Source organism: Lathyrus oleraceus, chromosome 4 (genome assembly GCF_024323335.1).
Source record: "Lathyrus oleraceus cultivar Zhongwan6 chromosome 4, CAAS_Psat_ZW6_1.0, whole genome shotgun sequence".
In the NCBI taxonomy this organism is placed as follows: domain Eukaryota; kingdom Viridiplantae; phylum Streptophyta; class Magnoliopsida; order Fabales; family Fabaceae; genus Lathyrus; species Lathyrus oleraceus.
In genome coordinates this window covers 265,580,130-265,724,308 of record NC_066582.1, presented here as the reverse complement: position 1 = coordinate 265,724,308, position 144,179 = coordinate 265,580,130, and positions in this window count along the sequence as shown.

Genomic DNA, 144,179 nt, shown 5'->3' with positions numbered 1-144,179 from the left:
GCTCTCATAGGATTCCCTAGCACAAAAACACACACATCAAAAGCTCCATGAAGTAAATCAAGAATGGACAAGAGTGAGTTTAGAGGTTTGATCCTTCTAGTCCATCTTTAACATTAAGGTCCTTTTGCTCCAATTTGCATAGGGAAAGTCCTAGAAACTAAGTCCATTTGTCCATTTTTTGCATTTGGTCCACAACAATCAAAACAAAACACAAGCACAATGATATACACACAATTATGTGCTCAAGTGAGCAAAAGGCAAATTGCATTAACATAAACATGTGCTCAAGTGACAAAGAGGGAAAAGCAAATGAATAATATGTACAAGAATAATAAATTGCGTAAAAGTAAAGAGCAAGAAGTAAATGTTAATGGTTAATGGTTAGTGTTAGTAGTTAGTGTGCCATAAGGCAAATTTAGCGCTATGTTAAGCAATCGTAATTGGACTTATGTAGAAGTCACAACTATCTGAGGCCGGTCAATAATAATGTAGACAATAACACAAGTTAGGGGTCTTGATTAGTGAATCAAACTCCAACAACTTGCCATGCCAAAAAGAAGATGAGAAATGATCTTGTATTGATTTAGGTTCTTTGCATGATTTAGAAAACAATCTATCCTTAATGCAAAGCCATTCACTTGATCCATGATCAAGATGAATTAGATTTGAATCAAGGTAGATTAAACCTCCCTAATCAATACTAACCACCAATCCTTAACTCATTGATCAAAAAATAAAAATAAAAAGAAGGAGAAGAAGAAAGAGAATATTAAAGTGCATTAAATGAAATGAAATGTATTAATCAACAAATGTTGACCAAAGATATAGAAGATCAAAGTCAAACAATAGAAAACAGAAGCAAGATGAAGATTAGAGGTCAAGAAACAAGTCAAATATTTTTGGCATTTTTAATATTTAAAATAATACTTGAATTAAAATAATAAAGAAAGGTCAAACTTCAAATTCACTTCAAATCAACTTTGAAAAGTCCAAGTGAATTATCCCAAGTTCAACAAGGTCAAACAAAGTATGACAAAAAGTTTCATCATTTTTAAAAGTCAGAAACTATTTTTAATCAATTAAAAATGCATAAAAATAACCTAATTGAACTAAAATCTCAAATAAATCTCAAATCAATTAATAAATTGATGAGAATATTTTTCATAGATCTATCATCATTCAAAGAGGTTGAGAAAATATTTTTGTATTTTTTGAATATCAAAAACTATTTAAAATGAATTAAAAATAACCAGAAAAGAGAAAATTATTAAAAAATATCAAATGATGAAATAAAAAATATTAAAAATCATTTTTAGAAAGTAGAAAATAAAAGAGAAATAATGCAATTGGTCCCATAATTTTTGGACCAATAATAAGAGAGATATGATTTCAAAATTGCAGAGGAAAAAATATGCATGAAAAGCCACGATCCAGGTACCATTCGAAAGGTGGAGTGATGTACATCACTCCTATGCCACTCAATTCCACTCTAGATCCTTATTGAAAGAGAAATCAGAGATGGAACTTTGGTGGTGTTCAACTGAACTTGCTCGATTTCAAAAATTAAGAACACAACAATGATGTCTCTATGCAAAGGACTTCAGATCACACAAAATCAAGGCAAATGGAGCATTATATAAGCTGTTTCGAAGCAAAATGCAGGTGAGCAAAACCTTTGAATTGTGAAGAATTGAGTCACTATCTTTGATTCCTTTTGCAAACAGAAGCTTCTATGGATCAAATGAAGAAGGTTTAGGAACTATGGATCTTAAAAATCAATCGATGCAATTGAATTTCAGATCTGAAATTTTTGAAAGAAAGAGAAAAGTTCCTTTGGTGAGGGTTGGGTTTTGAGTTCAGCAGAGGTTTAAGCGCCTTTAGGTTGAAGAATTGTGAAGCTATGGCATGGTATTTATAGATGGAGATGGCTGAATGCATGAGCTAACTCGTGAGCATGGGAGAAAAGGGCCTCCATGCATGGGCCTGTACAGGCGTATGGAGGGCCTACTTCTGAATGGAATTGCAAGATATACATTACCAAATAAGAATTGGACGTGCAGATTGGATGTTAATGGATCATGCATGGCAATTGGAATGATTTTCATAAAATGCACTATTTCATTGAAGCCTTCGAAAATGCCATGTCCAAAATCCAAATGCAACCTTATGAGTAATGGTTGGAAAGCTTATTGCATAAGGAACAAATGTCATGTTGATCAAAACTTCATTTAGGCCTTGTAAATTAATGAAATTTGAGCTTGAAGTGTAGGGTGCAAAACATGCATATGTGAAATTTCCAAATTTGGCCAATGTTCAATCCCCTCTCTCTCAATGATTCAAGCTCCAAATGATAAAATCTTCAACATGAAAGTTGTAGATCTTTTCAAGACAATTAATTTGGCATGAAATTTCGCATCATTTGGATTTTTGATGAAGATGTTATGGGCACTTGAAGTTGGACTTTTTCACATTTCAATGCATTTGGCCCAAAGTGACCTATAATGTTTTGCATTATCACATGTATTTCTTTTGAGATTTTGCAATTTTTATCAACATAAGATTTTAATTAGACCCATGAAGATTTCCAATGCATTAAGTCTCACCTCAAAATCATGAAAAATGAATGAGTTATGTTCTTGGGAAGTTGACCCAAAATTAGGAGTTCAGTCAAAATGACCTATAATGTCTTGGAATGGATGATGACCTTCCAAGATTCAAATCAATTTTTGATGAACATGAAAGTTATTAATATTGTTCTTATGAACATTGTTTCTCTTGGAGTCATCTCCATTTGACCAACACATAAAATGTTAGGTCTTAGTGTATTACAAAATAGTTAGATGAATTGATTGATCAACTTCTCAAGTCCACACCTCATATCTTGATGGATGGATGATTGGGGACACTCAAATGAGTTCAAATATGCATGAAAAGATGAATTAAATAACTTCCCTTGATTGTATTTGACCATGGGTTGAGGTTGCTTCATGAGCAAGGTATAGTTGATGAATATATGAATTAGGGTTTCCTTGGGAAACAAACCTCAAACCCTTTGCTTGCTTTGATCAAAATGATGAATTAAGATATTTGGGAGGCATATTTGAGGGATGAGAGCTTTGGGGAACCATTACCATGCTTTCTTCCATCTCCTCTTGACCACATCATTGCACATAGGATCTCCTAGAAGCCTTTAGACCTTGTGACTACTCAAGCTACAAACAAGAGATAATAGTGACATATTTTTGTGCTTTTGAGTTAATAATAATAAACAAATGAGAAAAGCAATAATATACAATTCAAGCATGCTTGGTGATCTCAAACCACTCACAAGAGATCCCACCCAAAGGGAAAAGGGAACCAAGATGCTTATGATCCTTGAGGCAATGCAAATGTAATGTAATGATGCCATGAGGGATCTTAGGGTCAAAATTAGGATCTTACAAATTCCCCTATTTAAGGTCATTCTAGCCGGAGAAGTAAAGGTTAAAATCTTCGTCTCGACGAGGTAGAATGGGCTTAAATAATAACAAAGAGACGAATTTTGGTCCCTAAGAGACCTCATGATGCGAATGTGTGTATGCAAAAGGTAATGCTCTGTGGGGATATGTGTCCACAAAGAGAAAAGAAATATGGAGAAACTGACAATCCATATGAGTAATTCACTCCATGGGACATAGACTCTAGGACTCTTATGGGGATAAGGAAAGAAGATAAACTGTGTGAGCAGGTCACGACTTAGAACTTGCTGAGACACGAGAGGAATAAATCAATGGAAGGACTCAAACTGGCTCAAAATGTATGTATTGGGGAATATGCCAATACAGCTGAACTATCCACAAAGGATACTTCGGATGAAAATTCGGACTCAGATGGGGAAAATCCACTAAGGGACTCCAATGGGGAAAGTCTAAACAAGACTCCTTTGGGGAAACACCAGGATGAGGTATTACCGGTTACTGGGTAATAAGCTCAGGGAGACATGTGATCCGAAACACCGGTATGAGGGTGGAAGAACAACATGCTCGGGGAGAATGAATATCTAAGACCGGTATAAGGGTGAGAGTTATCAAACATCCGAAATCATCTGAGGAAAACCTAAAAAGGTATATTTCGACTCACGAAATCGGACTCCACAGGGGACGAAAAGTCATAATAGGGAGCAGAGAGGAAGGAACACCAGAGATACCGGTTACTGAGCATATAATAGGTGACCGACCAAGGCGTGAATTGGGGAATATTTCCAAGACACTCATCATCCCAAAGAGGGTTGAATAGCAAACTCGATTACAGGATGGGCATTCGATTCCACAAACGGGGATACGAATCTTACTCGACTGGGGAAGAGAAAAAGACTTCGACCAAAGAGTGCATGAGATATATTATCTATTACCGTCAGAACGTAGATAACATACTCGCATGGAAGATTATCCACAACCGGTTACTGGGTTAATAAAGGATAAATTGACCGAAAGGAAAGGGCATCGGGATACCAAAAACTAGGTATAAAATGATGACCAATCACAAAGGGAGAAACAATCATTACCGACAAACAGCAAATGAAAGATGATTCGCTGGGGATACATTGACAAAGGAAATGATCCGGGAGATATATCACCGGTTACTGGGAGATATACTTAGAAGGGTGAAGGAATATTGATACCGAATATTGGCTAAAGATAACCGTCAAGGAGGGGATTACATCTACCAGATACTGGGTAGAAAACCACAGAAGAGTAACCGTCATCGGTTAGGATGAACGAAAATAAGGTTAACTCTGCAAGGGGATAAAAAAAAGGTTTACAACTACCAGTATGAGGGTAGAAAACCACAGACTCCGCCGAGGAAAAGATGGATAATTACTGGTTACTGAGCAATCATTCATCTGAACTACGGTGAAACGTAAGGAAAGACGCAAAAAAAAGCCAACCTAGGAACAAACTAGAGAGGCACGATGAAACAAGACTCATCCCTATGAGGATATAACTCAGGGGGGAGCTCCATCCCAGTATATGTGTTGGGAGGAAACAGAGACAACCATCATCCACGAGGATATAACTCAGTGGGGAGTATGGAAGAAAGGATAAACACTTTCTGCTTATGGGGCTGACTCTACATGGGGAGATCAGACACAAACATCTGTTTGGGGAAACATATTACCAACTAGCAAGAGATAACAAACAAAGATATATGGCAAAGAATGCAACATGGATATCTGAATGTTTAACAATATATGCATATGCGTGGTTTATGTATGATGAATGCTAACAAAATAGACATATCTAACACAAACAGGTCCAAGAATCAATGAACAGAAATTTGGTACTACATCTCAAGAGAGAAAGCCATGCCCAATGGAGAACACCCAATCTGATGGGGCAAGAGATACCAGGAAACAAAAACCTCTGCAGGGGAATGAACATAAGTCATTCCGGCTGGGGACATGATCATCGCATAGATAAAATCCGCCGTATAAGCAACTCTACTGGGGAAATTATCAAAGGGGAATAATGGAACTTTGTGGGGAACAACCACCAATCAGAAGCTTCCAAGGTCACCATTAAATATTGCACTACCAAATAGACCTAATCTGCTGAGGAGGAAGGATCGCTACCCTGCTGAAGGAAGGAGGGATGAATATCTTTACCAAACACTCTCCTCGGGAGAAAAAAACCACAAAAGGCTTCGGATGAAGAGGAAACAAGCATGTCAGGAATATGAACAAATGTCTTACCCTGTTCAAAATCATACCATCTTTGGGAGAGCACTGAAGACATCCCTAGTATCCTTTTTATCATTGCAAATGTTCACTTTGTTTAAAAACAAGTCATGAAAATTTATTTATTTAAAACAATGATATTTCTCAATTAAAACATGCAAAACATTTGTTGAATAGAAACAAGTAAGAGTGCAAATAATTGGATAAAGGCTGAAATTTATTTGATGGAATGGTAGTCTGCAAATGGCAAGACTCCATAGATCTTTACAAATTTGAAATTGGCGATATATATTGGAAAAAGGCTACATTGAACATAATGACCATTTCTCCACCAACTCTGAATCCGATGTATTGGAAGTTTCAGTTGATGATGACTGAGCGAGAATCTTTGACAGATGACAGTTTGTAGAACAAAGTCTTGTCAGGATGCAGTTACTTGCCAAATCCCTAATTTTGGCCTAGATTTCCCCAGGGTGAGATACTCAATCTAGCGGGATATATATTCATTTTTTATGTCTCTAACTTTTGTCTAGATCGCCCTTTCTGGTTTTCAATCCACCGAGACGCTCATTTCTGCCTAAGCCTCCCTTTCAGGTTTTCAACTTAGCGAGCTATTCTGTTTTTATTTTTAGGCAAAGTATTTCTTGACTACATCTGAATTCACAGGACGAGTGAAATCCTCCCCATCCATAGTTGTAAGTATCAAAGCACCGCCTGAAAAGGCCCTCTTAACAACATATGGACCTTCATAGTTTGGAGTCCACTTGCCCCTGGAATCGGGCGTGAAAGACAAGACTTTTTTTAGCACAAGATCACCCTCTCGAAACACATGAGGCTTGACCTTCTTATCAAAGGCTTTCTTCATCCTTTGCTCATATAACTGACCATGGCACATGGTAATCAATCTCTTCTCTTCTATCAAATTCAGTTGGTCATAACGACTCTGAACCCATTCAGCATCAGTCAACTTGGCTTCCATCAAAACTCTCATTGATGGGATCTCCACCTCTACTGGGAGCACAACCTCCATGCCGTAAACAAGCGAGAAAGGGGTTGCCCCTGTTGAAGTGTGGACAGATGTATGATATCCATGCAAAGCAAGTGGCAGCATCTCATGCCAATCTTTGTACGTAACAACCATCTTCTAGATAATCTTCTTGATATTCTTATTAGCAGCTTCAACAACCCCATTCATCTTGGGTCTGTAAGGAGAAGAATTATGATGTACAATCTTGAACTCACAACACAGCTCTTTCATCATCTTGTTGTTTAAGTTAGATCCATTATCAGTAATGATCTTGTCTGGCACACCATAACGGCATATGAGTTGATTCTTGATAAACTTCACGACCACCTACCTAGTTACATTTACATATGATGCCGCTTCGACCCACTTGGTGAAGTAATCAATGGCTACGAGAATGAATCTGTGACCGTTGGACGCTTTCGGTTCTATCATGCCAATCATGTCAATTCCCCACATAGAGAAAGGCCATGGTGATGAAACCGCATTCAGAAGTGTCGGGGAAATATGAATCTTGTCCACGTAAATCTGACACTTATGGCATTTCTTCACATATTTGCAGCAGTCGGACTCCATTGTCAACCAATAGTAGCCTGCTCTCAACATCTTTCTAGCCATGGCATGTCCATTGGAATGAGTACCAAATGAACCCTCATGGACCTCAGTCATTAGCAGGTCTGCTTCGTGTCTATCCACGCATCTGAGCAGAACCATGTCAAAATTTCTCTTATAAAGCACATCGCCATTGAGGTAGAAACTGCCTGACAATCTCCTCAAAGTCTTTCTATCTTTCACAGATGCCCCAGGCAGGTAAATCTAGCTCTAAAGAAAGTACTTGATATCATAATACCATGGCTCACAATGATATTGGGAACTTCATTCCAAAGCCTAACCACAATCATGGAAGCAAGTGTAGCAAGCGCATCTGCCATCTGATTCTCATCTCTAGGATTATGATGGAAATCAACCTCAATAAAGAATGTTGAAATCCTCCTCGCATAATCTCTATATGGGATGAGGCTAGGCTGATTCGTTTCCCATTCACCCTTAATTTGGTTAACAACAAGGGCCAAATCACCATAAACATCAAGATGCTTGATCCTGAGATCAATGCATTCTTCCAATCCCATAATACAGGCCTCATACTCCGCCATATTGTTCGTGCATTTGAAAGTTAGCCTTGCTGTAAAAGGAAAAAGTGTGCCTTGAGGAGTAATAATCACTACCCCAATACCATTTCCATATTAATTTACAGCGCCATCAAACACCATGCTCCACCTGAAACCAGGCTCTGGCCCTTCTTTGAGCGTAGGCTCATCACAATCTTTCATTTTCAAATACATGATCTCCTCATCTGGGAAGTCATACTGAACTGACTGATAATCCTCAATTGGTTGATGTGCCAAGTGGTCAGCCAAGATACTACCTTTAATCGCCTTCTGAGCTCGATACTCAATATCATTCTCAGACAACAACATCTGCCAACGGGAAATCATCCCAGTTAAAGCAGGCTTCTCAAAGATATACTTGATCAGATCCATTTTAGATATCAACCAAGTCGTATGATTCAACATATACGGGCATAAGCGCTTAGCAGCCCAAGCCAAAGCATAACATGTCTTCTCAAGCATTGAGTATCGAGACTCACAATCAGTGAACTTCTTACTCAGGTAGTAGATAGCATATTCTTTCTTTCCTGACTCATCTTGCTGACCAAGAACACAACCCATTGAGTCTTCAAGAACTGTCAGATACATAATCAACGGTCTCCCTTCCACAGGCGGAGACAGAATCGGAGGCTCAAACAAATACTCTTTAATACTGTCAAAGGCTTTTTGGAAATCCTCGGTCCAATCATGAGACTGATCTTTCTGGAGGAGCTTGAATATCGACGCACATGTGGCAGTCATATGGGATATAAATCTGGAAATATAATTCAAGCGGGCAAGAACACCTCGGACTTGCTTCTCAGTTTTGGGCGCAGGCATCTCTTGTATTGCTTTGACCTTCGCACGATCAACCTCAATACCTCTTTCACTGACAATAAAGCCCAATAACTTGCCAGAACGGACTCTAAATGTACACTTGTTGGGATTCAGACGAAGCTTATACTTCCTCAAACGCTGAAAAAGCGTCAACAAGTGCTCTACATGTTCAACTTCTGTTCTTGACTTCACAATCATATCATCGACATATACCTCGATCTCCTTGTGCATCATATCATGGAACAAGGTAGTCATAGCTCGTTGATACGTGGCTCCGGCGTTCTTCAAACCGAAGGGAATCACTCGATAACAGAATGTTCCCCAAGGTGTGATGAATGTTGTCTTCTCTATATCCTAAGGTGCCATTTTAATCTAATTATATTCGGAAAATCCGTCCATGAATGAGAAGACATTGAATTTAGCTGTATTATCTACCAACATATCAATATGTGGTAGAGGGAAATCATCTTTCGGACTAGCTTTATTCAAGTCTCTATAGTCCACACACATTCAGACTTTTCCATCTTTCTTAGGCACAAGCACAATATTGGCCACCCATTGAGGATATATAGAAGTCACCATAAACCCCGCATCAATTTGCTTATGAACTTCCTCTTTGATCTTCACTGCCATATCAGGATGAGTTCTTCTGAGCTTCTGCTTCACAAGCACGCACTTAGGCTTCAAAGGCAGGAAATGTTGCACAATATCTGTATCCAGACCAGGCATGTCTTCATATGACTAGGCAAAGACGTCGACGTATTCTCGTAGCAACTTAATCAACCCCTTCTTAACAGACTCTTCTAGGAGTGCCCCAATCTTCACTTCTCGCACACAATCTTCAGACCCCAAGTTGACTGTTTCCAGATTCTCAAGATGCGGCTGAATGATCTTCTCTTCATGCTCAAGTAGACGGGTAATCTTGTCAGGAATCTTTTCAACATCATCTTCTTCCGCCTCAAATACAGGGAATTCAAAGTTGGGAGATGGCGTTGGATCATTATGTTCAATGGGTTTGATCAACCTGTATAATGATTTTGGATATAAAAGATTTTAGAATTCAAACAAGGAAAATCATGTAAGAATTGTAAGAACAAAAATTGTTCTACAACAGATTCCAGGATTTTGATGATAACAAAGGATGAAACCAAAAATGGCACTCTAACGAAAAGTTTCTAAGTGTGCAGGACTCTAAAAGGAATCTGACTACGTCATCAGATTCAGAATCAAATCAGATACAAATTATCAGAAGATCAGAAGCATCTGAAGTAGAAATGCGCTCTAGAAGTTCTGACTCTGAGCTTACAGCAGATCAGAATATCAGAAGCATCTGAAGAAGAAGTACTCTCTAGAAGATCTGACTCTGAACAACGGTATATCAAATTCCAGAAGTTCACAACAGTATCTGAAGTCACCATCAGAACTCTAAGCGATCAAAATCATCGGAAGCTCTGAAGCCACATAGCAAGATCTCAGATTAACAGAGTTACGTAGACTCTGATAATGGATTTCCTAATTCAGAAAGAATAACGTCAACTTCGAATTTAAATGGAAAGGAACTATTATTGGAAAGAAGTTATTCAGGGAGACAAAGTTGTTTTGGCAAGAAACAACAGAAGTTATGGCATTGATTCCTAATCAAGACAAAATCATCTGCCATCAATTTCAACGGTCCTTTCACCTCTATGTAAAGGACAGCAAACAACATTGAGAGATACACCTGAATACACCGAAACATTCTCTCTCTCTCTCAATCTTTCACGAATTTTTGCTCAGAACGTGAAACAATCTATTTGCTCTTACTACTGTAATACTTGCTTTATCCTAGAAGCACTCTAGATTACAAACCTTGTTTTTATCTAAGCTGTTTTATATTTCCTCAAGTGACTCTGCGCAGTCTGCATACTTGAGAGGACTAAGAGATCTTTCTCTTAGACGTTGGTTGTAATAATCTTTCAAGATTAGTGGATTAAGTCCTTATTGAAGGCGAAATCACCTTGGCCGGGTGGACTGGAGTAGCTTTGTGTTATAAGTTAACCAGTATAAATTCCTTGTGTGGTCTTTGTCTGAAAAAGCGCTTATTTTCCAAAACAATTCAAACCCCCCTTTCTTGTTTTTCTCACGTTCAATTGGTATCAGAGCTTCGGCTCTGTTATTGATTTTCTAATCAAACACTTAACAGTGTAGAGAGATCCAGAACGAGAAAAACCATGGCCCACACAAATGAAAGAGACAGTTACAATGCTAAGCCTCCTGTCTTTGATGGAGAAAAATTCGACTACTGGAAAGATAGGATTGAGAGCTTCTTTCTAGGCTATGATGCTGATCTCTGGGACATTGTCACAGATGGATACAAACCTCCTGTCACAGAGGATGGAGTTGAAGTTCCCAGAAGTAAGATGTCAGATGATCAGAAGCGAGTTTTCAAAAATCATCACAAGGCCAGAACCATACTTCTCAATGCTATATCTTACAACGAGTATGAAAAGATCACCAACAGAGAAACAGCCAAAGACATACTTGACTCTCTGAGGATGACTCATGAAGGAAACTCTCAGGTCAAAGAGACAAAGGCTCTGGCGCTTATCCAGAAATATGAAGCCTTCAAAATGGAGGATGACGAAGCCATAGAGGTAATGTTCTCTAGATTCCAAACTCTTATTGCAGGTCTTAAAGTTCTAGACAAAGGGTACACAACTGCAGACCACGTCAAAAAGATAGTCAGAAGCTTGCCAAAGAAGTGGAGACCCATGGTCACTGCTCTGAAGCTGTCTAAGGATTTGAACAATATCAGTCTTGAAGAGCCTGTCAGTTCCCTCAGAAGCCATGAGATAGAACTAGAGGAAGATGAGCCTCAGAAGAAGAACAAGTCTGTAGCATTAAAGTCCAGATCTGAAAGACACAAATTTGACAGAACCAAAGCATTCCAGGCCGAGACAGAAGATGCAGATGACTCTGAACAAGAAGATTCTGATGAGGAAGAAGAATTGTCCCTCCTGACCAGGAGAGTTAAACAACTCTGGAAAAAGAGGAACAACAACTTCAGAAGACCAAGACCCAGAGGGGATCGATCAGAATCAACTTCTAAAGGTAAAACTAACAAAGATGTCACTTGTTATGAATGTAAAGAAACAGGTCACTACAGGAACGAATGCCCAAAGTTAAAGAAAGACAGTTCCAGAAAAGAGAGCTTCAAGAAAAATTCCCTCATAACCAAAAAGGGGTTAATGGCTACCTGGGATGATAGCGAGTCTGACTCATCAGAATCTGACTCTAATGAACAGGCCAATGTAGCATTCATGGCTACCACATCCAATGACAGTTCAGATGAAGAATCTGAAGAGGTATTTTCTGAACTCTCTCGATCTGATCTAGAATCATGCTTGTCTGAAACTCTCAGCTCATATCAGAAACTAAAACAAAAGTTTAAAGCAATAAAAGACTGTCTTGAAGAAAAATTTGAAGAATGTGGCAAACTTGAGATGACAATTCTAGAATTAAAAGATGAAAACAGATCTTTAACATTACAAAGAGATGCTGCAAAGAAAAATTGTTTAAAACTGGAAGAAGCGTTAACTCAAGCTCCACAAACTTCAAATACAATAATTTATAAATACGAAAAAGCCTTTCAAAAGTTTCTGAAAAATGGGATAGGAAGGAGTGTAATGGCATCCATGATTTATGGAGTCAGTCAGAACAATAGAAAAGGAATTGGGTATGATCCTAAAGAAGATAAAACTTCTACTAGTGATCAACTTAAATCTCCATTTTCATATCACTATACACACACACACGAACAAAAATTTTAAAATGCTAGAAAACCCAAAGTTATAAGAAACTCTGGGAAAACTAATCAGAAAGGACCCAAGAGACTCTGGGTACCAAAAGATAAGATTGTTTATGTTGCAGATATCCTATGCAGCAAAGTTCAAACACCAGTCATGGTACCTGGACTCTGGATGCTCGCGACACATGACGGGAAGAAAGTCTATGTTCCAAAGCCTGGAACTTAAAGACGCTGGATTTGTAGGCTTCGGAGGAGATCAGAAAGGAAGGATCAGATGCTCCGGAACTATTGGTAATGGTACTCTTCCCTCTATATCTGATGTCCTTTACGTAGAAGGATTAATGCATAATTTGTTATCCATAAGTCAATTAAGTGATAACGGTTATGATGTGATCTTTAATCAAAAAACATGTAAAGCCATAAATCAAAACAATGGTTCTGTCCTATTCACAGGCAAGAGGAAAAACAATATTTATAAAATTAATCTTTCTGATTTAAAAGAACAAAATGTGAAATGTCTGATGTCCGTTCACGAAGAGCAATGGGTATGGCATAGACGCTTGGGCCACATTAGCATGAGGAAACTATCTCAGCTAAATAAACTCGAGTTAGTCAGAGGCCTACCTAAACTGAAGTTCTCTTCAGATGCTCTACGTGAAGAATGTCAGAAAGGAAAATTTTCAAAAACTTCCTTCAAAAAGAAAACTATTGTTACTACCTCTAAGCCTCTGGAACTCCTTCACATTGATTTATTTGGTCCTTTGAAAACAACATCAGTCAATGGAAAGAAGTATGGACTAGTCATTGTTGATGATTTCAGTCGCTGGACATGGGTGAAATTCCTAAAACACAAGAGTGAGTCACACTCTGTATTCACTAGTTTCTGCTCCAAAGTACAAAAAGAATTTGACTCTAAAATTATTAGAGTCAGAAGTGATCATGGTGGGGAATTTGAAAACAAAAATTTTGAGGAATTATTTGACTCTAATGGAATATCCCATGATTTCTCCTGCCCTAGAACTCCACAACAAAATGGAGTTGTAGAGAGGAAGAATAGGACACTCCAAGAGATGGCCAGAACCATGATCAATGAAACGAATGTGGCTAAGCACTTTCGGGCCGAAGCTGTAAATACAACATGTTATATTCAGAATAGAATCTCCATAAGACCTATTCTGGAAAAGACTCCCTATGAACTGTGTAAAGGAAGGAAACCAAACATTTCATATTTCCATCCATTTGGATGTTCTTGCTTTATTTTAAACACTAAAGAACATCTGAACAAGTTTGATTCCAAAGCACAGAAAGGTATTATGTTAGATTACTCAGAACGCTCTAAAGGCTACAAAGTATACAATACAGAAACCAAAATTATGGAAGAATCAATTCATGTCAGATTTGACGATAAGCTTGACCCTGAAAAGTCAAAGCTAGTTGAAAATTTTGCAGATTTAGAAATCACTCTTGCAGGATCTGATAAAACTCCAGAAGCAACTGCCACTCAGAACTTTGAGGAAATTAATTCCCCAGTAATCCCAGAGAAAGCTAAAAGTCGCATCAACGTATCTGAAGATTTGATTATGGGCAACAAAGACGAACCTGTCAGAACCAGATCTACCTTTAGGACCTCTGAAGAGACGCCTCTGGGACTAGTGTCTCTGATCGACTGGGTTTCAGCTATGCAAGAAGAGTTAGATCAATTCACAAAGAATGATGTCTGGGATCTTGTTCCCAAGCCCAGAAGCACTCACGTTATCGGAACCAGATGGGTATTCAGAAACAAGCTGAACGAGAAAGGAGAAGTCGTCAGAAACAAAGCTCGACTGGTAGCTCAAGGTTACAGTCAACAAGAAGGTATTGACTACAATGAAACCTTTGCTCCAGTCGCAAGGTTAGAATCTATTCGTCTTCTTGTATCTTTTGCTATTAACCATTCTACTAAATTATATCAAATGGATGTCAAGAGTGCATTCCTTAATGGTTATATATCAGAAGAAGTGTATGTCAACCAACCTCCAGGTTTTGAAAATCCAAATTTTCCAGAACATGTTTTTAAACTTAAAAAATCCTTATATGGACTTAAACAAGCTCCCAGAGCTTGGTATGAACGTCTAAGTAACTTTCTTCTGGAACACAATTTTATCAGAGGGAAAGTTGACTCCACACTCTTCTGTAAGAACCTTAACAATGATCTCATGATATTCCAGATATATGTCGATGATATTATTTTTGGTTCAGCTAATGCCTCTGTTTGTCAAGAATTCTCTGAGTTAATGCAGGCAGAATTTGAAATGAGCCTAATGCAAGAACTAAAGTTCTTTCTAGGAATTCAAATTAACCAAACTTCAGAAGTCACATACGTTCATCAAAGCAAATACATAAAAGATGTTCTGAAGAAATTTGACATGGCTGAATGCAACTCTGCAAAGACTCCCATGCATCCAACATGCATTCTTGAAAAGGAAGAAGTCAGTAAAAAGGTTTGTCAGAAGCTCTATCGTGGTATGATAGGCTCCCTTCTCTATCTGACTGCTACTCGACCTGATATTCTCTTTAGTGTTTGTCTCTGTGCCAGATTCCAATCAGATCCTAGAGAAACTCACTTAACAGCAGTTAAGAGAATTTTCAAATATCTGAAAGGAACTCCTAACCTGGGCCTGATGTATGAGAAAACATCAGAGTATAGACTTTCGGGTTACTATGATGCAGATTACGCAGAAGATAGATTGGAACGAAAAAGCACATCTGGAAATTGTCAGCTCCTAGGAAACAATCTTATATCCTGGGCCAGCAAAAGACAGTCAACTATCGCTCTATCAACTGCAGAAGCTGAATACATCTCAGCATCACTGTGCACAACTCAGATGCTCTGGATGAAGAATCAGTTAGAAGATCTGCAAATCTTCGAGAGTAACATTCCTATCTTTTGTGATAATACTGCTGCCATTTGTTTAAGTAAGAATCCCATCTTACACTCCAGAGCTAAGCACATTGAAATAAAACATCATTTTATCAGAGACTATGTTCAGAAAAGGATAGTAACATTGAAGTTCATTGATACAGATCATCAATGGGCAGATATATTTACTAAACCTCTAGCTGAAGATAGATTTCTTTTTATCTTAGAGAATCTGAACATTCAAAATTGCCCTGAATAAATTGTGCCTCTGAAGATGTAAAATGAGACTCTGACATAAACAAATGAGCTTCTGCCTCTGGCTCTGATACTTCTACCAAGTTAAGAAGATATCTGAGTTAGAAATCTCCAGGAACCAATCCTTTGGTATTCCTGAAGATCAGATACATCAACACGTGGAGTGAATTGCGTCTAACCTTGGAACTTCTAGACAGCTGTCCAGAAGAAATTCAAAGGACAGACGTTTGAGATCTCCTCGAGTAGTGTGCACACTGTTGGGATTAGACATTCATTAATGAGCCATAATCATTTCTCCCTCTAAGCGTGCTAACTTGGTTTTTGTGCTAAACTCTGATTTTTGTGTCGTTTTGCATGCAGTTCGTTCTAGTATATAAACACTTCTCTCACATTGTGCACACACTTCACTCTCACTCACTTTCTCAAACCAGCTCTCTCAGGCATTTCTCCAAGCAGTTCATCTTCATCTCGTTCCTCATCAACAATGGATTCTCAGCAACAATCCGTGTTCAACTATTCTCAACAAATGGACTCCAGGAACGCAACTCAAAGCACAAGCATTCCTACTCCAACAGTTACAGGCGTAACTATAACACCAGTGTACAAGGAGCCTCATATTCTTGACCGTGAGCCTCATATCAATCTTGCAACTCCTTTCGAAAAACTGGATGTTTTGTGTGAATCACTTGTGGATTTCAACAACATGAAGAGGAATGGGGTAGACCTAACGGAAGAACTTCATCATCAAGGTTGGGAAAACTATTTTCAACGCCTTTATGGTCCTGTTTACCCAAACCTCATCAAGGAATTCTGGAGGTTTGCTGACGCTGACGACCATTTCATCGTCTCCTACATTTTGGGGGTAAAAATCGTGATTACTGAAAAATCAATAGCCTCATTGCTGAACATGGAGAAAGCTGGAGGAAGAAGGATTTACAACATCAATCCTAGGGCAAAGTACATTTCTCATGAAATCAACCCCACCATCTTCAAACTCAACACAGAAGGCAATCCCTCAAAGAACAAAGAACTACATCAGAATCTCCGAGTGTGGCTCAAGATCATTCTCGGAACTATTCATCATCGCCCAACATCCAACTCATCAGATTACATCAATACAGATCAGAAGTGTATTATGTACTGTATTCATAAGGGTTTGAAGCTTTGCCTCCCAGCCCTCCTCTTCAAATACCTCAGAGACTCTGTACGGGAGACCAGGAACAACATGAAACCCATAACCTACATCCCTCTGGGAAGACTTCTATCATATGTACTGATAGAAAATGGGCTCGTAGATCATCTGGAAAAACATAAACTCATGGAAGATATGGCAATAGAAACTGGAAGGCCTCTGAACTCCAGAAATCTGAAGAGCATGGGGATTCTGAAGAAGATTCAAGTCAAACCTACTCTGGACACCTCTTCGGAAGCTTTAAAAGATCAGAGGGATATGCCAAATGGTCTCGCAAGGTTCTACAAGAATGAACCCAAAGAGGCAATCCTCCACTATCTCCAACGTCTGAAGGATGAAGGAGTGGACATCTCAGACTTCAGATTAGACGATCTGCCAGATTCAGCCCCAGACTTCGTGAAGTTCAAAAGAGGTCCATCTGAGAAGTCTTCAAAAGCAAAGAGAGCAAAGCTAGGAGAATCTTCTGAATCAAGACCTCCAGCGCCTCTGCAAGAATCTTCTGGTAAGTCTGCCTCTACTGTTCCCTCTGCACAGCCATTGGCTTCTTCTACTCCTCTACCAACACCCATCTATACCACATCTGAAACCCCTCCTTCCACAACCAGAACACAACAAACCCTACCAAAATTTAATCTTGCCAACACCTCCTTACCACTATCCGAAGCTGAAGAATTAAACCAAACCACTTCCTCATCCTCAGCTCCAGAATCACCTCCCTACTTTATCCTTTCCTCTGACACAGAACCCTCTGACCCCGCTTCACCCACTTTAGCCCAACTTCAATCTCTAAACCGTAATTCCCAACAACCACAACAACCTCCACCTGAACCTGAAGTAACTTCACCACCCACAGAACAACCAACCATAACTCCATCTGAACTTCAACCCTCTGACCCTCCAAACACTTCCGCTGAACCTCAAACACTCAACCTAAGCCCTCCAACCTCTCCACCTCAAACATCTGAACCAGAACATTCCCTGCCTACCCTAGAGGAAGCCATTATGCTGTTCGTAGGGGCTTCAGTGCAAAAGGTCAAGTCTCTGACCATAAACTCTGGCATCAGTGATGATCCTGACTCTGTTAGGACACACTGGAACAGGGTCATTGGCTGGATGACATATGAGGCCTTCAAGCTGAAGCACATCTCTGAGCAAGTCAGAAACGACTTCATCAGAGACGCTGAGGTAAGACTACAGGAGCGCTTGGCCATAGAAGCTGAAGAACAGGCCAGAAGGGAAGAAGAAGAAAGAGCCAGAGAAGAAGAAATCCAAAGGGCAAGGGAAGCTGAAGCCAAAGCTCTAGCTGACGCTGCTGCTGCTGAAGCTGAAGCAAAGGCTGCTGCTGAAGCTGAAGCCAAAGCCGCTGAAGAACAACATGCTCTGACTCAGGGGGAGTCTTCTTCTTTTGCCCCCCTGGTTCTCAGGACGCTGGAAGAACTTCAGAAAGAGCAGAAGGAAGTCCGAGCCAGACTGGATCAACAGGTCACTGTCAACGCCAACATTCAGAACCTGCTGAATCAACTGCTTCAGAGAATGCCTCCTCCTCCCAACCCTTAGGCACTTAGGATCTTTTGCTTGTTGCCTTGCTTATCTTTGTTTCTGATGTTTTTTTTCTCTTGTCATTATCTCTGACGTTCTGTTTCTCTTATCTGAATATATATTTTTCCTGCTTATTTTTGTTTTAAGTCTTTTTGATTCTGACAAAAAGGGAGAGAAATCAAATAGCTCTGATGAAAAATTGCCTAATAGCTTAAGCACTCTGCAAACATAGCAAACATACTATTATCTAAAATAAATTCATCTAACACTGGACTTAAGAAAATTGCAGAAGGTATCAAGAAACTTCATTGCTTGGAAGCTCTGGTAAGAACTTCTGAACTCCCTAGCCTATCTCAGGGGGAGCTCATTTCTATCTGATCTGATAAAGCTTTTTTTAATGTTTCATCTGTCATTTGAGTTTGTTTTGTCATCATCAAAAAGGAGGAGATTGTAAGAACAAAAATTGTTCTACAACAGATTCCAGGATTTTGATGATAACAAAGGATGAAACCAAAAATGACACTCTAACGAAAAGTTTCTAAGTGTGCAGGACTCTAAAAGGAATCTGACTACGTCTTCAGATTCAGAATCAAATCAGATACAAATTATTAGAAGATCAGAAGCATCTGAAGTAGAAATGTGCTCTAGAAGTTCTGACTCTGAGCTTACAGCAGATCAGAATATCAGAAGCATCTGAAGAAGAAGTACGCTCTAGAAGATCTGACTCTGAACAACGGTATATCAAATTCCAGAAGTTCACAACAGTATCTGAAGTCACCATCAGAACTCTAAGCGATCAAAATCATCGGAAGCTCAGAAGCCACATAGCAAGATCTCAGATTAACAGAGTTACGTAGACTCTGATAATGGATTTCCTAATTCATAAAGAATAATGTCAACTTCGAATTTAAATGGAAAGGAACTATTATTGGAAAGAAGTTATTCAGGGAGACAAAGTTGTTTTGGCAAGAAACAACAGAAGTTATGGCATTGATTCCTAATCAAGACAAAATTATCTGCCATCAATTTCAACGGTCCTTTCACCTCTATATAAAGGACAGCAAACAGCATTGAGAGATACACCTGAATACACTGAAACATTCTCTCTCTCTCTCTCAATCTTTCACGAGTTTTTGCTCAGAACGTGAAACATTCTATTTGCTCTTACTACTGTAATACTTGTTTTATCCTAGAAGCACTCTAGATTACAAACCTTGTTTTTATCTAAGCTGTTTTATATTTCCTCAAGTGACTCTGCGCAGTCTGCATACTTGAGAGGACTAAGAGATCTTTCTCTTAGACGTTGGTTGTAATAATCTTTCAAGATTAGTGGATTAAGTCCTTATTGAAGGCGAAATCACCTTGGTCGGGTGGACTGGAGTAGCTTTGTGTTATAAGCGAACCAGTATAAATTCCTTGTGTGGTCTTTGTCTGAAAAAGCGCTTATTTTCCAAAACAATTCAAACCCCCCTTTCTTGTTTTTCTCACCTTCAAATCATTATGCAGATGAGAAGATTGATTTTATTCTTATTTTTAGGGTTTTATGTGATCACCAATTTCATGCAAAAGTGAAAAGGGAAAATGATTGGAAGAACAAACATTTAACATGAATTTATTGAATGAAAATATCATTGTATTTATGCGCAAACAATGTCATCACTCCTCCTTTTGGCATGGGAGGAGGGTTTTCAAACACAATGAACATTACTTTGACTTATGGATAACTATTGGAATATCCACAGCGACCCAATTATTGCAGACCCCTCCAGGGATGATGAAGTTGCCAGAATCCTCTTCATCCTCTTCCAAAATGGCAGCAACCTCTTCATCTTGACCGGTGTGGATGAATCCACCACTCTTGAACAACCCTTGCTTGTTGAAGACACCAGAAGAACAGACTATGCCAGCTCAGGATTTGTTGTCCTCCAACTTAATCATTTGCCCCAGTCCAGCAGCTGCACCATGCTCAATGGCCAACTTTGCATCTTTATAGGAACCAAATGAAGAAGTTCCCTACTTAACAGGTTCAGCAATAGATAAAGCTTGGAACGGAGTTCCAACTTCATCCTCAGTATCTATATAAGAGAAAGAGGACAAATGGCTAACCAGGAGAGCCTTTTCTCCCCCTATCACCACCAGCTTTTTATTCTTCACAAACTTCAGTTTCTGGTGTAGGGTGGATGTCACGGCACCTGCCTCATGAATCCATGGTCTTCTTAAGAGACAGCTATACGATGGGTGAATGTCCATAACCTGGAAGGTAATTTGGAAATCACTTGGTCCGATTTTGACTAGGAGATCAACCTCTCCAATCACAGTTTTACGCGACCCCTCGAAAGCTTTCACAACTACTCCACTCTGCCTCATGGGAGGCCCCTGATATGATAACTTTGCAAGAGTGGACTTTGGCAACCCATTTAATGATGACCCAATGTCCACCAGCACATTGGACATGGCATCATCTTTACAACTCATGGAGATGTGTAATGCCAAGTTGTGGTCTTTTCCCTCCTCAGGGAGATCAGCATCATAAAAACCTAAATTGTTACAAGCGGTAATGTTTGCAACAATACTGTCGAATTGTTCAATTGTGACGTCGTGATCCACATACGCCACATCCAACACCTTCTACAGAGCTTCTCGGTGTGGTTCTGAATTCATCAGCAAGGATAGCACAGAGATTTTGGATGGCGTCTATAGAAGCTGATCTACCACGTTATACATACTTCTCTTGATGAGCCTCAACATCTCATCACAATCTTCTTTCGCATTACCATTCGGGCCAACAGAGATAGAAGTTTTCAACATAGAGGCAGGTTTAGCAACAAGTGACGGATTCGGAGCATTCACAGCATTCCCAACCGGGCGTTCAGCATAATCATCAGTATCATTCCTTTGAACATCAGCTTGCAGCTTCGGCGGGGCCGAGAAAACACGACCGCTGCGGGTCAGGCCGCTGACGTCGGCAATATTAACAACAGATGAAGAGGGAAGGGGCACCTCTTTCCCATCCTCTAATTCTACAACATTGTAGCGATAGGGGACCGCCTTCTCAGAAGAATACGGTACAAGTCCAGCTGGCTTAATGATCAAAGTAGGAGAAGCCTTCATCTTGCTACCATCATACTTGATAATAACAGGCTCAGAGATCCGGAATACTGGAGAAATTACGTTGACTTCATCAAGATCTTCGTCAACATTTCTGTTCTGAAGGATCTCAATGACTCCCTCATCCAGCATTTCTTGAACATCTTTGCGCACCTGGCGACAACCTCTTTGGTTAACAGAACAAACTCGGCATCTATCATGGTCATGCTCATAATGACTATAATCACACAGTAGTCTATGCATCTCGACTAGAGATTGTCGAATATGACTGACATATTTGACCTTGTACTTGCCAGGGCAACCTTGGACCATGTTGACAGATTCCCCATGCTCGGGCAATGGGTTCTTCTTCACATTAGGACCTACATCCTCGAAACACAGAATGCCACATCTCACAAGGTCTTGAACCTTGGTCTTCAAAGGGTAGCAATTTTCCACGTCAAGTCCGGGAGCACCAGAATGATAAACACAATGTAATTCAGGCTTATACCACCACTGGGGGTTGGTAGGTATAGCCGGTGGGTCTCGTGGTGTAATCAACTTCCTCTCTATCAAAGAGGGATATAACTCTGCATACGTCATCGGAATAGGATCGAAGGTGACCCTCTTCCTCTCGTAGCTTGTGCTGGCTTGATTACTGTTTCGAGGCTGGTAGGCCTACTGTTATGGACGATGCTGTTGTTATTGATATTGCGGATGTGGTTGTTGTTGATTGTTGTTGTGATGCTGAAACTGTTGATTATCTCTGAAAGTAGGTGCTATATGAGCCACCTAGTGCTGGTTACCGGCAGGACGCACGGTCTTCCTCCTCACAGAGGGTCTTCTTGGTTTCACATGGGAGGTCACAACATGTGCCTCACCATCTTTCTTCTTCCCAAACGTCCCATACCATTTGGTAGAAGAGCCTTCTTCTCTGGTCAGGCCCCCTTCCCTGACTCCCTCTTCCAAACGCATCCCCATGTTCACCATCTCGGTGAAGTCAGAAGGAGCGCTAGCAATCATCCGCTCGTAATAAAAAGAACTCAAGGTCTTCAAAAAGATCTTGGTCATCTCTTTCTCTTCCAATAGGGGCACGATCTGTGCTGCTACCTCTCGCCACCTCTGGGCGTACTCTTTGAACGTTTCCTTATCCTTCTGGGACATGTCCCTCAGTTGATCCCTATCAGGAGCCATATCCACGTTGTACTTGTATTGCTTGACGAAGGCCTCGCCAAGGTCGTTGAAGGATCGGATGTTCGCACTGTCCAAGCCCATATACCAACGCAGGGCAGCACCGGACAAACTGTCCTGAAAGTAGTGGATGAGCAGTTGGTCGTTGTCGGTCTGAGTCGACATTTTCCTGGCATACATGACCAGGTGGCTGAGAGGGAAAGTATTTCCCTTGTACTTTTCAAAGTCAGGGACCTTGAATTTTACAGGGATCTTCACATTAGGGACCAAGCAGAGTTCGACAGCAGACTTGCCGAAAAGATCCTTTCCTCTGAGAGTTTTCAATTCCTTGTGAAGCTGAAGAAATTGATCATTCATAGCGTCCATCTTCTCATAGACATCTGGGGCCTCATACGTCTCAGAATGATAGATGGTGTCGTCTACTCTGGGTATAGTATGGACGACATGAGAAGGAACAACAAGGACCGGGCTAGATGCCGACAGAGAAGCAAAAGTGGGTGCAGGACCCTCAGGCATGAAATTAGGAGGCATCCCTCATGGGAATCCGACTGGCATGGCCGTTGGAGCAAAGTGTGCGCTGGCCGCAGGCACAATTGAAGAGACAATCTCGGAGATGACTGTCCTCTGGGGAGGAGCTAAAGGTGTCGGAGAAGACTGGCTCTGGGCAGCCATGAATGACTCCATCAGGGCAGTCAATCTGGCTACTTCCTCCTTAAGCTAGCGGTTCTCTTGTTCCAAATGATCCATTAGTCTTGAAATGTTGGCTCTGGTGTAGTACCGGTGAGTCAGCCTGTCTTTGAAATAAATGAAGAACACAAAGTTAGACCATAGAACAAGAAGCCTGGAGCAAAACCTGCTGATTCACATGATGCATGCAATGCTTACGATTTAATTTTTATATCAGAGGAACTTTTAGAGTTCAATTTGCAAACATTGGAAATATTAAACATTTATCACATATGGAAATATCATGATGTTTGGGAAATATTTTTACACCAAAGAAGTACACTCTTGGTAACCAAATACAAGAGAGAAGGAAAATGAACATCCTATGGAACCCTAGAAGCAATTATCGAAGGCTCTGGACACAGGAAGATAAGATGCACGAAGCCTTTTCACCTCCCTCTCGTAAGATGCCTCGATATCTGCCTTCTCCTTGGCTAGTCGATCGTACTTCCTCTTCCAAAACTTGGAAGACTGAGGAAGTAGAGAAGTCCATGCATCATCAGGATCATTTATAACCTGGTGTTTGAGGAACTCTTTCAAAGCATCCTTCTCCTTGATCTGCTGAAGCAACTTCTCTCGTTCACGGATCCAAGCACGCGAACGGTCTTCGTCTCTGAACTCCTCTACTCCTTGGTCAGGGAGGGTTGAAGGCCCAGCCACAACCAAAGGTGTATGTTATACGGTGAACTGACTTGGGGTGTTTTGCTTTTAATCGCAATGTCGCGGATAGCAAGAGTCGCCACCGACTTTTCTTTTATCCAATAAGGAAAGGTGGAAAAGAACAGGAAAAACCTCAATAGATTTTGGGTTCGGGAGGTACATTATACAAAGGGAAGGTATTAGCACCCTTTGTATCCATGGTTATCCATGGGCTCTTAATTGCTGGATCACTTATATTTTTGTCTGAAAAGTGTTTGTGAATTGTTTAAAAATGTTTCGAAAAGAGAGTTTAACTTTGTAATGATTCTCGTATGAATGTATACAAAGTATTTATCTCGTTTGATTTTGAAAACGGTTTAGAAAAATGTAACTTGGTAATGATTCTAGTATGAATGTATACCAAGTGGTGATTTTCTAGGATTTGCAAAGTGTGACGGGTGGGAAATGTTTTAGGTTATGATCCAGCAATTGAGAGTTATACATTCCTAAGGTCGTTATGAACGTTTCCTATCCTTATGAGGGTAAAACTGTCCTTACTATTGAGAAGTAAGTAATTTTACCCTTTGGATGTTTAAGGGTCATCGTAGGGTCATCGATAGGTCATTGAAGGCAACAGTTGTAAGGATACCTTAGCATTCGAAGGGACGATCATCATTTAACCGTAGGCTACATCGAAGGGTCATCGAGGGACAAAATCGTAATTTCAAAAGCAACATCCGAGGGACCATGATTTATTTTATGATTATTTAACCGAAGGGTCTTTACTAAGTGTATCCCTACATTCGCGGGACATGACCGTTATACCGTAATACCGTAGGGCAGCAAAGAGAGGTCCAAAATCACATGTTTAAAGGTCATATTTTAAAGTCAATTAGGTGATTAGGATGAATCTCCACATTAAAATCAATACATTAAAACTAATACATTAAAATTAATACATTAAAATTAATTAAGCAATTTAGGGTGGATCTTCATAAGGATATCCCACAAATAAAGTGGAAGGCCTAAACAACACTCTTTTCCTGGGATATGTGAACCTTTACAAAATTCAACAAACGGGTTAGAATACCAATAAAGGGTGCAATCGAGGATTACACCGCAAAAGAAAACACAACAGCATGAATGTCAGGCAAAATAATGCATAATTAACATAGAATAGATCGGGTTACGCATAGGACATAACAAATATCAACGGCTGTCCCGTTCGCCTCTGCCTCGCCTAGCGAGGGCCTAGCGAATGCTCGCTACATGCTCGCTTAGCGATGTGCTAGCGAGCGGCTGCGGGTTTTGAATTTCAGAACAGTATGATCTCAGCATGCTGCATGCCTTATTGCATTCAATTATAGAAATAATATGGTCAAACACTCAGGATATTCAGGCGTACTGGAATTCACATGCAAAGTCTAATTACATGTCCAAAAATTCAATCATGATGCATTATGTATTTAGAGATTTACAAATTGGAAGCATAAAACAATAATGATACACAAACCTGTTTGCAATGGAGTGGTAATGCTGAATTGGCAAGTCACTTTTGGTATCGGGTTGAGTTGGGCGGCGGTAACTTTGGTGCGGATGAGCGGCCGTCAGGGTTTCTTCACTCCGACTTCTCTGGGCTACTCTCCGGGGTTGCTATGCCAGGGATTCCGGCCGTCTCCATCTCGGTTTTTCGTTCTCCCCTTTTCGTTCTGGAGTTGGGGTATTTATAATACTCCTTTGATGACCTAATGGGCTCAGAATGAAGCCCAAAATTTTCTGTTGTCTGTCAGCTTCGCTAGGCGAGCGTGTAGCGAACGTGTAGCGAACGTTCGCTAGGCGAGCGTGTAGAGAACGTGTAGCGAACGTTCGCTAGGCGAGCGTGTAGCGAACGTGTAGCGAACGTTCGCTAGGCGAGCGTGTAGCGAACGTGTAACGAACAGGCCAGTTTGGGCCATTTTCTGGATTGGGCCATTCGTGAGCTGGGCCTTTGTTCCTTTAAGATCAGTGTCATAAAAATGAGTCGGAATGCCCTGAAAAATGTCTTAAAATATTAATGGGCAAATTTTGGGGTATGACAGCTGCCCCTGTTCAATATTCTTGAACCGAGAGAGTCAGAATGGTATGTACGCCATTCGTGGTCTGGAGGTGGAAGATTATTGAACACTTAGAATGCCCCAAAAATTTGCACTTGTCAAGTAGTTAGTCTTGATGGAGATGGGCTTAAAGATGCCATCTAGGAAGTTTGATGATGAGAGCTTCAGAGTGCGTCGTACGTTAGAAGATATCTGAAGTCATGGGTGTCACTGGGTCATATGCCAGACTGTATAGTGAGTCATTCATTAGGCCGTCGACTTCACTGGGGAGTTAGAATGGGTCATACGCCGCTGGGGATAACAGATCAGAATGGATCATACGCTAGATCGTATCTGAATTGCAGAATGGGCCGTTTGTTAGGCTGTATCTGACGAAAAGTAGTCGTACGCTAGACTACACCTCGGGATGTACCGTACGCTAGGTAGTATCTGAGGAATGAAGGTCCGAATGGGTCGTACGCTAGACCGTATCAGACTTGTTGGGGGAGTAATATGTTGTGCCGAATCAAAATGAGATAAGAATCCGAATGAGTCATACACTGCTGGGGATAAAGGATCAGAATGGATCGTACGCTAGATCGTATCTGAGTTGCAGAACGAGCCGTCCGTTAGGCTGTATCGTTACTGGGGGTGAAGGATCAGAATGGATCGTATGCTAGATCGTATCCGAGTTGTAGACTGAGCCGTCCGTTAGGCTGTACCTGATGATGAAGGGGGTAGTCATACGCCAGACTACACTTCAGAATGTACCGTATGCTAGGTAGCATTTGAGGGGATGAACCTCCAAGCGGGTCGTAAGCTAGACCGTCTCTGAGTAGCAGAACGAGCCGTCCGTTAGGATGCATCTGATAATAAAGGGGTAGTCATACGCCAGACTACACTTCAGAAGGTACCGTACGCTAGGTAGCACCCGAGGCCTTGAAGGTCCAAATGGATCGTATGCTGGACCGTATTGGAGTTGTTGAAGGTCGGAATGGATCGTACGTTAGATCGCATCTGAGTTGAAGGAGTCATATGTTGAGATGAATCAGGATGGACCGTATGCTAGGCAGTACCTGAGAAATGAAGGTCCAACTGGGTCGTACATTAGACCGTGTTGGAGTAGTTGAAGATCAGAAGGGATCGTCCGTTAGATCGTATCTGATCGTATTTGTAGATGCTGTATTTGCAATGAATATCTGGGGTGGGCTTAAAGATGCCACCATTAGGAGGATATCAGAGTGCTTATCAGAATGAATGTATTTGAATCTTGAATGTAATCGATAAAGATGTCCGTCTGAATGGATCTTCATTTTGACTGTATCAGGAGGATAATTAACCTGAAAAATAAAGTTAGCTTCATGCCATGTCATGATGCATGAGATGTTTTATGCTTCTGAAACTAAATGCGAACAATGTATGCATGCGTATGTTGTGAAATGATGTAATAAATGAATTTTGCATCGGAAAAGTTCTTCCAGGGGACTCTACTGGGGAAAATAAATCTCAATCTTCTGGTTGGGAGATACTGGTATCGATGACCCTTTCTTAGCCGGAGATGCTTGATTTCTGTCTGATGGTAGAAATGTTCAATAGAAGCCCGGCTGGGGGTGGAAGAGATGACCCATTTGTCTAGTAATGCCACTCTCTTCTGGGAACGACTGGCTCTGCTGGGGGATAGGATTAGCAACGGATTCATTGGAAAGCATGATTAGACCTTCTCCTCGATCCTGAAGTCTAGTAGTAATCGCTATTTCTATTTTATGCACGCATTTTTGGTAGACATCGATCATATCCAAATGCATATATTAATTCGAATTAAATCAATGGACGCTTATGCAAACAAAACAGAGAAAGTAAAACAAAAGCATTTTTTTTTGAAACTAAAATTATATTGATTTCGAAAGAGGGCCTATAAACAGGCAATTTGTGTACAAGGAGACAGAAATCCCTAGTAAGAGGAAATTGTCAAGAAAACAAAGAGAAAGCTATGCCGAAAACGTCCTATTGACTTTAATTCCACTACTGCCATTATGTCTTCAAGCCTCTCATCTCCTGCTGTCGGATAGAAGTGATTAGCTTGTTCAGTCCTTTGAACTTGGATGAAGCTGTCTGAGAACGGGACATAGTCATACGCTTTGATCCCTAATTTTTGCCTGGACCGCCTTTTCAGGTTTACAATCCACCAGGATACCCCTTTTTGCCCAAGCCGCCTTTTCAGGTTTTCGACTTACCGGGTGTACATTTTTTTATGTTTATCCCTAAATTTTGCCCGAACCCTTTTGGTTCGCCGGGATGCCCTTACTTTTGCCTAGGTACGTCGACCTAGCAGGTCTCTTTTATGCGTAGTATTTTTTGACTATGTCTGCGTTCACGGGATGCGGGAAGTCTTCGCCGTCCATTGTAGCTAGTATCATGGCTCCACCAGAGAATATCTTCTTAACTACAAACGGCCCTTCGTACGTGGGAATCCATTTGCCTCTGGGATCACCTTGTGGTAGAGTGATGCGCTTTACCACCAAGTCGCCAATTTGATACACCTGTCTCTTGACTCTTTTGTTAAATGCCTGGGTCATGCGTTTCTGATATATTTGTCCATGACAAACAGCCGCAAGTCTCTTCTCATCAATCAAGTTTATCTGATCGAGTCGAGTCTGAATCCATTCATCTTCATCTAAGCCCGCCTCTTTCATGATTCTTAGAGAGGGAATCTGAACTTCCACTGGTAAAACGGCTTCCATTCCGTAGACTAAAGAGAAAGGAGTTTCTCCTGTCGAAGTGCGTACTGAAGTGCGATAACCGTGAAGAGCAAACGGTAACATCTCATGCCAGTCTTTGTACGTCACCGTCATCTTTTGTATGATCTTCTTGATATTCTTATTAGCAGCCTCCACGGCACCGTTCATCTTTGGCCGGTATGGAGAAGAGTTATGGTGTTTTATTTTGAACTGCGTGCAGAGTTCAGTAATCATCTTGTTGTTCAAATTAGTACCATTATCAGTAATAATTCTTTCAGGGATGCCATATCGACAAATGAGATTATTCTTGATGAATCGTGCCACCACATTCTTGGTGACAGAAGCGAATGAGGCGGCCTCTACCCACTTTGTAAAGTAATCAATAGCAACAAGGATGAAACGATGCCCGTTAGAAGCAGTAGGTTTAATCTCTCCAATCATATCAATGCCCCACATTGCAAAGGGCCAAGGTGCGGTCAACACGTTCAATGGAGCAGGAGGTGCATGTACTTTATCCGCATATATCTGGCACTTGTGACAGGTTCTGGAGTGATGGTGGCAATCAGTTTCCATGGTAGACCAATAATACCCTGATCTCAGAATCTTCTTGGCCATCGTATGTCCACTAGGATGAGTCCCAAAAATACCGTCGTGCGTATCTCCCATAATCTTTTCTGCTTCCTTTTTATCCACACAGCGAAGCAAAGTCGAATCGTGGTTACGTTTGTATAATACTCCATTACTCAGAAAGAACTTAGCGGAGAACTTCCTCAGGAATTTTTTGTCATTGATGGATGCCCCTTCAGGGTATTCCTGAGCTTCTAAATATCTTTTTACTTCGTGGAACCAAGGTTTTTCCCGTACTCCCTCACTGTTAAGTTCATAACAGTATGCCGGTTCATCTAGTCGCTCAATGGTGATCCTGGGAGCTTCATTGTCCCATCTGACACTGAACATAGATGACATGGTAGCTAATGCGTCTGCCAACTGATTCTCTTCTCGTGGGATATGTTCGAATGTAATCTCTTCAAAGTATGGGATTAATGTCATCACCCGTTCTCGGTAAGGGATGAGATTCGGATGCTTAGTGTCCCATTCTCCTTTGATCTGACTGATTACTAATGCTGAGTCTCCGTACACACTCAAAAACTTGACCCGCCGGTCTATAGCAGCCTTGAGTCCCAAAATACATGCTTCATACTCAGCCATGTTATTGGTACAATGAAAACATAGTCTAGCAGTGAAAGGCGTATGGTAACCCTCGGGAGAAATGATTACCACACCAACACCATTGCCCAATGCATTAGAAGACCCATCGAAAACCATAGTCCATCGGGATCCTAGTTCAGGTCCTTCATCCGGTCCAGGTTCTTCATAATCAGTAACAAGCATGACATCCTCATCTGGGAACTCAAAATTCATAGATTGGTAATCATCCACTGCTTGATGAGCCAAATGATCGGCTAGTACGCTTCCTTTGATTGCTTTCTGGGTAGTATACTGGATGTCGTACTCTATTAGAATCATCTGCCATCTTGCTATTCTTCCGGAGAGAGCGGGTTTCTCAAATATGTATTTGATAGGATCCATCTTAGAAATCAATAAAGTGGTATGATTCAACATGTATTGTCTTAGTCGGCGAGCAGCCCAGGCCAAAGCACAGCAAGTTTTCTCGAGTAGTGAGTATCTTGTTTCACAGTCGGTAAACTTTTTGCTAAGGTAGTATATGGCATGCTCTTTTCGGCCAGACTCGTCATGTTGTCCCAACACACACCCCATTGAATTTTCTAACACGGTCAAGTACATGATTAAAGGTCTTCCTTCAACTGGTGGCATCAGAATGGGAGGTTTTTGAAGATACTCCTTGATTTTGTCGAAAGCTTCTTGACATTCATCATTCCATCTCATCTCTTGATTTTTCCTCAGTAGTTTGAAGAGGGGTTTGCAGGTAGCAGTCAAGTGGGAGATAAATCGGGCAATATAATTCAAACGTCCCAAGAAACCTCTGACCTCTTTATCTGTACGGGGAACTGGCATTTCTTGAATAGCCCTCACCTTAGCCGGGTCAAGCTCAATCCCTTTACCACTGACAATAAAGCCCAAGAGTTTGCCGGATCTTACTCCAAAGGTGCATTTGTTCGGGTTCAACCTCAACTTGTATTTCTTCAACCTCTCGAACAGTTTGTATAAATGATCGAGATGCTCTCCCTCAGTATGAGATCTGGCTATCATGTCATCCACATACACTTCTATTTCATGATGGATCATATCATGGAACAAAACCACCATAGCACGCTGGTACATTGCCCCTGCATTCTTTAAACCAAATGGCATTACTTTATAACAGAACGTGCCCCATTGCGTCACAAACGTAGTTTTCTCCATGTCCTCAGGCGCCATCTTAATCTGGTTGTAACCTGAGAATCCATCCATGAATGAGAACACCTCGTGTTGAGCGGTGTTATCTACCAGAACATCAATGTGCGGGAGTGGAAAGTCATCCTTGGGACTTGCTTTATTCAGGTCTCGGTAATCTACACACATTCGCACCTTACCATCCTTCTTTGGCACTGGTACCACATTAGCCACCCATTGAGGATAAGAAGTAACAGCCAGAAAACCTGCATCAAATTGTTTCATCACCTCGGCTTTGATTTTCTCAGACATTTCAGGACGCATGCGACGAACCTTTTGCTTAACAGGATGACAATCTTCCCTCGTTGGCAGCCGATGTACTACTATATCAGTATCCAGTCCTGGCATGTCTTCATAAGACCAAGCAAAAATCTCTACATAGTCATGCAACATCTGAATCAACCTTCTCTTGACACTGTTTTCCAAGCCTGCTCCTATTTTGACTTCTTTCTTGTTTACTTCAGTACCCAGATTTACAATCTCAACTGACTCCTCGTGCGGCTGTATAGTCCTCTCTTCCTGCAGTAACAGTCTGGCAAGTTCTCCAGGTACTTCACAATCTTCCACACTCCCATCCTCGGCTTGGTAGATCGGATTTTCAAAGTCATAATGAACAGTAGTAGAACTATTGTCAACAGGATCCAGAGTGGGTATGGATCTGCAATTTGTTACGTGAGTGTGTGTAAGAAAACATAGCTCGTTTGGAAGATGACAGAAAAGATAAAGAGCGCAATATTTGAATGCAAAAAGTCCATTGATTTATTGAATATGAATATGCTTATGAAGATGACAAAACCCTTAACAAATTAGCTATTGTGCCCCGGGCATAGACACAACGCTTGGAGAAGTTCAATTGTAAAAAAAACAAAAATTTGCAACACTAAAATAGACAATAACAATTACTTCTGACTAAAGGAAATCGGGATAGTGTCTTCAGCCTTCCAATTATTGAGTCCGTCACCAATTATTGGGAAAATCCAGCTATCCAGGTCGCAATCGCTGTCAGCATCTTCTACAGCGTTAATTTGACTCTTGTCAGAGCTGAACCCCAGGCCAAATTTGTCAGACTTGTACGGTACGTCGATCAATTGACCCCAGCCAGTACGACCACCATCTTCAACCACGGCTTGAGCGTCCTTCAGAGAAATCATAGCAGGAGGAGCACGAATAACCTTGGGTACACAGGAAGTTGGCTTAAGGACAGGATTGGTCGGAGGAACTACTTCAAATGACTGACAAGGAGTCTCAATGAATTCACCATCCATCTTGACGTATCTGAAGGTATGCACACTACTGACAATGTACTCTTTTTCTCCACACACGGTGACAATTTTGCCCTTTGTGGGATACCTCAACTTTTGATGGAGAGACGAGGCTACAGCGCCTGCCCCATGAATCCAAGGGCGTCCCAGTAAGCAGGAATAGGCAGGACGAATGTTCATTACATGGAAGGTAGTGTTGAAGACTTGCGGTCCTATCTTGATAGGCAGGACTACTTCGCCATGGACAACACTCTTCGCACCATCGTAAGCACGTACCACAATGTCACTAGGTTTCAGTTCAATGCTTTTACAATCCAGCTTATCCAGCACGGCTGTTGGCAGCACATTCAAGGAAGAGCCTTTATCGATCAACACATGAGACAAAGTGATTCCCCTACACTCAATGGAGATATGCAGGGCTTTATTGTGATTCTTTCCTGCTGGTGTCAAATCAGCGTCGGAAAAGCCCAGGCCATTGTCAACAGCCAAGTGAGCAACATAATGTTCGAATTGATCGACAGATGTCTCCTGAGGTACATGAGCAGTCTTCAAGAATTTTATCAATGCATTGGCATGAGATTCAGAAGATAACAGCAAGGATAACATCGAGATCTTAGACGGGGTATGCCCCAACTGTTCTACAACATCAAAATCACTCTTGCGAATGATTTTCAGCACTTCTTCCATTTCTTGTTTGGCAACATCTTCGGGAGTAACTTCGACCGGTGTCTCTGACTGAGAAGGATTGACTGGTTCCTTTCCTCGAGTGTCAAGGACAGGAGGTGAGATTTCTGGAGAGAAGATCCTTCCGCTTCGAGTAATTTTACTAGTCCCAACAATGCCACTAGTATTAGCAGCATTATCCACTTGCTTCACGCCATGGACGTAAACATCACCGCCATAATTCCACGGAATAGCTTTGCTTGAGGAATACGGGATCGGGCCAGGTGCAGTGATGATTAGGGGAGCAACCCTGGGCTCAACAGTAATCTTCACAGGCGCTCTGGTAGCGGTAATCTTCATTGGAACTTTGGACCTAGCAATCACAGATATTTCTTCAATAGGGTTTTCCGCCTTAGGAATCCTTTCGAAGAGAACTGTACGATCGTCCATCAGCCGTTGAATACCATTCTTCAATTTCAAACAGTCCTCAGGCTGGAGTATGCAGAGATTGCAATCTTCAGCACAACCTGGAAATAAACCAGCTTGCAATAAATTCCTCTTTATGATCGGGAGAGGAGATGTTAAGTCCGCCACATTGGAAATGTGAGAATCGTCATCCATAGCATTAACAGTCTTGTCATGGTTAGGCATAGGAGCAGTGATGACATTAGGAGTCTCCGGAAGCTCAAACTCAATTTCTCCAGCTTCGATCATATCCTGAATCTTATTCTTCAATGACCAGCAATCGTTTGTATCATGCCCGGGGCTATCGGAGTGATATGCACACCTGGCATTGGGATTATAACGAGAAGAGGTAGTGTTGGGATTTGTAGGAGGATCTTTAAGGGTGATCAAATTTGCCTTTAGCATTCCCTGCAGTGCCTGTGCCAAGGTCATATTGATCCTGGTGAACTGCCTTCGTGGCCTGTCTTGTTTGGGCTGGAAGTTTTGAGATGGTGGTGCTGCAATCGTAACTGCTCCAATGTCGTGGTCACGGTTTTTCTTGTTACGACCCTTTTGACCGTACACAGCATTTGATTCGTTCCTCCCCTGATAGGACCTTTTGGTGCTTGCAGAGGTAGCCGCATGTATCTTTCCACTTCGGATGCCGCTTTCAACACGTTCACCTGTTAATATAAGTTCAGTGAAACCTGATGAAGAACTTCCCAGTAGATGGCTGTAGAATGGGCCGGTCAGTGTGCCCATGAACATGTCCACCAATTCTCTGTCAGTCATAGGGGGTTTGACTCTGCCAGCCAAATCTCTCCACTTTTGAGCATATTCTTTAAAGCTTTCTTTAGATCCCATAGTCATATTCTGCAACTGTAGCCGGGTAGGTGCTAGTTCAGAGTTATACTGGTACTGTTTATAGAAAGCTATTGCTAAATCAGTCCAGGTGCGGATGTCAGAGCTCTCGAGCTGATAATACCATTCCAACTGTGTGCCAGACAGGCTCTCTTGGAAGAAATGGATCCATAGCTTCCTGTCAGTGGTATGCGGCTGAATCTTTCTCACATAAGCTCTCAGATGCATCTGAGGACAAGACGCACCATCGTACTTAGTGAAAGTGGGGATTTTGAATTTGCGAGGAATGGTCACATCGGAGACCAGACCCAAACTTTCGAAATCCAGACCGGGCGCCTTCTGACCCTCCATAGCTAGCATACGTTCTTCCAGCAACTTGTACTTATCATCTCTTGGAAAGTACTGTTCATTTTCATAATCTTCATCGTCATCCTCAGGGTTGGAGAAATCAGCATTCTCTTCCTCTGAATCATTCTCCGCCCCCTCTTCTGGACCATTCGGGATTCCAAACTTGACTCCTGTGGCCTGTCCTTTACGCCTTCTTCCCGGGTTAATGAAACTCACAGCTTTCTTGTCTTTCTTCTTTTCGAGCAAAAGAGCCTTCAGTTCCTCCTGCCCCTTGGATAAGCTTAGCATCATCTCCTTGAATTGAGCATTCTGAGTCTGGAGATCTTTGACAGTTTGTTCGAGATCCATTTTTCTGTTTGTAATGAAGACCATGAGAACATTGAACTTGTAGAATACCTGTTATGCAGTGTTATGTTATGTTATGCAATGCATGAAATGTTTTCAAGGACTTTTGGAATTTAACTTTGCGTAAATCACCAACGAGAGAGAAATGTTTATTGCTAATTTCTTTGATCAATGTTCATTACAAAAGGAATAATAATAAAAATACAATGAAAGCTCAAGTCTCCCAGGGGCGACTTCTTTTTGGGCGAAGATACGCATTGAGTCTTCGTTCCTCATTAAGCTGACTGGTAAGTTCTAACACTTTCTTCCTTTCTGCGACGAACTGAGTCTCGAAAGTATCCCTTTCTTCTCTCAACTGGATCCAGGATCTCTTTAGTTCCTCAACATTGGTAGGCATATCTGAATAAGGAATGATCTGAGGAGCACCTCCTTCAGCTTCAGGTTCGACAATCTGAGGTCCGATTGCAAGATATGGCATGACAAGTTCACGAGCTCTGGCGCGTACCCATCTGAGATAAGGTTCCATAGGAATAGAATTTTTCTGTCCTAACGTACCTCTCTTCACCATGCCCCAAGCTCGTACAAATCTTTGACGGAGGCCTTGGGAATCGTTGTCATAGTCGAACACAATGCTTTCGATGATCATTTCATGTGGACCATCTCTTCGAGCACAACCAAATTGTCGCAGAGCTAAAGCAGGATTATAAGTAATACCTCCTCTTATTCCTAGGAGTGGTACATTAGGGAACTCGCCACAACGGTCAATGATGGTAACATTTTCCTTGAACTGAGGACACCAACAGATGTCTGGGTGGGAGAGCGACATTATCCTTTGAGACCATTTCAAATTCTGCTCGTTCTTCAAGACTGATTGAGGAAGGTGCGAAATAAACCACCTAGACAACAAAGGTATGCAGCACATGAGAGTCCCTTGCTTCTTCATGGTACGAGTGTGGAGGGAATGCAAAATGTCTCCCAGCAAGGTAGGTACAGGGTTGTGAGTGAGAAATATCTTAATAGCATTCATGTCTATGAATTGGTCTGGATTAGGGAATAACACCAAGCCATAGATTAGCAACGCCAGAAGGTCTTCGAAAGCACGGACATTCATAACTTTTAAGAATTCTCGGGCCTTATTTGTCAGGAATTTGGCAAGTAAACCCTTAACTCCACTCCTTGTTACCCAATTAGCTTCAATGTCGGACTTCGTCATGTGTAAAGCTGCGGCAACTTCTTCAGACTTCGGAACCTTTTCTAAACCACTGAAAGGTATTTGATCAAGGATAGGTATCCCAAGCAGTCTGGAGAATTCTTCCAATGTGGGTACCAACTGATAATCTGGGAATGTGAAGCAATGATGTTTAGGGTCGAAGAACTGGAATAAAACTCTCATCATATCTTCTTTGAACCCATTGGTAACTAAATTGAGGAGAGAACCGTGTTTCTTGATGAACTGCGCATGATCGGAAAGTTCTGACACTAAGTTCTTGAGTTGAGGAGCGATTGCTACAAAATTGATCCGGATGGTCTTTCTGGGAGCCATAGCCTTACAAAACAAAGCAAAGTTAAACCCTTAAGTCCTTGAAATGGTTAGTACAATGTTATGATGTCATGATGTTATGATGTTAAGATGTTATGATGTTATGAGGTTAAATAAATAACAAGCACAAGCAAGTCACACAACCATCATTCCTAGGTTTTAAGGCTTGCATGAGTTCCATAGGTAAGTACCCTCCCCACTGAAGTTTAGTTGGTTCAACCTGTCCTAGAATAGTAACCGGGTTCTAGAAGGATCTCAAATCATTGACCTTTCCTTAAGTCCACTTCAGTGCAACCCCAAGTGGCTGACCGAAGCTTCCCTAAAGTCCAATCTCAAAGAGTGTAGTATCGAGTCTCAACCAACCCCAGTCGGAACCGAAGTCAGTTATCTCACTACTTTCTAATGGCTAGGATGAGTCAATTAGGGTTCTAAAGGTCTGGTTAATGCTTTAATGACACCACGCGAATGCCAAATTTTTCCTCAAGTAAACATGAGGAACATCAGGACATCCAAAGTGTCACATTAACCGTAGCCATCATTTTAACCATTCCAGTATACGCCGGATAGTCGCGATGATCTATTGCTACTTACCTAAGGTACACTAGATCCGGGTGTAGGATCTTTCACTCAAAAATACCCAAGCAATCCCTTAAAAGTAAATCAGACAATTTGGAATAAATGATCTTGTTTTTAAGGTAACCTCTCTTTTTAAAGTGTCCCCAGCAGAGTCGCCAGTTCTGTCATACGGTGAACTGACTTGGGGTGTTTTGCTTTTTATCGCAATGTCGCGGATAGCAAGAGTCGCCACCGACTTTTCTTTTATCCAATAAGGAAAGGTGGAAAAGAACAGGAAAGACCTCAATAGATTTTGGGTTCGGGAGGTACATTATACAAAGGGAAGGTATTAGCACCCTTTGTATCCATGGTTATCCATGGGCTCTTAATTGCTGGATCACTTATATTTTTGTCTGAAAAGTGTTTGTGAATTGTTTAAAAATGTTTCGAAAAGAGAGTTTAACTTTGTAATGATTCTCGTATGAATGTATACAAAGTATTTATCTCGTTTGATTTTGAAAACGGTTTAGAAAATGTAACTTGGTAATGATTCTAGTATGAATGTATACCAAGTGGTGATTTTCTAGGATTTGCAAAGTGTGAGGGGTGGGAAATGTTTTAGGTTATGATCCAGCAATTGAGAGTTATACCTTCCTAAGGTCGTTATGAACGTTTCCTATCCTTATGAGGGTAAAACTGTCCTTACTATTGAGAAGTAAGTAATTTTACCCTTTGGATGTTTAAGGGTCATCGTAGGGTCATCGATAGGTCATTGAAGGCAACAGTTGTAAGGATACCTTAGCATTCGAAGGGACGATCATCATTTAACCGTAGGCTACATCGAAGGGTCATCGAGGGACAAAATCGTAATTTCGAAAGCAACATCCGAGGGACCATGATTTATTTTATGATGATTTAACCGAAGGGTCTTTGCTAAGTGTATCCCTACATTCGCGGGACATGACCGTTATACCGTAATACCGTAGGGCAGCAAAGAGAGGTCCAAAATCACATGTTTAAAGGTCATATTTTAAAGTCAATTAGGTGATTAGGATGAATCTCCACATTAAATACAATACATTAAAATTAATACATTAAAATTAATACATTAAAATTAATTAAGCAATTTAGGGTGGATCTTCATAAGGGTATCCCACAAATAAAGTGGAAGGCCTAAACAACACTCTTTTCCTGGGATATGTGAACCTTTACAAAATTCAACAAACGGGTTAGAATACCAATCAGGGTGCAATCGAGGATTACACCGCAAAAGAAAACACAGCAGCATGAATGTCAGGCAAAACAGTGCATAATTAACATAGAATAGATCGGGTTACGCATAGGACATAACAAATATCAACGGCTGTCCCGTTCGCCTCTGCCTCGCCTAGCGAGGGCCTAGCGAATGCTCGCTACATGCTCGCTTAGCGATGTGCTAGCGAGCGGCTGCGGGTTTTGAATTTCAGAACAGTATGATCTCAGCATGCTGCATGCCTTATTGCATTCAATTATAGAAATAATATGGTCAAACACTCAGGATATTCAGGCGTACTGGAATTCACATGCAAAGTCTAATTACATGTCCAAAAATTCAATCATGATGCATTATGTATTTAGAGATTTACAAATTGGAAGCATAAAACAATAATGATACACAAACCTGTTTGCAATGGAGTGGTAATGCTGAATTGGCAAGTCACTTTTGGTATCGGGTTGAGTTGGGCGGCGGTAACTTTGGTGCGGATGAGCGGCCGTCAGGGTTTCTTCACTCCGACTTCTCTGGGCTACTCTCCGGGGTTGCTATGCCAGGGATTCCGGCCGTCTCCGTCTCGGTTTTTCGTTCTCCCCTTTTCGTTCTGGAGTTGGGGTATTTATAATACTCCTTTGATGACCTAATGGGCTCAGAATGAAGCCCGAAATTTTCTGTTGTCTGTCAGCTTCGCTAGGCGAGCGTGTAGCGAACGTGTAGCGAACGTTCGCTAGGCGAGCGTGTAGCGAACGTGTAACGAACGTTCGCTAGGCGAGCGTGTAGCGAACAGGCCAGTTTGGGCCATTTTCTGGATTGGGCCATTCGTGAGCTGGGCCTTTGTTCCTTTAAGATCAGTGTCATAAAAATGAGTCGGAATGCCCTGAAAAATGTCTTAAAATATTAATGGGTAAATTTTGGGGTATGACAGTGTAGGTCTTGGATACTCGTAAGGCATGAGGTATTCGGAAGCCCTCCTCCTAACCCAAGAAGTATAAGGCTCCAAAGCGATGCAATTCTTCGGACCAAGCTCCTTCCTTCCTTTCCTATGGATCTTGCGCCAAGCGCGGACCATCCTGCCCTTCAAGCCTTGGGGATCTTTACCCTCCTGAAAGAACACACCCTCTAACAGAATGATATTGGGTTTATTGTTTAGGGGGAACCCAAGCTGACGACGTGCCAAAATAGGGTTGTAGTTAATCCCACCACATGTACCAAGAAGAGGCACATTGGAGAATTCACCACAAGAGTCAATGATCTGCACACCATCATACACACGGTTGTACAAAAAGATATCATCATTAGTGAGAGACATAATTCTCGTGGACCACCGTAGACATCCTTTGTTGTCCTTGAAGGCGACCGTCTGCGGCAAGTGCGAAATAAACCACTTGTACAGCAGAGGCAAACAACACACAATGGTACCACCACCCTTTGCATTCCTCATATGCAAAGAAAAGTAAGTGTCACCCAACAGAGTCGGAACGGGATTAAGAGTAGAGAAAATCCTAATAGCGTTCACATCCACAAACTTGTCGATGTTGGGGAATAACACTAGCCCATAGATGAGAAGCACAAATATGGCTTCAAAGGCGTCCTCACTCGTGGCCTTCCCATACATAGTAGCTTGAGCAATGAGGAACTCAGAAGGGAGACCTTGAATTCCACCTTTGGTAGTTATATGAGCACCAACCAGAGATTCATCTATATGCAACATGTTAGCTATATCTTGAGAAGTAGGAACACTCTCTATGCCACTGAATGACAACTGATCTAGAATAGGCAAAAGCTGAAAATCCAGAAATGTGAAGCAACGGTACAAGGGATCATAAAACTGCACCAATACACTCATCAATCCTTCGTCCACTTAAGTAGTCAGAACAGATAGAAGCTTCCCAAAACGAGCCTTGAAACCCAAGGGATCTACTACATAGGATGTCAAATTCCTTAGCTCTTTCAAGTCGGGTTGTCTGAAACTGTACTTCTTTATATTCCTTCTTTGTCTTTCCATGTCTGAAAATTTGCAAATAGACCTCTTAAGTTCCTTGAAAATTTTCTCATTATTGATGATATGGATGCAAATGGGTGCATGAATGCATGAATGCATGAATGCAACAATCACACTCAAGGATCAAGAAAAACACACCAAACAAAGGTCATGGGATAGATCATGTCATCCTTAATATCAATCATCCATTTTGGTGGATTATGGTTTACACCTTATCAACACCCAAGTTCCATTGATATTAAGGATACATGAACGGATCAACCATGAATCAAGGGTTTGTTGCAAGTCACGAGCATGGAGTCTCGGTTAAGAACCACCCAAAGGGAGTGTACTAGGGTTTAAACCTGCCAAACATGTTCTACAAGAGGTTCCCATAGTCATCATCCCATCTTTCGGATATTATCGGATAAACGAATACTCGTATTCCAAAAATATTCTCAAGAGAGACTCTTATGAGTGTAGTATCGCGTAATAATATCTTACACTTGAACGACTTTCGCACTACATCCTAAGAATAGGCCAAGATGGGCTTGGTAAACTAAGGTCCTTGGCTTCTAAGGTCTATATTGGAAAGAGTAATGTCTAACCACAATTACTTGTGTGACATTATTGATCCCAACATGACCTCCACCAAGTGAATGGGCTTGCAAGTCAACTTGCTAAGGAATAACTCCACACAAGTCAACAAGACTATGCCATTCTCCTATCCTAAGTGCACCCGAGTTCGAGTATAGAACTCATCTCACAAAGATCACCAAGCATACAAGGAATTAATATTCGAGCAATTCAATCATTACATACAATACAGTAATCCCAAATTGCATAAAAATATTTCACAAAACAATATACACAACAATACAACAAAATATGAAAAGTAGGCAAAACCCACTAGGCAAATGTCCCCAGCAGAGTCGCCACTTTTCTGTAGCGGGGTATTCGTTACCATTAGAGATATTGACTAAATCCAAGGTAAACCATACAAGTCGAGTCGCCACCGCACTTCTATTTATCCAAAGGAATGGTTAGAAAGCGAACAAAAACCTAAGAGTTTTATCAAATCAAAAACTAGTAAAAATGTCAGAGATCTGGGTAAGGGGGTTGGTTATGATATGGGAAGGTTTTAAGCACCCAAAACATCCTAGGTACTCCTAGGGAGCCCTTTTCACATTTGTTGTAAGGTCGGTATTTTTGTAAAAATTTATTTGTGCAAACATGATTGAGGAGATGAGAAGAGAATATATAAGTTATTTACACTTTGTGTTTGGATGGATAAACCCATTGCCTACGTACCATCATAAAAAAGATTAGGATCAAAACCTCGTAGTTCGGGGTAAAAATATCAAAATGAGTTGGTGAATTGATTGGTCCAAAAGCCTTAAGGTCTTTTGTTATCCAAGGGAGAAAACTCAACCTAAAACCAAAAATCCACCATGTGAGGATAGCTTCAACATGCTAGTGAGGGGTTAACCCTATAATAAGCATGGAAGACTCATTGTCCATCACTAAGGATATAGGCGAGTATTACATCTACCTCAAGGATAACTCAAACCTAATAGCTAAAGGTTATGAAAAATTTGATTAAGAGGGTGGCCATTGAAACCACAAAAAGGAGCATTTGAATGAGTGGTATTTACCAATGAAAATTATGTACAAAATATGGTCAAAGTTGACTTAGAAGTTCAATTCAAAATAAATGTTATGAAAAGAAAGTTTGAAAATCAAAAGCATAAGGCTTAGGTTTCTAATGTTTGAAAAGAAGTGTTAAATGTTTACACAAAAGTTTTGGCTTGGGTTAGAGTGGAGGGAAGAAGAAGAATGGCTAAAGTCCTAATCATACAAGAGATAAGGGATAAGAAACAAGACCACAAATGGAGTTCCTCTCTTGAGATCTTATTGATGATCCAAGTAGCTCCCATCCTTTGGAATATGCAAGCAAAATAATAGTAAGTTCAAGCAAACAACACAATCACACAAGCTTCTTAGGAGATCTCCCAATGTATCTTGTATCTTTCACTTTGAATGAACAAGGCAATGATTCTTCAATTTGATCTCTCATAGGATTCCCTAGCACAAAAACACACACATCAAAAGCTCCATGAAGTAAATCAAGAATGGACAAGAGTGAGTTTAGAGGTTTGATCCTTCTAGTCCATCTTCAAAATTAAGGTCCTTTTGCTCCAATTTGCATAGGGAAAGTCCTAGAAACTAAGTCCATTTGTCCATTTTTTGCATTTGGTCCACAAAAAAAAAACACAAGCACAATGATATATACACAATTATGTGCTCAAGTGAGCAAAAGGCAAATTCCATTAACATAAACATGTGCTCAAGGGAGTAAAGGGGGAGAAGCAAATGAATAATATGTACAAGAATAATAAATTGCATAAAAGTAAAGAGCAAGAAGTAAATGTTAATGATTAATGGTTAGTGTTAGTAGGTAGTGTGCCATAAGGAAAATTTAGCGCTATGTTAAGCAATCGTAATTGGACTTATGTAGAAGTCACAACTATCTGAGGCCGGTCAATAATAATGTAGGCAATAACACAAGTTAGAGGTCTTGATTAGTGAATCAAACTCCAACAACTTTCCATGCCAAAAAGAAGATGAGAAATGATCTTGTATTGATTTAGGTTCTTTGCATGATTTAGAAAACAATCTATCCTTAATGCAAAGCCATTCACTTGATCCATGATCAAGATGAATTAGATTTGAATCAAGGAAGACTAAACCTCCCTAATCAATACTAACCACCAATCTTTAACTCATTGATCAAAAAAAAAAGAGGGAGAAGAAGAAGGAGAATATTAAAGTGCATTAAATAAAATGGAATGTATTAATCAACAAATGTTGACCAAAGATATAGAAGATCAAAGTCAAATAATAGAAAACAGAAGCAAGATGAAGATTAGAGGTCAAGAAACAAGTCAAATATTTTTCGCATTTTTAATATTTAAAATAATACTTGAATTAAAATAACAAAGAAAGGTCAAACTTCAAATTCACTTCAAATCAACTTTGAAAAGTCTAAGTGAATTATCCCAAGTTCAACAAGGTCAAACAAAGTTTGACAAAAAAATTCATCATTTTTAAAAGTCAGAAACTATTTTTAATCAATTAAAAATGCATAAAAATAACCTAATTGAACTAAAATCTCAAATAAAGCTCAAATCAATTAATAAATTGATGAGAATATTTTTCATAGATCTATCATCATTCAAAGAGGTTGAGAAAATATTTTTATATTTTTTGAATATCAAAAACTATTTAAAATGAATTAAAAATAACCAGAAAAGAGAAAATTATTAAAAAATAGCCAATGATGAAATAAAAAATATTAAAAATCATTTTTAGAAAGTAGAAAATAAAAGAGAAATAATGCAATTGGTCCCATAATTTTTGGACCAATAATAAGAGAGATATGATTTTTAGAAATAAAATGGAATTAAAAGAAATAAAAGAAAATAGAAATCAGAAATTAAAAGTTAGAAAAAAGGAGAGGCGTTGGATGATGGCTCATTAATTGAGCTGGCATATCACATGGCTCTCAGGCGCGCATCTACCATGGTCTAAAGTCAACTGAATCACATAATGAATTAGATAAAGTCATAACATCCAATGGATCTGATTAGATCTGAAAGCATGATCCAACGACCACGACTTAATCTGGCAAACGGACGGTGGCCAGCGCCACCGTCTTCTCCGGCTAGCTCCGGTGAGAGTTCAAAATTGCAGAGGAAAAAATGTGCATGAAAAGCCACGATCCAGGTACCATTCGAAAGGTGGAGTGATGTACATCACTCCTATGCCACTCAATTACACTCTAGATCCCTATTGAGAGAGAAATCAGAGATGGAACTTTGGTGGTGTTCAACTGAACTTGCTCGATTTCAAAAATTAAGAACACAACAATGATGCCTCTATGCAGAGGAATTCAGATCACACAAAATCAAGGCAAATGGAGTAATATATAAGTTGTTTCGAAGCAAAATGCAGGTGAGCAAAACCTTTGAATTGTGAAGAATTGAGTCACTATCTTTGATTCCTTTTGCAAATAGAAGCTTCTATGGATCAAATGAAGAAGGTTTAGGAACTATGGATCTTAAAAATCAATCGATGCAATTGAATTTCAGATCTGAAATTTTTGAAAGAAAGAGAAAAGTTCCTTTGGTGAGGGTTGGGTTTTGCGTTCAGCAGAGGTTTAGGCGCCTTTAGGTTGAAGAATTGTGAAGTTATGGCATGGTATTTATAGATGGAGATGGCTGAATGCATGAGCTAACTCGTGTGCATGGGAGAAGAGGGCCTCCATGCATGGGCCTGTACAGGCGCATGGAGGGCCCAATTCTGAATGGAATTGCAAGATATACATCACCAAATAAAAATTGGACGTGCAGATTCGATGTTAATGGATGATGCATGGCAATAGGAATGATTTTCATAAAATGCACTATTTCATTGAAGCCTTCGAAAATGCCATGTCCAAAATCCAAATGCAAACTTATGAGTAATGGTTGGAAAGCTTATTGCATAAGGAACAAATGTCATGTTGATCAAAACTTCATTTGGGCCTTGGAAATTAATGAAATTTGAGCTTGAATTGTAGGGTGCAAAACATGCATATGTGAAATTTCCAAATTTGGCCAATGTTCAAGCCCCTCTGTCTCAATGATGCAAGCTCCAAATGATAAAATCTTCAACATGAAAGTTGTAGATCTTTTCAAGATAATCAATCTGGCCTTAATTTCCGCATAATTTGGATTTTTTATGACGAAGTTATGGGCACTTGAAGTTGGACTTTTTCACATTTCAATGCATTTGGCCCAAAGTGACCTATAATGTTTTGCATTATCACATGTATTTATTTTGAGATTTTGCAATTTTTGTCAACATAAACTTTGAATTAGACCCATTAAGCTTTCCAAAGCATTAAGTCTCACCTCAAAATCATGAAAAATGAATGAGTTATGTTCTTGGGAAGTTGACCCAAAATTAGGGTTTCAGTCAAAATGACCTATAATGTCTTAGAATGGATGATGACCTTCCAAGCTTCAAATCAATGTTTGATGAACATGAAAGTTATTCATAGTGTCCTTAAGAACATTTTTTCTCTTGGGGTCATATCCATTTGACCAACACATAAAAAGTTAGGTCTCAGTGTATTACAAAATAATCAGATGAATTGACTGATCAACTTCTCAAGTCCACACCTCATATCTTGATGAATGGATGATTTAGGACACTCAAATGAGTTCAAATAAGCATGAAATTATGAATTAAATAACTTCCCTTGATTGTATTTGACCATGGGTTGAGGTTGCTTCATGAGCAAGGCACAGTTGATGAATAGATGAATTAAGGTTTCCTTGGGAAACAAACCTCAAACCCTTTGCTTGCTTTGATCAAAATGATGAATTAAGATATTTGGGAGGCATATTTGAGGAATGATAGCTTTGGGGAACCATTACCATGCTTGCTTCCATCTCCTCTTGACCACATCATTGCACATAGGATCTCCTAGAAGCCTTTAGACCTTGTGACTGCTCAAGCTACAAACAAGAGATGTTAGTGACATATTTTTGTGCTTTTGAGTTAATAATAATAAAAAAATGAGAAAAGAAATAATATACAATTCAAGCATGCTTGGTGATCTCAAACCACTCACAAGAGATCCCACCCCAAAGGGCAAAGGGAACCAAGATGCTTATGATCCTTGAGGCAATGCAAATGTAATGTAATGATGCCATGAGGGATCTTAGGGTAAAAATTAGGGTCTTACACACTCCTATGAGCTGGAGAACTCATGAGAAGAGACAAAATAGATATCTTTGAAGGAGTTTGATGCAACTGATCAATAATCTTGTAATCACTGTTCTTAATAATCCTCAGAAATTCAGTGTCTTCATCAGTTGTGATCACCCCTTTGCCTTTGTTGATAATAGTGGTGGTGGTTTCTTTCAGTGGAATTGACGGAGCCAAGTTGAACAGAGGGTTATAAATGCGACCACTTTGGGTCGTTCTACTTCCCACTGCTATATTAATGCTTGCAATCTTTAGACCTTCTTTTTGAGCTACTTTCTCAGACCTTTAGTTAACCACAGTCGTATCATACTTCCAAGGAACAACTTTAGTATTCTCAAAAGGAAAAGAACTAGGCCTTTGAACAACCACTGGCTTAGGCATTTTAAAGACTGGTTCAACTGATTCTAGAATGTTGAAAATTGGCTGAACAATAGTAGAATCTGGAATTACTGGCTCTGGAATGTGGAAGATTGGTGTTGTAGTACTTAACTCAGGTAGATTCAAGATGGATTCAATCATTGCTACCTCATTCTTTTTTATATGACTGCTTACTTGCAACACACCTTGGTTAATAAGATCTTGAATGTCCTTTCGGACCATTTCACATCCTTTAGGACCAATAGTACATTCTTCACAACTCTTGTGGTAATTCTTCAATAAACCTGCCTCTACTAACTTTGCATGAAAACCTCTGAGCGGAGTCTTGATTTTGGTTGCATCAAGAATCAGACCTTCATCAGGCTCATTATTAATAGCATTTACAGACCCATGAGCGGGCAAAGGATTATTTTTGACATTCGGACTGGTATCCCCAAATGAAAGAATATTTTTCTCAATTAATTCCCTCACAATATGTTTTAAGGCATAACAACCTTCCAAATCATGCCCTGGGGCACCTTCATGGAATAGACAATACACATTGGGATTATATTATGGTGGGAGAGGATCTGGTGGAGGTCCCAAAGGTCTTGGAACAACTAACCCTTTCTTCAACAATGACGGATATAATTTTGTGTAAGACATAGGAATCTGAGGAATCAGTGATTTTCCACCTTGTCTTCTATTTTGAAATGAAGCATTTTTGTGCAGAGCTGGAGTCCTTTATTGATAAGCTGGAGCGTTGGGCACTTGTCGATAAGTTGGAACATTGGGTGTTGTTTGAAAGATCGGAACTACTTGAGTCGACTGATACACTAGGACTTGTTGATTGAAAGTTGCTGTAATAGTTGCTACATACGGATGTTGAGCAAATTGTGGTTATTGAACATACTATTGTTGAGCAAAATATTGTTGGTTTTTCCAAGATTGATTCTTTCTTCTACTACCCATCACTACATTTTTTTCTCCTTCCTTTTTCTTATGGAAACTGCTAAAGAATTTCTTGGTATTGTTGTTGTTGTTGTTATTGGAATTACTAGCTGCAATAATCATCTTGCCATTTTTTAAGCCAAGTTCCATTTTATTAAAAGTAAACAAAAAAATAAAGGAGTGCAATAGAAAAATGATTTTTATTTTAATGGTTTTGAAAGATTTCCATTTTCCTTTAATAGTGAAAGAGAAAGTGTACTAAATGAAAAAATAGGAATTTAACAAAACGCCTTAATTGATATAATCTTGAAAATGCAAAGGTGGCCCTACAAAATAGTCCAATAGTATTGGGCATATCTATGGAATTTTGAAAACAACAAAGAAAAATAACAAATTACTTTGACAAAGGAAACATCTCTGGGATTTCAATCGCCTTCCAATTGTTCAAAGCCACATCACATTGGTACACCAGGTTGCTCAAATCTTCATCTTCAAGATCTTCTTCAACAACATTAACTTGATATCCAGTGATGACAAACACTTCTTGGATAGTCTTCGGACGTTCTTTGATGGAGGTTGATGCTCCCTTCTTGGCATTAGTTGGTTTGTAACCCAACCCATAACAGTCCAGCTTTAGTTTGACATTAATAACATATCCCCAACCTTAGGGACTTCCTTCCTCAATGGTTAATCTTGCTTTCTTCAATGATGCAAAAGATGGAATACCTTTCCCCTTTGGTTCTTCGACTTCCACAAGGCCAAGGTCGGTCATTTCAAGAGCTTGGAAAGAAGTTTCCAAAGCATCCTCATTAGCCTCAATGTAACTAAACGAAGAGAGGTGGATTACCATTAGATCTTCCTCACCTACCACAATCACCAGCTTATCATTAATATAAAATTTCATTTTTTGGTGCAAGGTTGAAGTCACGGTCCCAACGGCATGAATCCATGGCCTTCCAAGAATACAACAATAATTTGGGTTGATTTTCATAACCTAAAAAGTAATTTCAAACACATGTGGAGCAATTAAGATTGGAAGCTCCACTTCCCTTATGGCGGTCTTTCTCGATCCATCAAATTCCTTGACAATTAATGCGCTTGGCCTCATCTCAGCCCCTTGATATGCCAACTTAGCGAGTGTCCTCTTAGGTAAAACATTCAGAGAGGACCTAGTGTCCACAAGGACTCTTTCTAGGGTATCTTCTTGGCATTTCACAGATATGTGCAAAGCACGATTATGGTCTTGGCCATCCTTCGTCGAATCTTCTATACTGAATTTGAGATGGTTGAATGCTATAATGTTGGCAATGACCCCATCAAATTGATCAATAGTAATGTCGTGCGTGACATGAGCCTGACCTAAAAATTTCTGTAAGGCACTCCTATGAGCTGGAGAACTCATGAGAAGAGACAAAATATATATCTTTGAAGGAGTTTGATGCAACTGATCAATAATCTTGTAATCATTGTTCTTGATAATCCTAAGAAATTCAGTGTCTTCATCAGTTGTGATCACCCCTTTGCCTTTGTTGATAATAGTGGTGGTGGTTTCTTTCGGTGTAATTGGCGGAGCCAAGTTGAACAGAGGGGTATAAATGCGACCACTTTGGGTCATTCTGCTTCCCACTGCTATATTAATGCTTGCAATCTTTAGACCTTCTTTCTGACCTACATTCTCAGACCTTTAGTTAACCACAGTCGTATCATACTTCCAAGGAACAACTTTAGTATTCTCAAAAGGAAAAGAACTAGGCCTTTGGACAACCACTGGCTTAGGCATTTTAAAGTCTGGTTCAACTGATTCTAGATAGTTGAAAATTGGCTGAACAACAGTAGAATCTGGAATGTTGAATATTGGCTCTGGAATGATGAACATTGGTGTTGTAGTACTTAACTCTGGTAGATTGAAGATGGGTTCAGTCACTGCTACCTCATTCTTTTTTATACGACTACTTACTTGCAACACACCTTGGTTAATAAGTTCTTGAATGTCCTTTCGGACCATTTCACATCCTTTAGGAACAATAGTACATTCTTCACAACTCTTGTGGTAATTCTTCAATAAACCTGCCTCTACTAACTTTGCATGAAAACCTCTGAGCGGAGTCTTGATTTTGGTTGCGTCAAGAATCAGACCTTCATCAGGCTCATTATTAATAGCATTTACAAACCCATGAGCGGGCAAAGGATTATTTTTGACATTCGGACTGGTATCCCCAAATGAAAGAATATTTTTCTTAATGAATTCCCTCACAATATGTTCTAAGCCATAACAGCCTTCCAAATCATGCTCTGGGGCACCTTCATGGAACAGACAATATGCATTGGGATTATAATATGATGGAAGAGGATCTGGTGGAGGTCCCAAAGGTCTTGGAACAACCAACCCTTTCTTCAATAATGACGGATATAATTTTGTGTAAGACATAGGAATCTGAGGAATCAGAGGGTTTCCACCTTGTCTTCTATTTTGAAATGGAGCATTTTGGCTCAGAGCTGGAGTCCTTTGTTAATAAGCTGGAGCGTTGGGCACTTGTCGATAAGTTGGAACATTGGGTGTTGTTTGAAAGATCAGAACTGCTTGAGTCGACTGATACACTGGGACTTGTTGATTTAAAGAAGCTGTAATAGTTGCTACATACGGATGTTGAGCAAATTGTGGTTATTGAACATAATGTTGTTGAGAAAAATATTGTTGCTTTTTCCAAGATTGATTCTTTCTTCTACTACCCATCACTACATTTGTTTCTCCTTCCTTTTTCTTATGGAAACTGCTAGAGAATTTCTTGGTATTGTTGTTGTTGTTGGAATTACTACCTGCAATAAGCATCTTGCCATTTTTTAAGCCAAGTTCCACTTTATTAAAAGTAAAAAAAAAAACAAAGGAATGCAATAGAAAAATGATTTTTATTTTAATGGTTTTGAAAGATTTCCATTTTCCTTTAAGAGTGAAAGAGAACGTGTACTAAATGAACAAACAGGAATTTAACAAAACGCTTTCATTGATATAATCTTCAAAATGCAAAGGTGGCCCTACAAAATACTTCAAAAGCTCTGGGCATATCTATGGAATTTTGAAAACAACAAAGAAAAACAACAAATCACTTTGACAAAGGAAACATCTCTGGGATTTCAATCGCCTTCCAATTGTTCAAAGCCACATCACATTGGTACACCAGGTTGCTCAAATCTTAATTTCAAGATCTTCATCAACAACATTAAATTGATACCCAGTGATGAAAAACACCTCTTGGATAGTCTTCATACGTCCTTTGATGGAGGTTGATGCTCCCTTCTTGGCATTAGCTGGTTTGTAACCCAACCCATAATAGTCCAGCTTTAGTTTGACATTAATAACATCTCCCCAACCTTAGGGACTTCCTTCCTCAATGGTTAATCTTGCTTTCTTCCATGATGCAAAAGATGGAATACCCTTCCCCTTTAGTTCTTCGACTTCCATAAGGACAACGTTGGTCATTTCAAGAGCTTGGAAAGAAGTTTCCAAAGCATCCTCATTAGCCTCAATGTAACTAAACGAAGAGAGGTGGATTACCATAAGATCTTCCTCACCTAACATAATCACCAGCTTATCATCAATATCAAATTTTATTTTTTGGTGCAAGGATGAATTCACGGTCCCAATGGCATGAATCCATGGCCTTCCAAGAAAACAACTATAATTTGGGTTGATTTTCATAACCTGAAAAGTAATTTCAAACCAATGCGGACCAATTAAGATTGGAAGCTCCACTTCCCCTATGACGGTCCTCCTCGATCCATCAAATGCCTTGACAATTAATGCGCTTGGCCTTATCTTAGCCCCCTGATATGCCAACTTAGCGAGTTTCCTCTTAGGTAAAACATTCAGAGAGGAGCCAGTGTCCACGATGACTCTTTCTAGGGTATCTTCTTGGCATTTCACAGATATGTGCAAAGCACGATTATGGTCTTGGCCATCCTTCATCAAATCTTCTCTATTGAAGCTGAGATGGTTGCATGCTATAATGTTGGAAATGGCCCCATCAAATTAATCGATAGTAATGCCGTGTGTGACATGAGCCTGAGCTAACAATTTCTGCAAGGCACTCCTATGAGCTAGAGAACTCATGAGAAGAGACAAAATAGATATCTTTGAAGGAGTTTGATGCAACTGATCAATAATCTGGTAATCACTGTTCTTCATAATCCTCAAAAATTCAGCGTCTTCATCAGTTGTGATCACCCACTTGCCTTTGTTGATAATAGTGGTAGTGGTTTGTTTCGATGGAATTGGCAGAGCCAAGTTGAACAGAGGGGTATAAATGCGACCACTTCAGGTCATTCTACTTCCCACTACTATATTAATGCTTGCAATCTTTAGACCTTCTTTCTGACCTACTTTCTCAGACATTTGGTTAACCACTGTCGTATCATACTTCCAAGGATCTGCTTTAGTATTCTCAAAAGGAAAAGAACTAGGCCTTTGGACAACCACTGGCTTAGGCATTTTAAAGACTGGTTCAACTGATTCTGGAATGTTGAAAATTGGCTGAACAACAGTAGAATCTGGAATGTTGAATATGGCCCTGGAATGTTGAAGATTGGTGTTGTAGTACTTAACTCTGGTAGATTGAAGATGGGTTCAATCACTGCTACCTCATTCTTTTTTATACGACTGCTTACTTGCAACACACCTTGGTTAATGAGTTCTTGAATGTCCTTTCGGACCATTTCACATCCTTTAGGACCAATAGTACATTCTTCACAACTCTTGTGGTAATTCTTCAATAAACCTGCCTCTACTAACTTTGCATGAAAACCTCTGAGCGGAGTCTTGATTTTGGTTGCATCAAGAATCAGACCTTCATCAGGCTCATTATTAATAGCATTTACAGACCCATGAGCGGGCAAAGGATTATTTTTGACATTCGGACTGGTATCCCCAAATGAAAGAATATTTTTCTCAATAAATTCCCGCACAATATGTTTTAAGCCATAACAACCTTCCAAATCATGCCCTAGGGCACCTTTATGGAACATACAATATGCATTGGGATTATAATATGATGGGAGAGGATCTGGTGGAGGTCCCAAAGGTCTTGGAACAACTAACCCTTTCTTCAACAATGACGGATATAATTTTGTGCAAGACATAGGAATCTGAGGAATCTGAGGGTTTCCACCTTGTCTTCTATTTTGAAATGGAGCATTTGGGCGCAGAGCTGGAGTCCTTTGTTGATAAGCTGGAGCGTTGGGCACTTGTCGATAAGTTGGAACATTGGGTGTTATTTGAAAGATCGAACTGCTTGAGTCGACTGATACACTGGGACTTGTTGATTGAAAGTTGGTGTAATAGTTGCTACATACGGATGTTGAGCAAATTGTGGTTGTTGAACATACTGTTGTTGAGAAAAATATTGTTTTTTTTCCATGATTGATTCTTTCTTCTACTATCCATCACTACATTTGTTTCTCCTTCCTTTTTCTTATGGAAACTGCTAGATAATTTCTTGGTATTGTTGTTGTTGTTGTTGGAATTACTAGCTGCAATAATCATCTTGCCATTTTTTAAGCCAAGTTTCACTTTGATACCCATGACCACCAAGTCAGAAAAACTTGCAATCACGCTTCCCACCATCCTTTCAAAAATTTATGGTTGCACGGTGTCGACAAACCAATCTACCAATTCTTTTTCAGTTAATGGAGGTTCCACTTGAGATGCAGTCTCTTTCCACCTTTGTGCATATTTTTTAAAGGATTCATAATCTTTTTGGGACATGCTTAACATTTTCCCTCTATCAGGAGCTAGATCCATGTTGTACTTGTATTGTTTGATGAAAGCATCAGACAAATATTGGAAGCAATGGATGTGAGTCTGATCAAGGGTCAAGTACCATTTGGAAGAGGCACCTTGCAAACTGTCTTGGAAGCAGTGGATCATGAGTTTGTCACTGTCCACGTGAGTTGCCATCTTTATATAGTACATGATGAGATGACTTTTGGGACAAGTAGCTCCTTCATATTGATCAAGGTTGGGTGTCTTCAATTTTGTTGGGATCACCAATCCAGATACAAGGCACATTTCTCTGGCAGCAACACCAAATATCGGATCACCTTCCATTTCTCTAAGCCTTTTCTCAATAGTTTCAACATTTTCTCTCAGTTTTTCATGTCTTTCATCACCTTCTTCAGACATATCAGGTATATCATACACTTATTGATGATCATCGAAGTACGGTTGAACTCGAATGTGCATGGCAGTGGGTGCAAAAGTGGGAATCACATGATTAACTTCAGTAGTTAGTGGAACTTTGTGTTGAGTGGACTGTCCTTGAGGAGGAGGCACAAAACCATGAGGAAGACCAAAGGGAGGCCAAGTTGTTGGAGTAGTAACTGTTGGCTGAGGATTAATCATTAGATTGACGATCTCAAAAATAATTATGGGTTGAGTATCCATCTTTGCACGTATTACTTGCAACATCTCCATGATTTGACCTATACTCCCACGTAGATCTATAAGCTCTTCATTGACTCTTTCCATCTCTTGATCTTGCTTGGCCATTCTACGTCGGGCTTCAGCTCTAGTGTTGTACTGGTGTAAGGGTCTCAGTGTGGAAACTAATGGAGAAGAAATGATGGGAATGATTTTTTATTTTGAGTTAAACTTAAAAGTTGAAGTCACATTGGTAAGCCATGCAATTGTGTATGAGAAATTCAAGTTCAATTATGCCAAATCGTCATCCGTGTTCAAGCCATGCGCAAGTCACTCATACCTTATCCAAGTGGGATGGAATTGGACTTTTTGGAAAGGTTAGATCACGAGGAACAACTTTCATGTTTAATACTTTTTTATTTGAAGCTTGGATCATGATGAATTTTGAGGTGGAAGTTGGGAAAATCAAATATATCAAAAAAAAATCTAAGTGTCAAGCCATATGTTCACTTATTCCCCCTTGGCTAACGTTTTATGTGAGCTTCAAATGAGAAACGTTCCTTCATAAAAGTTATAGATATCTAAACTTCCTTCAATATGGTCACAAATTTGATGTTATTTGGATTTATAATGAAGGAGTTATGCATTTTTGAAGTTGAGGAAAATTACTTGTTCAATGGCATTGGCCCAAAATGACCTATAATGTATCCTCATATCACATGCATATAAAAGTTGAACTTTATCTTCCTCTAAACATCAAAGTTGAAGTAGACATCTTGAATTTGATTTTGCAACTTAAAAATATTTCATTTTATAAAAATTGAGCAAGTTATGGTCTTGGGAAGTTGACCTCCAAATTAGGGTTTAGACAAAATCACCTATAATCTTCCACAATAAAAAATGGCTTTCCTAGAAAAACGAGATCTAGACCTCAACGTGAGATTTGTTTGGAATGTCATCTAGAGTAATGTTTCTCTTGGAATCATTTTTATATGACAAAAATTGTAGGAGATAGGGTCTAGGGAACCCCAGTTTTGATCAGATGAATTCCTCTGGTCAACCATCATGAACCAACTAGAGAGCTTGATATTCTCTTGACTTATGGGACTCATGGAGAATCATATAAGCATAAGATGATGAAATTTTAAGTATCCCTTGAAATATTTGAACAATCAATGAAGAAGCTTGTTGAAGAAGTTACACAAGATACCCAAATGAATTAGGGTTTCCAAGGTAAACCAACTCCAAACTCTTGATGATTTCTTGATCAAAATAACATGTAAAGACCATGGGGATTCATATATAATGCTTAGAGTCAATGTAAACCAATTCTTGATTGAACTCCTTGCATTGAGGGTCTTAAACCCTAGATATGAGCTTGATATATCAAAGGTGGGCATGTGCACTACCTACAAAAGAGTTAAACTATACAATGACATATTTTTGGTATTTTGATTAGTAAAAAATGATAAAAATACAAAGTATGATACATTAAAATATGCTTGGTGATCTCTCCCAACGCAACCCAATGAATGAGGGGTAAGGAGGATGCCAAGATGTGATCCCAATGGCAATGCATATGATGAGATATCATGAGGGATGTTAGGGTCAAAATTGGGGTCTTACAGCTGCCCCTATTTAAGGACGTTCTGACTAAGGAGATGAAGGTTAAAATCTTCGCCTCGATCAGTAGAATGGGCTTAAATAACAATATATAGAAACAAATTTTGGCCCCTAAGAGACCTCATGATGCATATGATATGAAATGTTGAAATAATCTTTATGGGGAAATGTTGCCACAAAAGGAAAAGAATCTGGAGAGACTAAAGGTCCACAGGAGTATAATGCATCCCATAAGGAAAACTTACTAGGGAGGCAGAGACTCTGGGAAAAAGGATTGTGCGTAGGCCAGGCTACGTATTAAAAAAATGGGGGACTCGAGGGGTTCCACGAAAAATAAATCAATGGAAAGACTCAGTCGGGGAATAAGGGGAACATCTGCAAGGGAAATGGGTAGATCAGAACAAAGCTAAAATACTCGAACCAAACAGGAAACAACGATTTCACTAAGAAAATGTGCACTCAAACTCAACTGGGGAAGAAAAGATCTTCAACACCGGAGGAGAAGAAATATATTTTCCCTTACCAGTTACTGGGTAAGGGGATAACAAAATCTGACACTGAGGACATCCGTTACTGGTTAGGGTAAACATATCAAGGATGACTCGTTGAAGGCAACTAGGAGGTATATTCATTACCGGTTACTGGGTAATAATGACTGTTGGGAAAAGCCAAAATAAGATTTACAACTACCAGTTACTGGGCAGAAGACCAAAGAGAGAGAATATTCGTCACTGGTTAAAGTGAACATATCAACGATAGACTCAAAGGAACAAAAAATACGTCATCGGTTAGGATGAACATATCAAGGATAGACTTGCCTGGGGATTCTATGGAGTATATTCGTCATTGGTTAAGATGAACATATCAAGGATATACTGCCTAAAAAAAGTAGGAATTACATCTATCGAAATACTGGATAGAATACCAAGAAGATAATATCGATCACCGGTTGGGATGAACATATCAAGGATAAACTCAGAGGGGAAATAGAAATTACATATATCAGTTACTGGATAGAATACCAAAAGGAGAATATCCATCATCGGTTAGGATGAACATATCAAGGATAAACTCTGCGAGGGGAAGAAAAGCAGGATTTACAACTACCGGTTACTGGGCAGAAGATCGAAGAGAGAGAAAATCCGTCACCGGTTAGGATGAACATATCAAGGATTAACTCTCTGGGGAATAAAATAGGGATTACAACTAATGGCTACTGGGTAGAATACCAACAAGAGAATATCCGTCACCGGTTAGGATGAACATATCAAGGATAGACTCAAACAAGGGAAGAAAATATTTGTCATCGATTAGGATGAACATATCAAGGATATACTTCGTGGAAACGAATCCGCTGGGGAAACAAGGTTGCCTTTGTGGGGTATTGGGAAAAAGCGACAAACATGAGAAGAATATTACCAGCTACTGGGTAATAGGCTCTCAGGGGACCAAAAGCATATATCTAGGTAAGATCTAGAAAGAAAAGGTCAAATAAAGGACTCAACCCAATGAGGATATAACTCAAGGGGAGTGGTTCCATCCAGATAATGAACTGGGGAGGAAGCTGAAATAATGGTCATCCACGAGGAAATAACTCAAGTGGGGAAAGAGAAAGGTTAAATTCTTTCTACCTAATGGGTTGACACTCTTCAATTGAAAGAGGACACACAAACCAAATCTGCATGGGGGAAAAGTATACCGCCATAGCAGAGGATCAAAATAAACAATGAATCACAAAGTGTAATAATGTAATAATGAATTTATATGAGTATATATGTATATCTATATGTATATATGATGATTATGCTGAAAAAATGATCGCAAAGGATACAAATGTCACTGATTTGAATCATCGATACAACCCTTAGCAAATCCTCACAGGAGGGAAATAAATGCTAGAGAGAAAACAAACGAACGCCTCGAAGGCTCAATCCTGGTTGGGTAAAGCACAAGGAGAGGATCTGCTAAGGAAAATGCTGAGGAAACTGCTGAGGAAACTACTACCACATCTGCGGGGAATTTTAGGTCAATGTCATATCAAATGGGAGACAACCCTGCAGAACTCGGGTGTAACTTTGACGACTTGCGGAGAAATGAAATCCGCTGAAACCATGCAAACTTCCGAAACAACACACCTACAACTCAAGGGAGGCCAACGAACTCGACTGGGGAAACCAACAGAACTCGGCTACTGAAATGCTGTCGGGGGGGAAATAGGGATTACGCCCACTGCTTGGGGAAAACCAATAATGCTCCATATTTAGGGCTTACCACTTTTCAAACTGCTGTTGATATTCTTTTAAATGATATCGATTGCTTAAAAATAATTGCTTTTATATATTTAAGAAAACCTGATTTTGATTTTAAAAATTTAATTTAAAAAAATGATAATAATAAAAATTAAATTTATTTGGCTGAATTAAACAAGAGTAGGAACATTTAGATAAAAAGCTCAATTTTATTTAATGGAATGGTAGTCTGTAAATGACAAGACTCCATAGATCTTTACAAAAGTTCAAAATGGTAATTTACATGGAAAAGGGCTACATTGAATATAATGATCACTAATCCTTCTATCAACTTTTGATTTCCACTGTGCTCTTGGTTTCGGCCGGAGATGATGAATCATAATTGACCGATTTGCTCAAGAAAGTCTTCAAAACTGAAGATCAACAGCCTGCAGTTACTTGCCGTAATCCCTAATTTTTACATAAATTGCCCCAAGGTGGGGTACTCAATTTATTGGGATAATTCTTTTATTTTTTATGTCTCTAATTTTTGCCTGGATCGACCTTTCGGGTTTCAATCCACCGAGACGCTCATTTTTGCCTAAGCCGCCCTTTCAGGTTTTTAACTTAGCGAGCTGTTCTTTTCTTTTTAGGAGAATTATTTCTTGACTACATCTGCGTTCATAGGATGAGTGAACTCTTCACCATCCATAGTTGTAAGAATCAAAGAACCGCCTGAAAAGGCTCTCTTAACAACATATGGGCCTTCGTAATTAGGAGTCCATTTTCCCATAGAATCTGGCTTGGAAGATAGAATCGTCTTGAGCACAAGGTTACCTTCTCTGAATACATGAGGCCTGACCTTCTTATCAAAAGCTTTCTTCATCCTTTGCTGATATAAATGTCCATGACACATGGCAGTCAACCTCTTCTCTTCTATCAAATTCAGCTGGTCATACCTGGTTTGACACCATTCAGCCTCAGTCAACTTGGCTTCCATCAAGACACACAATTATGGGATCTCCACCTCTACTGGGAGCACAACTTCCATGTCATAAACAAGTGAGAAGGGGTTTCCCCTGTTGAAGTGCAGATGGATGTACGGTACCCATGCAAGGCAAATGGGAGCATCTCATGCCAATCCTTGTATGTCACAACCATCTTTTGGATAATCTTCTTGATGTTCTTGTTTGCAGCTTGAACAGTCCCATTCATCTTAGGTCTGTAGGGAGAAGAATGATGATGTGCAATCTTGAAGTCTTTGCAAAGAGCTTCCAACATATTGTTATTCAAGTTTGAACCATTATCAGTAATGATCTTACTTGGCACACCATAACGGCATATAATATGATTTTTGATAAACCTCACAACTACTTGCTTGGTTACATTTGCATACGATGCCGCTTCTACCCACTTTGTGAAGTAATCAATAGCCACCAAAATGAAACGATGTCCATTCGAAGCTTTAGGCTCAATCATGTCAATTCCCCCTATGGAGAAAGGCCATGGGGAGGAAATAACGTTCAACAATGTCGGAGGAACGTGAATTTTATCTGCATATATTTGACACTCGTGGCATTTCTTCACAAACTTACAACAGTCAGATTCCATTATCAGCCAATAGTAACCTGCACTCAACATCTTCTTTGCCATAGCATGTCCATTGGAATGAGTACCAAAGGAACCTTCATGGACTTCAGTCATCAATAAGTTTGCTTCGGGTCTATCCACACATCTAAGCAGAACCATATCAAAGTTTCTCTTATACAGTACGTCACCATTCAGGTAGAAAATGCCGACTAATCTTCTCAAAGTCTTCTTGTCTTTCAAAGATTCCCTAGGCGGGTAAATTTGACTTTGAAGGAAACACTTGATATCAAAATACCACGGCTTTTCATCTTTGGCTTCTTCAATAGCAAACACATGAGTTGGCCTATCAAGACGCATCACAGTCAGATTGGGAACCTCATTCCAATACTTCACCATGATCATTGAAGCCAACGTTGCAAGAGCATCTTCCATCCGGTTTTCATCTAGAGGGATATGATGAAACTCAACCTTTGTAAAGAAAGTTGAAATCCTCCTCGCATAATCTTCATATGGTATCAAACCGGGTTGATTCATCTCCCATTCACCTTTGATTTGATTCACAACCAAAGCCGAATCTTCATAGACGTCTAAATACTTGATTCTGAGATAAATGGCCTCTTCTAGCCCCATAATGTGAGCTTCATACTCAGCCATATTATTTGTACACTTGAAAGTCATTCTAGCTGTAAACGGAAAATACGTTCCTTGAGGAGTAATGATTACTACCCCAATGCCATTACCATATTGATTAACAGTTCCATCAAATACCATGCCCCAACGGGAACCAGGTTTTGGTCCTTCTTCAAGCAATGGTTCATCACAATATTTCATTTTCAAGTACAAGATCTCTTCATCAGGAAAATCATACTGCACTGACTGGTAATCTTCAATCAGTTAGTGAGCCAAATGGTCAGTCAAGACACTACATTTGAATGCTTTCTGAGATCGGTATTCAATATCATACTCTGATAACAACATCTACCAACGGGCAATCCTCCCAGTTAAAGCAGGCTTCTAAAAAATATACTTGATTGGATCCATTTGTGATATCAACCAAGTCGTATAATTCAACATATATTGACGCAGACGCTTAGCAGCCCAAGCCAATGCGCAACAAGTCTTCTCAAGCATAGAATACCGAGTCTCAAAATCGGTGAACTTATTACTAAGGTAGTAAATAGCATATTTTTCTTTCCAATTTCGTCTTGCTGACCAAGAACACAACCCATACTTTCCTCAAGCATAGTCAAATACATGATCAACGGTCTTCCTTCAATAGGAAGAGATAGAATCGGAGGCATAAGAAGATACTCTTTGATACTGTCAAAAGCTTTCTGGCAGTCCTCGGTCCAATCACAAGACTGATCTTTCCGAAGAAGCTTGAATATAGGTAAACATGTGGCAGTCATGTGCGAAATGAATCTTGAGATATAATTCAAACGGCCGAGAAAATCTCTGACTTACTTCTCAGTTTTGGGCGCATGCATCTCTTGTATTGCTTTGACCTTGGCAGGATCAACTTCAATACCCTTCTCGCTGACAATGAAGCCCAACAACTTACCAGAATGAACACCAAATATGCACTTACTGGGATTCAAGCGGAGTTTGTACTTCCTCAAACGCTGGAATAGCTTCAACAAATGCTCAACATGTCCCTCTTCATCAATGGATTTAGCAATCATATCATCAACATAGACTTCGATCTATTTATGCATCATATCATGAAAAAGAGTAGTCATTGCCCTTTGGTAAATTGCACCAGCATTCTTTAAACCGAAAGGAATCACTCTATAACAGAATGTTCCCCAGGGTGTAATGACTATGTTCTTCTCCATATCCTCGGGTGCCATCTTGATCTGATTATATCCAGAAAATCCGTCCATAAACGAAAAGACTTTGAATTTAGTTGTATTGTCTACCAACATGTCAATGTGTGGCAGTGGGAAATCATCTTTCGGACTAGCTTTGTTCAAATCTCTATAATCGACACACATGCGGACTTTTCCATCCTTCTTTGGAACAGGCACAATATTGGCCACCCATTGCGGATACTCAGCGGTAACAACGTGTAAGACCCCAATTTTGACCGTAAGATCCCTCATGGCATCATAACATTGCATATTGTATTGCCTCAAGGATCATAGTATCTTGGCTCCTTACCTTTGGGGTGGGATATCTTGTGGGTGGTTTGAGATCACCAAGTATACTTGAATTTTATATTATTGCTTTTCTCATTTGATCTACTAACCCAAAGCACAAAAATATGTCACTAACATCTCTTTTTTGTAGCTTGAGCAGTCACAAGGTCTAAAGCTTATAGGAGATCCTATGTGCATTGATAGGGACAATTGAAGATGAAGGCAAGCATGGAAATGGTTCCCAAAGCTCTCATCCATCAAATATGCCTCCCAAGTATCTCAATTCATCATTTTAATCAAATTAAACCAAAGGGTTTGAGGCTTGTCTCCCAAGGAAACCCTAATTCATCTATTCATCAATTGTGCCTTGCTCATGAAGAAACCTCAACCCATGGTCAAATACAATCAAGGGAAGTTCCTTAATTCATCATTTAGTTCATATTTAAACTTAATTGAGTGTCCTCAATCATTAATTCATCAAGATATGAGGCATGGACTTGAGAAGTTGATCAGTCAATTCATCTAACTAGTTTGAAATGCACTGAGAACTAACGTTTTATGTGTTTGTCAAATGGAGATGACCCCAAGAGAACAAATGTTCTTATGGACTATATGAACAACTTTCATGTTCATCAAAAATTTATTTGAAGCATGGAAGGTCATCATCCATTCCAAGACATTATAGGTCATTTTGATTGAAACCCTAATTTTGGGTCAACTTCCCAAGGACCTAACTCCTTCATTTTTCATGATTTTGAAGTGAGACCAAATGCATTGGAAATATTAAGGTATCTACTTCAAATGTTATGTTGAGTAAAATTTCAAAATATCAAAATAAATACATGTGATAATGCAAAACATTATAGGTCACTTTGGACCAAATGCATTGAAATGTGAAAAAGTCCAACTTCAAGTGCCCATAACTTCTTCATAAAAACTCCAAATGATGCACAATTTAGATCCAACTTGAGTGCCTTGAAAACATATACAACTTTCATGTTGAAGATTTTGTCATTTGGGGCTTGTATCATTAAGACAGAAGGGCTTGAACTTTGGCCAATTTTGAAAATCTCACATATGCATGTTTTGCACCCTACACTTCAAGTTCAATTTTCATCAATTTCTAAGGCCGAAATGGAGTTTTAATCAACATAACATTTGTTCCTTATGCAATAAGCTTTCCAACCATTACTCATAAGGTTGCATTTCAAGTATGGACATGGCATTTTCGAAAACTTCAATGTAATAGTGCATTTTTGGAAAATCTTTTCAATTGCCATGCATGAGCTAGTACAGTCCAATCTGCACGTCCATTTTACTTGCATCATGCATTAGCTTCCAATTCCAAGTGGAATTGGGCCCTCCATGCGCCTGTACAGGCCCATGCATGGAGGCCCTTTCCATCCATGCACATGATTTGTTCATGCAACTCAGCCTTGCTTAACTATAAATACAATGCCTTGGCTTCATATTTTTTCAACCTTAAGGCGCCTCAATTGCTGCTGAACTGAAATCCTAGCCATTACTAAAGGAACTAATCCATTTTTCTTCAAATTTTTCAGATCTGAGTTTTGATTTCATTGATCAATCTTCAGATCTCAAAGTTCCTAAACCTTCTCTCCTTGATCCATGGTGTCTACTATAAGCAAAAGCATCCAAAGATTGTGACTCAAAGCCTTGAAATTCAAAGGTTTACTTCAACTCTTAATTGCTTTGAATAAGCTTGTATAGTGTTCTACTTTCATTGTTGTTGTGTGATCTGAAGTCCTCTGCATATAGGCAACATTGCTATGCTTTTAGTTTTTGAAAATCATGAAGTTCATATGAACACCACAGAATTTCCACTTTTGATTTCTCTCAATATAGATATCTAGAATGGAATTGAGTGGTACAGGGGTGATGTACATCACCCCAGCTCTCTATTGATGCCTGGATCGTGCATTTTAATTTCTGCAATTTGTGATGTGGCCGGAGTTTGGCCGGAGAAGACGGTGGCGCTGGCCACCGTCTGGTCTCCAGATTCAATCAGGAGCGTCCATCTCTATTTCCAGATTGAATCTCATGCATCCAATGTTATGACTTCTTTATTGGCTAAGTGTGATGCGTTTGACTCGCGTGTATGGTGAACGTGCGCTTCTTGGCCGCGTGATGATCGACGTCAATTAATGAGAGATCATCCAATGGCTCACGCTTTTTCTCTTTTTCTATTTTCTGATTTTATTTTCCTTTTATTATTTTAATTCCATTTCATTTTGAAAATTCATATCTCTCTCATTATTGGTCCAAAAATTATGGGATCAATTTCATTCTTCTCCTTTTAATTTCTACTTTCTAAAAATGATTTTTAATATTTTTTTATTTTATCATTTGATATTTTTTAGTAATTTTCTCTTTTCTGGTTATTTTTAATTCATTTAAAATAGTTTTTGATATTCAAAAAATACAAAAATGTTTTTCCAACCTCTTTGAATGATGATAGATCTATGAAAAATATTTTCATCAATTTATAATTGATTTGTGATTTATTTGAGATTTTAGTTCAATTAGGTTATATTTTATGCATTTTAATTGATTTAAAATAGTTTCTGACTTTTAAAAATGCTGAAATTTTTTGTCAAACTTTGTGTGACCTTGTTGAACTTGGGATAATTCACTTGGACTTTTCAAAGTTGATTTGAATTGAGTTTGAAGTTTGACCTTTCTTTATTATTTTAATTTAAGTTTTATTTTAATATTCAAAAATGCCAAAAATATTTTATTTGTTTCTTGACTTCTAATTCTCATTTTGCTTCTGTTTTCTATTGTTTGACCTTGATCTTCTCTATCTTTGGTCAATGCTTGTTGATGAATACATACCATTTCCATTAATGTACTTTAATTATTCATCTTCTTCTTCTTCTTCTTTTTTTCTTTTTTTGATCAATGAGTTAAAGATTGGTGGTTAGCATTGATACATGGAGGTTTAATCTTCCTTGATTCAAATCTAATTCATCTTGATCATGGATCAAGTGAATGGCTTTGCATTAAGGATAAATTGCTTCCTAAATCATACAAAGAACCTAAATCAATACAAGATCATTTCTCATCTTCTTTTTGACATGGCAAGTTGTTGAAGTTTGATTCACTAATCAAGACCTCTAACTTGTGTTGTTGCCTACATTATTATTGACCGACCTCAGATAGTTGTGACTTCTACATAAGTCCAATTACGATTGCTTAACATAGCGCTAAATTTGCCTTATGGCACACTAACTATTAAGACTAACCATTAACCATTAACATTTACTTCTTGCTCTTTACATTTATGCAATTTACTATTCTTGTACATATTATTCATTTTCTTTTTCCCCTTTTCTCATTTGAGCACATGTTTATGTTAATGCAATTTTCCTTTTGCTCACTTGAGCACATAATTGTGTATATATCATTGTGCTTGTGTTTTGTCTTGATTGTTGTGAACCAAAATGCAAAGAAATGGACAAATGGACTTAGTTTCTAGGACATTCCCTATGCAAATTGGAGTAAAAGGACTTTAATGTTGAAGATGGATTAGAAGGACCGAACCCCTAAACTCACACTTGTCCATTCTTGATTTACTTCATAGAATTCTTTGATGTGTGTGCTTTTGTGCTAGGGGATCCTATGAAAGTTCAAATTGAAGAACCATTGTCATGATCATCCAAAGTGAAAGATACAAGAGACATTGGGGATCTTCTAAGAGCTTGTTTGATTATGTTGATTACTTGAGCTTACACTTATTTTTCTTGCATATTCCAAAGGATGGGAGCTACTTGGATCATCAATATGATCCCAAGAGAGGAACTCCATTTGTGGTCTTGTTTCTTATCCCTCATCTCTTGTATGATTAGGACCTTATCCATTCTTCTTCTTCCCTCCACTCTAACCCAAGCCAAAACTTTTGTGTAAACATTTAACACTTCTTTTCAAACATTAGAAACCTAAGCCTTATGCTTTTGATTTTCAAATGTTCTTTTCATAATACTCATTTTGAATTGAATCTTTAAGTCAACTTTGACCATACTTTGCAAATACTTTTCATTGGTAAATATAACCCATTCAAATACTTTTGTGGTCAATGGCCACTTTCTTATCAAAAACTTTTCATAACCTTTAGCTATTAGGTTTGAGTTATCCTTGAGGTAGATGTAATACTCACCTATATCCTTAGTGATGGACAATGAGTCTTCCATGCTTATTATAGGGATAACCCCTCACTAGCATGTTGAAGCTATCCTCACATGGTGGATTTGTGGTTTTAGGTTGAGTTTTCTCCCTTGGATAACAAAAGACCTTAAGGCTTTTGGACCAATCAATTCATCAACTTGTTTTGAGATTTTTACCCCGAACTACGAGGTTTTGATCCTAATCTTTTTTAAGATGGTACGTAGGCAATGGGTGTATCCATCCAAACACAAATTGTAATTAACTTGTATATTCTCTTCTCATCTCTTCAATCATGTTTGCACAAACAAATTTTCACAAAATACCAACCTTACAACAAATGTGAAAAGGGCTCCCTAGGAGTACCTATGATGTTTTGGGTGCTTAAAACCTTCCCATTGCATAACCAACCCCCTTACCCCGATCTCTGATATTTTTACTAGTTTTTGATTCGATAAAACTTTTAGGTTTTTTTTCGCTTTCTAACCATTCCTTTGGATAAATAGAAGTGCGGTGGCGACTCGACTTGTATGGTTTACCTTAGATTTAGTCAATATCTCTAATGGTAACGCATACCCCGCTACACAAGGAAACCGACATCGATCTGCTTTTGCACTTCTTCTTTGATCTTCACTACCATATCAGGATGAGTCCTCCTCAACTTCTTCTTGTCTGGCGGGCATTCTGGCTTCAATAGCAATCTATGCTCCACAATCTCAGAATCCAAACCGGGCATGTCTTGATAGGACCATGCAAACACATTTGAATATTCTCGGAGAAGATCAATCAACCCCTTCTTCACTTCTGGACACAGTCGAGACCCAATCTTGACTTCCTTCACATCATCCTCGAAACCTAAGTTGACTAACTCAATCTACTTCTTTATCACTTCCTTCCCCGGCTTCAAACACAGGGAATTCAAAATTTGGTGAAGGAGTTAGATCATTATATTCAATGGGTTTAGAAACCAACCTGTATAATGATTTGAAATTTTGATTTTAGAAAAGTGAATTGGTGACCATATATATACAGATGGACAAATTGTATTTCATTTATTTATGTTTTTTGTGGTGACCATTTTTTCAGAAAAGCAAAAAGTAAAAATAAAACATCATAGATGTGGATGAATATAATTGAATTTTATTAATGATCAAATTTGAAAATGCCAAACAATGTTCACTTCTCCCTTAGGCATATGAGAAGGATTTTAAAAAATAATAAAAGCAATTACTTAGAACGATGCATAATAATAGGAACATCAACAACAATCCAATTGTTGCAAGCTTTTCCATGTGTCACAATATCGGTGCAGTCTTTATCTTCATTACCCTCGATCACGACAGCTAAGTGTTGTTTATTACCTTGAATGACCCGTCCGCTACGGAATCCCAAACCGGCTCTCCTCTGGTTCTTGGTGACCTCTACCATCTGGCCCCACTGATCAAAAATACCGTCTTCAACAATCTTCTAAGCGTCTTTGAAGGAGGACATGGGTGCCCCAACTCTCTTTTCCTCAGCAATAGACAGAGCTTGGAGCAGATTTCCAACCTCATCCTTAGCTTCTACATAAGAGAAAGACGAGAGGTGGCTTACCAAAAAAAACCTTCTCCCCACCGACGATAACAAGTTTTCCATTCTTGACAAACTTCAATTTCTGATGCAAACTTGACATAACGGCTCCTGCCTCGTGTATCCATGGCCTTCCTAACAAGTAGATATAGGCCAAGTGGATATCCATTACTTGGAAAGTAATTTGGAAATCACTCGGACCTATCTTCACAGAAAGGTCCACTTCACCAATCACGACCTTGCGAGAACCATTAAATGCCTTGACGATCACGCCACTATATCTCATCAGAGCTCCTTGATACGATAATCTAGAAAGAGTTGATTTGGGAAGAACATTCAATGAAGAACCGGTATCAACCAACACGTTTGACTGAGCATCCTCCTTACAATTCATTGAAATGTGCAACGCTAGATTATGATTTCTACCCTCCTCAAGAAGTTCTTCGTGACAAAGCTCAAATTGTTACAAGAGGTGATGTTAGCCACGATATGATCGAACTAATCAACAGTTACATCATGCTCGACATAAGCTTGCTCCAATACCTTTTGCAATGCTTCTCTGTGCGCTTCAGAATTCATAAGCAAAGACAACACTGAAATTTTGGAAGGGGTTTGGAGAAACTGCTCCACCACATTAAACTCATTCTTCTTAATTAAACGGAGTACCTCATCATCATCATTAGGCTTCAAACCGCTGGATTCACCAGACTGACACTTTGGAGCGCTAATCGGATCAACTGCAGGCACTTCAACACTCTTACTGGCAGATACATCTTCTACATTCTTTGGGAACACTGGCCCAAAAACACAACTGCTACGGGTCACCTTTGTAACATCAGCAGTGCTCACAACAGAACTAGTCGTAGGTAGAGGAACCTCTTGACCATTATCTAACATAGTGGCATTATATTGGTGTGGAACAGCCTTATCGGATGGATACGGGACTGGACCGGATAACCGTATAACCAACAACGATACCGATCTATTGTTGACATTGTTACTGTTGCTACTGTCAAATTGAATCACCACTCTCTCTGGAGTGTTGAACATAGGAACTATAACATTCACATCGTCACCTAAGTGACGGGACTGAAGAATCTGGATCATACCCTTATCCATCAACTTTTGGATGTCTTTCTTCACAACCACACAACCTCGAGGATTAACACTACAGATTGCACAACCATCATGGTCATGCTCATAATCACTTAACAAACAGATATCCTTGTGAATTGTCACCAAGGATCTTCTAATGAAACAGACATCATATATTTTGAACTCCCCAGGACAGCCATCTACCATATTAATAGAAGGGTTACCATGAGCATGTGTTGGGTTAACATTGACATTAGAAGCACGGTCCTCAAAGGACACCATCCCACTTTTGACCAACTTCTGGACTCCGTACTTCAAGGGGTAACATTTTTCAATATCATGGCCAGGAGCCCCTTGGTGAAAGGCACAGTGAAGCTATGGCTTGTACCACCATGGAAGTGGTTCAGGAATTTGTGGAGGATTTCTCGATTGCAAAAGGTTCTTGAGAACCAAAGATGGATACAACTCGGCATAAGTCATAGGAATCGGGTCAAAAGAGACCTTCTTGCTCTCGAAATTTTGTTGTTATTGATGATTGTTGTTGTTGTTGTTGTTGTTGTTGTTGTTGTTGTTGTTGTTGTTGTTGTTGTTGACGTTGTTGTTGAACGGGCATTGACTGTTTGTTTGATAATACAGGAATAACAGATGATACTTGATGATGGTGTTAACGGGCTTGTGGATTCTTTCTAACATGAGGCCTCCTCTACCTCCCAACCGATACTACATTAGTCTCGCCTTTTTTCTTTCTGGAAAACCCACTATCGTACTTCTTTCTAGACAAAACCTCCTCTTTAGACAACTGTCCCTCTCAGACACCTTCTTCAAACCTTATCCCCATGTTTACCATTTCGGTAAAATCACCGGGGGCACTGGCAATCATGCGCTCATAGTAAAACGAGCTCAGGGTCTTGAGAAAAATCTTGGTCATCTCCTTTTCTTCCAAAGGAGGGGTAATCTGAGTGGCAAGCTCTCTCCATCACTGAGCGTACTCTTTGAATGTCTCCTTGTCCTTCTGAGACAATGACCTCAACTGGCCCCTATCCGGCGCCATATCCATATTATACTTGTACTGCTTCACGAAAGCCTCACCCAAATCATTGAACGTGCGGACACTCGCACTATCCAAACCCATGTACCACCTCAGAGCGGTGTCGCAACCTACAAAATGGGGAAATGCGAAAAAAAAACAACCGGCGAAAAAAGCAATAACAGAAGAGTCGCCACCGTATGTTATTTATCCCAAAGGAGGGAAAGGAAACGCTCGAAGTAAACCTGGAAAAAGGAAAGGAAAAGGCAAGGTCTCGCAACCAAATCTTGGGTTCGGGAGTCGATTATGCGAAAGGAAGGTATTAGCACCCCTACGCATCCGTAGTACTCTACGGGATCCACTCTTGTTGTTCTTGTCTAAAGTGTGTGGGTTTATCTAATGCACTATTTACTAAAAGAGGGGTCGAAAGAAAATGACTCGCACGGATGTCGCATCCACTGCATATGTATCTCATCTAAATATGAGAATCAGAGTCTTCGTAGCTCGGCTACCTATGGGTTAAAGGGGAGTGTGTTTTTTAGATGAACGACGTTACTACGCAATCTACCGGATGCTCGACCTTTGGAGACTTTCTCGCCTGTAGTAGAAGGAGTTAACGTGTTCTTAGGAGAAGAAACATCAATGAGTTTGTTTGTGTTTTAGGAACGCTCATGCAAAAAGGAAGTCCTAGACGAAGGAACTGTGTTACCATAATTGACATGCAGACGAGAGACTATACGAAGCCTATCAATCCTATGGGGAGACGATCACATCATACAAAACAAACATGCATAAAGTAAACACGCCAACAAGGGGGCTCAAACATACATGGGTAGGGCTTTAGTCAAGAGGGGTCATATCAACCTCGACAAACAAGCCATGGAAGGGTAATCAAATGGGCTCTTAACCACTGACATTGAACGTCAGGGTGAGAAGTCAAAAGGGTAATGAGGATAAGACCTCATAGCTCTTAACCCTGGACAGGGTGAGCTCATGACAAAAAGTGGGGATTCAGAAAGGTGGAACCCTCTCCACTGACGACCGGACAAAAGATCTTGGGCTTTGGTTTTGAAGCATCGACACGTAGTGTGAGCATAAAGAACGACACACTGAATAACGGGGGATTGACTACTAATCCCTTTTATCCGTCAATTGCCTCTTCATGGAGGTCTTTAGCACTGGTGCCTCTTCTTGGAGGTCTTTGGGCACAAAAGTAAACACGTAAAAACATTTCCTCCTATCGAGGTCTTCCAGCTAAGAAAGCGGTAAAATGCGGGAAAGATTTAAAAGGGATCAAGGGATCTACCACACGGATAAAAATCCAAAGTAATAACAACTAAAGAAACAAGAAACCCAAAGATCTCTCAGGCTGGCACCATCAAAGAAAACAAGTCAGCAAAGTAATCGGAATAAATCTCCAAATGGTATCCCACAAATAAAATAGAATAACAAGCAAGCTATCTCTTCAAAAGTTATGTGAGCCCTCACAAAAAACTTAACAAACATGTTAGAATAACAAGATGGGGTGTAATCAAGAGTTGCACCAAACAGAAGGATCGTGGCAACCACATGAATCATGCTATTAAAGTTCACAAAAAGTTCACAAAAAGCAACCAAGGATAGGAGGCCTAAACCTCTTGTCAAACAAATGCATCAAAAGGGTATCAAAACTCAAAGTCAGGGGGCAGGGATCCACACATCAAGACATGACATACGTACTAAAACATGTACCACCCAGATGCAATAGAAAACATGTCATAACAAACACATAACAGATTAGAGAGCAAACAGAAAAAACCAACTACTGTCACGATCGCTACTGTCTCGCTTAGCGAATCTTCGCTGCAGGCTCGCCTAGCGATGGGCTAGCGAATGCCTACGGGTTCTGGATTCTCCATTGATAACAGTGCGATTTCAGGAACCTCAAACCCTATGGTATTCATCTCAGAAGCGAAGTGATTAAACATTCAAGGCGTTGTTCTATACATTCATACACATCTAAACCCACATGCAAAACCTAACTATACCCACTCTCCCGGATTCAAACATAATACCTCATGCTTCAGGAATTTTAGATTGAAAGCGTAAAGTAATGGGAATAAGGCAAACCTGATTGGAGAGATCGAATGAAATTGAATTGCACGGTCGGGTTTGCAAAGCAATGTTAGGGTTTATATGAGATGGAATGGGTTCTTTGCAGATGAGTTCCCCTCAGTCTCTGGAAGCTGCTCTGAATTAGTTAGCACTCTCTCCGGTTTTGTTCCAATGAAATTAGAATTTATACTCTGATTTTCGTGGCTTTGTGGGCTCAAAATGAGGGCAACTCAAGCCCATGACTTTGTGTTATATTTTTTTTTATTTTTAAAACGCGTGGGCTTCGCCTAGCGAAGAATCTGCTCGCCTAGCGAGCATGACAGTCAGACTCTGATGGCTCGCTAGGTGAACCATTCTGCTCGCCTAGCGAGCATGACAGTTCAAGTCATCTTTTCCAAATTTGTAACCTGTGCGCTGGACCTTTGTTCCTTCAAGAGTAATATGTCGAATGATGAATAAGCCTCATTTGAACATGTTGGAAGTAACTCAAGTTATTCCCTAGCCGTTTGACCTTCAGTTGACCAACAGTTGACTAGAGGTAATTTAGATGCACTTTGCTGAAATGCAATATGAAATGTTAAATGACCTAAAATGAATGCATGAATGAGGAGGGCAAAATTTGAGGTGCTACAGCTGCCCCTATTCAATCAACTATGAACCTGAACGGATGAAAGCAGCGGCTATCAGACTTTCAAGGTAAATAGGGATTGAATACCAAAAGAACTGGAGAATTTGCATTCTGTGGGTGATGAATCAAGGAAAGCGGGGCCATTTACCGATGGCGGCTTGAAAACAAATTTGATATTTACCGATATCAAGGAAAGCGAGGCCATTTACCGATGGCGGCTTCAAAACAAACTTTGATATTTACCAATATCAAGGAAAGCGAGGCCTTTTACTGATGGCGGCTTCAAAACAAACTTTGATATTTACCGATATCAAGGAAAGCGAGGCCATTTACCGATGGCGGCTTCACTGGGGGAGGAAAAAAGATGTTTATAGGTGAAACAAGACCAGACATTCACCGATGATCGGGAAGGAACTCGATGTTTACCGACATCAAACAGAAATATTTAAAAGTGAAACAAGACCAGACATTTACCGATGACTGGGAATGGGCTCGATGTTTACCGACATCGAACAATGATGTTTAAAAGTGAAACAAGACCAAACATTTACCGATGACTGGGAAGGGACTCCATGTTTACCGACATCGAACAAAGAATACATTTATGAAACGAAACCATTTACTGATGGCAAAAATGAGATACTCGATATTTACGGATAGCGAATCTGCTGGGGAATCTTAAACGACAAAACCATTTACCGATGGTTAACAAGCGGCTGATGTTTACCGACATCGAACAATGATGTTTACCGACACCAAAGAAAGGAAAGGACACACATGGGTGTTGACATAACGATTTTTGTAAACACCATGAGAGACATGCCATTCACTGATGGCCATCGATTGGGATTCGACGTTTACCGACATCAAAGAAAAGCACAGACATTTACGGGGATCAGCACGACACTTACCGGTATCGCAAGGATGACATTTACATATGTCAAACTAAGGCAGACACTTTCCGGGGACTAATTCGGAAGGGAACCAAGCTTTCCTTTCACGGACTGGTGAGAAAATAAATCTCAATGGGATTATCGATTCTGAACGTTGCAAAGAGCAACTGCTGCATATGTGCTACACTGATGTTGAAACATGATCCGTCTCTTCCGGAGATATGATCTAATCTGGTTTAATACATGTATGCATATGTTTGAGTTTTCTATGGCGTAATGCTCCACACTGAATGGAAATGCTACGCGATTTGAGAATGCGAATGCAAAAGATGATTACTACATGCAAGATGCAAAGGGAAGAAAACTCCTGCTGGGAAAGCAAATGATCACTTTACTAAGCACACAATTTCTAATTCCATCTTCCAACTCTGTGGGGACATACAACAATTCTACTGAGGATACTATTCTCGGAACGGTAGAGAAACCAACTCAACTGGGGAGTCATTTGTTGGGAAAACACCAACCTCTCGACCATGCTGGGGAAACAAATTCTGAACTCGACTTGGACAACCCAACTTCTTACACGACTAGACAGTGTTAAGACAACAGGGTCTTCCTTCGAACAACTTTGGCTCATCTGCTTTAGCCATCAATCAAAGATAGTAACCTTCAAAACAGCAGGACATACATGCCCCAGGGGATCGTATGGACAAAATATGCTCAAGTGTACTCAACATTCAAAATGATTTTCAGATGTTTTATCTTTCCGCATGTCATTGTCTAACCTTCATGTTTTTAGATGCAATGTTTATCAAAAATTCGGACGTCTTTTGCAAACAAAATAGTAAAATTAAAAAACAAGAGAGCAATTTGACTGAATAACGACTTTTATTGATTGAAAATGGCCTATAAAGGCGAATACATCAGGAAGCAATTCCTAGGAAGAGGTAATTGCGCCAAAAGAGGAAATAAACTATCCTATTGGCAATGTGAACACGACATTCCACTATTTTCTAATTCTGTTATGACTCATAGATCTTCAATTTCCCCAAATTCTTTGCTTTTTGGGAAGAGCGATTGGACCAATCATGTCCTTCAAGATGGTAGACACTGAAACGCGATGAAGTACAGATAACTCAGATTGTAGTCTTCGCTTTAATCCCTCTTTTGCCTGGACCGCCTTTTCAGGTTTTCAATCCACCGGGATACCCATTTTTGCCTAAGCCGCCTTTGCAGGTTTTCGACTTACCGGGTGTACATATTATTTTTTATTCTTTATCCCTAACTTTTGCCCAAACCTTTTTCTTTTCTCTTTTTCTCTTGGTTCGCCGGGATGCCCTTTTTTGCCTGGACTCTCTTTTTTTGTCCAGCGGGTCAGTTTATGCGAAGTATTTTTTGACTACATCTGAATTCACAGGAGACGGAAAATCTTCACCATCCATAGTTGTAAGCATCAAGGCTCCACCAGAAAAGACCTTTTTAACAACATACGGACCTTCATAATTCGGAGTCCACTTGCCCCAGTTATCTGTACCGGGAGGAAGGATCCTCTTTAAAACTAAGTCACATATCTGATAGCTTCGAGGACGCACTTTCTGATCAAAGGCCTTCTTCATCCTTCTCTGATATAGTTGTCCATGGCACACAGCTGTTAATCGCTTTTCCTCAATTAAATTTAACTCATCAAACCTGGCTTGAACCCACTCAGCCTCGTCAAGGTTTACATCCATCATCACCCTCAAAGAAGGGATTTCAACTTCCACTGGCAAGACTACCAACATGCCATACACAAGTGAAAACGGAGTTGCCCCGGTTGACGTACGCACTGAGGTACGATACCCATGCAAAGCGAAAGGCAACATCTCATGCCAATCCTTGTACGTCACAACCATCTTTTGCACAATCTTCTTAATGTTCTTGTTTGCCGCCTCTACAACACCATTCATCTTTGGTCTGTAAGGTGAAGAATTGTGGTGTTCGATCTTAAAGTCTTTGCAAAGCTCTTTCATCATCTTGTTATTGAGATTCAAACCATTATCAGTGATGATTCTCTCAGGAACCCCATAACGACAGATAATTTCTTACTGAATGAATCGAGCAACCACTTGTCTGGTAACACTGGCATAGGAAGCTGCTTCCACCCTATAGTGGTGTATTCGTCACTTTATGATTTATTGATTAAATCAAAAGCAAAGAATACAAAGAATCGAGTCGCCACCGCACTTTTATTTATCCAAAGGAATGGCTAAAAAGCGAACAAAAGCCTAAGAAGTTTTACACGTAGAAAACTAATGAAAAGGTCAGAGATCTGGGTAAGGGGTTAATTATGCAATGGGAAGGTGTTAGGCACCCAAAACGTCCTAGGTACTCCTAGGGATCCCTTTTCACACTTGTTGTACGAAATGTTATTTGTTTATGAAATATTTATTGTGCAAACATGGATTGAAGGGATGAGAAAAGAATACACAAGTTATTATTTTTGTGTTTGAACGGATGAACCCGTTGCCTACGTACCTTTCCATGGAAGGTAAGGATCAAAACGCCGTAGTTCGGCTAAAAGATTTCCAAAAATATGAGTGGATTCATTTTAAAACAAAAGCCCTAAGGTCTTTTGTTATCCACGGGAGAAAACTCAACCTTATACAATTAACAGGTCCGCCATGTGAGAAAAGCTTCAACTTGCTAGTGAGGGGTTAACCCTATAATAAGCAAGGAAGTCTTACAATTCAATCACTAAGGACAGAAGGCGAGATTAACATCAACCAACTAGGATAAATCAAACCTATGGCTAATGCATGAAAACTTATCAAGAATGGACAAAGCCACAAAACAATTGAATGAGTTGGATTAACCAATTAGAATTTATTCACAAAAGATGGTCAAGGTATGATTAGAATTCAATTCAAAGAAGTATTATGAAATGGAGTTTGGAAAATCAAAGGCCTAAAGCCTAGGTTTCTAATTTGAAAAAAGAAAATGAAAATGTTTGAACAATATTTTTCAGGTTTAGATTAGCATGCAAATGGAGGTTTAAAGAAACAAAAGGTGGAAGGGTGAGGAAGTAAAACTTCTTAGATGTTCACCTCTTAAGATCATATGTAGATGATCCAAGTGATTCCTTTGGAATAGGAAATGAGCAAATAAGCAAATGAACAAAGCAAATGGATACCGGATGCCAATCAATGGACTTATACCAATCTCCTAAAACAAACATGGATATCGGATACCAATCAATGGATTTACACCAATCTCCTAAAACAAAATAATGATACCAAATGCCAATCAATGGACTTACACTAATCTCACAAACAAAGGTGGATACCGGATACCAATCAATGGATTTACACCAATCTCCTAAAACAAAACAAATGATACCAGATGCCAATCAATGGACTTATACCAGTCTCACACAACAAAATAATAAGGATACCAGATGCCAATCAATGGAGTTATACTAGTCTCCCACCATATCATAGGAACAACTGCCAAGTAATGGACTTATGCTTGTCTCCTCCATGGACAAAGCAAAAATGCTATAAAGCAAAGTTTATGAAATGATATACACATGATGATGATAAATGCACAAAGCACACTCAAGCAGATATGCACAGATGAATCAAGTAAGCAGACAAACAAGTCAATTAGCACACACTATATACAATCAATTAGGCTCAAGCAAGGTTAGACTTTAAAGTCAACTGGAATGGGGTATGTTGTGCTCTTAACCCTAACATTGAGAGTTAGGGTGAAGCAGATGAAATGGAGATGAGGGGTGTGCCTCATAGCTCTTATCCCTGGTCAGGGAGAGCTTTAAACAATAGAATGTGTGGGAGTTCAGAAAGTTGGAACTCTTCTCCACAAGTGATTTGACTCTATAAGATCTTGGGTTAATATCCACAATGCATCAACATGTTATGTGAGCAAAGGGATGACACACTGAATAGTAGGAGATGGACTATACATCTCTTTTATCTACCAATTGCCTCATAAGAGGACTTTTCCTGCTTGGCACAAAAGATAAACAATCACAAGCATTGCCTCTTAAGGAGGACTTCAGACAGGTGCCTGCCCCCATAACAGGACAGGTCTTCCAGACTACACGAAGAAGAGAGGTTATACCTAAGTGGTTAAGCAACCCAGCAAAAGCAAGTTCAAAATGAACTTAAGCAACTTATGTACCTGTGGAAACATCAAACAAATCAGTACAACTATACAGACAAACAACCAACAGTTAATATCAACAGTCAAACCCAATAAGCAAAGGGCATAAGCCACAAGTCAAGCTCAAATGAGTTAACAACCCTACAAAACACACAATGTTAGTAGTCAAAGGCAAATATCAAATGCTCAAATGATGGAGCATCATGAACCATATAACTTGGATGTTCAACCTGAAATCAAAGCTCAAATGTGAGAGGCAAACCACTAGGTCAAAGCCTAGGGTCAAAGATGAAGAAAAAATTTAAAACAGAAGCTGAAAATTAACATGAATCAACTTCAAACACATCTTGAAACAATCCAAAAGGTCTCACATCAATATCATATACCAAAAGCATTTCATGATCAATTGAAGTTCAAGGCAATTTTAAAGCTCAAATGTGACCAACCAGAATGAAAAATCTCAATTAAATCAGAAATCAATCAAATAATTCCAAGAAAATTCATGATCATTCACAACATTCATAGTATGCATCATGCAAAAAATCAGAGCAATTTGAATTCATTTGATATGGAAATCACATCACATAAGATGAACAAGCAAAGGTGTGACACAAATTGTCACACCTGCCTTAACATGATCATAAAACAGAAACTACAAATGGTAAAAATACCAAATCAACACCATAATTTCAAGCAAAGTGTCTAGTTTCAACATGTAAATTTTCAGATTCATTGGATAAAAGCTCAGCATTTCACAAATGATATGGCAAGGCAAGGTACAAAATGCATACATGTCCACAAACCCTAGCACAAAATAATTTCCAGCCATGCACAATTTATGGAAAAATGATCAAAAAAAACTAGACAGAAAATGTGACATAATGCAAAAAACCACATATTTTTTGGATCATTATTCAATTTAATATGAATTTTGGAAGATGATGAAAAAATAAAAAAAAATGATGAAGCATAGCATATGAATGAATGAAGGGAAATAACAAAAATCATGAAGCAATTTGAATTTTATGCATAGCGCGGAATCGAAGCAAGTGGCATTTTGAAAGAGAAAAGGCGCCAAGCATGAAACGCCGCATTTCATTTAAACGCTGGCTTGGTCAACAATGGTCAACATGCATGGACCAATAGGAAGCGCGCATGGGAAAATATCATGACCAATCACAGCCAAGCCCTAACACAAACATAAGGAAACAGATTTGTGTTGCAGAAAATGGATTGAAACCGTTGCCAAAGACCTGTATCATCTTCCTCATCGTGCACGCGTATGAACAGTGAGTGTTCATCAACACTCAAGAACATTTATCCCAGAAATGCAAATTAAACATATCAACATGCAACACATACATCATAGATCATGAATCCAGGCATGGCTAAGCTTAAATCATCAAGACAAGATCAAATCGAAGCAATCATCATTCATGCACAAAACTTTAAACAACCACATCTCACTCAAAACAGCATGGATTTTCACGATTCAAAGCTTAAACTACTCAGCATACTTAGATCTATCATAATATGGCTAGGAAATTCAAAATTATGAGATGCAATTTGTAACCTCTTGTAGAGCAGTTCTGGAATTAGCTGGATTCAAGCCTTTGAAATGCTCCAAGAGTCTTCTAAAATGCTTGTACAAGTGATTGGAAGGAATATCAAAGCTCAATTGCACACGATTCAACAGAATTTTTTATTTTCCATGGATGAGTTCAAGCTTCACTTATGCTTCAATCTTGCATGATTTCATGTGAATCTTCTTCCAAACTTGCTCAGTGATGCTTCAATATGATGAATTAAGCAATGGAATGTGATTTGCTTGAAGAATTTGAGAGAAAATTTTGAGAGAAAAAGTGTGAAAAATTTCTAGATCTGAAAATTGTGATTGTTCTTAGCTGAAAACAGTTAGGGTTTGTCTTATATACTCCCTCCTAATCATGCTCTTAATCATGTTTAAGCAAATGGCAATTGGATTAGCAAGAATGGAGTGTATGTGCAAATTAGCAATTTCACCCTATGCATGAAAATGCATGGTGAACAGTACACGAATTCACTTTAATTTCACTTAAAAACCATTTTGGAGCTATTGGCAATGATAGAATGTTCAAATAATTGACCAATTTTAAACTTCAAAAATTCCCTCCAAAAATCAAGTGAATTGGCACATGTTCATATGATGACAATTGATGAAATGCAATGCATGATTTTGAAATTAGAGGTCAAGAGAAGAATTTAGCAAAAAGAACCACTTGAATTGGAGCTTTGGTTGAGAAGTTATGGCCATTTGAAGTTCAATGTACACTTTGCCATGTTTTGATCATATCTCCTTAACCACACATGAGAAATTGATGATCTTGGACTTTTTCGAAATGGGAGAGAAATATCTACAACTTTCATGTTCAACAAAATTTCATTTGAAGCTTCCTTGATGATGTAATTTAAAGTTAAAGTTAGGTGAAAACCTTTCCATTTTTGGCAATTTTGAATTATAGGTCACTTTCTATTTTTGGAAAGTTTTGACCTGACTTTATTTTCTTCAATGTTGATGTTTGAAATGTCAAATGAGACTTGTTTGAACATGAATGAAGTATTTCTAATCACTTCCCACCTCCAAATCCACAGTTGACTTGGCAGTTGACTTTCTAGGCCTCCAGTTGACCTGGCAATGTTCTGATGAAATTCAAGCCTCTACCACTTGAGATTTTGATTCAAAATGACATCATAGCTCATATGCACTCTTGATAATGATTGTGATGTCCAAATTCTCAAGAATGGCCACCATCTATGGCTTAATGACTGCCTTTGACTGCTTTGACTATTGATTGTTTCATCTGCAAGACAAGGGTTAGATGACATATTTTTGTACTTTTGGTTAGTGGTAAAAAGAAATGCAATGATATACAAATGAAAAACATGCTTGGTGATCAAGAACCACTCTAAAAAGATAACCCACCCACAGGGAAGGGAGCAAGGTGCACAATGATCCTTGAGGCAATGAAATGATATGATATGATACCATGAGGGATCTTAGGGACAAAATTGGGGTCTTACAGATGCCCCTATTTAAGGTCATTCTAGCCGGAGAAGTGAAGTTTAGAAATCTTCATCTCGACGCGGTAGAATGGGCTTAAATAACAGTAATGAGACAAATTTTGGTCCCTAAGAGACCTCATGATGCAGATGTATGCATCCAAAAAAACAAAACTCTGTGGGGGAATATGGGTCCACAAAGAAGAAAAGATGATCCATCGGAGTGATACACTCACCAGGAACAGAGACTCTATTCGGACTCTCGTGGGGATAAGAAAAAGAAAAAAAGAATGCGTGAGCAGGACACGACTCTGAAATAGGGGAAACAAGAATTAGACACAGCGTGAGCAGGACACGACTGGACTGGAGACCTCACTGGGGGGTAAAGGACTCAAACTGGGGAAAAGAAGAAAATTCCAAAGGGACAAATCCAATGGAAAGACTCAAGCTAACTCAAACTATCCACAAAGGATACTTTGGATAAAAATCCGGACTCGGACCAAGGAAAAGATTCACAAAGAACCTCCCTGCCAGGGAAAAAATTGCATATATTGGGGAAAACGTCAATACAGCAAAAAGGGTAAAAATCACCACAGGAAACTCCACTGGAGAAGGTCTAACAAAGAGACTCTCCTGAAGAAGCAACAAAGAATGAGGTGTTACCGGTATAAGGGTAACAAACTCAGGAAGAATGAATATCTAAGACCGGTATAAGGGTGAGAGATATCAATCAACCAAACATCTGAGAAAGACCTGAAAAAGGTACATCAACTCAGGAAAATCTGACTCCACAGGGGACCAAGGTCATAATAGGGAGCAGAAAGGAAGGAACACCAGGGATACCGACCACTGGGTATATAATAGGTGACCGAACAAAGCGTGAATTGGTATATATGCCAAGACACTCATCATCCGAAAGGAGGGCTTGAAGAAGCAAATCGACTTACAGGATGGACATTCGAATCCACAACAGGAAAACGAATCTTACTCAGCTGGGGAAACAAACCCAAAGAGCGCATGAGATATAATATCCATTACCGTCAGAACATGGATAGAATACTCGCATGAGATATATTATCTATTACCGTCAGAACGTAGATAACATACTCGCATGGAAGGAACACTAAGGATACCGGTTACTGGGTATATAATAGGTGAACTACCGAAAACGTGAATTGGTATATATTCCAAGACACTCATCATCCAAAACACAAACTTGTTAAAGGATGGATATTCGATTCTACAAAGAATACGAATCTTACTCTGCTGGGGAAAATCAACAAAGGATTCCAACCAAAGAGCGAATGAGATATATTATTCATTACCGTCAAAACATGAATAATATACTCGAAAAGGAAGAGACACCAGAGAGACCGGTTACTGGGTATATAATAGGTGACAAACCGAAAAGAGAGACAATCGTTACCAACAACAAGGTAAACGAAAGATAACTCACAGGGGATAAATTGCAAGCATCCGGCAATTATCCAAGAGACATACGAATATTCGTTTTCACAAAGGAATACGAATCTTACTCGACTGGGGAAACACAACAGGCTTCGACTGCAGAGTGCATGAGATATATTATCCATTACTGTCAGAACGTGGATAACATACTCGCATGGAAGATTATCCACAACCGGTTACTGGGTTAATAAAGGATAAATTAACCGAAAAGAAAGGCATCGGGATACCAAAACTAGGTATATATAGATGACCGATCAAAGGGAGCAACAATCATTACCAAGCAAAAGGGTAAATGAAAGACGACCCGCTGGGGATGAATTGCATAAACAGCAATTATCCACAAGGACCTACTGGGGATACAATTGCTAGCAACCGGCAATTACCCAGAAGCTAGGAGGGAATATCAACATCAATATCGAATGAAGATAACCACAAAGAGTAACCATCATCGGTTAGGATGAACAACAAGGTTAACTCTGCAAAGAGGAGAAATTAGGGTTTACAACTACCGAATATGGGGTAGAATACCAAAACTCTGGCTGGGGATAGGGTTGCTAGCATCCGGCAACTATCCACAAAAAGCACAGACTCCGTTGGGAATAAAACCACAACAACATAGGATTTACAACTACCGAATACTGGGTAGAAGACCACAAAATCCACCATCAACCAGAACGAACCACAAAGGTTACCTCTGCTAGGGGAAAAGAGATAGGACTTACGACTACCGAATACGGGGTAGTAGCCAAACTCTGATGAGGATAAAAAGTAGGGTTTACATCTACCGAATACGGGGTAGAAAACCACAACGTCCGCGTGGGAATGAAAGAATCACAATTCCGCACGGGAAACCAAAAAAAAGGGTTTATAACAAACCATGAACTGCTGAGGAGCAGAAAAACTAGGATTTACGACTACCGAATACTAGGTAGAAAACCAACGACTCTTGCTGAGGAATAAAAGGTATATAACCACAAATTCCGCCAAGAAGAGGGAACATAGGACTTATAACTACCGGTATGAGGGTAGAGGCCCAAACAATTCCGCTGGGGATAAAAGAATTATTGTCGGTTACTGGGAAATTCATTCATTCATTCCACAGGGAAGCACAAAAAACAGTTGAAAAATGCCAATTCAGGATCAAACGGAAAAGACAGACTGAATCAAGACTCATCCTAATGCGGATATAACTCAAATAGGAATATCCATCCCAATATATGTGTTGGGAGGAAACGGAAGAAACCGTCATCCACGAGGATATATCTCAGTGGGGAACTGCAGAAGGAAAGACAGACACTTTCTGCTTATGGGGCGGACTCTATATTGAGAGATTAAACACCCGACATCTGCTTGGGAAGATCTATTGGAGATCTATATCACCCATAGCAGGAGACAACAAACAAGAGATATATGGCAAAAAATGAAACATGAATATCTGAATGTTTATGATTATGCATGAATATGCGTGATTTATGTTTGATGAATGCTGACAAAACAGACATATCACAAACAGGCCCAGGAATCAAACACCCGGTACTACACTTCCGGAGGAAAAACCAACTGGAAAGCCAATCTACTGAAGATTCACATGCTGAAAAGCAAAGATCTGGGGGAAGCAACCAAAACCAGAGATATCACGAAATCACAAAATCTCTGAGTGATGGATCGACAATCAACCCAACTGGGGTACAGAAAGTCACAACAGGCATAAACAGCCACAAAGACAAATCTGATGGGGAAATGAAGAAATCCCAAGATATCTGCAGGGAGATTCTCAATATCAACTGGAAAACAAGAGTTCACTGCACAGGCGAGAACTGCTACGAAAGCAAATCCAAATAACTCCGTTGGAGAACAACCCACAAAGGGAGAACCTTCCAAGAATAAACCCACAACTGCCGAGGAGGAAAATAAACACTGCTCTGCTGAAGGGATAAGAGGTAAAAACCTCAACAAGAACTCCGATGGGGAGATATAGCATCAAATGCAGTATATCATATCAACAACCCTGGCGACAGTACTGAGGAGAGAAGCAACAACTCCGCTGGCGACTGCACTGGGGAGAGTGATGGGGTACCGGGGTCTCAAACCACCTACTACCGAATCTTCCAAAGGAAAGCACCCATGCTGGGGAGAAAAAACTGTTGGAGAAGAAAACGAAGTCTTCAACAAGCATTTTGCTTGGGGAACAACCCCAATAACGATCTGGAGAAAGAGGATACAACCATGCCAGGCATATGGACAAATGTCTTACCTGTTGGCAATCATGCCACCCTTGGGAGAGCACTGAGAAATCTTTAAGTATCCTTTCATCATTGTGAATGTTCACTTTGTTTAAAACAACAATTTGAAAAATTTATTTGTTTAAAACAATGACATTTTATCAATTAAAACATGCAAAACATTTGTTGAATTGAAACAAATAAGAGTGCAAATAATTGGATAAAAAGCTCAAATTGATTTGATGGAATGGTAGCCTGCAAATGGCAAGACTCCATAGATCTGTACAAATTTGAAATCAGTGATGTATATTGGAATAGGGCTACATTGAACATAATGATCCTTTCTCTACCAATTTGAATCTCGATGTATTCGAAGCTTCAGTCGACGACGAATTGAGAGTCTCTGACGAAAAGACAGCTGTAGAACAGAAAGTCTTGTCAGGATGCAGTTACTTGCCAAATCCCTAATTTTTTCCTAGATTTCCCCAGGGTGAGGTACTCAATCTAGCGGGATACAAATATTCTTTTTTTCATGTCTCTAACTTTTGCCTGGATCACCCTTTCGGGTTATCCACCGAGACGCTCATTTTTGCCTAAGCCGCCCTTTCGGGTTTTCAACTTAGCGAGCTATTCTGTTTTTCTTTTGCATACTTTTTTTCTTAGGAAAAGTATTTCTTGACTGCATCTGAATTCACAGGACGAGTGAAATCCTCCCCATCCATTGTTGTAAGTATCAAAGCTCCGCCTGAAAAGGCTCTCTTGACAACATATGGACCCTCGTAGTTTGGAGTCCACTTGCCCCTGGAATCGGGCGCGAAAGATAAAACTTTCTTGAGCACGAGGTCACCTTCTCGGAATACACGAGGCTTGACCTTCTTATCGAATGCTTTCTTCATTCTCTGCTGATATATCTGACCATGGCACATGGCAGTCAATCGCTTCTCTTCAATCAAATTCAGCTGGTCGTAACGACTCTGAATCCATTCAGCATCAGTCAACTTGGCTTTCATCAAGACTCTCATTGATGGGATCTCCACCTCTACTGGGAGAACAACCTCCATGCCGTAAACAAGAGAAAAAGGGGTTGCCCCTGTTGAAGTGCGGACAGATGCACGATAACCATGCAAAGCAAATGGCAGCATCTCATGCCAATCTTTATACGTAACTGTCATCTTCTGGATAATCTTCTTGATATTCTTATTAGCAGCTTCAACAACCTCATTCATCATAGGTCTGTAAGGAGAGGAGTTATGGTGTGCAATCTTGAACTCAGCGCACAACTCATCCATCATCTTATTATTCAGATTAGATCCATTATCAGTAATGATCTTATCTGGCACACCATAACGGTAAATCAGCTGGTTCTTGATAAACTTCACAACCACCTTCCTGGTCACATTCGCATACGAAGCGGCTTCAACCCATTTGGTGAAGTAGTCAATTGCTACGAGAATAAACCTGTGTCCGTTGGACGCTTTCGGTTCAATCATGCCTATCATGTTGATTCCCCACATAGAGAAAGGCCATGGTGATGAAATCACATTCAGAAGTGTCAGAGGAACATGAATCTTATCCGCATAAATCTGACACTTGTGGCATTTCTTCACATATTTGCAACAGTCAGACTCCATTGTCAGCCAATAGTAGCCTGCTCTCAACATCTTTCTTGCCATGGCATGTCCATTGGAATGAGTACCAAATGAACCCTCATGGACCTCAGTTATCAACAGGTTTGCTTCGTGTCTATCCACGCATCTGAGCAAAACCATGTCAAAATTTCTCTTATACAGCACTTCACCACTGAGGTAGAAACTGCCTGACAACCTTCTCAAAGTTTTCCTATCTTTCACAGATGCCCCAGGCGGGTAGACCTGGTTCTGGAGGAAATTCTTGATATCAAAATACCAAGGCTTGTCATCATTCACTTCTTCAACTGCAAACACGTGAGCTGGTCTATCCAAGCGCATCACGGCAATGTTGGGAACTTCATTCCAATACTTGACTACAATCATCGAAGCAAGCGTAGCAAGAGCATCTGCCATCCGATTATCCTCTCGAGGAATATGATGAAAGTCAACTTCAGTAAAGAATGTTGACATCCTCCTCGCATAATCTCTATACGGAATGAGACCTGGCTGATTCGTCTCCCATTCACCCTTGATCTGATTGACAACCAGGGCCGAATCGCCATACACATCAAGATGCTTAATTCTCAAATCAATACATTCTTCCAGTCCCATAATACAGGCTTCATAATCAACCATATTATTCGTGCATTTGAAAGTTAGCCTTGCTGTAAACGGAATATGCGTGCCATGAGGAGTAATGATTACTGCCCCAATTCCATATCCGTACTGATTTACAACGCCATCAAACACCATCGTCCATCTGGAACCAGGTTCCGGACCTTCATCAAGTGTAGGCTCATCACAATCTTTCATTTTCAAATACAGAATCTCCTCATCTGGGAAGTCGTACTGAACAGACTGATGATCTTCAATCGGCTGGTGCGCTAAATGGTCAGCCAAGATACTACCTTTTATAGCTTTCTGAGCTCGATACTCGATATCATACTCAGATAACAACATCTGCCAACGGGCAATCCTCCCGGTTAAAGCAGGCTTCTCGAAAATATACTTAATCGGATCCATTCTGGATATCAACCAAGTGGTATGATTTATCATGTACTGGCGCAAACGCTTAGCAGCCCAAGCCAAAGCACAACACGTCTTCTCAAGCATTGAGTATCGAGACTCACAATCAGTAAACTTCTTACTGAGGTAGTAGATAGCAGATTCTTTCTTCCGTGATTCATCTTGTTGACCGAGTACACAACCCATTGAGTCTTCAAGAACAGTCAGATACATGATCAGAGGTCTTCCTTCTACAGGCGGAGACAAGATCAGAGGTTCAGACAGATACTCTTTGATACTGTCGAAAGCTTTCTGGCAATCCTCGGTCCAATCATGAGACTGATCTTTCTGGAGGAGCTTGAATATCGGCGCACATGTGGCAGTCATGTGGGATATAAATCTGGAAATATAGTTCAAGCGGCCAAGAAAACCTCAGACTTGCTTCTCAGTTTTGGGCGCAAGCATCTCTTGTATTGCTTTGACCTTAGCAGGATCAACTTCAATACCTCTTTTGCTGACAACAAAACCCAACAACTTGCCGGAACGGACTCTAAATGTACATTTGTTCGGATTGAGACGAAGCCTATACTTCCTCAGACGCTGAAAAAGCTTCAACAAATGCTCAACATGCTTAACTTCCGTTCGGGACTTAGCAATCATGTCATCAACATATACCTCTATCTCCTTGTGCATCATATCATGAAACAAGGTACTCATAGCACGTTGATACGTGGCTCCGGCGTTCTTCAAACCGAAGGGCATCACTCGATAACAGAATGTTCCCCAAGGTGTGATGAATGTTGTCTTCTCCATATCTTCGGGTGCCATCTTGATTTGATTATAACCGGAAAATCCGTCCATAAAGGAAAAGACTTTGAATTTAGCTGTATTGTCTACCAACATATCAATGTGTGGTAGAGGGAAATCATCTTTAGGACTAGCCTTATTCAAATCTCTGTAATCAACACACATACGGACTTTTCCGTCTTTCTTAGGCACAGGCACAATATTGGCCACCCATTGAGGATATGTAGAAGTCACCAGAAACCCCGCATCAATTTGCTTCTGAACCTCCTCTTTGATCTTCACTGCCATATCTGGATGAGTTCTTCTGAGCTTCTGCTTCACAGGCACGCACTTAGGCTTCAAAGGCAGGAAATGTTGCACAATATCTGTATCTAGACCTGGCATGTCTTCATATGACCAAGCAAAGATATCGGAATATTCTCGTAGCAAACTGATCAACCCCTTCTTGACAGACTCTTCAAGAAGTGCCCCAATCTTCACCATACGAACACAATCCTCAGACCCCAAGTTGACTGTTTCCAGATCTTCGAGGTGCGGCTGAATGATCTTCTTCTCGTGCTCAAGGAGACGGGTAATCTCATCAGGAATCCCTTCAACATCATCTTCCTCTGCTTCAAATACAGGGAATTCAAAATTGGGAGATGGCGTTGGATCATTATGTTCAATGGGTTTTAGAATCAACCTGCATAATGATTTTGGATAATGAAAACTTTAGAATTTAAACAAGCAAACCATTATGCAGATGAAAAGATTGCTTTTATTCTTGTTTTTTAGGGTTTTTTGTGATCACTAATTTCATGCAAAAGCAAAAAGTGAAAACAAATGGAAAACAAATGTTTAACAATGCATTAATTGAATGAAATATCATTGTATAAATGCTGCCAACAATGTCATCACTTCTCCTTTTGGCATGGGAGAAAGGTTTTAAACAAAGTGAACCATTACTCTGATCTATGAATGACTGTAAGAACATCCACAGCGACCCAATTATGGCAGACACCACCAGGTATGATGAAGTTGCTCAAATCCTCTGCATCCTCTTCCAAGATAGCAGCAGCTTCTTCAGGTTGATCAACATGGATGAAACCTCCACTCTTGAACAAACCTTGCTCGTTGAATGCCCCAGAAGAATAGCCAATGCCAGCCCAGGATTTGTTATCTTCAAGCTCAATCATCTTCCCTAAACCAGCAACTGCACCACATTCAATGGCCAGTTTTGAATCACGATAGGAAGCAAATGAAGGAGACTTCTTCTCAATCGGCTCGGCAATAGATAAAGCTTGGAAAGGAGTTCCAACTTCATCCTCAACATCAATATATGAGAAAGAAGACAAGTGGCTAACCAGGAGAGCCTTTTCTCCCCCTACCACGACCAGTTTCTTATTCTTGACGAATTTCAGCTTCTGGTGTAGGGTGGATGTCACGGTGCCAGCCTCGTGAATCCATGGTCTACCAAGGAGACAACTATAAGATGGGTGGATATCCATAACCTGGAAGGTAACTTGGAAATCACTTGGTCCAATCTTGATTGGGAGATCAACTTCCCCAATCACGGTCTTACGCGACCCATCAAAAGCCTTCACAACAACACCACTCTGCCTCATGGGAGGCCCCTGATATGACAATCTCGAAAGAGTGGTCTTCGGCAATACATTTAGAGATGATCCAGTGTCCACCAACACGTTGGACATGGCGTCAATCTTGCAGTTCATGGAAATATGTAAAGCCATGTTGTGGTCTCTTCCCTCCTCAAGGAGATCAGCGTCACAGAAACTCAAAGTGTTGCAAGCAGTGATGTTTGCAACTATACTGTCAAACTGTTCAATTGTGACATCATGATCAACATAATCCAGGTCCAATACTTTCTGCAGAGCCTCCCTATGGGGTTCTGAATTCAGAAGTAAAGATAGCACGGAGATCTTGGACGGCGTTGGTAGAAGCTGGTCTACAACGTTGTACTCACTCTTCTTGATGAGCTTCAGCATCTCATCACATTCTTCATTCACAATGCCACTCGGGCCAACAGAAGAAACAGGAGTCTTTTGTACAGAGGAGGATTTGGCAACAGGTGCCGGATTCGGAACATTCACAGCAGTCCCAACCGGGCGCTCAGCAGAATCAGAAACAACAGCTCTAGCCTGAGGCTTAGGCGTTGAAAACACACGACCACTACGGGTCAACCCGCTCACATCAGCAATATTAATAACAGAGGACAAAGGCAAAGACACTTCTTTCCCATCTTCCACAGCAACGGGATTGTACCGGAAGGGAATAGCTCTATCCGAAGAATAAGGCACAGGGCCTGCAGGCTTAATGACCAGAGAAGGAGAAACCTTCGGCTTGCTACCATCATAACGGATGACAACAGGCTCAGGCAACTTGAACACAGGAGAAATAACATTCACTTCTGGTTCGTCTTCATCAACATTTCGATTCTGAAGAATCTCAATAGTACCATCATCCAGCAGCTCTTGAAGCTCTCTTCGCACTTGGCGGCAACCCAATCTATTGACAGAGCAAATACGGCATCTGTCATGGTCGTGCTCCATATGACTGTATTGACACAGCAAATGATGCAACTCGACCAATGACTGTCGAATATGGCTCACATATTTGACTTTATACTTGCCAGGGCAATCCTGGACCATGTTAACCAACTTCCCATGCTCGGGCAATGGGTTCTTCGTAACATTCGGGCCTGAGTCCTCAAAGCTCAGGATGCCGCATCGCATAAGGTCTTGAACCTTGGTCTTCAACGGATAGCAGTTCTCGATATTGTAACCCGAAGCACCGGAATGATAAACACAATGTTGGTCGGGCTTGTACCACCACTGCGGGTTAGCAGGCACAGCCGGAGGCTCCCTGGGAGTAACCAGTTTCCTCTCCAATAAGGAAGGATATAGCTCATCATATGACATAGGAATGGGATCGAAACTGATCTTCTTCCTATCATAATTCAAATTAGCCTGATTACTGGTGCTGCCACGAGGCTGATAAGCCTGTTGCTGTGGACGATGCTGATGTTGATATTGAGGTTGTCGCTGATGCTGATATTGCTGAGAATTATCTCTGAAAACAGGTGCTATATGAGCCACCTGGTGCTGGCTGCTGGCATGACGCGCAGGCTTCCTCTTAACAGAGGGTCTTCTAGGTTTAGCATGGGATTGCACATCATGTGCCTCACCATCTTTCTTCTTAAACGCCCCATATCGTTTAGAAGAGCTCTCATCTTTAGACAACCGTCCTTCACGGACACCTTCCTCCAGACGCATCCCCATGTTCACCATCTCGGTGAAATCAGAGGGAGCACTAGCTACCATCCGCTCATAATAAAAGGAACTAAGAGTCTTCAAAAAGATCTTAGTCATCTCCTTCTCTTCCAGCGGAGGAGTGATCTGAGTTGCTAACTCTCGCCACCTCTGGGCGTACTCCTTGAATGTCTCTTTATCCTTCTGGGACATGGCCCTGAGTTGATCACGGTCAGGCGCCATATCAACATTATATTTATATTGCTTGACGAAGGCTTCGCCAAGATCGTTGAAGGATCGGATGTTTGCACTATCAAGGCTCATATACCAACGAAGAGCCGCACCGGACAAACTATCCTGAAAATAATGGATCAGAAGCTGATCATTATCTGTCTGAGTCGACATTTTCCTGGCGTACATGACCAGGTGGGCGAGAGGGCAGGTGTTCCCCTTGTACTTCTCAAAGTCAGGGACTTTGAACTTGATCGGAATCTTAACACCGGGAACCAGGCAAAGTTCAGCAGCAGACTTGCCAAACAGATCTTTCCCTCGGAGGGTCTTCAATTCCTTACGGAGCTCGAGGAATTGGTCATTCATGGCATCCATCTTCTCATTAACATCTGGGCCCTCAGACGACTCAGAATGATAGATGGTGTCGTCTACCCTAGGAATGGTATGCACGACAGGAGGAGGCATAGAAAGGACCGGGTTAGATGCCGGCATAGAAGCAAAAGTAGGAGCTGGAATATCAGGCATGAAACCTGGAGGCATACCCCACGGAAACCCGGCTGGCATGGCATTCGGCATGAAATGAGCACTAGCAGCAGGCACAATTGAAGAAGCAACCTCTGATATAACAGTCCTCTGGAGAGGAGTTGCAGGAGGTGGAGAAGGTTGATGTTGAGCAGCCAGCAATTGCTCCATCAGAGCACCCAATCTGGCGACCTCTTCTTTCAGTTCTCTGTTCTCTTGTTCTAGTTGATCCATCACTCTTGCAGAATTGGCTCTGGTATAGTACCGGTGAGTCAGCTTGTCTTCAAGATAAATGAAGAGCACAGAGTTAGGCCACAGACAAGAAGATTGGAACAACCTGCTTATGCAAAATGATGCATGCAATGCTTGTGCATATGCTTTGTTTTTTATTTCAAGGAACTTTTAGGGTTCTATTTGCAAAATTTGAATATTTAAAGCATTTAATAGCATATGGAAAATATCCCATCAAATATATTCAAGACAAAGAAGTACAGCATTGTTGATTATTACAAGGGAAAAGGAAAATAAACATCCTATGGATCCCTAGAAGCTCGAGATGCTGGAAGACGAGATACACAAAGCTTCTTGATCTCTCTCTCATAGGCTGCTTCAATATCCGCTTTCTCCTTAGCAAGTCGATCATACTTCCTCTTCCAGAATTTGGAGGACTGAGGAAGCAGAGAAGTCCAGGTATCATTAGGATCATCTATCACCTGATGCTCGAGGAACTCAATCAGAGCATCCTTCTTCTTGATTTGCTGAAGCAACTCTTCTCTTTCACGGATCCAGGCACGTGAAAGGTCTTCTTCTCTCAACTCCTCTACGCCTTGGTTAGGGAGGGTTGAAGGCCCAGCCACAACCAACGATGTAGGTCTCGGATAGTCATATGGCATAAGATACTCAGAAGCTCTCTGTCTGACCCAAGAAGTATAAGGCTCCAAAGCAATGCAGTTCTTCGGACCCAACTCGTTTCTACCCTTCTTATGAATCTTGCGCCAAGCGCGGAACATCCTGGCTTTCAGGCCTTGGGGATCTTTACCCTCCTGAAAGAACACACCTTCTAACAGAATGTTATGAGGTTTATCCTTTAGGGGGAACCCAAGCTGACGACGTGCTAAGATAGGATTGTAGTTGATCCCACCACATGTACCAAGAAGAGGCACATTAGGGAATTTACCACAATAATCAATGATCTGAACTGTATCATACACGCGATCATACCAAGAGATATCATCATTAGTAAGAGACATAAGTCTCGTAGACCACCGTAGACATCCCTTATTCTCCTTGAAAGCGACCGTCTGCGGTAAGTGAGAAATAAACCACTTATACAACAGAGACAAACAACACACAATAACTCCTCCACCCTTTGCATTCCCCAAATGCAAAGAGAAATAGGCATCACCCAACAGAGTCGGAACGGGATTAAGAACTGAGAAGATCCTAATGGCGTTCACATCCACAAATTTGTCGATGTTGGGGAATAATACCAAACCATAGATGAGCAGCACAAATAAAGCCTCAAAGGCATCCTCACTCCTGGCCTTCCCATAAACAGTAGCTTGAGCGATGAGGAAATCAGAAGGAAGGCCCTGAATTCCACCTTTGGTGGTCATATGCGCCTCAATAAGGGATTCATCTATGTGCAACAAGTCTGCAATCTCTCGAGAAGTCGGAATACTCTCTAGGCCATTGAACGGCACCTGATCCAGAATAGGAATACCCACAAGATGAGCATACTCCTCGAGCGTAGGCAACAGCTGGAAGTCCGGAAAGGAGAAGTAGTGATACAGAGGATCATAGAACTGAGCCAAAGTACTCATCAACCCTTCGTCAACCTGAGTAGTCAACAGAGGCAGAAGCTTCCCATAACGAGCTTTGAAACCCAAGGGATCTAATACATAGGATGTCAGATTCCTTAACTCTTTCACATCGGGCTGTCTAAAGCTGTACTTCTTTGTATGCCTTTTTGGTCTTTCCATGTCTGAAAATTTGCAAATAAACCCTTTAAGTTCCTTGAAAATTTTCTGATTTTTCTGATGACATGAATGCAGATGAATGCATGAATGCATGAATGCAACAATCACACTCAAGGATCAAGCAAATCACACCAGACAAAGGTCATGGGAAAGCTCATAGCATCCTTAATATCAATCATCCATTTTGGTGGATTATGGTTTACACCTTATCGACACCCAAGTTCCATTGATATTAAGGATGTCTGAACGACTCAACCATGAATCACGGGTTTGTTGAGAGTCACGAGCATGGAGTCTCGGTTAAGAACCACCCAAAGGGAGTGTACTACGGTTTAAACCTGCCGCACATGTTCTACAAGAGGTTCCCATAGTCATCATCCCATCTTTCGAATATTATCGGAGGAACGAATACTCGTATTCCAAAAATATTCTCAAGAGAGACTCTTATGAGTGTAGTATCGCGTAACAATCGCATCAGATCTTACATCTGAACGACCTCCGCACTACATCCTAAAAATAGGCCAAGATGGGCTTGGTAAACTAAGGTCCTTGGCTTCTAAGGCACATGATTGAAAGAGTAATGCCTAACCACAAATAACTTGTGTGACATTATTAATCCAACATGACCTCCACCAAGTGAATGGACTCGCAAGTCAACTTGTTAAGGAATACTCCACACAAGTCGACAAGACTATGCCATTCTCCTATCCTAAGGTGCACTCGAGTTCGGGTACAGAACTCATCTCACAGAGATCACCAAGCAACCAAGCAATTGTATATCAAGCAATTCAAACATTACAATCAATACAGTTATCCCAAATTGTACAAAAATATGTCAAATAACAGATAAACAATATCATACAACAAGGGTGAAAATTAGGCAATACCACCAAGGAGATCTATCCCCAGTGGAGTCGCCACTTTTCTGTAGCGGTGTATTCGTCACTTTATGATTTATTGATTAAATCAAAAGCTAAGCATACAAAGAATCGAGTCGCCACCGCACTTTTATTTATCCAAAGGAATGGGTAAAAAGCGAACAAAAGCCTAAGAAGTTTTACACGTAGAAAACTAATGAAAAGGTCAGAGATCTGGGTAAGGGGTTAATTACGCAATGGGAAGGTGTTAGGCACCCAAAACGTCCTAGGTACTCCTAGGGAGCCCTTTTCACACTTGTTGTACGAAATGTTATTTGTTTATGAAATATTTATTGTGCAAACATGGATTGAAGGGATGAGAAAAGAATACACAAGTTATTATTTTTGTGTTTGAACGGATGAACCCGTTGCCTACGTACCTTTCCATGGAAGGTAAGGATCAAAACGCCGTAGTTTGGCTAAAAGATTTCCAAAAATATGAGTGGATTCATTTTAAAACAAAAGCCCTAAGGTCTTTTGTTATCTGTAAGACCCCAATTTTTGCCCTAAGATCCCTCATGGCCTCAAGACATCATATCATATCATATCATTGCCTCAAGGATCATTGTGCACCTTTGCTTGCCTCCTAGTGGGTGGATTATCTTCTGAGTGTGATTCTTGATCACCAAGCATGTTTAGCATTTGTATATCATTGCTTTTCATTTGTTTACTAACCAAAAGTACAAAAATATTGCCATCTAACCATGTTACTTGCAGCTGAAGCTATCAACAGTCAATCAGTCAAAGGCAAGTCATTGAGCTAGATGGTGGCCATTCTTGAAGAATTTGGGCACCATGATCATTCATAAAGGATTCATATAAGTTGTGGTATCATTTTGGATCAAGATCTCATGTGGTAGAGGCTTGGAATTCATCAAAACTGGGCTCAGTCAACCAAAACCCTAGCAAAGTCAATTGTGGTCAACTGTGCATTTAATCAGGAATTGGAAGGTGTGAGATGGTTGGAAAGGTCTCATTCATGTCCATATAAGCTTCATTTGGCATTTCAAAGATCAAGGTTGAAGGATTTGAGGTCAAACAAAAAGTTTTCCAAAATGGCAATGACCTGTAATTTTCACCTGCCCAAAATGGAAAGTTATGCTCCTCAAAATTACATGTCCAAACAAGCTTCAAATCAAAATTTGTCCAACATGAAAGTTGAAGAGCTTGATCTTACCTTTCCAAAAAGTCCAAGAACACTCATTTCTCATTTATGGTTGGCAAGTTATGATCAAATCATTTTCAAGAATTTTGGAATTTCAAAGTGCCATAACTTTTGAATGGAAAGGCCAAATTGGTTGATTCTTTTTTGAGCAAACCACATTTGATGTGTACTATCCAAATCCATCATCACATTTCATCAAAAACCTTCACATAAAAAGGGCATTTTTCAAGTGAACTAATTAATTTTTGGTGGGAAGAAAAGTCAAATTCAAAAATACAAAGGATTTCCATGCCAAACCAATTCAATCCATTTCCAAATGTGATTTGTGATATGCTGCAAACAGAAAATCACTGTTCCATTGGTTCAAGCTATCAAAGGGCAAATTGGCCAAAGTGCTTATTATGTGCAATTCACTAATCACTCCAAATTGAGCTAAACATGATTAAGGCATGGATTAAGGGGTACTATAAAAGCCTAATCATAACAGAAAACTCAGAATCAACAATCACATTTCAGATCAAATTCACAAAATCTCAAAGTTCTCTCAATTTTCTCCAATTTGCACATACACTTTTTTTCATCAATTCATCAAGAATTCATCAATGCTTGTGCTAGTTCTTTGTTGAATCATCATCTGCAGGTAATTTGGGAGATCTGTTGAACAAGATTGGTGGAAGAATCGATCAAATTCTCACTGTTGCAACCTTGAGCTTATCGATGGCAGCTGGCAAATTCTTCATGTTTGTGCGTTTCTGAGCTAAACAATCGCCTCCATACACCTCATACAACATTCAAGGCCATCTGTTTTCATCATTTAGGATCAAACTCGCACGGATTCCACAGTTGATTCATCAAGAGGTTAAAATTCAAACTCTCTGATTCTTGCAATTGTTATATGGCTTAGATAGATCCTTGAACATAGAGCACTCTGATGTTTGAATCGTGCATTTTCGTTGAGTAATCATGTAGATATTTGGATTTAAAGTTGGTGTGTCAAAACTATTCTTGATCGTATCTTTTTGTGTGATAATTTCTGGACGATTTCATTGCCATATCCATGATCCTTGTTGAAAGATGAAGAGAACCATATATGATTTGTGCGCTTTAGTGAAAACTTGTTCTTGGTGAAGATTTCTGGTGATGAACGCGAAGAACACGCAAATTCTTTCCAGTTTTCCCTTTTGATCTTCGCGGCCTGGCCTTGGATTTGAAAACCTGTTTCCCGCCCCCGCTAGCCACTCACACGCTGACACGCCATTTAATGAAACGGGCGCGTTTCGCCCTGGCTTGAATTAATTACAAAATTGCCACTTAGCTTATTCAAATTCATTTTATTTTTAAAATAATTATTTCATTTCTTAACCAAACTTCAAAAATTCATAATTAATTCATGGTTTATCCAATTTGAGTGAGGATTTTTGTGTTGATCTCCAAATTTTCTCTAGTTTTTTTTAGGTATGATAATGAAAGTTGTGCCTGATTGATTTTTGGGTTTTGCCTAGAGACTTTGGACACGTATGCTATGTGTGTATGTTTTGCCATTTCATTCATAAAATGATGATGCCTTATCCAAAATGCATGAAATTTTATAGGCATGCTCTTGACTCTTTTCTGGTGAGTTTGATGTATAGTTTGCTAATTTTGAGTTTCTGGTTAGAGAGTTATGATGCGATCTTTTTGAGTGTGACAATGTGTGTCACACTATGTTATGCCATGTTCATGAATTTTGTTTCCATGCTTATTGAATGCCATTTGATCTGGACTTTTGCATGTCATTACATCCCTATGTCTAGTTTAACCATGACTTTTTGTAGGATTTGTTGATACATTTCCTATTTGATTGGTATTTTTGTTTCGTGTTTACCATTTTGTGAACTTTTCTTGAGTGATCAACTTCCATATGTTGTGAAATTCTCATTCCTTATCATATGAAGATGAAATTTGGTGGAGTGTTTATTAACATGTTTAACTTCATCTTGGCTTTGGTCCCATTCATTTATCATTTGTTTTCACTGTTTGGCATTCATTTGAAGTTGGCACATGATTTGTAGCCTTATTTGAAGTTGTATTTGCATACCATGACTTCCTGATTTAATTCCCCTACTTCCACTTGTCCAAATAATATGAAATTTGATATGTAGTTCATTGAGTATGTCCTGTTTGAGCTGGAATTTTTGTGGGATTTATGGAGCTGTTTTGATATTGGTTTGAGTGGGATCATTCTGTTAGCTCCATTATGATTCCAAAATGCATAGTTTGACATGTCTTGCGTATAAAATTGATTTGGTGTATAGTTTTGACATGAGACTAATTAGACTTTGTTCTTGTTGGATAAATCTTGATTTTGATCAGTTTTCACTTGCTGTTTTGGATTTTTTACCTCCTTTTGACCCTAGGCTTGTCCTAGTGGTCTTACTTCTCACATTTGAGTTGTTTTTTCAGGTTAAAGAAGCAAAATGCTTTGAGGAATTTAATTCAAGTTGATTAATGCTGATTTATTTGATTTTGATGAACTAACTTGTTTCATTTTGTAGGATGCTAACTCATTTCATTTGAGTTTGTGCTTTGCACACATGATTGATTGTGTTGTCTGTTGGTTCATGACTTGTCTGTTTTGACTTTGTGATTGGGATACTGATTATATTTGATTGATTTCAGGTACCATAGTCGCTTTAGTTCCTTTGAGAACTTGCTATTGCTTTGCTTTGCTTAAGCATTGAGGTAGACTCTCTTGTCTCCATGTAGTCTGGAAGACCTGGCTTGTTATTTAGCCAGGCAACTGTCGGAAGTCCTCCTTAAGAGGCGATGTTTGTGATTGTTTAACTTTGTCCCCAAGCAGGTAAAGACCTCATGTGAGGCAATTGGTAGACAAAAGAGATATTTAGCCTATCTCCTACTATTCTGTGAGTCACTCACATTGCTCACACTACTTGTGTTTGATGCATGTTGAGTAAAACCCAAGATCATAGAGTCTATACTTTGGGGAGAGAGTTCCATCTTTCTGAACTCCCCCACCTTCTGATATTCAATGCTCTCCCTGACCAGGGATAAGAGTGATGAGGCACACCCCTCATATCCTTTCATCTGCTTCACCTTGGCTCTTAATGTCAAGGTTAAGAGCACTATTCACCCTATTCCAGTTGACTTTTAAGTCTAACCCCTTTGATTGAGCCTATTTGTTTGGTTATAGTGGGTGCTAAATGTTTGTTTGATTGATTGCTTCATATGTACATGTTTGCTTGCATACTTTTGTGCACTCATTACCATTGATTGTTCATTATTGCATGATCATCATTGCATATCTTTGTGATCCATGTTTGAGTTTACCCATTGAGGACAATTGTAAGACCATGTTCTTTGGCCATTGTTCCTAGGATTTGGAAGGGACAGAGTGTAAGACCATTTCACTTGGTCACTCATGTCCATTGCTTAGTGCATTATTTATTTGTTGTATGTGAGGATGCAAGTGTAAGACCATGTTGTTGGCTCTTGTATTCCTATGATCATCCTTTGGAGGTTGGTATAAGTCCAGATAGATTGGCATCTGACATCCAAGTTTTGTTTTACTTTAGGAGATTGGTGTAAATCCATTTATTGGTATCCGGTATCTGCTTTTGCTTTGTGAGATTGGTATAAGACCATTGATGGCATCCGGTATCATTGTTTTACTTTAGGAGGTTGGTGTAAACCCATTTATTGGTATCCGATATCCGCTTTTGTTTGTGATATTGGTATAAGACCATTGATGGCATCCGGTATCACCTTGCTTTATTTTTATTTTGTTTGTTGCCTCATTCCTAAGGACACACTTGAATCATCTTCTATATGATTTCAAGAGGTGAACTTTTCTAAGAAGTTTTACATTCCATCATCCATACCCTCTTTGTCCTAAACCTTTTCACACTTGACTTTCAAAAAACTTTGACTTGTTGTGCAAACATTCTCATGTCTTTTCAAATTAGAAACTTGGACCATAAGTCCTTGACTTTTCAAACTTCACATTTCATAACACTTCTTTGAATCAATCTTAATCTTACCTTGACCATATTTTGTGAATAATCATAATCCATTAACTTCACCCACTCAATTGTTTTGGCTTTGTCCATTGTTAATATGTCTTCATACATTAGCCGTAGGTTTTAATTACCATAGTGGTTGATGTAAACCTTACCTTATCCTTAGTGAGTTGATTGTAAGTCTTCCATACTTATTATAGGGTTAACCCCTCACTAGTATGTTGAAGCCGTCCTCGCATGGTGGATTGTTGATGTTGGTTGAGTTTTCTCCCATTGGTAATGAAAAACCTTAATGCTTGTGTTTTAAAAATGAACTCACTGATTTTTGGAAATCTTTTAGCCGAACTACAGTGTTTTGATCCTTACCTTTGATGGAAGGTACGTAGGCAACGGGTTCATCCGTTCGAACACAAAAATAATTAACTTGTACATTCTTTTCTCATCATCCCATTCATGTTTGCACAATATGTCAAAACACATAAACATTTTTTATACAACAAGTGTGAAAAGGGCTCCCTAGGAGTACCTAGGACGTGATGGGTGCCTAACACCTTCCCATTGCGTAATTTACCCCTTACCCAGATTCTCTGATCTTTTCATTAGTTTTCTACGTGTAAAACTTCTTAGGTTTTTGTTCGCTTTTTAACCAGTCCTTAGGATAAATAAAAGTGCGGTGGCGACTCGATTCATTGTATGCTTTGCTTTTGACTCAATCAATAAATCATATAGCGACGAATACACCGCTACAGAAAAGTGGCGACTCTGCTGGGGATCAAAGAATCCTTGGTGGTATTGCCTACTTTTCACCCTTATTGTATGATATCTGTTTATGTGTTATTTGACATATTTTTGTACAATTTGGGATAAATGTATTGATTGTAATGTTTGAATTGCTTGATATACAATTGCTGTTTGCTTTGGTGATCTCTGTGAGATGAGTTCTATACCCGAACTCGAGTGCACTCTAGGATAGGAGAATGGCGTAGTCTTGTTGACTGGTGTGGAGTATTCCTTAGCCAATTGACTTGCGAGTCCATTCACTTGGTGGAGGTCATGTTGGATTGATAATGTCACACAAGTTATTTGTGGTTAGGCATTATTCGTTCAATCATGTGCCTTAGAAGCCAAGGACCTTAGTTTACCAAACCCATCTTGGCCTATTTTTAGGACGTAGTGCGGAGGTCGTTCAGATGTCAGATCTGATGCGATTGTTACGCGATACTACACTCATAAGAGTCTCTCTCGAGAATATTTTTGGAATACGAGTATTCGTTTCTCCGATAATATCCGAGAGATGGGACGATGATTATGGGAACCTCTGGTAGAACATGCCTAGCAGGTTTAAACCCTAGTACACTCCCTTTGGGTGGTTCTTAACCGAGACTCCATGCTCGTGACTCTCAGCAAACCCGTGATTCGTGGTTGAGTCGTTCAAACATCGTTAATATCAATGGAACTTGGGTATTGATAAGGTGTAAAACCTAAATCTACCAAAATGGATGATTGATATTAATGATGTCAGAGCCGGTTCGTGTACCGTTAATATCAATGGAACTTGGGTGTTGATAAGGTGAAAACCTAAATCCACCAAAATGGATGATTGATATTAGGGGATACAATGGGCTTTCCCACGACCTTTGTTTGGTGTGACTTGCTTGATCCTTGAGTGTGATTGTTGCATTCATGCATTCATGCATTCATCTGCATCCATATCATCAGATAAAAAGAAAATTTTCAAGGAACTCAAAGGAGTTTATTTGCAAAAATTTTCAAACATGGAAAAAACCGGGAAAATTTTTTCACCTGATATATCTGATGAGATATTCTCATGTATGATCAAAATGCTTCGATATTTCAAAGTTTGCAAATAAAACCCTCGAGTTCCTTTGAAATAAAAAACAAGCATATGCACAAACACTTCATGCATCATTTGCATAAGCGGGTGTTTTGTTCCGGTCTCCCATCCTGTGGTCTGACCCTGCGATCTTCATTTATTTTGGAGACGCACTTCCCGGTACTACACCAGAGCCAACTCTGCCAGATTTATGGATCGTTTTGAGCAAGAGAGTTGTGAACTCAGAGGAGGAATTTGCCAGACTAAGTGCTTTTGATGGATTTATTCCTGTTGCTGGCTTAGGGAAGGTGATCGAACTTGAAGACAATAGATCCCGGGCTGGCATTGGCTACTGTTATGGGGCATATAATGAGCAAGGTTTGTTCAAGAGTGGAGGATTCATCCACGACGATCAACCTGAGGAAGAAGCTGCTGCTATCTTGGAAGAGGATGCAGAAGATCTGAACAATTTTGTCATTCCCGGTGGTGTCTGCCACAATTGGGTCGCTGTAGATGTTCCTACAGTCATCCATGGATCAGAGTAATTGTTCACTTTGTTTAAAACCCTTCTCCCATGCCAAAAGGAGAAGTGATGACATTGTTGGCAGCATTTAATACAATGATGGTTTCATTCAATTAAATGCATTGTTAAACATTCGTTTTTCCATTTGTTTTCACTTTTAGCTTTTGCATGAAATCAGTGATCACAAAAAACCCTGAAAAACAAGAAAACAGCTTTTTCATCTACATAAATGATTTGCTTGTTTAAATACAAAAGCTTTTCATTATCCAAAATCATTATGCAGGGATTTCTAAACCCATTGAACATAATGATCCAACGCCATCTCCCAATTTTGAACTCCCTGTATTTGAGGCAGAGGAAGATGATGTTGAAGGGGATTCCTGATGAGATTACCCGAGCACTTGAGCAATGAAAAGCAGATCATTCAGCTGCGTCTCAAGAACCCAGCAACAGTCAAACTGGGGCATTACAAATGCAATCAAAAAAAAAGGAGAGGGTGAAAAAGATGAAAAAAAAATCAAAAATCAGAAGAAAAAAAAAATTTAAATTTTTTCGAAAGAAAAAAAGAAAAATTATACCCTCAAGTCCCTATTGACTGATGCTGAATGGATTCAGAGTCGTTACGACCAACTGAATCTGATTGAAGAGAAGCGATTGACCGCCATGTGCCATGGTCAGTTATATCAGCAGAGAATGAAGAAAGCATTCGATAAGAAGGTTAAGCCTCGTGTGTTCCGAGAAGGTGACCTCGTGCTCAAGAAGGTCTTGTCTTTCGTGCCCGATTCCAGGGGCAAGTGGACTCCAAACTACAGGGGTCCATATGTTGTTAAGAGAGCCTTTTCAGGCGGAGCTTTGATGCTTACAACAATGGATGGGGAGGATTTCACTCGTCCTGTGAATTCAGATGCAGTCAAGAAGTACTTTGCTTAGAAAAAAGGTATATGCAAATGAAAAACAGAATAGCTCGCTAAGTTGAAAACCCGAAAGGGCGGCTTAAGCAAAAAATGAGCGTCTCGGTGGAGAACCCGCAAGGGTAATCCAGGCAAAAATTAGAGGCTTGAAAAAGAAGGTATATTTGCATCCCGCTAGATTGAGTACCTCACCCTGGGGCAATCTAGGCAAAAATTAGGGATTTGGCAAAGTAACTGCATCCTGACAAGACTTTCTTCTTCGCAGCCGTCTTTTCGTCAGAGATTCTCGATTCGTCGTCAACTGAAGCTTCGCATACATCGAGATTCAAATTGGTAGAGAAAGGATCATTATGTTCAATGTAGCCCTCTTCCAATATATATCACTGATTTCATATTTGTACAAATCTATGGAGTCTTGCCATTTGCAGGCTACCATTCCATCAAATAAATTTGAGCTTTATCCAATTATTTGCACTCTTATTTGTTTCAATTCAACAAATGTTTTGCATGTTTAATTGATGAAATGTCATTGTTTTAAACAAATAAATTTTTTCAAATCATTGTTTTAAACAAAGTGAATATTCACAATGACAAAAGGATACTCAGGGATGTCTCAGTGCTCTTCCAAGGGTGGTATGATTCCCAACAGGTAAGACATTGGTTCATATTCCTAGCATTTGGTTGTATCCTCTTTCTCCCATTGTGTTGTTGGGGTTGTTCCCCAAGTAGAGATGTTGTTGAAGACTCAGTTTCTTCTCCAGCAGTAATCTCCCCAGCATTGGTTGTTCTCATTGTGGTAGATTCAGTGGTTGGTGGATTGATATCCCGGTACCTTACCGCTTTCCTCAGCATTTGTCGCAAGCAGAGCTGGTGATGGGGTTGTTCCCCGGTATAATCGCGAGCAGAGATGTTGTTGAAGACTTCGCGTTCTTCTCCAGCAGTAGTCTCTCCTCAGTGCAGTCGCTAGCGGAGTTGTTGTGTTTCTCCTCAGCATGGTTGCTTTCCGTATTTTCCCAGCTTAGTCTGCAGAATGGTTGTTGTGGCAGTTTCTTCCTATTGAAAGCTCTCTCAATCCCCAGTAGGGTCGGTTGGTGGCCCTAGTATCCCAAAGATTGGAATGATTTCCTGATTTACTCTTGATCCTCAGTAGAGTGGCTTGTTGCAGAATCTACTTGTGTGATCCGTCGGATGTATGTTCTCCCCGAGTAGAGTGGCTTGTTGCAGGATCTACTTGTGTGGTGCTTTCTCCTTCAGTGGTTTGTGCCCCGAAAGGATAGTTGACAACTTTCCCCAGTAGAGTTGCTTGTGCAGTTAGATTCTACTTGGATGATCCTCCTTCAGTGGGTTGTTCCCCGGAGTTGTTTGGAGTTGCCTTTGCAGCAGTTCTTGGTTGAGCCATGAACTCTTGTTTCTCAGTTGATACGGATCCCCTGCAGATATCCTCAGGATTTTCCTAATCCCCTGCAGTACCCGCAGATCTTTGCTTTTCAGCATGTGGATCTCTAGCAGATTGGCTTTCCAGTTGGTTTTTCCCCTGGAAGTATAGTACCGGGCGTTTGATTCCTGGGCCTGTTTGTGTTAGATATGTCTGTTTTGTCAGCATTCATCAAACATAAATCACGCATATTCATGCATATTCATAAAACATTTGGATATTCATGCTGCATTGTTTGCCATATATCTTTTGTTTGTTGTCTCCTGCTTTGGGTGATATAGATCTCTTTATAGATCTTCCCAAGCAGATGTCGGGTGTTTAAATCTCTCCATATAGAGTCCGCCCCGTAAGCAGAAAGTGTCTGTATTTTCCTTCTGCAGTTCCCCACTGAGATTATCCTCGTGGATGACGGTTTCTTCCGTTTCCTCCCAACACATATATTGGGATGGATTTTCCTATTGAGTTATATCCTCGTAGGACGTGTTTTGATTTAGTCTGTCTTTTCGGATCAATCCCGAATCGGCATTGTGTCAGATGTTTCTTGTGCTTCCCTGTGGAAGAAATGAATGGTTTGCCCAGTAACCGACATCAATTCATTTATCCCCAGCGGAGTTTTTTGGGCCTCTACCCAGTAACCGGTAGTTGTAAGTCCTATGTTCCTTGCTTTTTGGTGGAAGTTGTGGTTATATACCTTTTATTCCTCAAGCAAGAGTTGTTGGTTCGCTACCCAGTAGTCGGTAGTTGTAAATCCTATTTGCCTGCTCTCCAGCAGTGTGTGGTTTTGTTATAAATCCTATTTTGTTTCCCGTGCGGATTTGTGATTCATTCCATCCCCACGCAGAGTTATTGGTTTTCTACCCAGTATTCGGTAGATGTAAACCCTAATTTGTGGTTATTCCCATCAGAGTATGGCTACTACCCCGTATTCGGTAGTTGTAAGTCCTATCTTTTTTCCCCTAGCAGAGGTAACCTTTGTGGTTCGTTCTGGTTGATGGTGGATTTTCTGTTGTTGTGGTTTTTATCCCCACACAGAGTTTGCGTGTCCCTATGGAATAATTAAATAAATGCTCAGTATTTGGCCTTCATTCACCCTATCCCCAGTGGAGTTTGTGGTCTTCTACCCCGTATTCGATAGTTATAAATCCCATGTTGTTTTGTTCTCCCCATCGGAGTTTGTGCCTTGTGGTACGAGTGGATAATTGCCGATTGCTTGCAATTTTATCCCAGCTGAGTTGTTGGTTTCTATCCAGTAGTCGGTAGTGTTAACCTCTTGTTTCCTCAGCCAGAATTTTGGTATTCTACCCCGTATTCGGTAGTTGTAAACCCTAATTTCTTCCTTTGCAGAGTTAACCTTGTTGTTCATCCTAACCGATGATGGTTACTCTTTGTGGTTATCTTCATTCGTTGTTCGATGTTGATACTCCTTTTGCTTGTGGATAATTGTCGTATGCTCGCAGTTTATCCCCATCAAGTTGTCTTCTGGATCATTGCTGTATGCTCGCAATGTTATCCCTTTTGAAGTTGCCAGTGGGTCTTTTCACCGTTTGCTAGTGGTTTGTTCCCCGGATCATTGATTTGTTTATCAATGTATCCCCAGCCAGTCCCTGTGGATAATTGCCGAATGCTTGCAATTCATTCCCAGCGGATCGCCTTTCATTTACCCGGTTGCTCGGTAATGATTGTTGCTCCCTTTGATTGGTCATCATTATATACCTAGTTTTGGTATCCCGATGCCATTCTTTTCGGTCGATTTATCCTTTGTTAACCCAGTAACCGGTTGTGGATAATCTTCCATGCGAGTATGTTATCCACGTTCTGACGGTAATGGATAATATATCTCATGCACTCTTCAGTCGAAGCCTTTTGTGTTTCCCTAGTCGAGTAAGATTCGTTATTTCCCTTTGTGGAGTCGAATATTTGTTGTTTGGATAATTGCCGGATGCTTGCAATTTATCCTCTTTGAGCTGTCTTTCGTTTACCCGGATGCTTGGTATCGATTGTCTCTCCTTTGGTTAGTCACCTATTATATACTTCGGTATCTCTGGTGCCTTTTCCTTTTTGAGTATATTATTCACGGTCTGCCGGTAATGAATAATATGTCTCATGCATTCTTGGATCAATCTTTTGATTGTTTTCTCCGCAGAGTAAGATTCATATTCCTTGTGGAATTGAATATCCATCCTATAAACAAGTCTGTTTTTCTAGTTTCCTTTCGGATGATGAGTGTCTTGCAAATATATACCAATTCACGTTTCGGTCGGTCACCTATTATATACCTCGGTACCTCTGGTGTTCCTTCCTTTCTGCTCCCTATTATGACCTTGGTCCCCTGTGGAGTCAGATTTTCCTGAGTTTATGTACCTTTTTCAAGTCTTTCTCAGATGTTTGGATTGATTGATATCTCTCACCCTTATACCGGTCTTAGATATTCATTCTTCCCGAGTTTGTTGCCCTTATACCGGTGACATCCCATCCTTGGCTTCCCCTGGAAAGTCTTTTTCTAGATTTCCCCAGCGGGTTTGTGTTGCTATTCGTGTTGTTATATTGGTGTTATCCCCAGTACATGCATAGTGTGGGTCAGCTTGAGTCATTCCAATGGAAGTGTTTTCCTTTGGAATTTCTTCTTATCCCCAGTGTGAGTCCTTTACTTCCCCCAGTAAGGTCTCCAGTCTGATTTCTGTTATCCCCTAATCAGAGTCGTGTCTTGCGCACGCTGTGTCAGTTTTGTTTTTCCCCAACTTGAAGTCGTGTCCTGCTCACGCATTTCTTTTTTTATTATCCCCATAAGAGTCCTATTAGAGTCTCTGTGCCTGGTGAGTGTATTACTCCGATGGATCGTCTTTTCTTCTGTGTGAACTATATCCCCACAGAGTTTGTGTCTTTTACACGCATACATCTGCATCATGAGGTCTCTTAGGGACCAAAATTTGTCTCATTACTGTTATTTAAGTCCATTCTACCGCGTCGAGATGAAGATTTCTAAACTTCACTTCTCCGGCTAGAATGACCTTAAATAGGGGCATCTGTAAGACCCCAATTTTTGCCCTAAGATCCCTTATGGCCTCAAGACATCATATCATATCATATCATTGCCTCAAGGATCATTGTGCACCTATGCTTGCCTCCTAGTGGGTGGATTATCTTCTGAGTGTGATTCTTGATCACCAAGCATGTTTAGCATTTGTATATCATTGCTTTTCATTTGTTTACTAACCAAAAGTACAAAAATATTGTCATCTAACCATGTTACTTGCAGCTGAAGCTATCAACAGTCAATCAGTCAAAGGCAAGTCATTGAGCTAGATGGTGGCCATTCTTGAAGAATTTGGGCACCATGATCATTCATAAAGGATTCATATAAGTTGTGGTATCATTTTGGATCAAGATCTCATGTGGTAGAGGCTTGGAATTCATCAAAACTGGGCTCAGTCAACCAAAACCCTAGCAAAGTCAACTGTGGTCAACTGTGCATTTAATCAGGAATTGGAAGGTGTGAGATGGTTGGAAAGGTCTCATTCATGTCCATATAAGCTTCATTTGGCATTTCAAAGATCAAGGTTGAAGGATTTGAGGTCAAACAAAAAGTTTTCCAAAATGGCAATGACCTGTAATTTTCACCTGCCCAAAATGGAAAGTTATGCTCCTCAAAATTACATGTCCAAACAAGCTTCAAATCAAAATTTGTCCAACATGAAAGTTGAAGAGCTTGATCTTACCTTTCCAAAAAGTCCAAGAACACTCATTTCTCATTTATGGTTGGCAAGTTATGATCAAATCATTTTCAAGAATTTTGGAATTTCAAAGTGCCATAACTTTTGAATGGAAAGGCCAAATTGGTTGATTCTTTTTTGAGCAAACCACATTTGATGTGTACTATCCAAATCCATCATCACATTTCATCAAAAACCTTCACATAAAAAGGGCATTTTTCAAGTGAACTAATTAATTTTTGGTGGGAAGAAAAGTCAAATTCAAAAATACAAAGGATTTCCATGCCAAACCAATTCAATCCATTTCCAAATGTGATTTGTGATATGCTGCAAACAGAAAATCACTGTTCCATTGGTTCAAGCTATCAAAGGGCAAATTGGCCAAAGTGCTTATTATGTGCAATTCACTAATCACTCCAAATTGAGCTAAACATGATTAAGGCATGGATTAAGGGGTACTATAAAAGCCTAATCATAACAGAAAACTCAGAATCAACAATCACATTTCAGATCAAATTCACAAAATCTCAAAGTTCTCTCAATTTTCTCCAATTTGCACATACACTTTTTTTCATCAATTCATCAAGAATTCATCAATGCTTGTGCTAGTTCTTTGTTGAATCATCATCTGCAGGTAATTTGGGAGATCTGTTGAACAAGATTGGTGGAAGAATCGATCAAATTCTCACTGTTGCAACCTTGAGCTTATCGATGGCAGCTGGCAAATTCTTCATGTTTGTGCGTTTCTGAGCTAAACAATCGCCTCCATACACCTCCTACAACATTCAAGGCCATCTGTTTTCATCATTTAGGATCAAACTCGCACGGATTCCACAGTTGATTCATCAAGAGGTTAAAATTCAAACTCTCTGATTCTTGCAATTGTTATATGGCTTAGATAAATCCTTGAACATAGAGCACTCTGATGTTTGAATCGTGCATTTTCGTTGAGTAATCATGTAGATATTTGGATTTAAAGTTGGTGTGTCAAAACTATTCTTGATCGTATCTTTTTGTGTGATAATTTCTGGACGATTTCATTGCCATATCCATGATCCTTGTTGAAAGATGAAGAGAACCATATATGATTTGTGCGCTTTAGTGAAAACTTGTTCTTGGTGAAGATTTCTGGTGATGAACGCGAAGAACACGCAAATTCTTTCCAGTTTTCGCTTTTGATCTTCGCGGCCTGGCCTTGGATTTGAAAACCTGTTTCCCGCCCCCGCTAGCCACTCACACGCTGACACGCCATTTAATGAAACGGGCGCGTTTCGCCCTGGCTTGAATTAATTACAGAATTGCCACTCAGCTTATTCAAATTCATTTTATTTTTAAAATAATTATTTCATTTCTTAACCAAACTTCAAAAATTCATAATTAATTCATGGTTTATCCAATTTGAGTGAGGATTTTTGTGTTGATCTCCAAATTTTCTCTAGTCTTTTTTAGGTATGATAATGAAAGTTGTGCCTGATTGATTTTTGGTTTTGCCTAGAGACTTTGGACATGTATGCTATGTGTGTATGTTTTTCCATTTCATTTATAAAATGATGATGCCTTATCCAAAATGCATGAAATTTTATAGGCATGTTCTTGACTCTTTTCTGGTGAGTTTGATGTATAGTTTGCTAATTTTGAGTTTCTGGTTAGAGAGTTATGATGTGATCTTTTTGAGTGTGACAATATGTGTCACACTATGTTATGCCATGTTCATGAATTTTGTTTCCATGCTTATTGAATGCCATTTGATCTGGATTTTTGCATGTGATTACAACCCTATGTCTAGTTTAACCATGATTTTTTGTAGGATTTGTTGATACATTTCCTATTTGATTGGTATTTTTGTTTGGTGTTTACCATTTTGTGAACGTTTCTTGAGTGATCAACTTCCATATGTTGTGAAATTCTCATTCCTTATCATATGAAGATGAAATTTGGTGGAGTGTTTATTAACATGTTTAAATTCATCTTGGCTTTGGTCCCATTCATTTATCATTTGTTTTCACTGTTTGGAATTCATTTGAAGTTGGCACATGATTTGTAGCCTTATTTGAAGTTGTATTTGCATACCATGACTTCCTGATTTAATTCCCCTACTTCCACTTGTCCAAATATTATGAAATTTGATATGTAGCTCATTGAATATGTCCTGTTTGAGCTGGAATTTTTGTGGGATTTATTGAGCTGTTTTGATATTGGTTTGAGTGGGATCATTCTGTTAGCTCCATTATGATTCCAAAATGCATAGTTTGACATGTCTTGCGTATAAAATTGATTTGGTGTATAGTTTTGACATGAGACTAATTAGACTTTGTTCTTGTTAGATAAATCTTGATTTTGATCAGTTTTCACTTGCTGTTTTGGATTTTTTACCTCCTTTTGACCCTAGGCTTGTCCTAGTGGTCTTACTTCTCACATTTGAGTTGTTTTTTCAGGTTAAAGAAGCAAAATGCTTTGAGGAATTTAATTCAAGTTGATTAATGTTGATTTATTTGATTGTGATGAACTAACTTGTTTCATTTTGTAGGATGCTAACTCATTTCATTTGAGTTTGTGCTTTGCACACATGATTGATTATGTTGTCTGTTGGTTCATAACTTGTCTGTTTTGACTTTGTGATTGGGATACTGATTATATTTGATTGATTTCAGGTACCATAGTCGCTTTAGTTTCTTTGAGAACTTGCTATTGCTTTGCTTTGCTTAAGCATTGAGGTAGACTCTCTTGTCTCCATGTAGTCTGGAAGACCTGGCTTGTTATTTAGCCAGGCAACTGTCTGAAGTCCTCCTTAAGAGGCGATGTTTGTGATTGTTTAACTTTGTCACCAAGTAGGAAAAGACCTCATGTGAGGCAATTGGTAGACAAAAGAGATATTTAGCCTATCTCCTACTATTCTGTGAGTCACTCACATTGCTCACACTACTTGTGTTTGATGCATGTTGAGTAAAACCCAAGATCATAGAGTCTATACTTTGGGGAGAGAGTTCCATCTTTCTGAACTCCCCCACCTTCTGATATTCAATGCTCTCCCTGACCAGGGATAAGAGTGATGAGGCACACCCCTCATATCCTTTCATCTGCTTCACCTTGGCTCTCAATGTCAAGGTTAAGAGCACCATTCACCCTATTCCAGTTGACTTTTAAGTCTAACCCCTTTGATTGAGCCTATTTGTTTGGTTATAGTGGGTGCTAAATGTTTGTTTGATTGATTGCTTCATATGTACATGTTTGCTTGCATACTTTTGTGCACTTATTACCATTGATTGTTCATTATTGCATGACCATCATTGCATATCTTTGTGATCCATGTTTGAGTTTACCCATTGAGGACAATTGTAAGACCATGTTCTTTGGCCATTGTTCCTAGGATTTGGAAGGGATAGAGTGTAAGACCATTTCACTTGGTCACTCATGTCCATTGCTTAGTGCATTATTTGTTTGTTGTATGTGAGGATGCAAGTGTAAGACCATGTTGTTGGCTTTTGTATTCCTATGATCATCCTTTGGAGGTTGGTATAAGTCCAGATAGATTGGCATCTGGCATCCAAGTTTTGTTTTACTTTAGGAGATTGGTGTAAATCCATTTATTGGTATCCGGTATCCGCTTTTGCTTTGTGAGATTGGTATAAGACCATTGATGACATCCGGTATCATTGTTTTACTTTAGGAGGTTGGTGTAAACCCATTTATTGGTATCCGATATCCGCTTTTGTTTGTGAGATTGGTATAAGACCATTGATGGCATCCGGTATCACCTTGCTTTATTTTTATTTTGTTTGTTGCCTCATTCCTAAGGACACACTTGAATCATCTTCTATATGATTTCAAGAGGTGAACTTTTCTAAGAAGTTTTACATTCCATCATCCATACCCTCTTTGTCCTAAACCTTTTCACACTTGACTTTCAAAAAACTTTGACTTGTTGTGCAAACATTCTCATGTCTTTTCAAATTAGAAACTTGGACCATAAGTCCTTGACTTTTCAAACTTCACATTTCATAACACTTCTTTGAATCAATCTTAATCTTACCTTGACCATATTTTGTGAATAATCATAATCCATTAACTTCACCCACTCAATTGTTTTGGCTTTGTCCATTGTTAATATGTCTTCATACATTAGCCGTAGGTTTTAATTACCATAGTGGTTGATGTAAACCTTACCTTATCCTTAGTGAGTTGATTGTAAGTCTTCCATACTTATTATAGGGTTAACCCCTCACTAGTATGTTGAAGCCGTCCTCGCATGGTGGATTGTTGATGTTGGTTGAGTTTTCTCCCATTGGTAATGAAAAACCTTAATGCTTGTGTTTTAAAAATGAACTCACTGATTTTTGGAAATCTTTTAGCCGAACTACAGTGTTTTGATCCTTACCTTTGATGGAAGGTACGTAGGCAACGGGTTCATCCGTTCGAACACAAAAATAATTAACTTGTACATTCTTTTCTCATCATCCCATTCATGTTTGCACAATATGTCAAAACACATAAACATTTTTTATACAACAAGTGTGAAAAGGGCTCCCTAGGAGTACCTAGGACGTGATGGGTGCCTAACACCTTCCCATTGCGTAATTTACCCCTTACCCAGATTCTCTGATCTTTTCATTAGTTTTCTACGTGTAAAACTTCTTAGGTTTTTGTTCGCTTTTTAACCAGTCCTTAGGATAAATAAAAGTGCGGTGGCGACTCGATTCATTGTATGCTTTGCTTTTGATTTAATCAATAAATCATATAGCGACGAATACACCGCTACATTATCCACGGGAGAAAACTCAACCTTATACAAACAACAGGTCCACCATGTGAGAAAAGCTTCAACTTGCTAGTGAGGGGTTAACCCTATAATAAGCAAGGAAGTCTTACAATTCAATCACTAAGGACAGAAGGCGAGATTAACATCAACCAACTAGGATAAATCAAACCTATGGCTAATGCATGAAAACTTATCAAGAATGGACAAAGCCACAAAACAATTGAATGAATTGGATTAACCAATTAGAATTTATTCACAAAAGATGGTCAAGGTATGATTAGAATTCAATTCAAAGAAGTATTATGAAATGGAGTTTGGAAAATCAAAGGCCTAAAGCCTAGGTTTCTAATTTGAAAAAAGAAAATGAAAATGTTTGCACAATATTTTTCAGGTTTAGATTAGCATGCAAATGGAGGTTTAAAGAAACAAAAGGTGGAAGGGTGAGGAAGTAAAACTTCTTAGATGTTCACCTCTTGAGATCATATGTAGATGATCCAAGTGATTCCTTTGGAATAGGCAATGAGCAAATAAGCAAATGAACAAAGCAAATGGATACTGGATGCCAATCAATGGACTTATACCAATCTCCTAAAACAAACATGGATACCGGATACCAATCAATGGATTTACATCAATCTCCTAAAACAAAATAATGATACCAGATGCCAATAAATGGACTTACACTAATCTCACAAACAAAGGTGGATACCAGATACCAATCAATGGATTTACACCAATCTCCTAAAACAAAACAAATGATACCAGATGCCAATCAATGGACTTATACCAGTCTCACACAACAAAATAACAAGGATACCAGATGCCAATCAATGGACTTATACTAGTCTCCCACCATATCATAGGAACAACTGCCAAGTAATGGACTTATGCTTGTCTCCTCCATGGACAAAGCAAAAATGCTATAAAGCAAAGTTTATTAAATGATATACACATGATGATGATAAATGCACAAAGCACACTCAAGCAGATATGCACAGATGAATCAAGTAAGCAGACAAACAAGTCAATTAGCACACACTATATACAATCAATTAGGCTCAAGCAAGGTTAGACTTTAAAGTCAACTGGAATGGGGTATGTTGTGCTCTTAACCCTAACATTGAGATTTAGGGTGAAGCAGATGAAATGGAGATGAGGGGTGTGCCTCATAGCTCTTATCCCTGGTCAGGGAGAGCTTTAAACAATAGAATGTGTGGGAGTTCAGAAAGTTGGAACTCTTCTCCACAAGTGATTTGACTCTATAAGATCTTGGGTTAATATCCACAATGCATCAACATGTTATGTGAGCAAAGGGATGACACACTGAATAGTAGGAGATGGACTATACATCTCTTTTATCTACCAATTGCCTCATAAGAGGACTTTTCCTGCTTGGCACAAAAGATAAACAATCACAAGCATTGCCTCTTAAGGAGGACTTCAGACAGGTGCCTGCCCCCATAACAGGACAGGTCTTCCAGACTACATGAAGAAGAGAGGTTATACCTAAGTGGTTAAGCAACCCAGCAAAAGCAAGTTCAAAATGAACTTAAGCAACTTATGTACCTGTGGAAACATCAAACAAATCAGTACAACTATACAGACAAACAACCAACAGTTAATATCAACAGTCAAACCCAATAAGCAAAGGGCATAAGCCACAAGTAAAGCTCAAATGAGTTAACAACCCTACAAAACACACAATGTTAGTAGTCAAAGGCTAACATCAAATGCTCAAATGATGGAGCATCATGAACCATATAACTTGGATGTTCAACCTGAAATCAAAGCTCAAATGTGAGAGGCAAACCACTAGGTCAAAGCCTAGGGTCAAAGATGGAGAAAAAATTTAAAACAGAAGCTGAAAATTAACATGAATCCACTTCAAACACATCTTGAAACAATCCAAAAGGTCTCACATCAATATCATATACCAAAAGCATTTCATGATCAATTGAAGTTCAAGGCAATTTTAAAGCTCAAATGTGACCAACCAGAATGAAAAATCTCAATTAAATCATAAATCAATCAAATAATTCCAAGAAAATTCATGATCATTCACAACATTTTTATAGTATGCATCATGCAAAAAATCAGAGCAATTGGAATTCATTTGATATGGAAATCACATCACATAAGATGAACAAGCAAAGGTGTGACACAAATTGTCACACCTGCCTTAACATGATCATAAAACAGAAACTACAAATGGTAAAAATACCAAATCAACACCATAATTTCAAGAAAAGTGTCTAGTTTCAACATGTAAATATTCAGATTCATTGGATAAAAGCTCAGCATTTCACAAATGATATGGCAAGGCAAGGTACAAAATGCATACATGTCCACAAACCCTAGCACAAAATAATTTCCATCCATGCACAATTTATGGAAAAATGATAAAAAAAAACTAGACAGAAAATGTGACATAATGCAAAAAACCACATATTTGTTGGATCATTATTCAATTTAATATGAATTTTGGAAGATGATGAAAAAATAAAAAAAAATGATGAAGCATAGCATATGAATGAATGGAGGGAAATAACAAAAATCATGAAGCAATTTGAATTTTATGCATAGCGCGGAATCGAAGCAAGTGGCATTTTGAAAGAGAAAAGGCGCCAAGCATGAAACGCCGAGTTTCATTTAAACGTTGGCTTGGTCAACAATGGTCAACATGCATGGACCAATAGGAAGCGCGCATGGGAAAATATCATGACCAATCACAGCCAAGCCCTAACACAAACATAAGGAAACGGATTTGTGTTGCAGAAAATGGATTGAAACCGTTGCCAAAGACCTGTATCATCTTCCTCATCGTGCACGCGTATGAACAGTGAGTGTTCATCAACACTCAAGAACATTTTTCCCAGAAATGCAAATTGAACATATCAACATGCAGCACATACATCATAGATCATGAATCCAGGCATGACTAAGCTTAAATCATCAAGACAAGATCAAATCGAAGCAATCATCATTCATGCACAAAACTTTAAACAACCACATCTCACTCAAAACAGCATGGATTTGCACGATTCAAAGCTTAAACTACTCAGCATACTTAGATCTATCATAATATGGCAAGGAAATTCAAAATTATGAGATGCGATTTGTAACCTCTTGTAGAGCAGTTCTGGAATTAGCTGGATTCAAGCCTTTGCAATGCTCCAAGAGTCTTCTAAAATGCTTGTACAAGTGATTGGAAGGAAGATCAAAGCTCAATTGCACACGATTCAACAAAATTTTTGATTTGCCATGGATGAGTTCAAGCTTCACTTATGCTTCAATCTTGCAAGATTTCATGTGAATCTTCTTCCAAACTTGCTCAGTGATGCTTCAATATGATGAATTAAGCAATGGAATGTGATTTGCTTGAAGAATTTGAGAGAAAATTTTGAGAGAAAAAGTGTGAAAAATTTCTAGATCTGAAAATTGTGATTGTTCTCAGCTGAAAATAGTTAGGGTTTGTCTTATATACTCCCTCCTAATCATGCTCTTAATCATGTTTAAGCAAATGGCAATTGGATTAGCAAGAATGGAGTGTATGTGCAAATTAGCAATTTCACCCTATGCATGAAAATGCATGGTGAACAGTACACGAATTCACTTTAATTTCACTTAAAAAACCATTTTGGAGCTAGTGGCAATGATAGAATGTTCAAATAATTAACCAATTTTAAACTTCAAAAATTCCCTCCAAAAATCAAGTGAATTGGCACATGTTCATATGATGACAATTGATGAAATGCAATGCATGATTTTGAAAGTAGAGTTCAAGAGAAGAATTTAGCAAAAAGAACCACTTGAATTGGAGCTTTGGTTGAGAAGTTATGGCCATTTGAAGTTCAATGTACACTTTGCCATGTTTTGATCATATCTCCTTAACCACACATGAAAAATTGATGATCTTGGACTTTTTGGAAATGGGAGAGAAATATCTACAACTTTCATGTTCAACAAAATTTCATTTGAAGCTTCCTTGATGAAGTAATTTGAAGTTGAAGTTAGGTTAAAACCTTTCCATTTTTGGCAATTTTGAATTATAGGTCACTTTTTATTTTTGGAAAGTTTTGACCTGACTTTATTTTCTTCAATGTTGATGTTTGAAATGTCAAATGAGACTTGTTTGAACATGAATTAAGTATTTCTACTCACTTCCCACCTCCAAATCCACAGTTGACTTGGTAGTTGACTTTCTAGGCCTCCAGTTGACCTCACAATGTTCTGATGAAATTGAAGCCTCTACCACTTGAGATTTTGATTCAAAATGACATCATAGCTCATATGCACTCTTGATAATGATTTTGATGTCCAAATTCTCAAGAATGGCCACCAGCCATGGCTTAATGACTGCCTTTGACTGTTGATTGTTTCATCTGCAAGACAAGGGTTAGATGACATATTTTTGTACTTTTGGTTAGTGGTAAAAAGAAATGCAATGATATACAAATGCAAAACATGCTTGGTGATCAAGAACCACTCTCAAAAGATAACCCACCCACAGGGAAGGGAGCAAGGTGCACAATGGTCCTTTAGGCAATGAAATGATATGATATGATGCCATGAGGGATCTTAGGGACAAAATTGGGGTCTTACACACCCACTTGGTAAAGTAATCAATTGCGACTAGGATGAAGCGATGTCCATTAGAAGCAGTAGGTTCAATCTTTCCAATCATATCGATGCCCCACATCACGAATGGCCAAGGAGAATTCATAATATTCAGAGGGTTTGGTGGTACATGCACTTTATCTGCATAGATCTGACATTTGTGGCACTTCCGAGCGTATTTGAAACAATCAGATTCCATGGTTATCCAGTAATAACTAGCTCTTAACAACTTCTTGGCCATTGCATGACCTCCAGCATGGGTACCGAAAGATCCCTCGTGCACTTCCTGCATTAACACGTCTGCTTCGCGTCTAACCACGCATCTGAGCAGAACCATGCCAAAGTTCCTTTTGTACAACACATCATCCTTGTTCAAGTAAAAGTTTCCAACTAGCCTTCTCAGTGTCTTCTTGTCATTCTTTGACGCTCCTTCAGGATACTCTGGACTTTTGAGGAAATTCTTAATATCATAAAACCACGGCTTCTCATCAGTAACAGACTCGGCTGCAAACACATACGCAGGCCTCTCGAGTCGATTCACAGCAACTTGTGGCACATGATTCTGCCAATGAACTTTAATCATGGAAGACAATGTGGCTAAGGCATCAGCCATTTGATTTTCATCTCGGGGTACATGGAACAACTTTACTGTCTTGAAGAAAGTCAGGATCCTTCTGGTGTAATCTCTATAAGGAATCAAATGCGGCTGATGAGTATTCCGGTCTCCATTGACTTGGTTAATCACTAAAGCAGAATCTCCATAAATGTCCATAGTTTTGATCCTTAGATCGATGGCTTCCTCAATCCGCATGATACAGGCCTCGTACTCGGCTTCGTTGTTGGTTACTTCAAAAGTCAATCTGGCGGAAAAAGGTATGTGTGCACCTTTAGGATTAATGAGTACTGCCTCAACACCATTTCCATTCACATTTACCGCCCCATCAAACATCAGTGTCCACTTGTCATCGGGATCCGGTCCTTCCTCGACAAGAGGCTCTTCACAATCTTTCATCTTTAAGTACATGATATCTTCATCGGGGAATTCAAACATCATTGGCTGATAGTCATCAATTGGTTGTTCGGCAAGGTAATCAGACAGAATACTACCCTTGATGGCCTTTTGCGACGTGTACTGGATAGCATACTCCGTCAAAATCATCTGCCAACGAGCCACTCGTCCGGTAAGAGCCGGCTTTTCAAAGATATACTTTACTGGGTCCATCTTAGAAATCAACAAGGTAGTATGGTTCAACATATACTGTCTTAGTCGGCGAGCAGCCCATGCCAAAGCGCAGCAAGTTTTCTCGAGCAGCGAATATCTTGTTTCACAGTCGGTAAACTTTTTGCTAAGGTAGTATATTGCATGCTCTTTTCGACCAGACTCGTCATGATGTCCCAATACACACCCCATCGAATTCTCTGTTACTGAAAGGTACATTATCAGAGGCCTCCCAGGAACTGGAGGTATAAGAATTGGAGGTTTCTGCAAATATTCTTTTATCTTATCAAAAGCTTTTTGACAATCATTATTCCACCTGATTGCTTGATCTTTTCTTAGCAATTTGAATATCGGTTCACACGTAGCTGTTAGGTGAGATATGAACCGTGCAATGTAGTTCAGCCTCCCTAAAAACCCACGAACCTGCTTTTCCGTTCTTGGTTCAGGCATTTCTTGAATAGCTTTTACTTTCGCTGGATCAACCTCAATCCCTTTCTCACTGACAATGAAACCTAACAGCTTTCCGGATCTCACTCCAAATGTACACTTGTTTAGATTCAGCCTCAGTTTGAACTTTCTCAATCTTTCAAACAACTTTTGCAAGTTTACCAAGTGCTCCTCTTCTGTTTGAGACTTCGCAATCATATCATCCACGTACACTTCAATTTCTTTGTGCATCATGTCATGAAAGAGAGTCGTCATAGCTCTTTGGTAAGTAGCACCGGCGTTCTTCAACCCAAATGGCATTACCTTATAACAGAACGTGCCCCAAGGTGTAATGAATGTCGTCTTCTCCATGTCTTCTGGCGCCATCTTGATCTGATTATAGCTAGAAAATCCATCCACGAAAGAGAAAACCGAGGACTGAGCAGTGTTATCGACCAATACATCAATATGAGGTAATGGGAAGTCATCTTTCGGACTGGCTCTGTTTAAATCTCGGTAATCGACACACATCCTGACTTTACCATCCTTCTTCGGCACGGGTACGATGTTGGCCACCCAAGGGGGATAATTGGTAACTACTAGAAAACCTGCATCCAACTGTTTCTGCACCTCCTCTTTGATCTTGACAGCCATATCAGGACTAGTTCTGCGAAGCTTCTGCTTTAGCGAAGGACATTCTTCTCTGAGAGGTAGCCTGTGCACCACAATATCTGTATCCAAACCTGGCATATCTTGATACGACCATGCGAATACATCCACATATTCTTGCAGCATTTCAATCATCCCTCTCTTGACCTTTTTCTTCTAAAGCAGCCCCTATCTTGATCTCTTTCTTTGCATCCTCAGTACCAAGGTTAAAGACTTCCAACTCTTCCTGATGAGGTTGAATGACCCTTTCCTCCTGTTTCAATAGTCTGGCCAATTCTTCGGGGAGTTCACAATCTTCTTCACTCTCCTCTTCGGCTTGGTAAATGGGATTATGAAAGTCATATTGAGCCATAACAAAACTGTTTTTAATGGAATCCTCAAGATTAATTCTGCACGAACGATGTTTCATGCTTTATTTTAGAAAAGAGTTCAAGGAAGTCACAGAGAAAGAAAACATTGCCATTTTTATTGTTTTGAAAATGAAAGTAAAAACAGAAAGACAGTGAGCACAAATTTGATTGCAAAACGTCCTTTATTGATGATAATCATTGAAAATTCAAAACATGATGTGGCCCTACAATGAACCACTACGCCTTGGGTAGAGCGTAGGGCTTTCATGCAAAATGCAAAACAAAAGAAAATTACTCTGTCTGAAGAGTAACTTGGATTATTTCTTCAGCAGTCCAGTTGTTGATCTTCTCCCCTGGAGCACACGGGCGCACCCAATTATCCATATCACAATCACGTCACCATCTCCATTGTCTGTTGCAAAGACATCCCTGTGATTCATCAATCTAGCACTAGTGAAAGTACACGGCCCTTTCTGATCATGGACGCCCTGCTCTGATGATTGAATAGGCTGATAACCAATGCCAAACATGTCTTCTTTTACGGGCACATCTATCATCTTGCCCCAGCCTTCCGTGTTACTTGAATGAATGACCTCCAAAGCTTGTTTATAGGACGCAATCGAGGTACATGGTTTCTTCTGTTCAACAAAAGCCACCTTCTCAATACTGACAGTCTCAAAAGCTTGACATAGAGTTTCATGAATTTCGCCATCCATCTCCACATATTTGAAGGAGGATAAATGGCTCATAAAGATGTCCTCTTCGCCACACACGGTCACAACTTGACCATCCCACATATATTTTAGCTTTTGGTGGAGAGTTGAAGAAACTGCTCCAGCTCCATGTATGCAGGGACGCCCCAACAGACAACTATATGCTGGTTGGATATCCATCACATAGAAGACAATCTTAAACACTTCCGGGCCGATCTTCATAGGCAACGTGACTTCACCAAAAACCGATCGCTTGGATCCATCAAAAGCACGGACAACAAGATCACTTGGTGTGAGAACAACCCCTTCGGCATCAAGCTTACTCAGAGCCTTTTTGGGAAGCACATTCAAAGAAGAACCGGTAGCAACCAAAACATGCGACAAAACGACGCCTTTGCATTCCATCGTGATATGCAGAGCTCTATTGTGATTGTGACCCTCATGTGTCAAGTCTAGATCCGTGAATCCCAAACCATGTCTCGTGTTAACATTTGCAATAACACCTTCGAGCTGGTTAACAGAAATCTCTTGGGGCACATAAGCCATATTCAACATTTTCAATAGGGCATTACGATGTGCCTCAGAGCACATCAACTGAGAGAGAATAGAGATCTTTGACGGTGTCTGGTTCAGCTGATCCACGATCTTGTAATCACTTTTCTTGATAATTCTTATAAATTCCTCCACGTCCTTCTCAAAAGAATTCTCGGGCCCTTCCTTTCGCACTGGTTCATCTTCAACTACAACCTGTTTTCCTTTTGTTCTGGCAAGAGCCTCAGCATTGTTATCCTTCGGAACCTGTGGTACAAACAAACGACCAATTCTCGTGAATCCTCCAGGTCATCCCACATTACTTACAGTCGAACCAACTGTTACTGGAGTCTTATTTGACGAACCAATCATCACTGGAGTATGATTTACTGATCTGGTCTGATTCTCTGGTCTTCTATTTCTGCAAAAAGCATTGTCATATTGCCACGGAATTGCTCTACTATTCTCATAAAGTCTTCCACTAGAAGAAACAATGGTGGTAGGGGTACTGATAATTAATGGAGCATTAATCACGGGAACACCAACAGTCACCGGAGCAGATATGGTCACGGGCGCAGCTACGGTCACAGGAGTACCAATAGTCACAAGCGCACTAATAGTTCTTGGAGCACGTGCAGGACCTTCTGACGGTGTAAAGGAAATGGTAACAGTTGATACCTCTCCATGGTCTTTCACTACTCGATCAAACTGTAAACAACCTTCATTCATCAATTCCTGGATACCTTCTTTCAACTTCACACAGCCGTTTTCATGATTACCACAATCTGAACAATTCTTGTCACATCCCGGGAATACTCCCCCTCTAAGCAGACGTTCCTTCACCACAAACAACGAAGTCCGAACGTCATTAACATCGATTACCAAGTTCAAATTTTCCCCATCTTCCACACTGTTTACTCTGGGCCCTCCATGCTAAGGCATAGGATTATTCATCACATTCGGAGTAGGAGCGAAGTTAATCGTCTTGGCATCGATCAAGTCTTGGAATTTATGGTGAAAATCCCGACAATTCTTGATATGGTGCCCTGGCGCACCAGAATGAAAATCACAACGGACATTGGCATCATAACCAGCGGGAATCCTTGTTAATGGAGCCATAGTGTGAAGTTCAACAAACTTTAACCTGAGCAGTTCAGGGAGTAATTCAGCATAAGTCATTGGCAACGGATCAAAATGACGGTCTGGTATTCTTTGTCTTGGTTGGAATTGGCGTTTAGTTGTTGTTGTGGTTGTCCTCTTTGTGGTTGTTGAGGTAGGGTTGCTGGAATAGTCACAGCAGCAACTTGACGGTATTGTTGTCCTCTGTTTCCATTTCTCTGATTATGTATATCATTCGCCTCACCCTCTCTCCTTCTGGGTGCCCCTGAAAATGGTTTCTTAGCACTTGCAGAACTTGAAGAACTATGGTCTTGGATTTTTCCCGCTTTGATAAGACTTTCAGTTCTTTCTCCGCAAATCACAACATCCGAAAAACTACCAAACGGGCAACTTCCCATACGATCCATGAAAACACCTTGCAGGGTTCCAATGAACATATCTGTCAATTCTCTCTCCAACATTGGAGGCTGTACTCTCGCAGCTAGTTCACGCCACCTCTGGGTGTATTCCTTGAAACTCTCACCAGTCTTTTGAAACAAACTCTGCAACTGGGTTCTGCTCGGAGCCATGTCCATGTTATGCTTGTACTGCCTCAGAAAAGCTTCACCTAACTCTCTTCAGCTTCCGACAGATTCTTTTCTCAAGTCCATGTACCAATCCAAAGATGCTCGAGACAAGCTGTCTTGGAAAAACTACATCCACATCTTTTCATCATCAGTATAAGCGGATATCTTCCGGTAGTAAGCTTGCACATGAGTTCGGGGACAAGAAGTGCCATTGTACTTGTTGAAAGATGGCGCCTTGAACTTGTACGGGATCCTCAACCCATCAACTAAACCCATATTAGAAACATCAAAACCCAAAGAATTCCGGCACTCCATGGCGCGAATCTTTTCAGCAAGGGCATCAACCTTTCTATCTCTCTCTTCCGCCTTTCCAAATTCATCATCATCACTGGGAATGGTGAACATATCTTCTTGCTTGTCAACCAAATGAGAAGGATGGTGAACTGGAACACGTGTCGCTCGAGCATTAGCAGCCTCTGTAATAATGGGTTGTCCATTGATTCTAATACCACACAATTCGTCCCCATTAGCATGGTTGTTGACAGGGTTGGTAACAGCAGCGGCATCGACAGGGGTCCCTTCTGGCGGATTTTGATCGACAGGGGGAATCACAGTTTCTTGTCTCTGGACCAAGGCTCGGAGCTCCTCTTTCCCTTGCACTACCCCTTGCATCATACTCATGAATTGGGCCATGTTGGTCCTCATCTCTACTAGATCTGCTTGAAAGCTTTCCATTACTCTCTGCTGGTTTCTGCGGGTACCATACCGGTGAATTCCTGAATCAGCTATCCTGCTAGTGAACACCAAATAATGTAAGAACACCGCAGCGGTACCTGTTATGCAAGATATGCAAATGAATATGTAAATGCAATGACATGTTTATCAATTCCAACGGGTATTCTACTCCCTTGATTCCAGTCTCATATCAGACAGAAAGTGCAAGAAGACCGAGTTATGGATAAACTTCTGAGATCAAGATGCAATAAGGAAAACCATCATATAAATGGGTTCAAGAAGGGAAAGGCCCTAGCCAATAGTTCTTCAAAAAAGGATCTCCACAACAAGCCTGTGGATCATCACTACAATACAATAAGTAAAGAGAGGAACAAAAATCAGGAATCAACCTCCTGTATACAACCCATAAGGACTGCTCCTCACTTCAGCCAGTAGTACCACTGTGTCAGGATGATCCGGAGATTCTGTCAAACGCCGGATAAGCAGATTCCTCTTGTGAATAACTCCATCCAACTCGTTGATGTGCTCTCTGTAGTAATTCCCATCATCTTCTCCGAATACCTCTTCAAGTCTGGATTTCTTCAAACCTGCCAGCACTTTGAGTTCCTCAATCTTTCCTTGAGCTTTGTTGAGTTGATATGTGATATAACCATTGGTTGAACGGGCGCACAGAAGCTCATTGTTCTTCTCCTTCAGCAAAATCTTCAACTTCTCCATTTGACCAGTCAATTCGGCCACCATCTCCTCCTCCTTTACCTTCCTAGAAGCTGAAAATGTATCCCATTGCTCTTGCCAACCAGCTAGCTTACCAAGAGCATCTGTTAACTGCTGTTTGACTCGCCTCAACTCAGAACTGGATGATCCCAGGGCTTTGTCTGTCTTCCTGAAGAAGTCCACCTCCACAACTAATTTCCTCTCTACTTCCCCTTGCAATCTGACGGCTTCCCCCTTCTGATATTCTGCCTCATGGAATTGATGCATACAGTCTTACAGCTTCACACTTAACTCCGAGTTTTCAGTTTGAAGCTCCTCCATGGCATTCTTCAATTTGTCATACTCCTCTCGACTCACCATGGTTGACTGCTCAGGAGTAGGTGGATACAAAGGTTCTTCAAAAGGAAACGGAAGACCAAACTCTTCGACTCTTCCTTGAAGCCACTCTTCATACTGAGGGTAAGTTCTACAATCTCCTTTTCCAAGCACAGTTCTTCCTCTCTTGATCACCTTGAGCCAAGCCTCTGCTGCCTTACGGGATACAGTCAAATCAGATGAAGAATGGAAAGACAGAGATTCTTCCACATCTTTTTCCAAAGGCGGAGTTCTTAAAGCATATCCAAACTGTCTGACTGCCAGAGAAGGATTGTAGTTGATACTTCCTCTTCTTCCTACCAATTGTACATTCGGAATTTCCCACAACTATGAATAATATCTGCCCGAAGCAAGCTCCGGTCTGACCACCAAGAAATATCTTTATCTCTTATCCCCATCAGTCTCTTTGACCAACTCAACAAGTTCTTGACATCAACGACCGCTCCTGACTTGGGTAGGTGGGAACTGAACCACTTATAAAACAAAGGCGCGTAACAATTCACCAATCCTCCTTTTCTATTCTCGTTCCTGTGATGCACTGAATGAAAGAAATCTCCCAACAAGGTCGGCACTGGATTACCCAACACGAAGAGGCGTATTGCGTCTACGTCCATAAATTTGGCAACATTAGGGAATAGGACGATCCCATACACACAAAGAGCCAACGCAGCATTGAAACCTCTCTGATCACCATCTTCAAGCTTCTTCTTGGCTTCTCCCAGTAAGAAACTCAGATGAAAACCATTAACTCCTCCCTTCTGACACATATTAGCCTTCAAGACTGATTTCCCCAAATATGTGGCTGAAGCAACCATGTTGAGATCGGGCAGAAACTCGGAACTATAGAATAGCAACTGCGGCTTGATAGGAACTCTGAGAAAACTAGCAACCTCCTCCAAAGTAGGGACCAAAATATAATCTGGGAACGTGAAACACCTCAATGGAGGGTCATACAACTGCAACAATGTAAAGAGAGCATCATGTTGAGCTTTGGAGAGAACCGTGACGAAACTTAGGATCAAACCGTAATCCTTTCGGAATCTTTCTAGATAATCCTGATCCATTAACTTCATCAGCTGCTGAATGGGATCCAAACAAACCACAGGAAACTTGTAGGCGACATGTCTCTTTCTGCCAATATCCATCTTAGGAGAACCAGAGAACCCCGACCGGAATCAAGAAGAAGATATAAACCCCTAGAAATAGATAAACATGTATTAACTGATATGAATGCAGAATGATGTGATGCAATGTAGTGACATGGGAATCAGGATTGCTGTATCTGCTTGAACAACTGTTGGGTCACACTGTCTAAAGAGAAACCCACTGAGGAATATACTACAAGATCAAAGCTCTGCTCCAGAGAAACGGGTTGGTTGAAGGTTAAGGTTTCCTGAATTTAGCCCGCCCCTCACTGGTAGGTTCTAAGAACAGAAGTTTGTCAGTTTCTTGCTCTTCAGTCGAATAATACGTTTACCACTGAAGGTTTGGCATATTACGAGACAAAAGACCTCCACTGACTCCCCTCAATAGGACATTCTAATAGCAAGTTCACAGCCTCGGGGTCCTCGGATTGAGCAGCGAGAATGCGCCCACCAGAGCTAACATAAACGCGTCTCGGAGGAGAGGCCTCGACTGAGTTCTCGGGAAATGGTCACCAGAGTCGACGATTTCTAAAGGAACATCATGTCGTTATGGAACACCCATAGGACAGAATATATCCAAAAGAAACCTCGTCTGGAATGTGGATCTTCATGAACGACTTAACGTAGCAACATGTCACGCAAGCCTCATGACTATCCACTCTAAAACCTGTGTGTACGCTTAAGCCTGGGTAGTGGGCTTATCTCTCATAAAACATCCCACCCCAACAAACAAACAACCCAACAGAACCCACAGATACAACAGACATATGTACATGAATGCAATAAGGTAAAGCAGGTAGATAAATAACTGTACAAAACAATAAACACCCAACAAATAAGAAAACTACAAAAGCTAGGAGGGACTCGCTTAGGGAAACCGGGTCCCCAGTAGAGTCGCCAGCTGTCGCAACCTACAAAATGGGGAAATGCGAAAAACAACAACCGGCGAAAAAAGAAATGACAAAAGAGTCGCCACCGTGCGTTATTTATCCCAAATGAGGGAAAGGAAATGCTCGAAGTAAACCTGGAAAAAGGAAAGGAAAAGGCAAGGTCTCGCAACCAAATATTGGGTTCGGGAGTCGATTATGCGAAGGGAAGGTATTAGCACCCCTACACATTCGTAGTACTCTACGGGATCCACTCTTGTTGTTCTTGTCTAAAGGGTGTGGGTTTATCTAATGCATTATTTACTAAAAGAGGGGTCGAAAAAAAATGACTCGCACCGATGTTGCATCCACTGCATACGTATCTCATCTGAATATGAGAATCAGAGTCTTCGTAGCTCGGCTACCTATGGGTTAAAGAGGAGTGTGTTTTTTAGATGAACGACGTTACTACGCAATCTACCGGATGCTCGAACTTTGGAGACTTACTCGCCTGTAGTAGAAGGAGTTAACGTGTTTTTAGGAGAAGAAACATCAATGAGTTTGTTTGTGTTTTAGGAATGCTCATGCAAAAAGGAAGTCCTAGACGAAGGAACCGTGCTACCTTAATTGACATGCAGACGAGAGACTATACGAAGCCTAGCAATCCTATGGGGAGACGATCACACCATACAAAACAAACATGCATAAAGTAAACACGTCAACAAGGGCTCTCAAACATACATGGGTAGGGCTTTAGTCAAGAGGGGTCATATCAACCTCGATAAACAAGCCATGGAAGGGTAATCAAATGGGCTCTTAACCACTGACATTGAACGTCAGAGTGAGCAGATCAAAAGGGTAATGAGGATAAGACCTCATAGCTCTTAACCCTGGACAGGGTGAGCTCATGACAAAAAGTGGGGATTCAGAAAGGTGGAACCCTCTCCACTGACGACCGGACAAAAGATCTTGGGCTTTGGTTCTGAAGCATCGACACGTAAAGTGAGCATAAAGAACGACACACTGAATAACGGTGGATTGACTACTAATCCCTTTTATCCGTCAATTGCCTCTTCATGGAGGTCTTTAGCACCGGTGCCTCTTCTTGGAGGTCTTTGGGCACAAAAGTAAACACACAAAAACATTGCCTCCTATCGAGGTCTTCCAGCTAAGAAAGCGGTAAAATGCGGGAAAGATGTAAAAGGGATCAAGGGATCTACCACACGGATAAAAATCCGAAGTAATAACAATTAAAGAAACAAGAAACCCAGAGATCTCTCAGGCTGGCACCATCAAAGAAAACAAGTCAGCAAAGTAATCGGAATAAATCTCCAAATGGTATCCCACAAATAAAGTGGAATACCAAGCAAGCTATCTCTTCAAAAGTTATGTGAGCCCTCACAAAAAACTCATCAAACATGTTAGAATAACAAGATGGGGTGTAATCAAGAGTTGCACCAAACAGAAGGATCGTGGCAACCACATGAATCATGCTATTAAAGTTCACAAAAAGTTCACAAAAAGCAACCAAGGATAGGAGGCCTAAACCTCTTGTCAAACAAATGCATCAAAAGGGTATCAAAACTCAAAGTCAGGGGGCAGGGATCCACACATCAAGACATGACATACGTACTAAAACATGTATCCTGATGCAATAGAAAACATGTCATAACAAACACAGAACAGATTAGAGAGCAAACAGAAAAAACCAACTACTGTCACGATCGCTACTGTCTCGCTTAGCGAAGGCTTAGCGAAGTTTCGCTGCAGGCTCGCCTAGCGAATGCCTACCGGTTCTGGATTCTCCATTGATAACAGTGCGATTTCAGGAACCCCAAACCCTATGGTATTCATCTCAGAAGCGAAGTGATTAAACATTCAAGGCGTTGTTCTACACATTCATACACATCTAAACCCACATGTAAAACCTAACTATACCCACTCTCCCAGATTCAAACATAATACCTCATGCTTCAGGAATTTCAGATTGAAAGCATAAAGTAATGGGAATAAGGCAAACCTGATTGGAGAGATCGAATGAAATTGAATTGCACGGTCGGGTTTGCAAAGCAATGTTAGGGTTTATATGAGATGGAATGGGTTCTTTGCAGATGAGTTCTCCTCAGTCTCTGGAATCTGCTCTGAATTAGTTAGCACTCTCTCCGGTTTTGTTTCAATGAAATTAGAATTTATACTCTGATTTTCGTGGCTTTGTGGGCTCAAAATGAGGGCAACTCAAGCCCATGACTTTCTGTTATATTTTTTTTATTTTTAAAACGCGTGGGCTTCGCCTAGCGAAGAATCTGCTCGCCTAGCGAGCATGACAGTTCAGACTCTAATGGCTCGCTAGGCGAACCATTCTGCTCGCCTAGCGAGCATGACAGTTCAAGTTATCTTTTCCAAATTTGTAACCTGTGCGCTGGACCTTTGTTCCTTCAAGAGTAATATGTCGAATGATGAATAGGCCTCATTTGAACATGTCAGAAGTAACTCAAGTTATTCCCTAGCCGTTTGTCCTTCAGTTGACCAACAGTTGACTAGAGGTAATTCAGATGCACTTTGCTGAAATGCAATATGAAATGTTAAATGACCTAAAATGAATGCATGAATGAGGAGGGCAAAATTTGAGGTGCTACAAGCGGCACCAGTCAGACTGTCTTGGAAAATAATGGACAAGTATTCTCCTTATACTTTTCAAAGTCAGGGACTTTGAACTTCATCGGGATCTTAACATTGGGAACCAAGAAAAGTTCCACAACACTATTACCAAACGAATCATTTCCCCTCAAGGTTTTCAACTCCTTTCACAGCTCGAGGAATTGGTCTTTCATTTCATCCATCTTCTTATAGACATCCGGACCCTCAGATGGCTCAGAATGGTAGATGGTATCCTCAACATGAGGCAGCGTATGAACAACCGGTGGCAGCATAGACATGACCGCGCTAGATGCTGGCATGGAAGCAAAAGTAGGCGCAAAACCCTCAGGCACAAAGTTGGACGGCATTCCCCATGGGAATCCGGAAGGCATAGCGACAGCGAACTGAGTGGCAGGCACGGTTGAAGAAACAACCTCTGATATGACAGTCCTTTGAGGAGGAGGAGTTGCAGGCGTTGGAGAAGATTGACTATGAGCAACTAGGACTGACTCCATCACGGCAGTCAGACGGGCAATCTCGTCCTTCAAGTATCTGTTCTCTTGCTCTAGATGTTCCATGATCCTTGGATGATTGGCGTGGGTATTGTATTGATGAGTTAGCTTGGCTGAAGCATAAAAGGAGAACCAATAAGACATCTGGCGAAAGCGAAACCCGCTTATGCAAATGATGCATGAAATGCAATGCTTGATTGTTTTTATTTTCAAGGAACATACTATTTTATTTGCAAATATATAATAATGACAGTCGCACAATTTGATTGACCATAAAATCTCTTTTATTTATATAATTGAAAGGATTACACTGAGTACAATTCTAGAAACCAAAAATACAAAACACAAGAGAAACGGAAACTAGTCATCCTAAGGATCCCTAACAACAATTTCAGACGATCGAGCCACAGGCACATACTTCCTTTGGATGCGTCGGATCTCGGACTCAAAAGAAGTCTTCATCTGAGCCTTCTCGAGGACAATCTAATCAATAATAATCTTCCAAGCAACAGAAGGCTGAGGCATACTAGAGGAAGATGAAACCTCTGGCTCTCTCTGTCTCTTCACTACTTGGTCCCTAAGAAGCTCAATAAGTGCATACTTGTCCTTAGACTCAAGCTGCAACTCCTCATGCTTTCTGCTAAAAGCATGGAAACGCTCTTCCCACATATCCATTTCTTGCTTCATCTTGGCGAGTGCGTCTTCCAACTCCTATACATATTGGTTAGGGAGAGTTGATGGTTCAGCCACAACCATAGACATAGGTCTTTCACAAGCATAAGGCATCTTCAACTCCAAAGCTCTCTTCTTCACCTAAGTAGTGTAAGCTTCCAAAGCTACACAATCGCATGAACCAAGCTCGGATCTTCCTTACCTATGCATGTTATGTCAAGCATGCACCATCTTCTGCTTCAAATGTTGGGGATCTTTACCCTCTTGATAGAAAATACCTTCTAACTAAGTGTTATTAGGTTTGTCTCTCAAGGGGAACTCAAGTTGACGACGAGCCAAACTCGGGTTGTAGTTGATTCCTCCTTGTGTACCAATGAGAGGCACATTAGAGAATTCACCATAATAATCAATAATCTCCAAGCTACTCAATGAAGAACCATACCAAACTATATCATTATTAGTGAGAGACATAAGTCTCTTAGACCACCTTAGACATTGTTTGTTCTCCATAAAAGCAGGCGTTTGAGGCAAGTGCAAAATAAATCACTTGTATAGAAGAGGAACATAACATACAATAGTTCCACCATCTTTATAAATCCTTAGATGCAAATATAAATACATACCTCCTAACAGAGTAGGCACATGATTCCCAATCAAGAAAATTCTAACGGTGTTAACCTCAACAAAACCGTCAATGTTAGGGAACAAAGCTAATCCATAGTTGAGCAACACAAATATAGCTTCAAAAGCATCCACACTACCGGCTTGAGCAAAGGTAGTAGCTTCCTTGATGAGGAACTCAAAAGTCAATCCAAATAATCCTCCTTTCTTCACCCAATGAGCCTTTATCTCAGACTTCTTCAAGTGAAGAGCTTCAGCTAAAATATGATATCTGGGAATCTCTTCCAATCCACTAAAAGGCACTTTATGCGGAAGGCTAGACAATAATGTGCGGAAGGATAAAACATTTGAAAATCATTTTTGAATGTTGAGTACACTTGAGTATATCTTGTCCATGCAAGTCCCTGGGGCATGTATGTCTTGCTGTTTTACAGGTTAATATCTTTGATTGCCGGCTAGAGCAGTTAAGCCGAAGTTTGTTCGAAGGAAGACCCTGTTTGTTTCAACATTGTCCAGTAGTGTGAGGAGTTGGGTTGTCCAAAGCAAGTTCAGGACTTGTTTCCCCAGTGGGTTTGAGGTCAGTGTTTCCCTCAGCAGCCAAGCCTGAAGTTTGCTGTTTTTTCCCTCAGCAGGGTTGAGAGTGTTGTTTCCCCAGCAGGGTTGAGAGTGTTGTTTCCCCAACAAGTCTGAAGTTTGCTATTTCCCCAACGGAGGTGTGTGTTGGTAGTTTCTTCCCCAGCGAAGCCCCCAAGCAGATCGGGTTCGGTGAAGGTCATCCCTAGTGAAGGATTATCCTTTCCCCAGCAGCAGTGCTAGTCCCCAGCAGGGTGGAGATTGGAGTGATATTGAGTTCTGCAGCAGAGTGGATCGTGCAGCCCCCGGAGAGGGATATCTTTTATGCATTCATCATCTAGAAAAGCATAGCATATCGCATCATTAATTGCGTAGCATTTCCATTGTTGTGGAGTATTACGCTGTAAAATTCATACATCCGCATTGCAAGCATTAGCCCCAAGCCGTGGTTACTATTCGAGGTTTGTGAAATTCTGGTGTAGTCAGAATTCAGATGTTCTACTCCAAGTCATGACATCTGATCTAACATTATAACTAATACAGCAAGACAATTGTTAACCACTGTACTAATGTGCACACGTTCACAGATGTCACGACATCTCATTCTATGTCACCCTAGAATGGATGAACACCTGGTTCTGTGCATCAGGACGAAAGACTCAACAGAGATCAATCCTAGCACTGACTTCTGTTGTTTTCTTACACAGTTATCAGCATGATGTCTTGCTGTTGATTTCGGACATCATTTGTTACATTGTTCCAGTGTGTTTGTCTTTTACTTGTATTTCCTGAATTAAAGGTTGAACGCATTAATCTAATTTCCACTTATTAGATTGCTAACAACTAGGCTATTTGTTAGGTTCATTAATTGTAGGTTAGTAGTTGGTTTCCTGGATTTTAGCTCAGCTGTTGAATCCCTGAAGAATAGCCTGAGAAAAATACTGAACCAGAAAAACCAATCATCCTACACTTTAGCACAAGCTGTTGGGAATGAATGTCACAACATTCAGTTCGACAGCCAGAACATATGCTGATTCTGTTATGTTCCTGGAAACGGACTGTGCTAAGTTTGCAGTACTATAAAAGACCAACTAGTCTCTACTACGGTATCAACCTGCAGTATCAACTGTCAAAGCATCCAGTTTGACAGTTTCACAATGATCCTTTAGCCAGGTCTGTTATCCTTGAAAAGAACAGACTTAAATAAATACTGAACTGAACCTAACCTGCTTATTATTCAGTATACGCTGTCACTGATGAATGTTACAACATTCTGATTGACATTCAAACAGAAGGCTATATACCAGGTCTGTTATCATCTTGATAATCTGACTGGAAAACCAGCTGAGTTATGACAGTAATAAAAACACATGCAGAAGGAAAACAAACACAGGAAATTGTTAACCCAGTTCAGTCCAACATGACCTACATCTGGGGGCCACCAAGCCAGGAAGAAGATCCACTATTAGCAGTATTAATTCAGAGTTAAACTCCCCCGTTTACAACTCTTCACTTAATCCCTACCCAATGCAATCTATACCTAGGAACTCCTAGATAGAAACCTCCAGTTTCCATTCCTATCACTACAAATACAATGTAATGTTAACACACCTTGAACTTGCTTCACAGCTTCATTCAAGAACAAAATCACTCTTGCCTACAGGCTTTGAGTTACAAATACTCTCAGCTTTGACCACTGAGAAACACATGGTAACCTTCCCACAGATTGGGAGGTTTACCTCACACATACCCCTAAAAATTCATTCTAAGAGGCTTACAAAAACTAGGTTACAATTAGCTATTTATAACCTAATCACCCAACTGGATTTGGGCCTTCAGAAATCGCAGCAGACTTATTCTTTGCTGTTACAACTTCAGCAGAAAAATTCTGCTACAAACAAGGTCTTCAATCCTAGAATCTCTCCATATATATCTCCATATTTAGAGCCTATATATATTCTGATTAAGTCTTTAAGACCTCCACATGGGAGTTAGGATATTCACCAGACATCCTTGCTAATCCCAGAATATATACTAAATTAATTAATTCAGTTTTCTACACATGTGCGATGTCACAGGCATGATGTTGTGACATCGTACATGACATGTTGGTCCAGATGTTGAACTTCTTCAACCCAACATATTAAAACAACAGAGATGATTACATTATTTGTTTTACAAAATTAATGTCAATCCTAAGGTATTAACAATCTCCCCCTTTGGCAAATTTTAGCTAAAACAAATAAACCTTACACTGGACAAAACATCCCAATATGGGTATGCTCTTCATCTCTGTCATTGACTCCACCACCATAAACACCAAAGTTGGTGTACATGAGGAAGTAGAGGTACACGAATCAGTTGTACCAGAACCCTTCCCCTCAACAGGAGAGCTTCCGGAAGAATATGTAATGCTGAGTACATAGATAATGTAACTCAGATCACAAGACACAACTGTCCTCTTAACTCAGATCACAAGACACAAGTGATATACCCAGTTGGTGGATTTTGTGCCTGACACCAACTTCTGTTTGCTACCACAGTTAGCTTGCTTCTGGTACATTCTCAACCCCAGGACTGTATTTCTCTCCCCCTTTTTAGCTAAACATTTGTAAAGGTACCCCTCACAAAACCAGATCCAGGCGCAGCTTGCCCAAACCTTAACATACCCCATGATTCTGAGGGAATGGAGTGTTTCTCTTGTGAGAAGAAAAGGGCTATTACATCCTTTAAATAGTCCAGCCCGTGCTTAGGAATTAACGGTAGGAATAAATGCTTGGTCAAGATTCATTAATTTTTGCTGAGAAACAGTCAGAGAATCACCAACAAAATCTCAGACTATCTTTGAATACCTTTTATAGCTCTTGACTGTTTCTTTTCCAAAACAGCAGTTCCAGTGCATGGAGACTATTCCATATATGCAGTCAGACACGTTGCACGCGATGTCTTAACATTCCACGCGGCTTGTTCCTGCATTCTGCCAGTATTCAACATTTCCCAAGACCCCTTTCAAACCTCCAGTAGAAACTTGACATCTGGCACTGCTATAGCCAAATTCCCACACTTCAGCAGATGGTTACTCCCCCTATACCACACAGCTGTAGCCATCAGGCTTATTCTAATGTATCAGACTTAGACACATCACCTTCATAATTCCTACTAACTTTAAGACTTAGACACATCACATTCTTCTGCTCACTCAGCCTTGACATACATCACAGCATCCTGATAACTGACAAGGTGCCATACCTAGTTATCTGAGTACACATAGACCACAAGCTTGATGATTACTTGCAGCTTCAAAGACAGAACTCCCCCTGTCATGGACACCCTACTCTCCTCTTGAAACTTGGAGGTCACACCTGAGCATATCCAACACCCCAAAGTTGGACCTTCACATACTTCCTGATTCAAAGAGAATCCAGACCACTTGATGAATGGAAAACATAAGACGCATCTTCATGTCTTCAAGAGCACACCCTCTGTTCAACCCTCTTAGCTGAACACATTCACACTCTGTGTCAAACTCTCTTCTAACCAGAACAGAAGACCACTTCACAAGATGTTCTAACATCAGCTGGGACATCCTTCATAACATGACAAGGAACACCATCTGATAGTCTTCAGATATCATTGAGTCACCGGCTTGATCCAGAAGAACCCAGACATACATTGGGACATATACATTCTCATCCCATTGCAAGAGATAATCTTCCATAGATAGCTCAGAACTCCTACCACAAGCTCCAAGAGATGAATAGAAACCACCTCCTTTTGTCTTCAACTTACTACTTTTCTGCTCAAAAGTAATTTGTCTCATACTTCCCTCAAGGATAATCAGCTGCCATAAGTTGATTATCTTGATTCTTCGAACTCACTTCTGAGATAGACCAAATGCCACTGGTTGATTACCTCCTTCATGAATCCTCATATGAAAAAGTCAACTGCCATTCTTTGACCTCTCCACGTTTATCAGACCTCTCCCAGAGATATTCTGACCTTCCAAGTGAGACTTGAACTTCAAGCTACATGTTGAACAAAACTTAGATTTTCTAAGACATGAACATGTAACATCCTTTCTATCCAGCAACTCCAAAGAACTGCAACGAGAACAGCCTTTTTGAAGTATCCAATCTACAACCCTGTAGACCCTTCTATCTCCTGTTGATGTGCCACTTCACCAACTAAGAAACTGATGTTGAACCAAATGTCACAACATTGTGTTTTGACATCTAGCTGTTGAATTCAGCTCCTTCTTCTGCCACTTGAAAGAACTTCCTCCCTTCACAGAACAAGAGTTCAATGTTCTCATATACTTGATTGTGGACCCAAGTTTGAGTAAACAACCTCCATCCTGCAGGTTTGCAGTTAAGTCATCCAAGCTCACACCTTGATGAATTCCTGCTTCTTCTCCAAAGACATCAGACACTCTGATGCATGAGTCTTCAGAAGGACCAGTTAGAAACTGACCCTTCAGCTATACCAAGGATTCCACATCCTAAAGCAAGGTTGTTTCCATGATGTCAAGACTGCTGCCACTTGTTCTTGACTCCACAGTGTGCATAAGCTAATGCACTTCCTTACCTAGATCAGAAATAAACTGATCCAAGTAACCACCATCAAGACTATGATGTCTTCTTCTTCTTGTACATACCAAGGCTGAATCATGTTTCTTGCTAGGAACCTTTTCAAAGATCATATGCTTTTGCTGCCACCAAAGAGATAGATCATAAACCCATGTACTATCCTTCCTGTGATTCTGCACAGGGTCTTGAAGAAGAGATGTTCCAACATCTTTAAGAACATCAGTTATCTTGAGCTCCAAGGATAATCAATTACATACTTGTACTTGGCACAAGTTGACATTGATCTTAAATCCTTTCCCAATATTCCTTTCAGATACTTCCACCATAAGACTACTTTGAAAATACTCTTCTAGTGTCAACATCTTCTGCTTGTAAGCACCTCGACAATTTTGAAAGTCTTCCCAGATTAAATTCACCCTTAGGAATGATAGAGATGAATTCTTCCTTGCAAATGTGTCACACAACCACCAGAACACATGTGACACAGGTCAACAGCCAACCAGACCCTAGGCTGACCAAATGTGAGGAGGTTAACCAAAAATCCCCCTCAAATTAACAATCATGGAAACTTCACACCACTATCCATGCATTGTACAGATATGTCTCAACATGACATACACCATCCCTACCAGTGGCACCTAACTCTATGAGTTATACCTATACATATTCCAACCACACCAATCAGACTTCAGCTGACCATAAGTACTAGTGAAAGACAACAACACCAGTCCATAGTAGATATGCATTGCCAGAGCATACTACCTCAACCAACCTCTGAATCTTCATATTCTCACTCCTTGACAGAACTGCCACTTCTGAACGTGGTGTTTGAATAACAAGATTCATGGTTCCAATCCTCTTAAATGATATAGCAATCAGGTTACCCCAATATTGACTTCTAACATTCAGGGGACTTGTCTTCCACCACTACATAGTACTTCAGGGAACAACTATCCCACCCTGATCAATCTACAGGAGTAAGACACCCAGCAGGAAATTGCACAATGTCACACCTCAACCAGCTCCACTTCTAGAGGTCAGACTTCTATGAGTGACCTTCTTGAGCACACACCCAGTTGATCCTATCCTTGTCAACTGAGCACACACAGATGTCTCCTCTTCCAGGTCAGGAGTAGGTTCCAAACAAGGTCTCCCTTTGTTTGACACCTAAAAACATCTGCTCTTCAACCAGTAGCTGCATACTTGTTGAACAACATGTTCTAACATCACATAGAACATTAGTTTAACCTCCTTGAAGCAAGCCTTCCTTGAAAGTCTTCAAGGTCTTCATATACACTACCCAGGAGAGTACAAGAATCAGTGATCAGGTGATTCTTACCAAGAAGAGTGGACTTGATGAGACTCAAGTATCTTTGACATCGTCACTAGAATATGATGAAATCTTGAATACAACATTCTTTCATCCACATGAGGGGAAACTACATTAGAGTTTGAGTTTTGCCAGGTATTATGCAGCGGAAATCATAATACAACTCAACCTATGAACACACATTTCACCAAATCAGCCTCCAAGACCATACCAAGTTTGAATGTGATTCAATACTGGCACAGCTGTCCCACACACAGGCCAATTGCCAATCTCCAGAGGTAGGTGCACACAGTTCCTGTCATGAATAGTCCATCCACCTACTTCAAGGGACCATTCAGGGAAACCACAGAACCATCTTCAGGTTCCAACACCGGTACTAACATAACTTCTTGCCAGATACCAGAAAGTATCAGCCATGGATCTCATCCAGAACCAGAACGGGATGCCTGCTCTGATACCATTTGAAATTCTGGTGTAGTCAGAATTCAGATGTTCTACTCCAAGTCATGACATCTGATCTAACATTATAACTAATACAGCAAGACAGTTGTTAACCACTGTACTAATGTGCACACGTTCACAGATGTCACGCCATCTCATTCTATGTCACCCTAGAATGGATGAACACCTGGTTCTGTGCATCAGGACGAAAGACTCAACAGAGATCAATCCTAGCACTCACTTCTGTTGTTTTCTTACACAGTTATCAGCATGATGTCTTGCTGTTGATTTTGGACATCATCTGTTACATTGTTCCAGTGTGTTTGTCTTTTACTTGTATTTCCTGAATTAAAGGTTGAACGCGTTAATCTAATTTCCACTTATTAGATTGCTAACAACTAGGCTATTTGTTAGGTTCATTAATTGTAGGTTAGTAGTTGGTTTCCTGGATTTTAGCTCAGCTATTGAATCCCTGAAAAATAGCTTGAGAAAAATACTGAACCAGAAAAACCAATCATCCTACACTTTAGCACAAGCTGTTGGGAATGAATGTCACAATATTCAGTTCGACAGCTAGAACATATGTTGATTCTGTTATGTTCATGGAAACGGACTGTGCTAAGTTTGCAGTACTGTAAATGACCAACTAGTCTCTACTACAGTATCAACCTTCAACTGTCAAAGCATCCAGTTTGACAGTTTCACAATGATCCTTCAGCCAGGTCTGTTATCCTTGAAAAGAACAGACTTAAATAAATACTGAACTGAACCTAACCTGCTTATTATTCAGTATACGCTGTCACTGATGAATGTTACAACATTCTGATTGACATTCAAACAGAAGGCTATATACTAGGTCTGTTATCATCTTGATAATCTGACTGGAAAACCAGCTGAGTTATGACAGTAATAAAAACACATGCAGAAGGAAAACAAACACAGGAAATTGTTAACCCAGTTCAGTCCAACATGACCTACATCTGGGGGCTACCAAGCCAGGAAGAAGATCCACTATTAGCAGTATTAATTCAGAGTTAAACTCCCCCGTTTACAACTCTTCACTTAATCCCTACCCAATGCAATCTATACCTAGGAACTCCTAGTTAGAAACCTCCAGTTTCCATTCCTATCACTACAAATACAATGTAATGTTAATACACCTTGAACTTGCTTCACAGCTTCATTCAAGAACAGAATCACTCTTGCCTACAGGCTTTGAGTTACAAATACTCTCAGCTTTGACCACTGAGAAACACATGGTAACCTTCCCACAGATTGGGAGGTTTACCTCACACATACCCCTAAAAATTCATTCTAAGAGGCTTACAAAAACTAGGTTACAATTAGCTATTTATAACCTAATCACCCAACTGGATTTGGGCCTTCAGAAATCGCAGCAGACTTATTCTTTGCTGTTACAACTTCAGCAGAAAAATTCTGCTACAAACAAGGTGTTCAATCCTAGAATCTCTCCATATATATCTCCATATTTAGAGCCTATATATATTCTGATTAAGTCTTTAAGACCTCCACATGGGAGTTAGGATATTCACCAGACATCCTTGCTAATCCCAGAATATATACTGAATTAATTAATTCAGTTTTCTACACATGTGCGATGTCACAGGCATGATGTTGTGACATCGTACATGACATGTTGGTCCAGATGTTGAACTTCTTCAACCCAACATATTAAAACAACAGAGATGATTACATCATTTGTTTTACAAAATTAATGCCAATCCTAAGGTATTAACAGTTTGGTTTAGCTGGTTGATGAAGATGGTATTCTGAGGAGTTTAGCATCGCGACGTTGGGTCATCTGGTTCGTTTTCAGAATCTGTTTCTCCAGCATGGTCGAGAGGGTGGTGTATCCCCAACAAGTGACTCCCTAGTTGAGTTGGTTTCTCTGCCGTTCCGAGAATGTCAGATCAGTAAGTATCCGCAGCAGAATCGTTGGGTGTCCCCACAGAGTTGGGAGTTCGAATCAGGAATTGTGTGCTCAGCAGAGCGATCATTTTCTTTTCCAGCAAGAGTTTTCCTCCCCTTGCATCTTGCAGGCTTGGATCATATCCCCAGCACAGGTGGATCATTTTTCACCATCCGTGCAGCACATTTGCAGCAGTTGCTCCTGACAGCATTCAGGATCGATAATCCCCAGAGAGGTTTATTTCCTCACCCGTCAGTGAAAGGAAAGCTTGATTGACTCCCCAGTGTAGTCCCCGACAAGTGCCTGCCTCGTTTTGACATATGTAGATGTCATCCTTGTGATACCGGTAAGTGTCATGTCAACACCCGTGTGTGTCCGTTCTCTTTGGTGTCGGTAAACATCATCTTTCGATGTCGGTAAACATCGGTCCTTTCTTTTTGGTGTCGGTAAACATCATCTTTCGATGTCGGTAAACATCGGTCCTTTCATTGTGGTGTCGGTAAACATCATCTTTCGATGTCGGTAAACATCGGTCATTTCTTTGTGGTGTCGGTAAACATCATCTTTCAATGTCGGTAAACATCGGTCCTTTCTTTTTGGTGTCGGTAAACATCATCTTTCGATGTCGGTAAACGTCGAGTCCCTTCCCAGTCATCGGTAAATGTCTGGTCGTGCTTTCTTTCTTTGGTGTCGGTAAACATCATCTTTCGATGTCGGTAAACATCGAGTTCTTCCCAGTCATCGGTAAATGTCTGGTCTTGTTTCACTTCTGAACATCATCTTTCGATGTCGGTAAACATCGAGTTCTTCCCAGTCATCGGTAAATGTCTGGTCTTGTTTCACTTCTGAACATCATCTTTCGATGTCGGTAAACATCGAGTTCTTCCCAGTCATCGATAAATGTCTGGTCTTGTTTCACTCCTAATATCAATTCCTCAGTAGAGTCGTCAGTGAGCGTCTGGTCTTGTTCTAGTCGTAAACATCTTTTTCCTCCCCAGTTGAAGCCGCCATCGGTAAATGGCCTCGCTTTCCTTGATATCAGTGAATATCAAGTCGACTGTTTCGAAGCCGCCATCGGTAAATGGCCCCGCTTTCCTTGATATCAGTGAATATCGAGTCGACTGTTTTGAAGCCGCCATCGGTAAATGGCCCCGCTTTCCTTGATATTAGTGAATATCAAATTTTCATCTTGAAGCCGCCATCGGTAAATGGCCCCGTTTTCCTTGATATCAGTGAATATCAAGTCGACTGTTTTGAAGCCACCATCGGTAAATGGCCCCGCTTCCTTTGGATATTATCCCCAGCCGCCATCGGTAAATGGCCTCGCTGTCTTTGATATCGGTAAATATCGCATCCTGCTTTGAAGCCGCCATCGGTAAATGAGCCTTGCTTTCTTAGCTTTATCCCCTGCAGAGTGCAAATTCTACGGTTCTTTTGGTATTCAATCCCTGTTTAACTTGACAGTATGATAGCCGTTGCTTTCATCCGTTCAGGTTCCCAGTTGATTGAATAGGGACAGCTGTAGCACCTCAAATTTTCACCCCCCATTCATGCATTCATTTCATTTTTTAGGTCATTAACATTACATATTGCATTGCATCTTGGCAGTCAGCACTAGCATCAAGAGAATTCCTCAGTGCAAAAGAGCAAGTTTTTCCTTGAGATGAAGGCCACATGATTATTCTAGAGAGCTTATATGAGCCAAGGTTCATTTTGAAGCAACTTTGCCAAGTAGTAGAGGTCCCAAGTCATCAGTGCATTTTCAGGTCATCTGGGGCCCATACAAGTCAACTGAGCAGCCAACTGAGGCCTTTGAGGTGGAGAAACGGTTTGAGACACTTCATTCATGTCCAAAAGAGGCTTATTCATCATGTCAAACATCTACCTTGAAGATTTTGAAGTCAAATCAAAAGTTGTGAAAATGGAAAGTGACCTGTAATTTCAAGTTTCCAAAAATGGCAAGTTTTTAGACCACATTCAACTTGACTTTCCAACATCAAAGAAGCTTCAAATGAATTTTTGGTCAACATGAAAGTTGAAGATCTTTCTGTCCCATTTTCAAAAAGTCCAAGATCCTGAGCATCTGATGAATGGTTGAGAAGTTATGAGCAAAGAATCACCAAGTGTGCATGGAACTTCAAAATGCCATATCTTTTGATTCAAAACTCCAAATGGAGTCACTCTTTTTGCAAAATGCATGTCATGACCAATATTTTTCAAATCCATCATTGCATTGCATGAAAAGATCTCATATGATCATTGGCTTACACAAGTGCATTTTGGAGGGAAAATTGGCAATTCAAATTTGGTGCATCATACATGCTTAGTTCCAATCCAATTCTGTTCATGAGCTGATTTTAAGTGATCTTACACACTCACATGGCACTGTTCACGTCCATTTTGCCATGCATAGGGTTCACTTACCAATTTTGCATCACACTCCATATTTCATTAATTTTCCATTGGCCAAGCTTAATTTGGATTAGCATGATAATTAGCACATGGTATGTAAGCTTAATTGTAACAGAATTGCTCAGATTACACATTCTAGATCTATAATCTCATTTCCCTCAAAAAATTCCTGTCAATTCAAACTAGAAAATTCTTCACATAAGCACTAAGTTTCTTGGTAGATTCATGATCCTGGTGTAGTTTGGAGCAAGAATCAACCATCACTTTGTCCAATTCGTGCCAAAATCATGCATATTCAAAGCTTGAAGATGGAGATGGATCTTGAAGATTGAGCTCGATTGAGGTGGTTTCAGCTGTTGTCTTTCACATCAAGCTTCAATACACAAGTTGAGGAGGATATCTGGAGCTGGAGAGAGCTGTAGCACGCGATTTCAACATTCTGTTCTTCAAGAAGGTTGGTTTTCGCATCTCTTAATTCTTCATTCTATTGCCATGATTAGGTAGAACTTTTAATGCTGATGCCTTTAGATTTTAATTTGGTGAAGAATTGCATGAGATACATGAACTTGAACTTGTGATGTGCAAACTGTTTTCCTTCAATCTGTGTTTGTTAGTGAGAATTAGGCTTAATGATTGTTAGATTCTTGCTCCTGGCATCGAGACGATTCCAATGATATATACCATGCCAAATTCTGGAAAAAATTATGAAGTCCATCATTGCTGTTGCCGGCGATTGATCGGAGAAGATGACCGGAAACACTGTTCCGGTCATCTGGTTCAGCGCTAGGGTTCTACTGTTTGAACGCTATTAGCCGCGCTATCCTCGGTTCGAATCCGTGCCAGGCTTCTTTTATTTTTCACTCTTGATTTCCAATTTACCAAACGCTGCGTTTGATGCTAGCATGCTTTAACCTCCATGTCCACAGTTCGAGTCTGGCCGTGTGTATTTTTATAATTCCATTTGTTTATGCTGAGCGCTTCCTTGTACCTACACGACCTATGCTCGATTCCTTCATAAGGCATTTCCAATGTTTCATTTCATTTCATTTTTTTTACATGATTCACATTATTTCATTATTAATTCATATTATTTCATCAATTTCTAAAATCCATAAAAAATAGAATACTAATCCAAATTAACTCAAATTTTTTGCCACATGTTCATTTGAATGTCTATTATTTTGTGGTTATGATTTCATGATTTTTACATTGCTGGAATTTGAAATATGCTTGTATGTTTGAACATGTATGCAAAACTACCATGCTTCATTCAATTGACTGTGAAATACTCATACATTGTCCAATTGCCATGAAATTTGATATGCTGATTCCTAACATGTTACATGATTTTTGAGCTTTTGTTTGGCATTTTTAGCATACTCCATCTCTGTTTTGGACACATGGATATATGGTGTGACAATGTGTGTCACACATTTGGAGGCTGCCTTTGATCATTTTCATACACATGTCATTTGATATCATCTGGACCTAAATTTTTGCATGATGCTTGTGTTTAACATGTTGTGTGCACACAAAAATTCTCATGATCATTGGACTCATTTCTGTTTTAATGTGGATTTTTTATGTTTGATATCCAATTGTGTGCATTATGATTGCCTTTGCCTTATCTTGTTCACTAGATGGCTTTGCTTATTGATTTGGATTTGATCCTTTTTAGGACATGTTCTTACTTGATTAAATACGCTTCATGTTGAACCTCAACT